The sequence below is a fragment of the Scyliorhinus torazame genome, chromosome 15, assembly GCF_047496885.1.
Source record: "Scyliorhinus torazame isolate Kashiwa2021f chromosome 15, sScyTor2.1, whole genome shotgun sequence".
Taxonomy (NCBI): Eukaryota; Metazoa; Chordata; class Chondrichthyes; order Carcharhiniformes; family Scyliorhinidae; genus Scyliorhinus; species Scyliorhinus torazame.
The window spans coordinates 20,922,781-21,066,959 of NC_092721.1; the positions used below are offsets into that span (position 1 = coordinate 20,922,781).

Consider the following 144,179-nt stretch of genomic DNA (forward strand, 5'->3'; position numbering starts at 1 on the left):
GGGTGTTGGCAACCTCGTTGAATATCTGTTTGAGAGTCTCACTCACCCGGAGGATCCCTGGATTGCCTGCCTCTTCCTACCCTTTGGTGTGGTTACCCACTTGTTCTTCCAACTGGCGATGGTGAACCTGCGATCCAAGAAAAATCCTGCCACTCACAGTAAATCCAGCAGTACCTCATGCTCAGAAAACCATCAGCATATATTCAAGCAGCTGGAAGCACTTCTTCCAAGCATGGTCCTCCAGGAACACACACGGCTTCATATTCAATTTGGGGCCTGGAAACCGACGCCTGGATATTTTTTGGCTCCCGGCTCCAGGCCACATCAGTGTCACTCATTTGATGTAATCTTCAAACGTAAGTGCCCGAATTGGGCCTGAGGCGAGCCCAACGTGCATCTCCAGGAGGTGGGAGCAGCCTGCGAACCATGAGTGGAAAAGACAGATGGCAGCCATTATGGGCCTACTGCTGCCTTCGTGAAGAGAGGAGGAGGCACAATGGACGGCCAGCAGCCTCACTGTCTCGCTGTACACAAGAGGTGGTCAAATGGCCAAATAAAGGTACTGTGCGTTATCCATTGCCAGGTGTCAGATGTGTTAGTGATGTAACTGACACAGCAGTCACCTGCTGGAGATTCTGTACGACAGATGGAACAGTCCTTACTCAAAAGGGATGTGTCGACCGAGTAGCTCATCAGCAGCGTAAATAAATCAGTTTGAATTAAGTACCTGAGTTAGACCACTGTTTGTCAAGATGAGGTAACCCTAATCCTAACCATAAGACCATAAACATAGGGTCAGAATCAGCCATTCGGCCCATCGAGTCTGCTCCGCCATTCAATCGTGGCTGATATGTTTCTCATCCCGATTCTCCTGCCTTCTCCCCATAACCCCTGATCCCCTTATTAATCAAAAACCTATCTATATCTGTCTTAAATACACCCAGTGATTTGGCCTCCACAGCTTTCTGTGGCAAGGAGTTCCACAGATTCATCACCCTCTGGCTGAAGAAATTCCTCCTTATCTCAGTTTTAAAGGATCGTCCCTTTAGTCTGGGGTGTGGCCTCGGGTTCTAGCTTTTCACACAAGTGGAAACGTCCTTTCCACGTCCACGCTATCACTACTGAAGCCTCTCAGTATCCTGTAAGATTCGATAAGATCCCTCCTCATCCTTTAAATTCCAACGAGTACAGACCCAGAGTCTTCAACCGCTCCTCATATGACAAGCTCTTCATTCCAGCGACCATTCTTGTGAACCTCCTCTGGACCCTTTCCAAGGTCAGCACATCCTTCCTTAGATACGGGTCCAAAACTGCTCACAATATTCCAAATGGGGTCTGACCAGAGGCTTATACAGTGTCAGAGGTACATCCCTGCTCTTGTGTTCTAGCCCTCTCAACGTGAATGTTAACATTGAATTTGCCTTCCGAACATGCCAACTGAACCTACACATTAACCTTAAGAGAATCGTGAACAAGGACTCCCAAGTCCCTTTGTGCTTCTGATTTCCGAAGCATTTCCCATTTAGAAAGTAGTCTATACCTCCATTCTTCCTACCAAAGTGCATAACCTCATACGTTTCCACATTGTATTCCATCTGCCATTTCTTTGCCCACTCTCCTAGCCTATCCAAGTCCTTCTGTAGCCCCCCCTGCTTCCTCACTACTACATATCTTTGTACCATCTGCAAACTTAGCAACAGTGCCCGCAGTTCCTTCTTCCGGATCGTTAATGTATATTGTGAAAAGTTGTGGATCCTAGTGGAGCAGGGAGAAGAGATCCTGTTAAAAGTCAGGAGGACCTTGGGAATACTATATTCCTGCTGAGAATGTGGTGTGATATGTAAGTGAGACGTGGAATTTTCAGTTGTATTCAGAAGTTAATAGGAGGAAATGCTTTTTCTCTAGTTTAGTGTATTAGTTGCTAATGTTTAGTTGACAATGAATTTAGTTTATTGCCAGTTTTTAAATGTGAAATTGTTTTCTTCGGTCATTGGGAAATTCATATCTGTTTTACAAGTTATCGGTTTCAATGGAGATTGCAAATACGTCTCAATTCTACCTTCCTGCTCGATCCCAGAATCCTCAGGTTCTGCAGCGCCATTGATTTTGGGTTGGGTGTGAGAAAGCACCTTTCCTCCGCTCTCTCACATTCCTACTGTCACCAAATTCTTATCTTTCGCTGCTGTGATCCCTCAACGTTGTCATTTCCACTCTGCTTGTGACCCACTCCAAGGGCTTTGCGCTTTTGCGAACAAGGTCCTTCAATTCCACACTTACTTCAGTGGTATCAAAAAGTGTTGGCAGTGTTGATCACGCTGAGTGCTGGGCAGCACGGTGGCACCGCTGCCTCACAGCGCCAGGACCGGGGTTCAATTCCGGCCCTGGGTGACTGTGTGGAGTTTGCACATTCTCCCCATGTCTGCGTGGGTTTCCTCCGGTTTCGTCCCACAGTCCAAAGATGCGCAGGTTATGTGAATTGGCCACGCCAAATTGCCCCTTAGTGTCCAAAAGGTCAGGTGGGGCTTTTGGATTGCTGGGATAGGGTGGGGGTGTGGGCCAAGGCAGGGTGCTCTTTCAGAGGGTCGGTGCAGACTCTATGGGCTGAATGGCCTCCTTCTGCACTGTAGGAATTTTATGATTCTATAATATGCCTTTTGAGAGACAAACACGTTACAACTACTTAATCAATTTCTAGTGGCAGCATTTAGCAGCCACTCAAGCAATCACTCGCAGCAAATTGCCTGTTAACGATTGTCGGCCTTTCTTTAACATTACAAGACCAAGCTAAGTTCCAAACTGATGATTACATTGCTAATACCTACCAATGAATTCCTACTATCTACACAAGGTTTCTGCAGTGAGATCTGCAGTGAGACTTGAAGCCACAGCCCTCTGACTCAGAGGGAAAAGTGCTACTTACTGAGCTATTGCTGTCCATAAGTCCACTCGGGAACTTCCTGAGTGAATCATAAGCAATAAGATACATTTGCAACAATCACAAGAATTACGAGCAATGAAATCTGGTTCCCTCCAGTTAAAGTTTGATGCTTAAGAATGGAATATAAAGTGTCACCTCAAATCACATTTAAGAGTGCTTAACCTTGTATTTTAAGGGTGCCATTGATTTAGTTTTTGGCTGAACATTGGCCTTTTTTCCTCCATACTCTGATGCACATCAGAAAAGTAAATATCAGAAAGCTGGAGGTGTGAATTCAGAACTAAAACCATGATCTCATTCACTTATGAAGTTTGCACTTGGCAGCAGAATGGAAGCATTATTAATGATTCTCCATTTGATCTGGCCTCCGTGACACTCATTTATGTGCATTTAATATTTCCTCCTCTTTCCTGTTTAAGATTTCATTATTCCTTGCATAATGTCTTCAATGGGAATGGACAAACAGCCTGTTCTGTGCTTTGCGTGAGAAATTAAGATTTTGGACCTCGGGTCAGGTACGGAGAGTTGGGGGATTTCCCAGCTTGGCGAAGCCAACCTGTCAAAATGTTTGCCCACAGGTCAGATTTACAGTCGGGGGGAGGGGTGTGTGTGCAGCAATAGGAGGAGGGATGGGCGACCCGAGAATGAGTGCAGAGGCTGCCGGGTGGGGAGGCGGGCTGGGCAAAAGGCCCACTTCGCTGCTCCGACCCTGTGTTGAAATAAAATTGTAAAAAGAATAAAAGAAAAAACAACACTCCACCCTTCTCCCCCACAAACACTGTCAACTTACATCAACCCATGTTGCCAGACACCTCCTATGGTCCCTCATATCCCCTATGCCAACTTATTCTCCTCTACACACCTTCCATGGCTCCTCATATGCCCATGACAACCTATGCCTCTCAACCTTCCCCATGTCCTCATATACCTCCACGCCAACCCATGTCCCTCACACATGCTGCGAACCTATGCCCCCCTCTCCACTCCTCTTTTCCATTACCCCTTCATGCCAACTCACTTAATATCCTTTGACAGTTCCTTGACAGTTTATGTAACAGTTCTTTGAAATCTGGATAGTTCCAATGCCTTTGTGCATAAAACGTGTAGCATCATATTCACTGTTAACAATCTCTCAGGGTGACTTACTTCTCCCAAAGGGTGCCTTGCCACTCATATAGGGTGACTGACCACTCCCAAAAGGTGCCTTACCTCTCCCAAAGGTGTCCTGGGACACTATCCAACGGAGTGAATACCTTACCTCTCCAAATGGGTACCCTGGCTATTTAAATGAATCCACCAAGTTCAGAGCTCCACTTTCCTGTTCCAATCTGGGTAAATTCCGTGTTTCAAACTCCAGATTTCACACTCTTGGCCTCTCAAAATCCCATATCAGTGGAGGCAGCTAGTGGTTTAAAAAGCCATCTACCCCCATGAATTGTGCATTGCAAGCCCCAGCCCCACTCCACACCCGACCCCGCAAAGATAGGAAATGTTGGGTTTTAGGGGTAGGACTTTAGAAAATGACTTGTCCACGACCCCCTGCCTGCCCACGCTTTACTGTATTAAAGTAGGGCGGCAAACATACAGGCTGATTGGGGCGGTCACCAACTCAATTCCCTGTTGATGATAATTTTACAAATGTTGGACAGGCTGCTGATTTCAGTGTATCCTGGGGACCAGGTCAGGAAATGAGAAGGAGGGCAGGGGGCTACACCCAACCGTCATGCCTCTCTGCTGAAAACACAGGGTGGGGAGGGGGGGGAGTGGAGTCTGTAAAATCCAGCTACAAATCTTTCTTTCTTTTCCACCGTTTGAAGCCCTGCTGGGAAGCCTTTTATTTTAAAAGATTTTAGCAGAGGTTAACAGTTTTAAGGATCAGTAGACTACACTCCTGTACAACGTAATTTAACAATCATCCTGGAGATTAAACACATGACCAAAATTCAATCTCTGCAGGTTTGCTGCTTTATAGGGTCATATTTTAATGTATGAAAGATTGAATGTGAGAAGACTTTGGTGCTTGCTGACAGGCTGTGTAAATGTTTATGGCAATCGACTGGCTCCACACAGGTACAGCAAGAGCACAAGGCATTCATGTTTTGTAATTTACAAAATGAAGGATCAGTTTTAGACATGTTGCTAACTTTGGTTGGCTCTTAATTTGTTGCCCGTTGTGTCTTTACTTAATTTGCTCTGTTTCTATAACCTTTGCTCTAGAGTCGGCAGGTATCTTTATGATACCACCACGAGGTTCAAGTTCAAGTACTGATCAATAACTCACTACACCAGTTAGTAAGTTTCAAATCAAAACACATTTATTATACACAGTCAATCACTGCTCATGCATAAAACTCTACTTACTAGACTATCTCGAACACTAAAAGGCCTATACTTAGATTTGGAACTGGCCCACCAGGTCAGGGGAACAAATGGCCTTTCGTTCGATTCTGAGTCTGCAGGATTCAAAGCTGGTATGGACTGGTAGCTAGGAGCACCTATCTTGTAGCATGCGTTGACTGGAGACTTACTTGGTTGATGCGGCAGCTAGGCAGGTCACTGTCAAGGGTTGTTTCGAGCTGCTGAGTGACCCTGCCAAGAAGAACAAATTGAACTTGGGGACTCTACTTTATAGTCCCCAGGGGCTTCGCACCGTTCGGGGCGGACCCCGTACCTGGTTCCAAGTGATTGGACTACGTTCCGGTCACTTGGATCGATTTCTCCAATACTGGAGCTGTTCCCTGATCGCTGGGCGGTTCCCAAGTGTCCGTTGGCTTTCCTTTGCCTTGGCTGCTGCTGGCGCCGAGGAGTCTGGCTTGGCCTTATTCACCTTAAATGTTTCAATTGTTCCCGGGGATCGCTCATTAATATGCAGATGGTTGTGAGTTTCAGTGCTGTCTGGGTTTCTGCAAAGTCTGATACACAGGAAACTTTGCACCTGCTAGTTTTTCCTGGCCTGACTGAATTTCCCTGCATTCTTTGCGGATCTCCATTTTAAGTCGGGAAGTGGCCAACCCAGGTGGCTTGAGACAATTTCTCCAAAGCAATTAACAGCTGATTCCAGAAGTGCAACCCTATTCTTATATATTTACATTTCTCACTCGGATGAAATAAAGACAAATTTCTGTCTAACATTGCACAATTTGGAGCACAATACCTGTATTTCCTTTGCGGAAAATGCGTTATCCAGAGGTATTGTGTAAATCTTCCAGCAAAATAAGCATTTATTAAGACTCTGTTACCTGCTATTTATTTTAGTCTTATAGCTTTGACCATTAACAAAATCCATAATTGCCAATCCAAGATGCTTAAAGAAATTGTTTGCCAGTATTTTTATAAGTTAATCCTTATTTAAGAGATGAGATTGTTAGAGATGCTCTCTCGCTTATCCTCACCTTTAAATCACCTGTTGCATCCTTGGGCCAAGTCAGGCAAATCAAATCCTAGACATCTGTAACATCGAAAGTATTTCTCTTCCCAAAATATTTCAATAGGTTTTACATCCATAGTTGAATGCAGAGAAATCCATTAAATGGTTGAGCCATTAAAAGCAATCAATTGAGGCTTTAGAAATTAACATAATTAATTGGAAATAATTCATTAAAAACTGTAATACTGACTGTCATTTGGATGAAAAGTTTGTAACTTCTAAAGCCCATGTTATGTTTTTGCAAATGTTTACTTCTGTATCGTCTATATGTGTTGCGGTTTTAAGAGACTTAACATTTACTTCTCCAAAAAGTGTGGCTTTCAAAGAGGTTTCCACTGTGAGTGAATAAACTGTGTGTTGACCCTCGATACGCAAACACAAAGTGTCACTGTGTGTGCTGAGATTCTACCTGACCCCCAATGCTGCGGAGGATGGATCTGGCTATGTTGCCAGGAATGCTCCATTCAGTTGTACCGTGCCATACCACCTATCGTTCATGGAAATGGTTAAGCAGAAAAAAACTTTTGACCACAAGCCCATTAGGCAGCAGCCCACATGTATCATCCTCGACGCCTTGTGAGAAAAGGAGATGCTGAATACTGTCGGATGGTTCTGTGAGCAGACTGTGAAAGTTGATTGGCAAAACGGCTCATCGGCATAACTTTACAACAGCAGGCACCAAGACGTAGCTTGGCTGGTCACGTAAAGATGAAAGATTCCATGAAATTACTTAAACTGCATGGAATTCTCTCAGTATGCTCGCTGAAAATTCCTCTCTTAACAAATGCCATCAAAAACTGCTTAGTTGGTGATTTATTTGTGAGACTAGCGATACTCAAAATAGTGGCTGCACTTGCCAATGTAAGTCAGGGCACTTCAAAGTTATCCCATGATACGCTTTCAAATATTTATGACACAACAAGACACAATGCAAATATGAACTTGTTGGGGATTTTTTTTTTTGGAAAGGGATTCCTTTGATTTGTGTGGAATTTAAAAAAAAAACTGTCAAACATATTTATATGTCAATGCCATGTTGTGGAGACCTTTTATCTTTGGGCAAGAGGTGGTCATATTTACCAGGCTCAATCAGTGGAACCTGATAGATCATAATGCCAACTTAAATTATCCCTGCTAATTATGGCAGACTGTTGGAGACAGCAGTAGATGTTCCAAGCCAAAACCAACTTTATAGCAACTTTTTTAAAACACATAATAATGCATGCAAGTCATGCTGTTGCTTTTAATAGTCTATGAATTAAAATACACTTACCATGTAGCCTGATCCCTTATGTGCAATAGCACTGCAGCATAAATCATGTATAATATATATATATATTATATATATATATAGCACTTATAAATATGGGAACCTACCAACTTTGAGGCAGGATAATTACTTGCTTTGGTCTGGTTAAAAAAAACCTCTAAAAGTTAGTATTGTATGTATTGTGCAAGGTTGCTCACAGACTGGTGTCCTTTTGCAACAACAAATGTGCATTCATATAGTGTCTGAAATGTAGCGAAACACTCCCAAACACTCACAGGAGAATTACCAAATATATTTGACACTGAGCCACATAAAGAGATATTATGATGGCAAATGAGTCTCTTAAAATAGGAATGTGAGAGAGAGATAAAGAGGCAAAGAGGTTTAGGGGGGATTCCACAGCTTATGATCCAGGCAGCTGCAGACGTGGCTACCAGTGGTGGAGTGATTCAAGTCAGGGATGCTCAAGATATTGGATATTGGAGAGAGAAGATATCTCCGAGTGTTGCAGAGCTGAAGAAGGTTACATTGATATGGAGGGGCAAGGCAATGGAGGGATTTTAAAATAAGGGTAAAAGCATTCAAATTGATACCTTGTTGAATTGGAAATGACTGTGGGCCAATGAACACAGTGGTAAAGTTAAACTTTAAGATGTTTATCAACATCATATGATCTCTCAGATGTTGTATCCTTTTAAAAATTCCAGCTTGTATTTATCTCTAAGATGAACAGCAGGATGTTTAAGCTGAAATTTGTGACCTAAATATGGTCCTTAGACTGCTGTGTCGCCTGGTCATTGAACCTCACCTGACCCTGCACTATTTCCTGATGTGTCCTTTTTAGATTTTGGGTAAGGACTTATTGGTTTGTCGAGGGCTCTTCCAAGAACTGTCACCACATTTTTGGATAAAATCCTAAACCAGTCTATAATATCTATTAATTTCAGTTACTTGAAACTTATTTCAATAAACGAGCACATATATTTCAAGAAAGCTTATCAAACTCCATTCAAAGATAAAGGTTTTTATTCTTTTTTAAAAATTGTTTTTATTGCGGCATTTATATATATATATATATACATCAAACACAACCAAAACCAAAAAGAGAACAACCAGGAAACCTAACAAATAAATAACCAACACACAAAGGTTTTTACTCGAAGAGGTTCTTTGAAGCCCTGGTCCACATTTCTTTCTTGTTATTAAGGTAAAAGTACAGTTGCACTATATGCTGCAGGACACACTAAAGCTTGGAGGCAGAATGGGTCAAGGTCACTGTCTAAGTCCTTTCAGCCATAATACACTGCGTGGCTGGAAACTGTGTAGAACCCCTCAGACTATATGCCTGTCATGCAATGCATATTGTAAATAGCAAGAGTATTTAAATTGGAAGGGCAGCACGGTGGCACAGTGGATTAGCCCTGCTGCCTCACGGCGCCGAGGTCCCAGGTTCGATCCCGGCCCTGGGTCACTGCCTGTGTGGAGTTTGCACATTCCCCCCCATATTTGCGTGGGTTTCGCCCCCACAACCCAAAGATGTGCAGGGTAGGTGGATTGGCCACGCTAAACTGTTCCATAATTGGAAAAAATTAATTGGGTACTCTAAATTTAAAAAAAAAAGAGTATTTAAATTGTATCGAGGCACCTCAGAATCAAAACATTTCAAAAAATTAATTTACAGAAAGTGGGCATCTCTGGCAAAGTCAGCAATCATTGCCCATCGCTAATTGCCCTTGAGGTGATCATGAGCTGCCTTTTTGAACCGCTGCAGTTCTTGGAAGAGCCCTCGACAAACCAATAAGTCCTTTCCCAAAATCTAAAAAGGACAAATCAGGAAATAGTAGGTACATCCAAAGTGCAGTTAGAGTCATAGGGTTTCTCTAGCCGTTGACTGGCGGTAGTATTCTCCTGTCTGGCTGACAGCGACCCCCCCCCCCCCCCCCCGCGGGTTTACTGACAGAGTGGGGTGGTTTCAATGGGAAATCCCAGCGGCGTGGGTAAAGAATCCCGCCCAAATTCTCCGTCTTCGCGGGCAGCGGGGCAGACTCTAGATAATCATCGCCCTGGAGTTTCCCTGCAGCAGAAAATAAATCCTTCAGCACATCATTAGGGAGTTCCAGGATTTTGACCCAGTGGCGATGAAGGAAGGGGGGGGGGGGTATAGGGGGGTATATTTCTATGTCAGGATGGTGAGTGACTTGGGGGGGGGGGGGTTGGAAGAAAGTTCAATGCAACTGCATTTTCTGTAACTCTGAATTGGAAATGTTTTGGAATGCACTTTCACAGAATTGTCCTTTGGAGGAGGAGAAAAAAAATAGGGACAGTTGCCACACTCAGACAATCTGTCCAAAAGATGAGGAAAAGCAAACTTTCCACTTGGCTTTGGGACAACTGGGAGGGTTGTTTTTACTCTCCCTGCCCCTCCTTCCCTGGTGGGAGCGGCAGGTTGAAGCTCACCTCAGCGCATCCCCTGCCTTCTCCGACCTGTAACCTGATGCCTCAAGCCCTTGTCGGAGAGCCCGCCCTGCTCCCTCTCGGCGACTGGCGGGCCGGCCCGTCAGTCAGGGGGAAGGTGGGTGGGTACGGGGAGGGTGTCAGGAAAAAGTGCCAGAATGTTTGGACCGTCGACAGAGGCTGGGCGTGATTGAAAGGTGCTGGGGGAGCGGGGCAGATGCGCGTCTGGTGTTAAATCCCGCCACACACACAACCCATACACACACATCCCTGTGACTGTGAAGCAAATGGCCAGCGGTGCGATGAGGGGCAGTTTGGGCGGCGGCATTGCGGACGAGCCCGTCTTCACGCAGCTCAAACCGGTGAGTCTCCAGTCGGAGGAGCAAGCGGCGGCGGCGGCGATGTTCGCGGGGATGAAGGGACCGGCGGTGAGGATGCTCGGGGCGGACGACCTGGCCCAGGTATGACTCCGGAGAGGGAGAACATCCCACTGACCGACCGACCGACCGACTGACTGACAGACACTCCTTGTTTTATTATCTCGCTGCAAAATTAGTCAAACTTCATTCAACTCCACACAAAAGTTATTTACTGTTGAAAAAGTTTGCCAACTTTACACAACTTTTGCGAATGTAAACAATCCCGTCCGCGAGAGACGTTCCCGCCACTCCTCTCGCATCAGTTTGGGGATCCCCCCCAAGCACAGTGTTTTTTTTTGAGAGACTTTTGTTTCTGATTTGCAACGACTTCCCTTTCCATTTGTCTTTTGTAACCTCCCGGCTTCAAACTTTTAACAATTACCCCTTGTCCCTAAAACGTTATTTGTTTTTTTTATTTGCACAAGAAGGGGAAGGGTTAACCCCCTCCTCCCCTCCCCAAATCCACTCTATCACAGTGTTTACTGAAAGTTTGGGCAGTGGGGGAGCTGCTTGTTGTGAATGAAAAGCGACGCTTAGGAGACGCGTGTAAACACCGCCAGGGTGAATGGGTGGGTGTGGATCCCGCTGTCTCAGGTCAGAATTCCAACCATTGCAATGCAGGCGAGTAGTTTGGGAGATGCAGGTCGGTCGCACAGTGGTTAGCACTGTTGCTTCACAGCTCCAGGGTCCTATGTTCCATTCCCCGCTGGGTGCGGAGCCTGCACGTTCACCCCGTGTCTGCGTGGGTTTCCTCCAGGTGCTCTGGTTTACTCCCACATTCCAAAGACGTGCAAGTTAGGTGAATTGATGAAGCTAAATTGCCCTGAGTGTCCAAAAAACAAAAGGTTAGGTGGGGTTATGGGGATAAGGTGTGGGCTTAGGTGGAGTGCTCTTTGCAAGGGCTGGTGCAGACTTGATGGGCCGAATGGCCCCCTTCTGCACTGTAAATTCTATGATTCTAGGTCACCCAGCCCCTCAACGTCCAAAGTCCTCATACTGCCTAATATCTCGAGTTAAAACTTCAAGGAAGGGGAGCTCATTGAGTGTTTATTCCCCTCCTTCTTACACCAGGATTATACAGTGTGTGTGTGCATATATATATATATATAGTAACTTATAATTTAATTGACTTGAAAATGCGCAGAGCTTCCCCAGGCAATGAATTGCATCTCTACTCCCTCCCAGTTACAGGTGGGAGTGGCTCAGTCTTGCACAGTGACATTGTTGGAAGGGGTTTAGGTGGGGGGGGGGGTGCACATTGGGGCTCGATCTCCCTCAGACGAAAGACAATGTTCAGTATGCATCAGGCGATTTTGGGGGGGGGGGGTGGCGGAGGGCGAGGATGTGTTGCAATTTTTATTTTTGAATGATGTTTCTTTTTTGGCCATTGGGCGAGGGCTGCAGCTGGTTTAGCACTTGCCATTCGAGCATCTGACTCTGCCCCTCGCCCACAGAGCGAGTCATTGAGACGAGAAAAAACTTCCCAGCCACTGCACTGAAAATATGCCGACGACAGCTGGAGGATCTAAAATCAGAAAACTCTAAATGTGTGGCCAGCACCAAACTTTGCAACTTTTTTTTCCACCCTCTCTCAGGGGGTGGGGGGCTGGATGGAATTGGAATTCGCTGCAAGTCCAATCATTGATCAGATTTTCCATTAGTCAGCTGATATCCTTGGGGAGGTGGGCAGATATGGCCCTCAAATATTTTGGCATTATGTGGAGCTTTTGCAGATGAAGGGGGAATGTAGCATTGGTATCTTCAACTGCAGCGTCTGCTTGATGAATGTTCCCCTCATGACTCTGAATATTCACCACCCCCAGGGCTGTGTTGATGTCTGTCAGCTATTGCCCATTGGTATTTTCTATTCCAGATATTTTGATTTGTTTTGGGAAATATTGGAGCAGCTCCCTTGCAGTTTTGTTGCAACTTTTCGTTGAACTTGCAAGGAATATATAACCTTATTCCTCCTGTATGCTGTAAAGTTACGGTATTTCAATGGAATGTTTCGTCTATAACCTTAAAATCTCAGTAGAGTGCAACAGCCTGCTGCTTCACCTCAAATGATAACCCACACATGGTAATTCCCACCCCATATTCCTTCAATATTTAGTAGTTGCTTATTTGAAGTGCCGAGCAATGTGGGTGTGTTGCGTAAAGCTCTAAGCCTCTCTTATTTTAAAATTTGTGTGCTCAAATAGTTCAGATGACCAGGGCAAAACGCATAAAGAAACAAGAAGCAGCAGGATCGGGTTGCTGTTGTGAGAGTGCCGTGAAATGTTTCTGGTATGCTGGAGGTGGCTGCTAATTCCTGGTACCAGTTTCGGATGACTCTACAATCCTATCCCAAATCAAATGAATGGCTAGATATGCCAGCTTACTAAAAGTTCATCTGCATGGCAGACCCCTGTTAAAGATGTGGGCCCCTGTTAAATGATTGTGGTATTCTTACTGAATATGAAAAGCTGTGCTTAAGGCAGTGTGTACTAAATTGGTGTGGTACTGTTAATTCATTACTTGGTTTAAATTGAAAGTGAAATCTAAAGTGGATGACTGGTATGCCTAAGTACTTCATGCTGGCATATAACTCATTTGGTGCACATACAACCCAATAATTGCTGCTAAGTTTGTTCTGAACAGTCCAAGTGGATTTGGTATAAAAATATACATGCCCACCATTATTCCACGGAAATTCTTGTGACAGAGGGCGGCATGCGGTGCAGTGGTTAGCACTGAGACTGTGGCGCTGAGGTCCCAGGTTCGATCCCGGCCCTGGGTCACTGTCCGTGTGGAGTTGCACATTCTCCCCGTCTTTGTGTGGGTTTCACCCCCGCAACCCAAAGATGTGCGGGTTAGGTGGATTGGCCACGCTAAATTGCCCCTTAATTGGGAAAAAATAATACATAATTGGGTACTCTAAATTTATTTCAAAAAAGAAATTCTTGTGACAACACTTGGCTATCAGTGGAACCAGGTTTGTTTGATGCCGCTAACACGCCTGCCTTGTCAGGAACAGCCACCAGTTTCAAGAATGTTATGGATTGTGCGATCTAATTGTTGCTTGAGGCTTACTCAGGGCTAAGCTTCTTCATTTGCTTGGTTGTAAATCTAACTTAATTGTGAAGGTGGATGTCCCAAAGTTAACCTTGCAACTTCCGACCATAAGTTTTAAAACCTTGGCAGTAATTGCAAATTTGTCCAATGGTACAGGGTTTAGTTTTGGATTGCACAATCATTGTCTCATGTTGCTGTTGCCGGTTTCTCGTTCCAGAATTTGTGAGGAACTGAACAGCGAAGAGCATTCATTGGCATGAGTGCAGATATTGTGAATTTGAAGTTAAACTTCTCCTTAATAGTGATGTTGGCAATAAGTGTCCCCATGGACAAATAAGTGTCTGTGGGAGTAAGGAATGCTGGAAGGAAGAGCGGAGGAGTTTAAAAAAAAAAACCCTCAGTGCAGCAGGACAGGTAGAAAAGGTGGTCGAGAAGACTTGTGGGAGAATTTCCTTTCTTGGCTGCAGCCTCGAGTGTAAGAAGTGGGAGCTTATGCTAGAACTGTATAAAACACTAGTTAGACGGAGGAGTGCGAACAGTTCTGGTCACCACATTACAGGAAGGATGTGAAGAGATTAGATGGGGTGCAGTGGAGATTTACGATCCTGTCTTGGAACCATATTGCCATCGTTCCACTGTTACGGAGGCAAAGTCCTGGAGCTCACTTCCTAACACTGCTTTGGCTGCACCTATATCAGATGGACTGCAGTGGTTTCAGAAGGTGGCATGCTGCCACCTTTTTATGGGCAATTAGGAATGGGCAAGAAATGCTGGCCGCGCCAACAATGCCCACATCCCAAGAAATAATGAAAGAAATGCTGCCAGGAATTACAATGTGCTAACAGAAATAGGTCCTTTCTGTCCACTCTATCTAGGTCTCTCATAATTCCCACAGTTTCCTCTATTCTAAAAGAAAACAACTCCAAACTTATCCAATCTTTTCTCAGAGATAAATTCCACCAGCACATCTCCTGTCCCACCAGGGGAGACAACACTCTTGACCACTGCTACTCAAAAATCAAGGGCGCCTACCGTTCCATCCCCCGACCGCACTTTGGGAAATCAGACCATAAGACGGTGCTCCTTCTCCCGGCATACAAGCAGAAACTCAAGCGGGAGAATCCAGCTAAGAAGGTCGTGCAGTGCTGGTCCGAGGAAACAGAAGAGCTCTTACGTAACTGCTTAGAGACAGTGGACTGGTCCATATTTAAGAACTCCGTGACCAACTTAAATGAGTATGCCACCACCGTCACGGACTTCATCAGTAAATGTGTGGACGACTGCGTTCCAAAGAAAGCAGTACGTACGTTCCCCAACCGGAAACCATGGCTCAATCGCGAGATTGACTCCCTACTGAAGGACAGATCTGAGGCGTTCAAGTCAGACGACCCTGACCTGGACAAGAAATTCATGTACGACCTCCGCAAAGCCATCCGAGATGCCAAGAGAAAATATCAAACCAAGCTAGAGTCACAGGCAGACTCTCGGCGATTGTGGCAAGGATTAAACAACATAACGGGCTACAAAGCAAAGCCGAGCAGTATCTCCGGCAGCAGCGCACCCCTCCCCGATGAACTCAATGCATTCTATGCCCAGTTCGAGTAGGTAACCAACAATCCGCTGTAGAGTGCCCCAGCAGCCCCTAACTTACCCATACCCACCATCACAGCTTCCGAAGTCAGATCGGCCTTCCTGAAAGTGAACCCTCGGAATGCGACGGGCCCGGACGGGATCCCTGGTCGTGCATTCAGAGACTGCGCGGACCAGCTGGCCGAGGTGTTCGTGGACATCTTTAACTTGTCCCTACTCCACTCCGAGGTCCCCACCTGCTTCAAGAAGACCACCATCATACCGGTGCCAAAGAAGAACCAGGCAACGTGCCTCAATGACTACCGTCCGGTGGCCCTGACTTCAGTCGTAATGAAGTGCTTCGAGAGGTTGATCATGAAGCGCATCACCTCCATACTCCCAGAACGCCTTGATCCACTGCAATTCACATACCGTCGCAACCGGTCCACAGCAGACGCCATTTCCCTGGCCCGACACTCATCCCTAGAGCATCTCGATAATAAGGACTCCGACATCAGACACTTATTTATTGACTACAGCTCCACCTTCAACACCATAATCCCAGCCATGCTCATATCAAAGCTCCAAAACCTAGAACTTGGCTCCCAACTCTGCAACTGGATCCTCGATTTTCTGACCAGCAGATTACAATCTGTAAGAATGAACAACAACACCTCCTCCACAATCGTCCTCAATACCGGGGCCCGGCAAGGCTGCATTCTTAGCCCCCTACTCTATTCCCTGTATACACACACGACTGCGTGGCAAAATTTGGTTCCAATTCCATCCACAGGTTTGCTGACAATACGACCATAGTGGGCCGGATCACGAATAACGACGAGTCAGAATACAGGAGGGAGATTGAGAACTTAGCGGAATGATGCAGCGACAACAATCTCTCCCTCAATGCCAGCAAAACTAAAGAGCTGGTCATTGACTTCAGGAAGCAAAGTACTGTACACACCGCTGTCAGCATCAACGGGGCCGAGGTGGAGATGGTTAGCAGTTTCAAATTCCTAGGGGTGCACATCTCCAAAAATCTGTCCTGGTCCACCCACGTCGACGCTACGACCAAGAAAGCACAACAGCGCCTAAACTTCCTCCGGAAACTAAGGAAATTCGGCATGTCCACATTAACCCTTACCAACTTTTACAGATGCACCATAGAAAGCATCCTATCGGGCTGCATCACAGCCTGGTATGGCAACTGCTCGGCCCAGGACCGCAAGAAACTTCAGAGAGTCGTGAACACCGCCCGGTCGATCACACAAACCTGCCTCCCATCCATTGACTCCATCTACACCTCCCGCTGCCTGGGGAAAGTGGGCAGCATAATCAAAGACCCCTCCCACCCGGCTTACTCACTCTTCCAACTTCTTCCATCGGGCAGGAGATACAGAAGTCTGAGAACACGCACGAACAGAGTCAAGAACAGCGTCTTCCCCGCTGTTGCCAGACTCCCAAATGACCCTCTTATGGACTGACCTCATTAACACTACACCCTGTCTGCTTCATCTGCTGCCGGTGCTTATGTAGTTACGTTGTATACCTTGTGTTGCCCTATTATGAATTTTCTTTTCTTCCCATGTACTTAATGATCTGTTGAGCTGCTCGTAGAAAAATACTTCTCACTGTACCTCGGTACACATGACAATAAACAAATCCAATCCAAAGGTCTGAAGTTCTTTTTTAAAAATAAATTTAGAGTACCCAATTATTTTTTTTCCAATTAAGGGACAATTTAGTGTGGCCAATCCACCTAGATTGCACATCTTTGGGTTGTGGGGGCGAAACCCACGCAAACACGGGGAGAATGTGTAAACTCCACACGGACAGTGACCCAGAGCCGGGATCGAACCTGGGACCTCGGCGCCGTGAGGCAGCAGTGCTAACCACTGCGCTTCCGTGCTGCCCTGGATCCTGGAATTTTGACCAGTGGGAAAGGTGCTGCCGGATCCTCCCACCACTGCACTTTAAGTCTCAAAAACAGAAAATTCTGTCGTATGTTTTTAAAATACTTCCACATTTTCTCCAAACATTGGAATTCGCAGACATGTGATTATGCATCTCCAGGGTGGAAATTTTGGTTTTCAGCAATCGGCACTGAGTGGGGGTCTGATCCTTTCCCCTCTCAGCCACCGACTGCTGGAAACACTTACATCTGGTCCTCGAGAGGTTATTTTAAAAAGTTCATTACAGGCTACCTGTAGAGATCAAAATCCCGGAGCGGCCTCCCTAACAGCACTGTGGGTTTACCTGTACTAAGACTGCAGTGGTTCAAGAAGGCAGCTGACCACCACCACCTTACGGGCAAATAGGGATGGGCAATGAATGCTGGCCAAACCAGCGATGCCTGCATCCTGTAAATGAATTTTTAAAAAAGTGTTTGTGCGGGTTGAAAATTCTCATCCTAAAGTTCAAATCCCGCCATTGTCCCCCCCCTCCCCCCACCCCTTTCAGCACCTTCCAAACTCTCTAACCCCCCCCTAGACCTGCCATTCTCCAGCATCTCTGTGCCCCACACCTTCTATCCTCTTGTGCATTTCCCTCGAGTGCAGCTCCTACCTGAAACCCCAGCCATTTATTGTGCCTCCTTTAAGATCCTCCGTTAAGCCCATCTCTTTGAATCACTTGTCCTAATATCTCTTATTGTGGCTTGGAGTCAAATGTTACTGGGTAATGCTTCTGTGAACGACTTTAGGATTGCCTGACTCTGTTGAATCATAGAATCCCTACCATGCAGTAAAAGGGCATTCGGCCCATCGAGTCTGCACCGACCCTCCGAAAGAGCACCCCATCCTGCGCTCCCGCCTTAACGCTATAACTCCGCCGAACCTTTTTGAGACTAAAGGGCAATTTAGCATGGCAAATCCACATAACCTGCACATCTTTGGACTTTGTGAGGAAACTGGAGCACCCGGAGGAAACCCACGCCGACACAGGTAGAACGTGCAAACTCCACACAGTCACCCAAGGCCAGAATTGAACCCGGGTCCTTGATGCTGTGAGGCAGCCTTGCTAACCATTGTGCAAGTTGTTGGAAAGGATAATTTCTGTTTAACATAACCTAGTTCGAGCTGGTAAATTAGTTGTAAATTTTTTTTTTACCCTATTCTGTTTTTTTTCTAGTTAAGGGTCAATTTAGAGTGGCCAATCCACCTATCCTGCACTACTTTGGGTTGTGGGGGTGAGACCCACGCAGACACGGTGAGAATGTGAAAACTCCACACGGACAGTGACCCGGGGCCGGGGTCCTCGGCGCCGTGAAGCAGCAGTGCTAACCACCGCCACCTAGTCGCCCCTGGAGCTGGCTAATTAGTAATCCTCCTGCGTACGACATTCAATACTATTCCAGTTCATTAAAAAAAATTCATTATTGGGTTTTTAAATTGTATTTAAAATTTATTGGAGAAACCAAATGCAGGCGAAGTTCCCAAAGAATACAAGATAAATCAGGATGTAGCGATTTGGTGCCTTAAGTTTTAAAAGGGTAGGTGGAAGAAAAGATTGAGACATGTCAAAAATGTCATCATTTTGAGGCTCCAAGGAGGAAGAATGTGGGATGAGTCTTTATTCCTACACACTAGGATGTAGGGAGCAGGAAGCGAGGTGTAACATGGTGGGCGGGATTCTCCCGTTCTCCAACCGCGTGTTTCTCAGCCGTTCGCCGTTCGCTGACAGCGGCGGGGTTCTATCTACCCTCCGATATGGCATTGGGATTTCCCATTGTAGCCACCTGACATCGTCGGGAACCCCACTGGCATGGATGCGCTGCCGGCAGGAAAAGTGAATCGCAACAATCAGAGAATTCCAGACATCGTTGGGTCTTTGGAAGGACCATCGAGTGAAGCTCAGAGAGTCACTGGTCCTCGGCATATTGATGAATGAAGGAAGTTGAGAACAAGATTGGAAGCTAGTTGTGAGAGTTTGTCTATCAAGAAATAAGTTTTCTTGCAACTGTCCAGGATTGTGTTTGAGCTGTTCTAGATAGCAACATGTTTTGAAGTCAAAGGCTGCTTTTCCGTTATTGTTTCAACTCTGACGCAGGGATCACAGAATCAATGAGATGTGTCCTGGCATTTATATTGTTGAATAATAATAATCTTTATTGTCACAAGTAGACTTACATTAACACTGCAATGAGGTTACTGTGAAAACCCTGTGGTCGCCACACTCCGGCGCCTGTTCGGGTACGCTGAGGGAGAATTCAGAATGTCCAATTCACCTAACAGCACAGCACGTCTTTCTGGACTTGTGGGAGGAAACTGGAGCACCTGGAGGAAACCCACGCAGACACGGGGAGAACGTGCAGACTCCGCACACACAGTTACCCAAGCCGGGAATCGAACCTGGGACCCTGCCGCTGAGAGGCAACAGTGCTACCCACTGTGCTACCGTGCCGCCATTAGGTTTTCGGTAGCTCAGGGGCAGACTTGGAAACCCAAATGAAATGATTGTTTGTGTGTCACTGGGTGATGGAAAACTGGTGACATTTATTAATAGTAATCTTTATTGTCACAAGTAGGCTTACATTAACCTGCAATGAAGTTACTGTGAAAATCCCCTAGCCGCCACAGTCTGGCGCCTGTTCGGGTACACCGAGGGAGAATTCAGAATGTCGAATTCACCTAACAAGCACGTCTTTTTGGACTTGTGGGAGGAAACCGGAGCACCCGGAGGAAACCCACGCAGACACGGGCAGACCGTGCAGACTCCGCACAGACAGTGACCCAACCCGGGTCTCCGGCGCAGTGAAGCAACAGTGCTAACCACTGTGCTACCATAATAACTGGTTATAGAGAAGGTTAACAAATTAAATATAAAGCACCTTTAGATAAAACTTGGCATTTGTAGACAGCTAATAGATGTTGAGAAGAAGTAGGAAAGTAAATTGAACTATCACGGAGACATGAATATTTCAGTTCAGGCTTATGAAGTTACATGTTAAAGCTGTTGGTCGATGAAGGAGTTAGAGGCAGCTGTTTAGGCTTTGAAAGAAGTAGATCATTACAGAATATCTGTCTCTACTTTAAAAAAGAGATTATCAGGGATAAATTGAATTTTGGTTTGAAGTAAGCAGAGAGAAAATATATCTTCCACTGGTCATGATCATGATTAGAATTCTGATGTAGTGAATAACCATTACAGCCAGTGATTGAGTTTCGAGTGACTAACAGATTTAACTAAAGATCATTCACACAATTGTGTGAAAAGATGATTGGCTGATGACTTAGCAAAAGCAACAGGGAGCACCTAATCTAATTGGCATGGCGGTACGAAACCATACCGAGAGAACGCTTTTATTAATGGCATTCAAATGTTTGTCCAGCAAATATTGTTCCACTTTGCTCTATTTGTTCCCCTTCTCCACTCGTTCAATCTTGAAGGCAATGTGCCACAACCAAGCTCAACAACCTTTAGATAGCCCGAGTGGTGACCGTGCTCTGATTAATTTCAGCATTCTCACCATTGCATTTAATGTTTCACTTTTCTTCAAAACGTAACGTTGGTGAATGTTTGAAATATTCAGGAGGGCTAACATGACTGCTTCGTCTCAACGACAACCAATGTTTCTGTAACTCCAGTAATAGTTTGTGTGCATCTGTTAATGGGCATGGTCTCCTCTTGCACATGTACATGTTAATCACACCTGTTGCATATGTGCGAATGCAGTACGAATATAGGTTGTTTCACAGAATAGCTAAACAACACTGCCAGAAACTAATTTTATAACCTGTGTAATTATTGTTTCTGTTCACAATTCACAAAATAAATTTTGGTTCTCGTTAAGCCAGTAATAATTTTCTAAATGACAATTATACAGAGAATGTCTAGATAAATATTGGGTTTTAATGTATTTTTTTAATACATTTTTAAAAAAAACATTGCTTACTCTTGCGATGGAAGGGGGCTGTGAGTAAATGTGCAGTTCCAGCACTACTGAACATTGTGTTTAAAGCTGAAATTGCTTATGTTTCCTTCAAATAATCTTTTAGTCATACTGAACACAAGGAAGATGGTCAGGCATTTCCTTGATTTCTCATCTTTCTTCTTAGTTGCCCATTAATGATCCAAAGCACAGTAATAAAGCCACCCGACAGCCTTAAGTGGCTATAACATATGAGAAATCGTTGATGTTTTACTGTAAGTCAGGGCACAAATGAATGCTTGAGATTTTTGAATACCGTCTATGACATAATTAGCTTTAACAAATTTCAGTCGGTCGAAACTGGAAAAGCTTTTTACTTTTAAATCTCACTTGCTTTCATGTGTTGCCTCGTTCATGCTTTCTTGCCCTTGATCTCTGTCTCAATCCAGATGTTGTACACTCTTTTAAGCCTAACTGAAATATTTAATAACCAATACCATAAGCTTGTTCGAGGTTTCCGTGACTTCAAAAATAAAATTTTAAAAAAACGCAATATAGGGTCAAAAACATGGGTGTCGTCATAGGGCAGAAGGCATTGCATTTCGAAAGAACTGGCATAGAATTGATAGGCCGAGTGGCCTCCTTCTGTGATTCTGATTTAGAACGGACTTCTAAAGCTTGAAGAGAACCCGCAGCCAATGTTCTCTTGTGACCCATGGGTTTACAAACCATTAGCACATTCATCATTTTAAGTTATTCTTTCATTGTTTTTGTTCCTGCAACTGTATCAGCTTCGTTAAACATTAACTTTCACATGCAGTAACGCTTAAAATACAGTTCATGGCATTCTTAAGTGTCTGCACCTGGACAGATAAAGTTTATTCTCCAGTCTAAATTGTTTGCAGAATTAAAATTAGACCAACTCTGTTCCAGCTACCTGCATATCTTAAGGGAAAAAGTCGGAAAGGTGAGCAATCAAAACCCATAATAGTTTTAATTATTCCTATCTGTTACTCTTTGGGGAATTGTACATATGAAGTTGACTGTTGTGTCAGAAAAAAAAATAAGATTAGCCGCCTTCTGTATGATGCAATCCACCAGTTGGTTTTTATATAAAGAAAATGCGAGTATTGTTGAATAAGTGAAATAGTTTTATTTTTAAAAAAAGATTGTTGTCTCGATACGGCTGCCATTGTATGAAGGATATTTAGAAATTTTACTTGAACAATTTTGAAGCAGCTTGCTTTGAAAACTCACCCCAATGCCAAGCTTTGTGGCAGAGTGTTAAATATTTTCTGAAGTTTGATTTAAAAACAATAAATTGGGCTCAAACAGTGCTTTAGTTCTTTTATGGAATTAGTCATTCTTTCACAGGGTGAAGAGACCTCCAATTTCTACGGTGTCAGTAATATCCTTTAATTCTGAAGAGCCTGACCATCAAGCATTTCCCTTCAGCTCCAAACTTCTGTTAAATTCTGTTGTTTGTTATGGAAAATAATAGCAGCTATTTTCCTTGAGGTCTGCTTGTTGTTTGCAAACAGCTCCGATTACACTCACTTAAGGTCTTAAAGTCTTGATCTGTGAACGCAATCCTTTGGGGGGTGGGGGTGGGTGGGGTGGGGGTGGGTAATGGAGGTCAGAACTATGCAGTTAGCTTGTATATGGGGCATATTCAGCGGTATTAAATTAAATTGCCACTCGCCATGTGGCATTTTTAAAAATAAAATGTGCTGAAGGTTTACATCCACAAATGCCATACATTATTAAAGAAAAGAAATGAAATGAAAAACTAATGAAATGAAAATCGCTTATTGTCACAAGTAGGCTTCAAATGAAGTTACTGTGAAAAGCCCCTAGTCGCCACATTCCGGCGCCAGTTCGGGGAGGCTGGTACGGGAATAATTTCCTGATTTGCAACCAAGGAGAGAGCAGTGCGCTGCTTTATTCTCAACCCGTACAGAGTGATCAATTTGCCATGATTTAACATTTCTCTCTCTCTGGTGTGAGTCAAATTCCCAAATTTACAAAGGTGGCATTGTCCAAAATACAAGCTTTACCCCAGACCTTGGTATAGCTCATCTTCAGATTGAATCTATGCTGCCTCTCATCCCAACACTTTTATATCTGTTGTGAACGGTAAGACCACAGAAAAGGTCTCCTCCCCATCTAACCCCTACTCTCGGCAACCTGGAGATCGGCACAAACTGTCTGCAATCAGGGTCTACTGTAGGATGTTGGTTCTATTCTATCTCTCATATGGCCTATGTTTGTCATTTCCCCCGGGTGACCTTGTTCAGTTCGGAGCCTCTCACTCCAGAGATCTACAGGCACGGATCATATTCTTCCCACCCTATGGCAGTGGCCCCATGTCGGGGAATGATGTTGGGTTACCTTTGGGCTTTTTAAGACGGAGGGAAAGAAAACACGTCTTGAAACCTGAAATCTATGGTTAATAATTGGTTATTTGGCAAGGGCACCAGTTTGGGGGCGTTGGTAACTGAGCCTCTGCCGTTCCTGCCGGCACGGTACTCCACCAGCCCCGTGGTGGTGGCGGCCCTGAGAGTCTGGGGGCAATGGACGAAGCATGTGGGAGCAGATGGAGCATCGGTTTGGTCTCCAATCTGTAATAATGCCCGGGAAGTATGAATGGGGGGGTTCCGTGGATGGCGGAGAGCAGGGATTGAGAGGATCGGGGATATGTTTGTAGAGGGGAGCTTTCCGAGTTTGAGGGCACTGGAGGAGAAGTTTGGATTGGCGAGGGGAAACTAATTCAGGTACCTGCAGGTGCGGGACTTCCTACGTAGACCGGTTTCAAACTTCCCACTCCTACCACCAAGGGGGATTCAGGACAGGGTAGTTTGCCGAAGGTGGGTAGGAGAAGGGAGTGTCTCTGGCATTTACAAGGAACTTATGGGGTCGGAGGAGACGCAGACTGAGAAGCTGAAGCACAAGTGGGAGGAGAGATAGAGGATGGTGTATGGGCGGACGCGTTAAGTAGAGTCAAGGCGTCCACAACATGTGCCAGGCTCAGCCTGATACAGCTTAAGGTCATTCATCGGGCTCACATGACAGTGGCCCGGGTGAGCAGATTCATTGGGGTAGAAGACAGGTGTGCAAAGTGTGCGGGAGGGCCAGCGAACCATGTCCACATGTTCTGGACATGTCCGAAGCTTAGGGGATTTTGTCAGGGGTTTGCAGATGTCGTGTCCACGGTGTTAATCCGTGTTAATTCAATTTAATCCGAAGAAACCTGGTGCGGTTGTTCATCTGTTTAGAACGTGATTAAGCTAGATGTGCTCTTTACCCAAGTAGGATGGAACTAAGAAGTGATGGAGCTCTTAGCGGCCAAGGTATATTCGACTTTGTTTTTGTTGTGCAGTGCATTTTTCAAGCAAGCGTTTTTAAAAACACTCCGGATAATGTTCAGACCAGTTTAATTTTGTGATGCAAAAATGTTTCTGTTGCTGGTTTAATTGGAAGTTGAATGTTGTCTGCTAATTCACTGGCAAAGTGATGACACTATACTTCAGCTGAACAAAGGGTATGCCAAAGAACGGAGTAAGACCAGCAAGAAACCTACGTAGGAAATCGGGAAGATGCTAGTTCAAATCCGTGGTGGGAGTTGTCTTTTGAGTGCCTTAGTTACGTTATTTACGGATTGAGTATAAAGACTTGCATTTTTATAGCGAACACCAGATGCACTTTGCTGCCATGGAGTAGTTTGACGTTCAGTCACTGTTGGAAACAAGGTGGAAAAGAAAATCAAAAGTCATCAGGTGCCGGCACTATTACTGTATATTCAGTGACTAAGGAGAACCACCTGTTGGGCTTTTGTTCAGTACGGAATTAATTGGTTAGCACTGCTGCCTCAGAGCCAGGGGGGGCTCTTGAAATTTCAAGCAAAGTGGTCCCCCTGTACATCTGGTGCAGCAGCAGTTCCTGCTGTGCCAGCCGGGGACATTGGGTGCTGCATTGGTTGCCCAGAGGTTCCATTTGCCGTTTCCTGCCCTCGGAAAGACTTTGGAGTGGCTGAAATGTGACTCCACATTCAACTACTCACCTTTAGATTGTGCGTTGTGTTGGTTTTCACAGCGGCTGTCTAGCACATGCCGTTTCTCCCGCCAGAATGCTGATAAGCTCCCAGAGCCAGGCTCAATAGGAGCAGGGAGCTCGGAATGCATATATACTTTCAGCCAATCCTGAGGTTCTGAGACCTATCGGCATTCAATATACAACTTGAAGAATTTCCCCCCCAACACCACAAGTAAAACACTTATATTTTAACAATGGAAATTTAAAATAAAATCAGTTTCGTTAATTGGAATAATGCAATCATTTCGAAACCGAACAATGATTGTCAATTTTTACCTCCCTGCAGTCTTATTAATGTTTAACATGGTTTGGTAAATAATCTATGAATGCTGTAATGGTATAAACACCAAAGTGGAAAATCTTTAAATGTTGACTAGGCTGGGCTTTATGGGACAATGGTGTCCCAAGCTAAAGCAGTTTCGTTTTCGGCATCACTGATCATGGCTGGGATTCTCCGGTATCCGGCGGGGCGGGCTGTACCGGTGCCAAAGAATGGCGTGAACCACTCCGGCGTCGGGCCGACTGGAAGGTGCGGAACCGTCCGCACCTTCGGGGGCTAGGCCGGCGCTGGAGTGGTTGGCGCTGCACCAACCGGCGCCAAAGGGCCTCGGCCGGCCGGCGCGAGTTGCCACATGCGCAGGAGCGCCAGCGTGTTCCCAGAACCGCTGCCGTGATTCCTGCGCAGGCGTAGGGGGTTTCTTCTCTGCGCCGGCCATGGCGGAGCTTTACACAGGTCCGCGCGGAGGGAAAGAGTTCCCCCACGGCACAGGCCCACCCGCAGATCGGTGGGCGCCGATCACGGGCCAGGCCACCGTGGCCCCCCCCCCCCCCCCCCCCCCCCGGGCCGGATCCCCCGCACCCCCAGGACTCCGTAGGGGGGGGGGGGGGGGGGGGAGGTCGGAGAATCCCGCCCCATGCCTCAAAACACATTTGAAATATTTTGTCTGCGTCGGAAAGTCCTTTAGCAGGTTTTTAAAATGCCATTCCTTGCAAGAAGTGACACTTGTTGCCTTGCCTGTGCTTGATCATCTTCTGTGAGACCAAGTTGAATGCACTTGGCTCTTGTATTTTATTTTAATTGTGTTTTTTTTTTAAAAAACTTATTCGTTACATACTGCCTTTTACTTTTAATGCAGACTAGGTGTGAGATGGAGAAGTATCTTTCTCCCCAGCCACTGCCAGTTCCAGAGGTGAAGAAGTACAGACGGGACAGTGCCTCCGTGGTGGATGAATTTTTCCAGGATGAAAGGAGCTTGCCGTACAGCGTCAACATCAATGTGATTCTGCCCGAAATCACGTACCTGCGAACTGGCCTTTGCAAGCCTCAAAGGCCATCCATGGTTCAACCCCATTCAGAAGCGGTTACTGCTTTCGCCCAGACAAACAGGACACTTAACACCCAGGCCTTGCCAGAGTTCACCAGTGTGTTCAACACCTCACAGTCGCCAGACATCAACACTGCATTCATTAAGCAGGAGCTGCCTTCTCCCGAAATGCATTTGCCTGCTTCCCCACAACAAGGTCAGCTGTACCAGCTACTGAGTTCCCCAGACTTGGTGAACATTCCCGGTAACACCCCTTGTGCACCAAGCAACGTGCCATGTATGGGCAACCTCGCCATTGCTTCTGTGCCGACAGGAATGACTGGCATGAACACGCTCGGCACGGTGCATCAACAGTTGAAACACTTCCATTCTATCACGGCGGGCACGTTTACTGGGTCAATGCCGTTCTTCCCTCAACAGCCGACCTACCTGCCACCCTCGCCCCCAAATTCTGAGCCCGGCAGCCCTGACAGGCAACCAGAGCTGCTGCAAAACATGACGCCACCTCCATCCTATGCTGCATCGATTGCCTGCAAGTTGGTGTCACCCACTGGGGCCCATGCCCTCCCAGCCACCCTGCAAGTAACGCAACAGAACGTGCTGCCACCTAGGTTCAACCGGAGAAATAATCCAGAGTTGGAGAAGAGAAGAATTCATCACTGTGACTTTCCAGGTATGTGGTACAACTTTAAAAGAGATTACATAGAATTACGTTGAACACAGAAACTGGCTAATTAGTCTAACTAGGCTTTGCCAGTGTACAGGCTCCATAAGAACATCCTCCCACCCTACTTCATTGAACCCTATTAACAGATCCTTCTATTTTGTTCTCTCTCTCACTTACTGATTTAGCATCCCCTTAAGTTCATCTATACAGTCCACCTGAACTACTTGTGGTAGTGAGCTCCGCATTCTTAACTGCACACTGGGTAAATAAGTTCCTCCTGAATTCCCTATTAGTTACTAGCTTAAGAGCTGGCACTTTGGTCTCGCCCACGTGGAAACATATTCTCTTAGGGTGTGGCCAATAATCTTCAGCTTTTATTTCAGATGGGAGTTTTAAATTAAGTTAAAATGCAATCATTAAAACAGGACGATCTGTGCAATGCTTTTCAAAATAATAATTGAAGTACTGTTGCTTTGGAAACTTGTTTGTTTAAAGTTTGACGAATTTCCTTTAAACAGTCGGGTTTTTCATTGATAAACAGATGGTTTCATTTTTAAAATTTTCTTTGAAAATAATGATTTCTTGGCTGCTAGTGAATGGAATAGAAAGCCTTTGGATTTAGGATAGCATAATCACTGTACTGCTGAACCCTGTTGGAAACAGTTCGTGGGTTGGATGTTTTTGCCTGTTGTACATGTTGGCTAGATTACAATTTGTGCATGATAGAATTACATTTAAAATCTGAGTGCAGCATTAAACAGCCTTCCGTTCTTTTTCATTGACATCTTGCCTTTTTCATTGACATCAAAAGCCTCCCGGAAACCTACTATTTAAAATAATTTTCCCCTCTTATCGCACCCCAAAAGATTTCCTCACCTTTTTGCTCTTTAAAACACCCATTAATTTTATTATAAATAAAATAATTGCTTTCTAATGATGGTGCTGTCATCTTACATTACTGTTGAAAGTGATGATATATATAACAACGTGTGGCACTTTGCACACTATACAGTTCTTGCAGATACACAACAAGGGTGTTATCCAGGTGTATTACTGTGTACAGTATTGGATTGATTGCTCATGAACTATGATCATTCCTGGGCATGAGGCTCAGTGTTGAGGGAGAGGGCTGAGAAATTGGGGATTTGTTGGATAGTGATGCTGCCTTGGGTGGCGAGCTGAAGTCTGCATACTTGACGCTGACCTGTGATCCCTTTACCTATGTGGGTAGGATTTTGCATTCTAACCCATAGTGCAGTTAGCATCACTTGCTCTCATTGGCAACTATCTCAAAGAAGTTTTTGTGGAAATGTAAAGGGAAATTCCAGTGTGTCAGAGTCCATAGAGCTACCTCCTTGCTGCTAGGAGGCAGGAGATTGAATAAGATCCTAACTTTGTAATTGGGTAGGCTGAGCTGGCATGATATTGGGTAGAATGAGCTGGCATGAGAAAGTATCTAGGAGTTGGTGAGGATGGTTATTACTGATTGTAGACTTTCAAGATCCCCATCCGAAAGGGATGGGGGCCACAGGTTGTATTGCCTAACAGTGGCTCCATTTCAATTCTTACGAATTGGTGGGGCAATAACTTTCCCCTGAGTCGCCCCATGGATTTCTGGTGTCTATCCTACATTAATGGCCCCTAGTTTTGATCTTGTCTCTTTGAGTAGAAACATCTTTAAAAATGATTAATGGGTTTGCTAGGGTAGACGTAAAGGCATCTGACAAGTCACCACTCAGTCTAAATGCAAGTCCTTTCATTTCCTGTGGTTCCTCTATCATTCATCTGATTTGAATTGACTTGAGATATTCAGCCGTTGTGCTGTATGGAGTAAGGCATAAGCAGTGAAGAATTTTGAGCTTGTCCTCTTTGAAGCTGCTGGAGGTGGTGGCTTTGGCAGCTACAGCTCCTGTTCCCCAGATTTATGGCAGCTTTGTGTGGATTGTGATTGTCCAGGAGCAGTGTTGAGCAGAGGCAGGAGTAACCTGGAAGTAGTTCTTGTCATGGATGGTGTTAAGGTGGACCACATTTCAGGTTGCAGAGATTGGGTGTTGTTTGAATCTTGAAACAAACATGTAGCAGAACCTTTTTGGGTAGTGTGGAACTTGGTAATGTGACTCTGCAAGGGCAGCTTTCTGATAACCAGTAGTCATTTGAGTTCCTTCAGGTTTGCTATCTTGTGTGACTGTCTTCACTTATGGCGGGCATGAATTATCTGTGCTATGAATTAAATAGAACTATCATTTTTTTTTCTATTCAGAAATCTCACATATGTGAGAAATATGAGAATGACTAGAGCGAGGGTAGGTCCGATCAAGGACAGTAGCGGGAGATTGTGTATTGAGTCTGAAGAGATAGGAGAGGTCTTGAACGAGTACTTTTCTTCTGTATTTACAAATGAGAGGGGCGATATTGTTGGAGAGGACAGTGTGAAACAGATTGGTAAGCTCGAGGAAATACTTGTTAGGAAGGAAGATGTGTTGGGCATTTTGAAAAACTTGAGGATAGACAAGTCCCCCGGGCCTGACGGGATATATCCAAGGATTCTATGGGAAGCAAGAGATGAAATTGCAGAGCCGTTGGCAATGATCTTTCCGTCCTCACTGTCAACAGGGGTGGTACCAGGGGATTGGAGAGTGGCGAATGTCGTGCCCCTGTTCAAAAAAGGGACTAGGGATAACCCTGGGAATTACAGGCCAGTTAGTCTTACTTCGGTGGTAGGCAAAGTAATGGAAAGCGTACTGAAGGATAGGATTTCTGAGCATCTGGAAAGACACTGCTTGATTAGGGATAGTCAGCATGGATTTGTGAGGGGTAGGTCTTGCCTTACAAGTCTTATTGAATTCTTTGAGGAGGTGACCAAGCATGTGGATGAAGGTAAAGCAGTGGATGTAGTGTACATGGATTTTAGTAAGGCATTTGATAAGGTTCCCCATGGTAGGCTTATGCAGAAAGTAAGAAGGCATGGGATAGTGGGAAATTTGGCCAGTTGGATAACAAACTGGCTAACCGATAGAAGTCAGAGAGTGGTGGTGGATGGCAAATATTCAGCCTGGATCCCAGTTATCAGTGGCGTACCGCAGGGATCAGTTCTGGGTCCTCTGCTGTTTGTGATTTTCATTAATGACTTGGATGAGGGAGTTGAAGGGTGGGTCAGTAAATTTGCAGACGATATGAAGATTGGTGGAGTTGTGGATAGTAAGGAGGGCTGTTGTCGGCTGCAAAGAGACATAGATAGGATGCAGAGCTGGGCTGAGAAGTGGCAGATGGAGTTTAACCCTGAAAAGTGTGAGGTTGTCCATTTTGGAAGGACAAATATGAATGCGGAATACAGGGTTAACGGTAGAGTTCTTGGCAATGTGGAGGAGCAGAGAGATCTTGGGGTCTATGTTCATACATCTTTGAAAGTTGCCACTCAAGTGGATAGAGCTGTGAAGAAGGCCTATGGTGTGCTCGCGTTCATTAACAGAGGGATTGAATTTAAGAGCCGTGAGGTGATGATGCAGCTGTACAAAACTTTGGTAAGGCCACATTTGGAGTACTGTGTACAGTTCTGGTCGCCTCATTTTAGGAAGGATGTGGAAGCTTTGGAAAAGGTGCAAAGAAGATTTACCAGGATGTTGCCTGGAATGGAGAGTAGGTCTTACGAGGAAAGGTTGAGGGTGCTAGGCCTTTTCTCATTAGAACGGAGAAGGATGAGGGGCGACTTGATAGAGGTTTATAAGATGATCGGGGGATAGATAGAGTAGACAGTCAGAGACTTTTTTCCCGGGTGGAACAAACCATTACAAGGGGGACATAAATTTAAGGTGAAAGGTGGAAGATATAGGAGGGATATCAGAGGTAGGTTCTTTACCCAGAGAGTAGTGGGGGCATGGAATGCACTGCCTGTGGAAGTAGTTGAGTCGGAAACATTAGGGACCTTCAAGCAGCTATTGGATAGGTACATGGATTACGGTAAAATGATATAGTGTAGATTTATTTGTTCTTAAGGGCAGCACGGTAGCATTGTGGATAGCACAATTGCTTCACAGCTCCAGGGTCCCAGGTTCGATTCCGGCTTGGGTCACTCTGAGCGGAGTCTGCACGTCCTCCCCGTGTCTGCGTGGGTTTCCTCCGGGTGCTCCGGTTTCCTCCCACAGTCCAAAGATGTGCAGGTTAGGTGAATTGGCCAATGATAAATTGCCCTTAATGTCCAAATTGCCCTTGGTGTTGGGTGGAGGTGTTGAGTTTGGGTAGGGTGCTCTTTCCAGGAGCCGGTGCAGACTCGAGGGGCTGAATGGCCTCCTTCTGCACTGTAAATTCAATGATAATCTATGATTAATCTAGGACAAAGGTTCGGCACAACATCGTGGGCCGAAGGGCCTGTTCTGTGCTGTATTTTCTATGTTCTATGTTCTATAAATCAAGTGCATTAAAAATATTTAATTTGATTTCTTAAGACGAACGTTTCTTTATTTAAACTGTCTGTCATTTTAGAAACCAAATGAGCCTTAATTTGTTCAGATAATTTTGATTCTTGGTGTTACTAATGAAGTAGAGCTCATTGCTTCTTCTTGACCTCATAATCTGATTGTGCATCTCGTAATCTGCCTGCTCACTGTTTGACTAAATATCCCAGACCAAAAATGATCAAGATGATTGATCAAATGAACCTCGCCGTGTGTGTTTGTGTCGAAAGGCATTTTGGTAAAGATTCAGGCATGGATGTTCCCAACCCCAATGAGGGGCAAACCCACGTCGGGCAGGTGTAAGTGGAGGCGTGCAGGTCCTGGTTACGGACTCCAGCCTCCATTACCCACTGCCAGCTATTTTGATCAATGTGGGATAAGGGTGCGTGTCGCGGGCTCTCATGCAGAACCTCCAACCTTGCCAGACCATTGCGGAAGGGAACGTTTTAGACTACCTGTTATTTTCATAGAGTTGGTCTGGCATTCGAAGGCAGTGTGGTTCATGACAGCTCAGCCTGTAGTCAGGACTCTTTAGACATACAATTTCAACAGGTGTTGATGATTTCTCGTCATATTGTGATGGTGTATGATAAGTTTAGATATGTTTCTAATACAGTGATTAATGATGGGGCTTCATTCTTAAAAGTTAAGTGACCGTTAAATTGGCCAGCATTGCGAAGTGGTAAAGTGTGAAAATGCATTAGAGTACATGATTCGATGGATGAAGTGCTCTTCTGCATTGAGCAGCGTTGATGCTCAGATTTGCCTCTGTCATTTACCCCCTCCTATGGTTTTTTCCCCAATTAAATGGCAGCTCATACATTTTGGGGTGGATTCTCCAATTCTGCAGCTATGTTCGCAGGATCCATCTGGTCGTAACGACCAAAAAGTTGCCGCCACCCCCGTACCGATGCTCCGCCCGGTGAGGGGCTAGCAGCCACGACACACAAAGCCCCCAGTATTACCTGGCAATACAGATACAGAAAGCCCGCCAGTGGAACGCCCCCCCCCCTCCCCAACTGTAGCGACGCTGGACATAGTCCGCAGCCGCCATGCCAGGTTTACGAAAAGTAAGAGGACGCGTGTCCCACGCCGTCGGGAAGTCGGCCCATTGGGGGAGGCCCTCCGGTGACGTCCTGAGGCCGTCCCGACGACATGCAGTGTACACCCCGAGTATGCTGTTTTTGAGGGGGCAGCGCATCGGAAAAATGGCCCCCCCCCCCCCCCCCCCCCCGCCCCCGATTTCAGCGTAAAACTGGATTCTCCGGCCGATTGCCGAACGCGATTTTGGAGTCGACGATCAGAGAATCCCGCCCCCCGGACTTTTACATTTTTTCACGGAATGTGGGCCTCGCTGGCAAAGTCAACATTTGTTGCCCATCCCTACCTGCCCTTGAGAAGGTAGTCATCAGCTCTTGCCTTGAACTGCTGCAGCCCCATCTGGTGCAGGTGCGCCCATAATGCTACTAGGTAGGGTATAATAATAATAATAATAATCACTTATTGTCACAAGTAGGCTTCAACTGAAGTTACTGTGAAAAGCCCCCAGTCGCCACATTCCAGTGCCTGTTCGGGGAGGCCGGTACGGGAATTGAACCCGCACTGCTGTCTTGTTCTGCATTACAAGCTAGCTGTTTAGCCCACTGTGCTAAACCAGCTCCATAGGTAGGTGAGAGGGATAAAGAAGGGGCCTGACTCACTCATCTACAGTTGTGTGCCAATATCCCAGTGAATGGAGAAGGACCTTTATCTCTGGTCACCTTGACAACCGCCTGCCTCCGCCCTATCATAGAATCATAGAATTTACAGTGCAGAAGGAGGCCATTCGGCCCATCGAGTCTGCACTGGCTCTTGGAAATAGCACTCTACTCAAGGTGCTATTCCCGTAACCCAGTAACCCCACTTAACCTTTTTGGACACTAAGGGCAATTTAGAATGGCCAATCCACCTGACCCGCACATCTTTTATGAAAGGCAATGGCCCCAAATACAGCCAGCCCCCAATTCTGAAGGGGGGTGGAATATACAATGGGCAGGCGTGGCCACACAGGAGGCAGGATCATGATGTCCGAAAATGGCCTGGGTATGGATCCCCAACGGAAAGGGGAAAGTCTGCCTCTCCGTATACTTGTCATCGTGAAGTCCAGGTCCGTACTGGTTACATTGGGATCTGATAAATCGACTATGTTCTTTGTAAAGGCTTCCATTAACTTCAGCAATTAAAAATATATTGTAATCGCCACTATATGTTCTCACTTTATTAAAAATAAAAGAAATAAATTGCCTATCCATAGTACAGACTACAAGGCTGACCGGTTGGGCGGGTTTCTCCGGTTCCCCAGCCACGTGTTTCTCCGCGGCGCTTCCTTCGCTGGTGGCGGGATTCTATACTTCCGCCACTTCTCAATAGATTTCCTATTGGCGGGGGTGTGGTGCCGGCGGGAAAAATGAATTGCAATGACCGGAGAATTTTAGCCGTTATGTCTCACTGGTTTATAAGGATAGGGGGCGGGATTCTCTCCGCCCAGGGCCGGGCCGGAGATTGCCCGCGACCGGCGCGAATCGCCCCACGCCGCCCCGACGCCGGCACATGATTCTCCGCCAGTGTGGTTGGCGTGGCACCGGTCGCGGGCCACTCTACGCGGCCGGCCCGCCGATTCTCGAGCCGGGATGAGCCGAGCGGCCGTCGTGGAAAGGCAGAGTCCTGCCGGCACCATCCACGCCTGCTCTCAGCCGGCGGGAACTCAGCGTTGAAGGGTTGGGTGGCGGCCTGTGTGTGGGGGGTGGGGGGTCCGACCCGGCGGGGTGGGGGGGGGGGGGGCTCCGATACAGCCTGGCCCGCGATTGGGGCCCACCGATCGGCGGGCCGACCTCTCTGTCTCCCGCCCTCCTTTCTTCCGCGCCAGCCCCTGTACACCTGCGCCATGTTGCGTCGGGGCCGGCGCGGACAGGGAAGACACCGTGTATGCGCAGAAATGGCGCCGGTGGGACTACGCATGCGCGGGTTTGCACCGCACCCACTGCGCTTGCGCGCGCCTCCTGGCGCCCATTCCATGACCTGATCAGCTGGTGCTGTTTCCGACGGTGTCAACACTTAGCCTCAGGATCAGAGAATCCCGCCCAAGGTGTGTCTCTATTTTTTCTAACTCTTTTAATCACCTTAAAATGTTTCTATACTATTTCAAGGTAGGTGTAACCTAACTGATTATATTCTGGTTTCTTCCAACATTATAGAGTCATAGAATCATGCAGCATAGAAAAGGCCCTTCGGCCCATCCTGTCTATGTTGGTCAACATTATTTCCCCTCTTCTCATCTCTCCTGGAGATGAGACTCCTAACTGGGTGCTGTTATCATTTCTTTATATTCGTATTCACCATTGCTCACATTTGAGCCTTGGAAAGAGTAGCTCATCTCAATTGTGCCATTCTCTGAATGAGCCACATACAGCTCTTACAATGGGGGCACTCTACAGGATGCTGCCTATAACCACCCTGTTTTTTTTAACCCCGGAGTACTGAGGCTAGTTGTACCACCAGGTGAATTATTCTTCACAGGCTGTCGATGAAACCTCAAAACTTTTTAAATGTGACTGGCCAATCTTGTGGTGACCAGTGGGAGCAGTGCTGAGGCCCAAGTAGTAGCAGGAGTCACATGGAAGCAGGGCAGAGACGTCATTAGGCCCACAACAATCTGAGACCTCCGTCTCCAGGAATTCAACATTATACGGCGAGTCAGCAGCATTGCTATTTTCTGCCGGTGTTATATTTAATTTTCTTCATCTGTGAAGTGTGTTGTGCAGCCACCTCCTTTTACTCACCGGGGTGCTGATGCAACAGGAGGCTGAGTCAACATTGGCAAAGTTACTGGGCTACTTCGATTCGTGCCGTTAAGTGGCTCCTTAAGTTGGCTGAGGTTTCGGATAATCAGGCGGAGGAAGGGGTAAAGATGGAGGGCATGGTGGACTTTATAACAAATGATAGACATCGACTCCAATGATGGGGTTTTCTCTCTTTTCCTTCCCCTCTTCCTAATATTTCTGGGGCCAGTATGAAATGTTATTTTTGCTGATAAATAAGAATATATTCTTCCTTTTGTGAGTCTCTCTCTCTGGGTAGAATTTTACAGTCCTACCTGCTGGTGGCGATTTCTGGTCCCAGCAAAGTCAATGGACATTTGAACGGCTTGTTGCATTTTACACTCAAGACAGGATAGTAAATTTCCACCCTCGGTCTCCCCACCTTCTCTCTGTCTGTCTCTTTTTCTCTTTCTCTGTCTGGTCTCTCTCCCTCTTTCTCAGTCTCTCCTTTTATCTGTCTGTTTGACTCTATCTCTCTTGTCTCTCTCCCTTTCTCTTTACTCTGTCTGTCTCTCTCACCTCTTGCTCTCTATGTTTCCTCTCCACCTCTCCCCTCACCTGCCTGTCTTCTATGTCTATCTGTCTGTCTTCCCCTTCTCTTTGAAATGTTCATCTGATTTAACCAGCGTGGGAGAAATATAAAATTCTGATCCCAAGAGTAAGGAATCACTGGTAACATTGATGGTTTAGGAGAAGGTGAATTTTCAATCAGCTTTAAACAAAGATTCTACTTGCAGCTGGAGCTTGTTAATTAGTTAATTGGATTAGGCCAGTTTTCAGAGGCTCGAGTCACAGTATAAAGTTGAGCCAGCTACAGTGCAGACTTTGTTGCACTGAGTACGGAATTTGGGTGCATTTGAGTGCTGTAGTGAGAGTTTGGTGACTGAGGGAGTGCTGAATTTGCATTTGAGTGCTATAGTGAGAGTTTGGTGACTGAGGGAGTGCTGAATTTGGGTGCATTTGAGTGCTGTAGTGAGAGTTTGGTGACTGAGGGAGTGCTGAATTTGAGTGCTATAGTGTGAGTTTGGTTACTGAGGGAGTTAGGTGAGGAGGGAGCATTTCCTCAAAGAGCGTGAAGGGAGCCGGGAGTTTACAGAGAGTGCAGCTGACTGGGAGCAGAGTCGGAGGGCGGAGTTCCAGTTGGTCCACAGGGCAACTACATTCTGTAAGTTATGGGGATGGAGGCTAGGGCAGCTGCATGCTCCTCCTGTAGGATGTGGGTGGTGTCGGATACCACCGGTGTCCCTGCTGACTATATGTGCAGGAAGTGCACCCAACTCCTCAGAGACCGTGTTAGGGAACTGGAGCTGGATGAAACTTGGATCATCCGAGAGGCAGAGGGGGTAATAGAGAAGAGTTACAGGGAGGTAGCCACACCCAAGATCCAGAACAAGAGTAGCTGGGTTACATTCAGGGAAAGGAATACAAACAGGCAGACAGTGCAGAGATTCCTCGTGGCCATTCCCCTTCAAAACAAGTATACCGTTTTGGATGCTGTTGGGGGGGATGACCTACCGGGAAAAGGCCCTAGCGGCCAGGCCTCTGGCACTGAGTCTGGCTCTGTGGCTCAGAAGGGAAGGGGGGAGAATAGAAAAGCAATACTGATAGGAGACTCCATGGTTAGGGGAATGGATAGGAGATTCTGTGGTCGCGATCGAGACTCCCGGAAGGTATTGCCTCCTGGGTTCCAGGGCCAGGGATGACTCGGATCGAGTCTACAGGATTCTTAAGGGGGAGGGGGAGCAACCAGAAGTTGTGATGCACATAGGCACCAATGACATAGCTAAGAAAAGGGATGAGGATCTAAAAAGTGATTTTAGGGAGTAGGTTGGATGCTAAAGAACAGGACAAGCAGAGTAGTGATCTCCGGATTGCTACCGGTGCCACGTGCAAGTGAGGCAAGGAACAAAGAGCGAGTGCAGCTGAACACGTAGCTACAGGGTTGGTGCAAGAGGGAAGGCCTGACGTATGTGGATCATTGGGATATCTTCTGGGGAAGGTGGGACCTATACATGAAGGATGGATTGCACCTAAACTGGAGGGGCACCTATATCCTGGGAGGGGGGTTGCTGGAGCTCGTTGGGAGGGTTTAAATTAGTTTGGCAGGGGAATGGGAACCAGAGCTATAGATCAGAGGATAGGGTAGCTGTTGAACAGGCAGAAATAGTATGCAGCAAGTCTGTGAGGAAGGATAGACAGTTGATAGGGCAAAGTTGCACTCAGTGGAATGGGTTAAAGTGTGTCTGTTTCAATGCAAGGAGTGCCAGGAATAAGGAGATGAGCTGAGAGCATGGATCAGTATTTGGAACTACGATGTTGTGGCCATTACGGAGACATGGATTTCACAGGGGCAGGAATCGTTGTTAGCTGTTCTGAGCTTTAGATGTTTTCAGAAGAATAGGGAGGGAGGTAAATGAGGAGGGGGAGTGGCACTGTTAATTCGGGAGTGCACCACAGCTGCAGAAAAAGAGGGAGGTAGTTGAGGAGAGTTTGTCTACTGAGTCAGTATGGGTGGAAGTCAGAAACAAGAAATGAGCAGTCACTTTATTGGCAGTTTTCTATAGAGCCCCCAATAGCAGCAGAGAGATAGAGGAACAGATTGGGTGGCAGATCTTGGAAAAGTGCAGAAGTAAGAGAGTTGTTATCATGGGTGACTTCAACTTCCCTAATATTGACTGGAACCTCCTTAGTGCAAATGGTTTGGATGGAGCAGATTTTGTCAGGTGTGTAAAGGAAGGATTCCTGACTCAATATGTAGATAGGCCGACTCAGGGGGAGGCCATATTGGACTAGGTGCTCGGCAACGAACCAGACCAGGTGTCAGTTGTTTCGGTGGTAGAGCATTTCTGTGACAGTGACTACAACTCTTTGACCTTTACCATAGTCATGGAGAGGGATGGAAACACACAGCATGGGAAGGTATTTAATTGGGGGAGGGGAAATTATACTGCCATTAGGCAGGAGCTGAGGAGCATAAAGTGGGAACATTTGTTCTTGGGGAAATGCGCAACAGTAATGTGGGGAGTGTTTAAGGAGCACTTGCTGTGAGTGCTGAATTGTTTTATCCCACTGAGATGAGGAAGGAATGGTAAGGTGAAGGAGCCTTGGATAACGAGAAGTGGAGCTTCTAGTCAAGAGGAAGAAGGAAGCTTACGTAAGGTTGAGGAAGCAAGGATCTGACTTGGCTCTAGAGGGATACAAGGTAGCCAGGAAGGAACTCCTAAATGGACTGAGGAGATCTAGAAGTGGGCATGAAAAAGCCCTGGCGGGAAGGATTAGGCAAAACCCCAAGGCGTTCTACACTTAGGTGAGAAATAAGGGGATGATCAGAGTGAGAGTGGGGCCGATTAGGGATAGTGGAAGGAATCTGTGCCTGGAGTCTGAAGAGATGGGGGCGGCCCTAAATGAATACTTTGCTTCAGCATTCACTAGAGAGAGGGACCGCGTTGCCCATGAGAACAGTGTGAACCAGGTTAATAGACTCGAACAGGTTGATATTAAGAAGGAGGATGTGCTGTAAATTTTGAAAAGCATCAGGATAGATAAGTCCCCTGGGCCTGACGGGATATACCCAAGGTTACTACGGGAAGCGAGGGAGGAGATTGCTGCGCTGTTGGCGATGATCTTTGCATCCTCACTCTCCACTGGAGTCGTATCGGATGATTAGAGAAAGGCGAATGTTGTTCCCCTATACAAGAAAGGGAAGAGGCAAATCCCTGGGAATTACAGACCCATCAGTCTTATGTCTGTGGTGAGCAAAATATTGCAAAGGATTCTGAGAGTCAGGGGGGGCGATTCTCCGATATTGAGGCCAAGTGTTTGCGCCGTTGTGAACGTTGTCGCGTTTCACGACGGCGCAAACAGGGCCTGGACACAACCGGGGGCCAGCACGGCGCTGGAGCGGTTCACACGCTCCAGCGTCCTGCGCCGCGCCAACCCACGCATGCGCAGTTGGGGCAGCCCAATGCTGCACATGCGCGGGGAACGTCTCACGCACGCTGGCACCTCACCAACATGGAGCCGGTGTTCTGGGGCCGCGCGTGGAAGGAGGTAGGCCCGGGGGGGGGGGGGGGGGGGAGAGGCTGGCCCGCCAATCGGTGGGCCCAGATTGCGGGCCAGACCCCATCGGAGGCCACCCCGGTGAAGGAGCCCCCCACAACCACAGGCCCACCCCAGCGTTCCCGCAGAGTTCCCGCCGGCAGCGACCAGGGATTGTCGGCGTCGGCGGGAACCTTTCGTGTCGTAGCAGCCGCTCGGCCCATCCGGCCGGAGAATCGCCGCCCGCCGGTTCTCCGAGCGGCCCGGTGCGAATCGCGCACCGCTGGTTTCCGGGTGGGTGGGAGAATCGCGTGCGGGGGTTGGGACGGTGTGCCGCAATTCGCGCGGCGCCCCGGCGATTCTCCTACCCGGCGTGGGGAGGCGGCGGGGGGGCGAATAGCGCCCAGGATTCATGATTATTTGGAAAAACATAGTTCGATTAAAGATAGTCAGCATGGCTTTGTGAGGGGCAGGTCATGCATCACAAACCTCATTGAATTCTTTGAGGATGTTACGAGACACATTGATGAAGGTCGGGCAGTGGATGTGGTGTATATGGATTTCAGTAAGGCATTTGATAAGGTTCCCCATGAAACCATTCAGTAAGTTAGGGGGCATGGGGTACAGGGCAATTTGGCTGTATGGATACAGAATTGGTTGGCTGAAAGAAGGAAGCGAATGGTAGTGGATGGAAAGTATTCCGCCTGGAGGTCGGTGATCAGTGGTGTCCTGCAAGGATCTGTTCTGGGACCTCTGCTCTTTGTGGTTTTTATAAATGACTTGGATGAGGAAGTGGAAGGGTGGGTTAGTAAGTTTGCCGATGACACGAAGGTTGGTAGAGTTGTAGATAGTGTTGAGGGTTGTTGCAGGTTACAACAGGACATTGACGGGATGCAGAGCTGAACTGAGAAGTGGCAGATGGAGTTCAACCTAGATAAATGTGAAGTGATTCATTTTGGAAGGTCGAATTTGAATGACGAATACAGGGTTAAAGGCAGGATTCTTGGAAGCGTGGAGGAACAGGGGGATCTTGGGGTCCATGTAAATAGATCCCTCAAAGTTGCCACTCCGGTTGATAGGGTTGTTTAGAAGGTGTATGGTGTGTTGGCTTTCATTAACAGGGGGATTGAGTTTAAGAGCCGCGAGGTTTTGCTGCAGCTTTATAAAACTCTAGTTAGACCCCACTTGGAATATTGTGTCCAGTTCAGGTCGCCTCATTATAGGAAGGATGTGGATGCTTTGGAGAGGGTACAGAGGAGATTTACCAGGATGCTGCCTGGACTGGAGGGCATGTCTTATGAAGAAAGGATGAGGGAAGTAGGGCTTTTCTCACTGGAGTGAAGAAGGCAGAGAGGTGGCTTGATAGAGGTGGACAAGGTGATGAGAGGCGTGGATAGCCAGAGACTTTTCCCCAGTGTGGAAATGGCTATCACGAGGGGACATAATTTTAAGGTGATTGGTGGAAGACATAGGGGAGATGTCAGAGGTAGGTTCTTTACACAGAGAGTGGTGGGTGTGTGGAATGCACTGCCAGCAGAGGTGGTGGAGTCAGAGTCATTCGGGACATTTAAGCGACTCTTAGACAGGCACATGGACAGCAGTAAATTGAAGGGGTGTAGGTGCGGTTGATCTTAGATTAGGATAAATGGTCGGCACAACATCGTGGGCTGAAGGACCTGCACTGTGCTGTACTGTTCTATGTTCTATGAAGTGGCAAGATTGCCGCATAAAAACGGAGCAGTAGAATTTGGTTTTGGCAGTATTGTTGATAGAACTGGTAACTCATGCACATCTTTGTGATTGGGCTTTCTTCTCAATGACCAGGGTTGGTTTGGTTATACAAGACAGATTTGGGATACTGTACCAGTTTGTAGTCCTAATCTGTCGCTCCAACCAGGAAATTATTTCCTTGCTGGCAGATTCTAGGGTCTTGCGCGGCCATTGTGTTTGCAGCAGAGCAGAACAGGTTTCACTTTGAACACAGATCACAAAGCAAGGCCGAGCATCGCTGAATTGAAGTCTTGGGTTGCTCTCTTCTCAAAGCAACATTCCCAGGAGGAAATCGAATGCTGCAAGAACTCTTGAGAGCCAATCCTATCAGGCCTTGTCGCTCCTCATCTTTCCGCTGTTACAAACAGAAGGCTAATAAAACAGAAGCCCTTTTAAGTAGAATTGAAAATAACAAGAATAATTTAGCCTATATGTGAAAGCGATTGTTTGCTTAGATTTGAAATCCCACTAGTCGTGTTCTTGGCTGTGGAATTAGAAGGTTGTGAGTATATTCCCTTACTTCAGACTTTGAGTGTACAATCCAGGCTGACACTTCAGTGCAATACTGAGGGAACGCTGCCCCGTTGGAGGTGGCAACTTTTGGATAGGTACTGAGCTCCTGTGTCATCCCTTCTGTCAGGAGAACAGTGGAGTTCTCTCTAATGCTCTGACCAGCATGTACCTCCTGTAAAATGCTTTGGGGCGTAAGAACTAGGAGCAGGAGAATTTTATCCTGCTCCTCGAGCCTGCTCCGCCATTCAATGAGATCATGGCTGATCTTTTTGCGAACGCGGCTCCACTTACCCGCCCTCTCATCCTTAATTCCTTTACTGTTCAAAAATCTATTCATCTTTTGCCTTAACAACATTCAGTGAGGTAGCTTCAACTGCTTCACACTGGGCAGGGAATTCCACAGACTCACAACCCTTTAGTTGACGAAGCTCCTCCTCAACTCGGTCTTTAATCTGCACCCCCCTTATTTTTAGGCTGTGCGCCCAGCTCTAGTTTCACCTGCCAGTGGAAACAACCTCCCTGCTTCTATCTTATCTAGTCCCTTCATAATTTGATATGTTTCTATAAGATCCCCTGAGGTTGTGAAAGATTCTTTGCAAAGGTCTGTTTCCATTGCCTGTGTTAAGCAGGGCTACACCTAAAGTCACTATTGAAATGCAAGCCTGTTCTTTTAATCTTCGTGCTTGCAATGAAGGAGAAAATAACACCATTGATTTTTTAAAAGAGATTTCTCTGATATTTCCGAGTTGTGATGTGTGATAAAATCTCTCAGAAAATGTTATGTTGGTAATTTAACAGTACCTGGCTATAGAGTGACATTTGGCAAAGTGACTGAATATATGCAGGTGCAACTTGCCATCAAAGTGCTGGAAGTGATATTGTCTGGTGCACTTGTAAACAATGTTAATGGGCAGTCAATAGATGTACATGATAAAACTTGACAGGTGCTGTATGATCAAGATGGAGCTCCAGTAGTTAAAAGTGCACCATCATATTTTTAGCGCGTAACCGAAACATGCATTTTCACCGTCTGTCATTCTGTTTCCTAGGTTGCTCTAAAGTGTACACCAAAAGTTCCCACTTAAAAGCACACCTGAGAACTCACACTGGTAAGAACTTTTTAAAAAAATGCTGTTTACTGTTTTTAAGTATGCTGTAAGGTTGAGTTTAAAATAGAGATGGTTGACAACTGAACGCACGTTGTTTTGATTTAGCTTGGCATGTTATTTAAGGGCAAAACTCGTAAACACTAGTGCGGCAGTAGGAAATTAAAAGCGACGCCAGAAATACTGATGGGTGATTTTTTTAAAAAAAAAGTTCATTTATAGGATGTGGCATCACTGTCTAGGCTAGTATTTATTACCCATCCCTAATTGCCGTTGAGAAGGTGGTGGTGGGCTCTCACCTTGAACCGCTACGGGACCTGTGGTGTAGGTGCGCACACGATGATGTTGGGCAGGGGGGGTTCCAATACTTTGACCCAGCAGCACTGAAGGAACAGCGATTATAGTTCCTCAACAGGATGGTGAGCGACTTCTCGGAGAAATGATCCGTAATAGGCCTGGTGCACTCTTTGTAGTCGAAGCAGCACTCTGTTTCGGAATTATCCTTGTCCAGTGATGTGTAACTACAGTAAGACTAAATTCTTTCAAGGTTTTGGTTGGATGCACGTTACAGAGAATGTCATTGTGCTAGGCGGTGGAGGGGGGAGGAGAAAAATAAAGGAAGAAATCAGATAGAGAGAGAATGTCGTCTGTGCTCAAATTCAATTGAAAACATTTTTGAGTTGTTTTGACTGTTTCTGTTTATAGCGCTACAGCAGGAATTAATATCCAACAATGCTGCATTTCCAATGTCGCGAAAATTGAGGAAACGCTGAAAATATCCCCTGCAGGGATGCATCTGGGGTGCTTGGCCTGTTATTAACAGCGGGGGCCTCACTGAAAGATTTAACTTTCACTGATGTAAATTTTGTAAAATTGATTACCTTGGTTCAGTGAAAGCTTTCGCACTGTTGCCTGGGCAACACAAAACATTCTTATCGCTGTTGATCAGAATGGCTCACTGGGCTTGATTTCCCCGTGTCCACCTATCAAACACATTCATAATTTGAAAGACCTCTATTGGGTCATGTCTCGGCTGCCTCATTTGTCGTGTGAAGAGCCCTCTCATCTCACTTCGGGGACTTGGCGTGAAGCATCTCTGGGAGATGGTGGCATGATGGTAATGTCACTGAGTTAGTAATCCCAGGCTGATGCTCTGGGGACATGGGTTCAAAGCCCACTCTGTCAGCTGGTGGAACTTCAATTCAGTTAATAAAATCTGAAATATGAAGCTAGTCTCGGCGACCATGAAACTATCATCGACTGTTATTGTAAAATAACACCTGGTTCACTAATGCCCTCTAAGGATCAATCTGCCACCCTTGCCTGTTCTCTGGCCTACATGTGACTCCAGATCAACAACAATGTGGTTACCTCTTTACTGCCAGGGTGGCATGTGGCGCAGTGGATAGCACTGGGACTGCGGCGCTGAGGACCCGGGTTCGAATCCCGGCCCTGGGTCACTGTCCGTGTGGAGTTTGCACATTCTCCCCGTGTCTGCGTGGGTCTCACCCCCACAACCCAAAGATGTGCAGGTTAGGTGGATTGGCCGCGCTAAATTGCCCCTTAATTAGAAAAAGAAAAATTGGGTACTCTAAATTTCTTTTAAAAAACTCTTTACTGCCTAATGAGTCACTCGTCAATTAAGGATGGCAGCAATGGCCGACCTTTCCAGCAATGCCCACATCCCATAAAAGCTGCCTAGAGGTTGGGGTCAGGAGGTGGAAGGCCTCTGGGTTATTGATCTTGAGTTTCACTTCGATTCCAGTCCAGGATCCAAGTGTCTCCTCGAATACCGTTGCATACTGGTTGAAGACCGTTTGTAGAATCAACAAGTTGGTTCACGACTACCATATTTAGCTTAATCTTCCTTAACCATGATCACCCAAACAATGCTGGGAAATTTCTTTTCAACAATATGAGGAGGCAATTCCACTTTCTGCTCGTTAACCTACACAATTACCTTGATGAAGCCCTTAAGTGACACAACCTCCTCTGTATATGTCCTCAAGATCTCATCAGATGGTTGTACTGGCAGATACGTCAATTTCTGATGGTATATCGATTTAGGTATAAGTGGTACTGCAGGGCCCATAGCCACTTCCATCTTAATAGTGTTCCCATTTAATTTTGAATAGACCGAAAATCATTGCTGGTCTCCTTGTACTGCTAGAACACCGAGCTTAAATCTTTAAGCTGACATGACGCTTTGGATGGATCACAACTGCTAAAATTGCCCTGTAGACTTTGCAGCATTTTGGTGCACTTCTTTTGTGCTGACCAAGGTTGGTGTGACGAACGAGACCAGCTTTACCACAAATTTCTGCATTTTTTCCCTCCCTGCTCTAGCCATATGTCCCACTTGGTTGCAGCGATGACATGGTAGGTTCATGGTGGCCCTGCTTCTCACAGACACCATCATATCACATGTTTTCAGGTTTAGCTGGGTGTAACAACAAGAACGTTTTCTTCCCAACTGAGCTGAGAAAGGTCGCAGTCGAATAATAATCTTTATTCGTGTCAGATGTAGGCTTACATTAACACTGCAATGAAGTTACTGCAAAAGTTCCCCAGTTGCCACACTCCGGCGCCTGCTCGGGTACACAGAGGGAGAATTCAGAATGTCCAATTCACCTAGCAAGCACGTCTTTCGGGACTTGTGAGAGGAAACCGGAGCACCTGGAGGAAACCCAGTCAGACACGGGGAGAACTTGCCGACTTCGCACAGACAGTGACCCAAGCGAGACCGTGGCGCTGTGAAGCAACAGTGCTAACCACTGTGCTACCGTGCTGCCCTTATGCAGATCAGCTGGTGTCTGATTGACTTGAAGGAACGACTGGAACCTTTTGCCATAATTGTCCCATTTCTCCTCCTCCTCATCAAACACGTCCATGGCACTTTTGCTTCCTGCCATTTTTGGATTGCAGCTCCCTGATGTATGCGCCCAGCCTTCCGCCTGTCTCCCCTGCCATTTATTTTCTCTGTTTAAAGCAGATAAGCATGCAGCGCACAGGCAGGCTAGCTGTTTCTGTGCATCATTATAGATTCCTGGGCAGAAGGTTGCTGAATCGGCAGTCCCCTAAGTTTGTGGTCCGTTTCACTGCCTCGTGCATTGCCCCACTACAACGGTAAGTAAACTGAAACCTTTGATCCTCCGTTTGAAGTAAGCCCCTAGTAACTCGCAGTTGTCCGCTAGCTTTAGAAAAACCCTTTCACTTGCACTAGTGGCAGTCGCGATCAACTGGGTGATTTGCTGACGCCTCTCTACGAACTGTGCCGCGTTCAAATATAGAGAGTTATTTTTCCTTGCCACAATGCTGATTTCACCTTGGAAGCCGACGATATTTTTCCCGTTGATATGTGGGCCTGCCTCTCCTTCTGGCTCTCAAAAATCGTTGTTGAAAGCTGTCTTCCTCCCGTTTTGTGTGTACGGCCCAGATCTTGCCCCCAGATCCCCTTTTGCCATGTTCTTTATTGTTGCCACAAAGCGAGAGGATCGGAGATGGCACACATTGAGTTTGGATAGCATAAGGCAGCTCGGTGGCACCATCGTTGGCATGGCTGCCTCACGGCGCCGAGGACCCAGGTTCGATCCGGCCCCGCGCCAATGTCCGAGTGGAGTTTGCGCATTCACCCCGTGTCTGCGCGGGTCTCACCCCCAGAACCCAAAGATGTGAATGATAGGTGGATTGGCCAGGCTAAATTACCCCTTGATTGGAAAAAAATGAGTTTGTACCACTTAGTGCAAGAGGTTTATTCATAAGATGATTCGCAAACCGCTCTGCGTTGACGTCATTGTGTAACATATGACATTATATCAGCCCATGATGTTACTGTGATACGTAATGAAATGTGACTGGTTAATTCACAAATATAGACTACTACACTTGTCTCCGAATAATTGTTTCAATTTGACCATTATATGTTGTCCCAAGTCAATGCAATTTGAAAAGTAAACTCCCCTCCCGGGTTCGTGATCCACTTGGGGTCAGACCTGCTGTGTTTTTTTACAATATCTCTGCACAAGATCTTAACCCCAAATATTAATAAAGTGGCCAAGTTATTTTTGCCCATATTTATCTGTAGCCATGGGCATTTGTATAAACCACAGCCTTTGTAGCAAAGACATCATGAGCCTTGCAACTTAAAAAAAATATATATAGATGTTGTGAACAAACAGTGACAAAATAATCATGGAAACAGAGCAACCATTATGATCACTCATGCCAAACAACTAGCAATTTTCCTATCATGGCCCATGTTCCTGACTTCATTCCTACAAGCGGATTATTTTAATGTTCAACTGGCTGCTCAACTCCAGGCATCAGCTCAATTTGTAAGTTTGGTCATTAATTCTGAAATAATATCACCCTTCAACTTAGAATTCTCACAAAGCTTCATCTTTAACGCTTCACTGAGCTACAGGGTTTATTTTCAGCTATCAATCTACACTGTCATTATGGGATTGAATTTGTCAATTCAGAAATTGTTTCCCCAATTTTCTGGAAATACCTGCCACATTTTTTTATAATAATACAAATTTTTATTAGTGTCACAGTAGGCTTACATTAACACTGCAATGAAGTTACTGTGAAATGCCTAGTCATGGGCAGCATGGTGGCGTAGCGGTTAGCACTTCTGCCTCACGGCGCCGAGGTCCCAGGTTCGATCCCAGCTCTGGGTCACCGTCTGTGTGGAGTTTGCACATTCCAAAGATGTGCAGGTTAGGTGGATTGGCCATGCTAAATTGCCCCTTAATTGGAAAAAATTAATTGTGTACTCTAAATTTATTTCTAAAAAATTTTTTAAATCCCTAGTCGCCACATTCCGGCGCCTGTTCGGGTACACGGAGGGAGAATTCAGAATGTCTAATTCATCTAACAAGCCCATCTTTCGGGTCCTGTGGGGGGGGAAACCGGAGCACCAGGGGGAAACCCTCGCAGACACTTGCAGATGCCACACAGACAGTGATCCAAGCCGGGAATCGAACCCGGGTCCCTGACACTGTGAGGCAGCAGTGCTAACCACTGTGCTACTGTGCCGGCCATATTTAGTAAGATGGTGATGATTCGAAAGTAGACTTGGTGAACACATGGGGATGAATTAATGCAATATGTTGTGCAAGCAACTGGAAGGCAGAGCCAGCTGAGCAATGAGCATTTGAAAACTTTCAGTGCTGGCTTGACATGTTGAATTATGCTGGAGAGTGTTTCACCTCCGGGTGGATATTAGTACGGAAATATAATTTGGGTAAATGGGGTAGTTATCATTGTTTAACTCAGTCTGCTAGCTCAGAGTACTACAGACAAGCGGATTTAGAATTGTCCGCACAAAGTCAGTCATTGCTTATCCACAGAATCCCTCCAGTGCAGAAGGAGGCCATTCAGCCCATCGAGTCTGTACCGAACCTGAAAAAGCGCACCCTCCCTGGGCTCACTCCCACACGCTCTTTCTGTAACCCCTCCTAGCCTGCACGTCTTTGGACTGTGATAGAAAACCCACCCTGCCATGGGGAGAACGTGCAAACTCCACACAGTCACCCCCAAGGCCGGAATCAAACCCGGAACCCTGGTGCTATGAGGCAGCAGTGCTGACCACTGTGCCACCGTACTGCTGGTTGAAGCATAGGACAGTAAATTATTGTCCTTGGCATGGACATGCAACCAACTTTTATACCCGTATGTGCACGTTTGGTGTGTGAACGAGGGCGAGAAAATACATTCTTGTAACTTCTGCATTAGGCAGCTTTTGATGTTGTATGGGTTTGGCTTTCATTTCTATTCATGGCACAAAGTGAAGCACTATTTTTGTGTGCCTTGACTGAAGTCCAAAACAAGTAGAGATAACTTACCTATCGTACCTCTTTTTAAAAATCCTTCGTACAAGCAAGTGCCAATTATATATCATTCTGGCTCTGCATGAGGTCCACTGTACGCAATTGACTTGTGACAGGCTACAATTTGTATTTTCACTAACATGTTGAAAATGACCTGACCTTGTGGGCAAATAGAGGGTGGGGAAGGGGGGGGGGGGGGGGGGGAAACTATTTTTTTCCAGGTCTCTGGGGAGGGGAAATAATCTATTTTTTAATTGAAGTTTGGGGGGGGAATCATTGCAAGTTTTAAAAGTACGTTTGTTTTTCTCCCTCTTTCTCCTCTTCTTACCTCCGCGACAAAAGCTGAGGGAAAACGTTGTGTAGGTTGGAAGGGCATGTGTGGTCCTGCTAGCATGTTTATGGCATTCATTTGATCCGTAGCAACCAGAAAAACAAGGCGGAGGTAACGCCCTTCAGCTCGAAGTAATTTTGAGCTGAACTTTGCAAAATAAAAAGAGGCATTTAAACTAAAACGTTTGATCACAAGTGTGAAATTTTCAGTGACTGTCCGGAGATGTGCAGCTTTTTGTTCATAGCGGAGTGGGACGGGGGGGTGGAGGAGGAGGAGGAGGGGGAGGGGGAGGGGGGGCACCGCAATAGAGACATTTTTAAAATATCTGTACTTTTCAACCTCGTGATATATTATCCTCCGCATTTAATGTAAGGTAGCTAAATGTGTAACACAAGTTTACTCATCAGAGGATTTGAAGCCAAACCAATTCTGGGAACCACTGGGTAGTCTCTATATATAAGCCAGTTTGCTACTAATTAAGGCTTTTGGTGGGAGTAAGCATTAGAAGATCTTTATCAAAGTACAGTGTTGTGAGTCTTCTGAGCTGATCCGTGTTATTCTTAGTATTGTGAAAAGGGCCTTGAGGCAATCGCCTGCAGTCTAAACAGTCTGCATGACTCTGCTTTTGTCTCCGAAAGCCTTCAGGTGGGTTTTTAGCTTTGGGATTGTCAAACTGGTTGGTTAAATTTGCAAAGCAGCTTCTGTCCCCTCCTGTAGAATTATCTGGTCAAGAGTGAATGTTGGGCAGGAATTGATTGTGACGCTGGAGGCAGAGGAATACTTTGGAGCTCTTACAGTGCTGATGAATCGGCCTGAATCACTGACGCGATGCACAACTTCGGGGAAGGGGATTGAAATTTCGAGAACGAGGCTCAATTTCATTCAAAAACCTTCGAGTTCAGATTTTCGCAAGGCGAAAGTGTAAGGAAATGGGAGACCTATGGCGTGAGCCTGAACTTAAACTGCCCAGTGCAGTATCTGATCTTTTGTCAATGTTTGGTTTATGGAGCCTTTTAAAACTTGTCACAAGCCCCTTATAAAAGGGTGGAAAATAGAGAAGGTGTGTGACAAGTTAAGAATATGTGTGGCAAAAGTTACCTGCAGATATGTGTTAAGTCAGCAGTCTTTAATATGTCTTGTTCAGTGTCTGGATTTTGCATTCCATGCTCCCCACAAACCAAAAAGTAAGTTTCACAAGGCCTTTAAGCATAACTCACCTGTCAGTACAGACTTGAAATAGTGCATTTGTCTTTCAACACAAAAATGTAGTTTGGCATTTGGTTACAAAAGTATGCAACAATGTCAAGCCACGAGTGATATTTCTTAGCAATGAACGATGGGACCACCACAGATTTTCAAAAAATTCTATTTTGAACTACACTACCATTTCAACTTGATGTATTCTCTACTGCATTTTCATTTTGGGAATTAATTTTCTTCTCGGAAGAAGAAATTCAGAAGGTGGTATGCATTGGAAGGGGCAGTGTGGATACTGTCAGATAACCAATTCTCCTGAGGGTGAGTTTAGAAACTCCACCATTATTGCACAGTGAAATGTCAAGGAAAGTCAGATTTCCCTTGTGGAAAGGGACAGCCGGCGAATTTAGCAAAACTGTTCAACATCTGAGTTCAAAACGAACAGTAAGTCCAGCAGTCAGCAAGAATGTGCTCGCGGTGCAATGTTGGCTGTGATTCGTCAATAATTTGGTATTGTTGCTGAGACAGACCAATGTATGGTAGATGTAAGTTCGAACTGAATTGAAAAATCCCTGCCCGCTCTTCATAAATCCCTCTATAGTCTTGCCACATGATCTCTTGCAAGCTCCACCAGGTTGGTGGCGCAGATCATCTCTTTGGCTCCCCTAACAGACCTCGTGCAAGCCTACCTCCTGCACATTGCCAGGATGGCAGACCCAGGAGCCCCCCCATCTCAAGCTATTACCCCTCCTTACCTTGAAGTCTCCACAAAAACCCCTCTTCATTATTCTATCTTTTAAAAAAAATTTAGAGTCCCCAATTCATTTTTTTTCTAATTAAGGGGCAATTTAGCGTGGCCAATCCACCTATCCTGCACATTTTTGGATTATGGGGGCGAAACCCATGCAAACACTGGGAGAATGTGCAAACTCTACATGGATAGTGACCCGGAGCCAGGATCGAACCTGGGACTGCGGCGCAGCGAGGTTGCAGGGCTAACCCACTGTGCTGCCCTTCATTATTCTATCTTTGGTCATCACTGCAAACTGTTCTTTTAATATTTGACATCAGCGGCCCAGTGTCAAGTACTTGGGGACAATTTTGTCACATCTTATTAAAAATATTGGGCGGGATTCTCCCCTACCCGGCGGGGCGGGTGGTCCCGGCACCGAGGAGTGGCATGAACCGCTCTGGCATCGGGATGGTCGGAAGGTGCGGAATCCTCCGCACCTTCAGGGGTTATGACGGCGCCGCTCCAACCGGCGCAGAAGGGGCTTGGCGCCGCGCCAACTGGTGCCGAAGGGCCTCCGCCAGCTAGCGCGAGTTGGCGCATGCGCAGGAGCGCCAGCGTGCGCTGGCGTGATCCCAGCGCATGTGCAAGGGGGTTCGTCTACGCACCGGCCATGGCAAAGGTCCACTGCAGCCGGTACGGAGCGAAAGAGTGCCCCCACGGCACAGGCCCGCCTGTGGATCGGTGAGCCCCGATCGCGGGCCAAGCCACCGTGGGGGGCACCCCCCGGGGCCAGATCCCCTGAGGACCCCGGAGGCCGCCCGCAGAGCCAGGTCCCGCCAGTAAGTACCAGGTCTAACTTACGCCGGCGGGACGCTCGGCCCATCACGGGCCGGATAATCGCGGGGGGGGGGGGGGGGGGGGGGGGGCGGCGCTGCTAGCCAAAACCCCGGCGCTGGAGAATGCGGCAGCCGGTGGGGGCGCGATTCTCCGGCCCGGCGGGGGAGTCGGAGAATCCCGCCCATTATGGTAAATAGGTAAAACCTATTGCATTGGTTCTGACCTGAGGTTAGGACTAGAGGTACCTTACTATGCAAGCAACAGTGATAGTATTATGACAGAGCCAAGAGTGTCCAAATTGAAAACCCTTGCTTGGCACCTGGTAATTACTAAGATGATATGCTACAAATCCCTCAAGATTTCTCAGCGCAGGGTCATATCCTGGCAACTCCAATTATGTTTGTTTAACGTATCAGTTTTGGCTGGGTTTGCCTCACTCCTGCCTCTGAGTCGGAAGGTTGTGGGCTACTTCAAGACTTGAGTACAGAATCTCAGCTGACACTTTGGTGCAGCAGTGTGGGAGTGCTGTACTCTCGGACGCACCATCTTTCAGATGAGACATGAAACTGAAGATCCCATTTCCCCCTTCCGGTGAACCACATGGGACTATTTAAAAACTCTTGGTCAACAGTTAGCCTCCAATTGGCATCACTAAAGCAGATTGTTCGTCATATCATTGCTCTTTGTGGAACTTTACTTTGCCCAAACTGGTTTCTATGTTTGCCTGCACAACACCAGTACTTATTTTTAAAATAAATTTAAAGTACCCAATTTTTTTTTTTCAATTAAGTGGCAATTTAACGTGGCCAATCCACCTACCCTGCACATCTTTTTGGGTTGTGGGGGTGAGATTCACGCAGACACTGGGAGTATGTGCAAACTCCACACGGACAGGGAGCCGAGGCCGGGATCGAACCTGGGTCCTCGGCGCCGTGAGGCAACAGTGCTAACGACTGCGCCACCGTGCCCGGCGACACAAGTATTTAATTGGCCGTGAAGCACTTGAGAGGTATCCTAAGGTCATGAAAGGCGTGATATAAATGTAAGTGCAAAAGCAAAATGCTGCAGATGCTGGAGATCCGAAATAAAAACTGAAAATGTTGAAAGGAGCAGCAGCTCTGACAGCATCTGTGGAGAGAAGAAAATAGGTGTTCAATATTCTGGGGGAGGGGGCGGTCTTGCTCTTTGTTGGTCCGCTCGTGAAACGGGTTGTCTTTTAACAGTGTACTTCAAGCTCCCAACAGTTTCTGCTGCCTCAATAACTAGTGCTGATGGCATCTTGGCTATTAAAGGAGCAGCAAACAGGCTTTAGGAACAGTGACATTTCCACAGTATAATAGGGTTGGATGAAGCTTATGTGGAGCATAAACACTGGCATCGATCAGCTGGGTCAAATGGTCTTTTTTGTTCAGTAAATTCTAATGTAATTCTAGTTGTAGAAGCAACACTGAGCCCGATACTTGGGAAGGAATATTATATAATATGGATGTAGGAAAGTCTTACGCATCTGCGCCCATAATCTAAGTCTTGATTGACTGTAGCACTCACTACGCTTATCACTTTAATGCCCCTATTGTTACAAAACTATATTCCCTGATTCACTCGGCCATGCAATGGGCCATGTGCTAAATATAGATTTTATTTTACATACGTAATCTTTCTGCAGCGGTATTTAAAAAAAAAAATATGCTTGTGGTTGAGTACTCAATTTCTTCCGCGTAAGAAGTTGAAAGCACAATATTTGAACCACCTAGCTTTATACAAGTATTTAATTCAAATCCCACCACAGCTGCTGGGAATTTAAATTCAATTAAAGAAATAAATCTGAGATTTTGAAAAAAAAAGACCTATGCTGCAGCTGGTGCTCAGCAACTTGGACTCTGCAGTCGTTGGCATTTAGGTAGCGGGGTACTGGAGGAAACAATTCCAAAGTCAGACATTTCCTTCTTGCTGTTCACTGTTAGAACAACAAACAGGCACTTTCCGTGCTCTACATGGCATCAAAGCACCTGGAATGAGCGCACTGCCATCCAGCCTAACATATTACACCACGTTGCACCGATTAATACATTTTTCCTGAAATGCTGTTTGTGATTGCACATGAATTGAAGCATAAGCAACTTAATTATAAACACATCGATTCCATCAGTATTGATTTGTGGCTCAGTTTTATAATGAATGGCAGTCTCGAGATTGCCACTGAAGTGTTTGCCTATAATTTAGTTGCTGAAATAGTATTCGGGAAATCATTGCCGACTATGAGGTTTTTAAAAAAAAACAATGCCGTAATTCGTTCCACCAATCCATTGGTATTCACCAAAATGGTTAACATTAAAGGGGTGTTGGGACAGACTTGTTGGGGGGTCTAGGGGATGGGGGTGGGGGTACAGTTGGTCTTTTCCCAAGGCACACTCTTATTGTTTGAGAGTTTAAGCTGAAAGACAGCTGGCCAACAGATCCCAAACTAACCCATTGGTATTGACTGAAATTATTAACATTAAAGGGGCTTCTGATTGGAGTTTTGCAGAACACCACTGTACAATTAAAACCAGTTCAGTCTTTAAGGCTGTTAGCACATAGGGGGCAGCACAGTGGATGGCATTGCTGTCTCACGGCACCGAGGACCTGGGTTCAAATCCCGGCCTCAGGTCACTGTCCGGGTGGAGATTACACATTCTCCCCGTGTCTGCGTGGGTCTCACCCCCACAACCCAAAAAGATGTGCAGGGTAGATGGATAGGCCACGCTAAATTGCCCCTTAATTGGAAAAAAATAGAATTGGGTATTCCTAAATTTATTTTTAAAAAGGCTGTCGGCATATGATGTTGAGATGCCATTGGGAATGTTTCTTTCCATTTTGTTGTAAAAATGTAGAGTTTCCAACTATTTTTCATCAATCAAAACATTTATGACACTGCAGTCTTTGTTTTGCATGGCCACAAAAGATTGGCAGGCTTTGTTTTGCTCTTGCAGACTTTCCTTAATGGAAATGAACTCAAATGTTTCATCTAGAAATATCTAATAAAGGAACTTTTGCAACCTTCTTGTGCACTGATATGGAGTTATCTGCCATTACCACTTGTGGTAAGAACATCTGTTCTCGACCAAAGTCTCATGTAAATGGTTGGGGAAGGACTGTGTGGTGGGTGTTTCTGTGGTCGCTGAATCATGCATTTTGTATTCACAATGCCACAGGTGTTCCTTCCAGCCGCTATAATCATAAAGTCATCAGCAAGAAATGCAGTCATCCTTACAGTTGTACCAAAGGTATATTTGATTGTGATGTTTTCACGGGGTTCCGGTAGCGTAGGCTGTGATACTGTCCTTGCAACCCAGAATTGAAACCCCACAGAGCTGGGGGGTGATCTCTACTAAACTGGTCATTTGTGGGCTAGCACAGAAAAATAAAATGAGTAACAGCTGGTCCTCATCCACGGAAGGCTATCTTCCACCTCGTTTCCACATGGCTGCAGTGTGCTTAGACTGTGAAGTAAAAATTTCTATTATGTTCTTTCAGTCAACCAACATGGAAGTTAATACATTGATCTATAGAAACCGTTTTGTTTTTATTTATATTTTTTATCCCCCGCTCGGCATCTGACCATTTTGACATTGTGTTTGTGTAAAATGGGTGAGAGCAAACCTGTAGCCCCTTTCGCAAATCCCGGTTTTGAAATTTCCATCAGAGTGGATTGCTAACAGTTGAACTTGCCAAATCTTTTCTTTTCGCAAAAGGTGACGACGGTTCAATGGAATTATATTTCCAGAAACGTTATTGGAAGCAGTAGCCCAGAATTTTAATGAGGCAATTGGACACTCTAATGAGACTGTTGGATCTTTGAGCGGCTGAACCAGGATTAACTCTCTGGTCTCCTGCATCTGTAATTTTCTTTCCCTGATCTTCTGATTTAGAAGTACAGCATTTTTGTGTTCAGTGAGATGAGCCAAACCTTTCATCTAAATTTGCTTAGTTATGAAAATGAAACTTTTTTCTAACCTAGAGAGGTAAATTGGTATCCTAAATTATTTTATCGGCATTACTTGGCCACTTTTAAGTGGAAGCAATCCTCATTCCATTTTCGGAATGATGTCTCATTGTTCTGATTGTGGAATAAGGCTCCAGTCCTAGAAATCTGCCTGGTGACAAATTTCAGAGTGACTTCAAGATGCTATCTTTAAAATCAGTCTAATTTGCAGTTGCTTTATGCAGATTAGATTTCGATTTATTGTCTCATCTGCTGAGGTACAGTGAAAAATCTGTACAGTACTGACCGATTGTTCCATATATGAAAAACATAGGACATACGATAAATACGCAATATAAATACATAGACATTGGGTGAAGCGTACAGAGTATCGTTGTTCATAGAATAGTGTCCCTACAGTGCAGAAGGAGGATGTTCAGCTTATTGAACCTGCACCGACCCTCTGAAAGAGCACTGAAACTGGGCCTACTTTCCCATCCTATGCCCGAAACCCCGCATATTGATCATGGCAATCCATCTAAACTGCACATCTTTGGACGAGAGAACCCAAGCAGACACCGAGAAAGTGCAAACTCAACACAGTCACCCAAGGCGGGAATTGAACCTGGGACTCTGACGCTGTAAGGCAGCTTTGCTAACCACTGTGCCACCCTGCCGCCCACTGAATCCTTCAAATGTGAAGCTTAAGCAATTCAACTGAATACGTCAATTTTTCTGTACTGCCCTAATCTGATTCCATAACGATTTGTGACTTGGTTTGTAATGAGTGATATTTCCACCAAAGTGTTGGCCTGTAATTTAGCAGCTAAAAGGTTCATCATGAAACACCATGAGATCATTGCATGCTACGAGTTTTTTTTAAACAAAGCCAGAATTCTCTCAACCAATCCATTCGTACTCACCAAGGGTTTTGGAGGGGCAGCAGGGTGGCACAGTGGTTAGCACTGCTGCCTCACTGCGCCGAAGACCCGTGTTCGATCCCGGCCCTGGGTCACTGTCCGCGTGGAGTTTGATCGTTCGCCCTGTGACTGCGTGAATGTTACCCCCACAAGCCAAATAGATGTGCAGGGAAGGTGCACTGGCCACGCTAAATTGCCCTTGATTGTAAAAAAAAAGAATTGGGCACTCTAAATTTACATTAAAAAAGGGTTTTTGGACAGGCTGTGGGGGGATGGGAGAAACAACGGATCTTTGTCTGAGGCGTCTTATTTGTGTACTTCGCTGAAACTCTTACATTCACCTGGACAGGTGGTCTCAAACTATTTTAAAGAGCAGAGGGTTATCCTTTTAAATTGGTCACCTATTCACCTTTGACCAACACCATCAAAAACAGATTCATTGATAATTCATATAATTCCCTGTTAGTGAAATCTTGCAGTGTGCAGACTTGCAACTGTGTTTGCCTACACAACAATGGGTTCTGTTCAGGAGTGATTCATTGATTATGCAGAGCTTTGGAATGTCCTGAGCTTGTGATAAGGTGCTATATAAATACAATTCTTTCTTCTTAATATTGTTTGTGCTTCACTATTTCAATCCGATTATGTGTTACCGGGGTACCTTAATGGAGTATGATAATTTGCCTGTCAAAATGCTGTGAAGGGGCTGGTTTAGCACAGTGGGCTAAACAGCTGGCTTGTAATGCAGAACAAGACCAGCAGCGCGGGTTCAATTCCCGTATCAGCCTCCCTGAACAGGCGGCAGAATGTGACGTCAAGGGGCTTTTCACAGTAACTTCAGTGAGGCCTATTTGTGACAATAAGCGATTATTATATTATTATTAACTGCACACTTTTTTTTGTACTTCAAAGTCATGAAGAGAATATAAGTAACATTATGCAGCACAATTTTGTTACTGAGTGTTTATTTTTGAAAGAAAGTTTAGGAGTATTTGGGAAGTATAGTATATTAGTACTTGAATAACAGAACAAAGGGGTCTCACTCATCTAGTCTGTGTTGCAACATAATATTAGGGTTAGGGTTCTAGTAGACACTAAGTAAAGGTCATCGCCTTGCCCTTGAAGAAAAATGTGGGAAATCAGTCCAAGCTGTTCTGTATCGAGTTTAAGAGTGGTATTGTTTAAGGTAAAGTGGCTCCCTGCCTTTTCATAATGAATTTCTGTATGGTTGACGTGGTGAGACCTGAAAACGAAAGGGTAATAAATATAAAATAAGTGGGCATGTTTATAAAATAAATAGTAATCTTGCATGTAAATTGAGGTAGAAGCAAACTTAATTATATTTCTGCATTAATCTTGTAGAGGAAATTGCAAGAACAGCACATTTGGGAATATTCCAAAGCATGGAAAGAAAGGTCATAAACTAGGAAGAACCAGTTTCAAAGCATTATTCTTCATCTCTGTGAATACTGGATTTTTTTTTTAAGTTAGCACACTATTCAACAATTGATTATCCCTTGGTTCCTGGTCAATTATTAGTGACAGCAATGCTAATTTGCAGGGGAGTTCCTTGTGGGATGGGGTCCAAGAGATTGATCATGGTCCACTGATTGGCAAGCTTTTAGATCTGTTGGTTTGTTTACAGGCCCATAGGCAGTTTTGGTGGAATATGAAAACGTGTACACTCTGGACTGTCTTATCTCAAGGTGAAGGCATTGCTTGTTTCCTGGATCACATTCTGTGAAATCTACAATCATTAAGGCTGCCACTGTGAATGTTCTGAGAATCTTAGAATCGCAAAATGTAGCGCACAAAAGGAGCCATCTGCCTCATTACCCCTGTCCTATGCTAACTCTTTAACAGGAATTGTCTACTTGGATCCAAGTTCCTTAGCCGGTCACTGTCATTTTCATGTTCTGCTTTTTCAGCTACTTGCGCAATTCCTTTGAATGATAAATTAGTAATTGTGACGAAAGGTCCAGACCAGAAATATTAACCCGACTTTTTCTTTTATAACGGATGCTTCCTGACTTGTGCGTTTTTATTTTTATTTCCAGCTTGTGCAATATCTTATCAAAAGTGAAAATGTCCCAAGCATTCATACTATCAGGGGACTGTCTTGATTTGCATCACTCCTGAGTCCCTCAACTCCAGGCTCTTTGAAATGAAGTTACCTTTGACAAGTAGCGCCTTTTCTGAAAAAGTGAAAATCACTTATTGTCACAAGTAGGCTTCAAACGAAGTAACTGCTGACATGCTTGCAATAAAGTGGTGCAAAAGGAGAATGTGTGCACCTTTGTGTTGTCCAAGCAAAATATTGGTAACGTTGCTATCAAGTAATTAATGCCTGCATCCTTTCATTCCAGGAGAGAAGCCGTACAAGTGCACCTGGGAAGGCTGCGACTGGAGATTTGCACGTTCCGATGAACTGACCCGTCATTTTCGGAAACACACCGGGGCGAAACCCTTCCAATGCACGGTGTGTAGCCGCAGCTTTTCGCGCTCCGACCACTTAGCCCTGCACATGAAAAGGCACCAGAACTAAAAGCTGGATCATCCCAGAGGCTTGTGTTCATTATGCAAACACGACATTGTTGCCCAAACAAAATACCAGACGGCCATTGTGTATATGGTAACCTTCTCAGACCTCTGTGTAGAGCAAAGAAGTTTTGATGAAACACACAACCTTGACTTAAGGTTTTTCAACTGGAATCCTGTATATTTTGTACATATTCACTGGGAATTAAGAGCTATGTTTAATAGGAAAGCTTTATGAAATTTATAAAAGGGGGTTTGGACTTTTCTTGGTTATTTTAGGTTTGCTTTATGTATAAACTAAGCTCACGTCCATTTGATCGACACACTTGCACTACAGTGTATAGTTGGTTAGTGCTGGCATTTGCATCTGCCAAGTTCACAGCGTTAAACCTTTTCTCATGTTTTGACCAAAGCACTGTATAGTTTTGATGGTGTTTAGTAAATGTAGCCAAAGACATTGAAAAAATAAATCCCACAGAGGGCACAATGTGGACTAATGCAGGTAATAATTTCTACTGTACACAAAGGGAATTCAGCCTACTTAATACTTGAGGTTGCCGAATCACTTTACGGAAGTTCTCAACAGCAGGATGCGGGGTGCTGAATTTAACTGTATAACTACGAAAGGGTTACCTGGGCTAAGGCAACTAACTCTGAATTTAATAAGACAAGAGGGTAGAATCGGCATACAATCGGGGAGCTTTTCTATCGCCCGTGAACAGGAAACCAAATTGCTTTTGAGGATTTGGCCAGCTAGTTTACTCTGTCCGTGCCGAAGTCCCCTTGCTGCAGCCTCTCTCTGAAATTAGCTTTCCGAGCCCTGTGACATTCCAACCTGGTGTTACAAGGCTGTCCGCCTTACTGAAGAGGAGTTTGCCCCCCCCACCACCACCAGCGCCACTTTCTGGACGTCTCCTTTCCAGCCCCAAGCGCAATCAGGAATGCCATTGCTTATTGGACTTGATATTTACACTTCAATTTTAGCATCAACGCGAAGCTAAAGCTGGTGTGCAAATGTGACCACAAATAGCCTTGACATGCATTGGAAATTCCCAATGCCCTGTGGAATTGGATTAATTCTCCAAAAGGCTGACACTTAAGTTTATAGTTATTTTAGCACTCCCATTCCAAATTGAAACTAGTGCTGCGAGAAAAATATTTATATAAATATATATATATATGTATGTATACTGTACAGCTGAGTTAAATGCTCATTAGCACCTAAACATAGCAGAATTATTCTTTTTACGGTTTTTGAAACGTTTTTGTTCCTTTAAAAACATGACTTTATTTCTGATGCACCTCTCTTCTGCATTAGGCCTGATCACGGACCTGAGGTGTTTAGTCTAACCGCACTTAGCCTCAGGATCAGCTTTGTCAGCTGAAAGCTTCAAATCGACAGATATCTCTTCTTTGCATATGTGGGCAGTTGTTAAGGGAAACCTCGATGTTATAACCTGCCTACTTGCCATTGGCTGGGGACTAATGACAATCCCACAATCCTGTGGGAGTATGAGCTTCCCCAATGAGGGGGGCGGAGAAACCATTAGTAAACTCCTAGTATAAATAAAGCTGGCCAGTTTAGGAACCAGCAGGAAGGAGTGTGCAGCAAGGGAAGTTGCTGCTGCTGTTATGTATAATATATATATACACATATATATAATATATATTATATGTTATTTACAATAAATAATTTACAATAACACACATATATATATACATATATATATTATATGTTATTTACAATAAATAATTTACAATAACATATATATATATATATATATATATATATACAGCAGCAGCAACTTCCCTTGCTGCACACTCCTTCCTGCTGGTTCCTAAACTGGCCAGCTTTATTTATACTAGGAGTTTACTAATGGTTTCTCCGCCCCCCTCATTGGGGAAGCTCATACTCCCACAGGATTGTGGGATTGTCATTAGACCCCAGCCAATGGTAAGTAGGCAGGTTATAACACTCGACTTCTGTCGTAAGGAGCTCCAGATCTTAACCCTACAGAGGTCCTTTTCGACTGCGCTGTTATGTTCTGTGGGGGGGGGAACGAGGATGAGGCGACGATATAGATTTCCCGCCCCAACTTATGTGCTGTAATGCTGCAGCTCTAAACTAAGGGCTCAAGTGTCCAAAAAAGAAAGGTTTGGTGGGGTTGCTGGGTTATAGAGATAGGATGGAGGTGTGGGCTTAAGTAGGGAGCTCTTTCGAAGGGCTGGTGCCGACTCGATGGGCCGAATGGCCTTCTGCATTGTAAATTCTATGATTGTCAAATGCTTTCCTAGCTGAATGGGAATATTATGCATTTATGAGGTGTGGAAATTGTCAATAATGGACTGTGTAAGCTTGGGCTGGCTGATTTAAAGAAGGCGTTTGAAGTAAAAAGCTAATCTTTACTTGGGGCTGACTCTGTCAAGCAAGAGAAAATGCTGTTTAAGATGATTATCATTTTTTATTTATTTCTAATCATAAAATGCCTTTCTAACTGGATCGTTTACAAACCTGTTAAATTATAGTGTTCTTCATTGTGATGGCTTGACGCAGAAAGACAGCGAGAACATGTAAATAGCATTAAAAGATGTATATAGTTTTATAAGATTCTGCAAAGTTTATACTTTGAACAAAGGGGCAAATGTGGCTGCATCAGTTTTGCTTCAGCTTGATTTTTTTTCTGTTATGTTGTATTTCCCTGAAGTTGTTGCGGCTGTATATTACTTTCTATGCATTTAATAGAATGAGAAGGTTTGTGTTTATGAGGGGGGGGCGGGTTAAATGTAAATTTTTTGTAAAACTTCAGTAATAAAATGTTTTAAAAAAGCCACTTGTCAATGTTTCCTACTATTACAACAGTAAATGTGTTTCAAAAGATAGTTCAAATAGTTGGCTGAAAAGCACTTTGAAGTCGTGAATGGTTATAGAAATGGAAGTCTTTTTATAATCCCAGTCACTGCAGATGGGTCGCTACATGTGCAGGTGTCAAATTAAGGACATCTATTGTTTCCTTGCATTATGTTTTAATTTTTTAAAAAAATGTTGCGGCACGGTGGCACAGTGGTTCGCACGCTGCCTCGCGGCACTGAGGACCCGAGTTCGATCCCAGTTCTGGGTCACTGTCCGTGTGGAGTTTGCACATTCTCCCCGTGTCCGCGTGGGTCTCACCCCCCCCCCCCCACAACCCAAAGATGTGGGGTAGGTGGATTGACCAGGCTAAATTGCCCCTTAATTGGAAAAAAGGTATGTGAAAGAGTAAGTTTCCTTTCAATCTGGGCTGGAATTCTCCAGTGGTTGAGATTCTCTTTTCCTGCAGGCAGCCCACCCACACCAATGGGTTGCCCGGGGGTGTGGGGTGGTTTCAATGGAAATCCCTTTGACAAGCAGCGGGAGTAGCAAATCTCGCCGCCAGCGAGCGATGCTCATTTGAGAAACGTGACGGGGGGACCAATGAATGACCCCATGCCTTCTACCCTGGAGGGACATAATTAAGAGCAGCAGCACACTATATCGAACTGAGATTTGCCTTTCTTCCAGCTCAGAGTCTAGAATTAGTGATCTTTGTGCAGCTCTCCAAGGCCCTTAAATGCAAAGAAAGTTGGACTCTTTCTTATAAAATAGATTTGTCACAATGCTAGAGTTATTTTCAGTCCAATGCCATTATTTAGCAATGAGAGGAATAGTAATCTTAAGATGAATTGAAATTTTCAAGATCGCCAAAGGCGTTTATTGGGTTTGAAGCACCGACCAATCATGATCTTATTGAATGGTAGAACAGGCTCAGTGGGTTGGCTGCTAAATACATTTTGCGAGTTCATTCAAAAGTGGTGGTGGAATGACCCATTTGCAGCACGGCAGCACAGTGCTTAGCACTGCTGCTTCACAGCACCGGGGTCCAGGATTCGATTCCCAGCTTGGGTCACTGTCTGAGCGGGACATTCTCCCTGTGTCTGCGTGGATTTCCTCCGGGTGCTCCGGTTTCCTCCCACAAGTCCCGAAAGACGTGTTTGTTAGGTGGATTGGACATTTTGAATTCCCCCTCTGAGTACCCGAACAGGTGGCGACTAGGGACTTTTCACAGTAACTTTATTGCAGTGTTAATGTAAGCCTACTTGTGACAATAAAGATTATTATTATTACATGGAGGAATCTGCTTCCCAGGTGAGAGGCATATTGTGGAACATCAACCATTCATGGTTTACCATGAATTTTGATGCATGCTGTAGCGTGGCCCTCCCACTAGGCAACGGATTCTAGCACACCCGGCAGCTTTGACCAAAGTTGAAACGGCAGGGGGCTCTCATTTTCAGGCTACTGCTATTGGTTAAAATCAGTCCAACCCTGTCCAGTTTACTCAAAAGTAGCAATTATAAAGCACATGCAATGCAGGATGACATTTCCCACATTACTCTTGTTTAATTCGGAAGTTGTCGTGCTGAAACTACATAACAGTATGGTCACCTTAAAACCTGCACTCCTGTATCACCAAAGCTCAGGAGAAATCCCAACTCTCATAAGTATTGCAGAGAAGGGATTAAAGGATGATTCTCCATATCTGAAGGCTGATGCGAGGAATTTGGCATTAAAAAGGGTTGAATGAGCAGTGACCGTATAGAGGTATAAAAAATGTTAAGTAGGGATAGAGAATGTAACACCTGAGGGCTGCAACTTCAGGACAAGGGAAAGTAGGTACAAATTCGTAAAGGGCAACTTCAGACTGATGCTGGAGAGCAGTTGTGCGGAATTATTAATACCTGGAATGGTTTTTAGCATCAGGTGACTTAAAACATTGATTATAGTTCAAAAATACTCCATTGACTAAAGTCCTTTTGAGGTGTCCTGAAGTCATGAAAGACACTATATAAATGCAAGTTATTTATTTTTAGTCAAGGGCAAAACTGTGGAATTGTTCCAGGTGAAATTTTATTTAAAAATATCTTTCACTGGATAGTTAGCTAAGCCAGTATTTGTTCCCATCTCTAATTGTCCTGAAGAATATGGTGGTGAGCTGCCTTCTTGAATCTCTGCAGTCCCTGTGGTGTATGTGCACCCACAGTGCTGTTAGGGTGTTCCAGGATTTTTACCGAACTATCGTGAAGGAATGGCGATATATTTCCAAGTCATCATGTACCCATGCATCTGCCGCCCTTGTCCTTCTAGGTGGTAGAGATTGTGGGTTTGCAAGGTACTGCTGAAGGTGCCTTGGTGAGTTGGTGCAGTGCGTCTTGTAGATGGTACACACGGCTGCCATTATGCATTGGTTGAGGGAGTGAGTAGGTAAGATGGTGGAAGGGATACCAAGCAAGCGGGGCTGCTTTGCTTTGGATGGTGTTGAGCTTCTTGTGTGTCTTTGGAGCTGCACCCATTCAGGTAAGTGGAGAGTGTTCCATTACACTCCCAACTTGTGCCGTGTGGACAGGCTTTGAGGAGTCAGGAGATTAATTACTCTGCACAAGATTCCTAGCCTCTGACCGCCACAATATTTATATTACTGACCCAGTTCAGTTTCTAGTCAATGGTAGGCCCAGGATGTTTATAGCTGAATATGTCCAAAGCTTCTATGGAAGAATGAGCTCTTATTTTTATACTTGATAATCTTCGTGATGAATTCTATCCATTGCTTGTCTTTGCTTTAGCACTGTAGAAGCAGTTAATCCTGTCCTATAGAGCTACAACTTCTTTGTTTTTCACCTGGCAACTTTTAAATCACAGTTGTTTAGTTGCATTTACAGGCCGTTACTAGTCAAGTTCACTAAGCAACATGATTAGTTGCCAATGGAGTTGATCATCTTATTGCCATCAGACCAAGCCATTATTGGCAATACGGCTTCTATTGCTATTGATTCAAGCCATTATTGGCAATACAGCTATTATTGCTATCGAACAAAGTTATTCTTGGCATTACGGCTACTACTGCCAGCTCACATGCAGATTCGGCAGCCTTTTGAAAAGTATATGAGCACACAATATAGAATTTCCTACTGTTCAGTGACCAAAGGAACTTTAAAGGCTGGAGAACCACTCCAACGCAGACCGGTTAAGGTAGATTTCAGGAGAGGTAACCAAACCAATTTGGTCGAAGGTATGGGTTTTACAGGGAGACCTTAAAAGTACTAGAATGTAGGGAGGTTTAGGAAGGAAATACCAGAATTTGCGGCATGGACAGCTGAAGACACAGGCAAGAACATGGGAATGAAAAGATTGAGCTGAGCAACAGAGTGTTCTCGGACATGTCGGGATGGAGGACGTTCTAGATATCGGGAGCGGCAACTCCAAGAACTGATTGAGACCATGTGATGTAGGAACAGAAGTAGGCCATTTGTCCCACCAAGTCTGCTCTGCCATTCAATGATACCATGACACAAGAATGAAAGCTTTGAATTGGAAGCACTGAGGACCCAGAAGTCAGTGTAGGTTGGGGAGGACAGGTGTGATGGGTGAAAGGAATATTACACAAGCAGCAAGGGCAGCACGGTGGCACAGTGGTTAGCATTGCTGCCTCACGGCGCCTAAGTCCCAGGTTCGATCCCGGCTCTGGGTCATTGTCCGTGTGGAGTTTGCGTGGGTTTCGACCCCACAACCGAAAGATGTGCCGGTTAGGTGGATTGGCCACGCTAAATTGCCCCTTAATTGGAAAAAATGAATTGGCTACACTAAATTTATAAAAACAAAACATTATACAAGCAGCAGAAACTTAGTTCATGGAGAATGGGAAGCCAGTTAGGGCATTGGAATAATTCAACATGGAAGATAGTTTCAGCAGTGGATGGGATTAGACCGAAATGGAAGCAGGAGATGTTCAAGAAGTGGAGGTTGATTGCATTAGAGATGGAGAGGATATTGGTTAAAAGCTCAGCTCAGGGGTGAATAGAATACCGAGATTTTGAGCAGTCTGGTAAACCTGTGACAATGGCTGGAAAGGGGGGTGGGATTCGTGGCAAGGGAATTAAAGAGTCTGAGCTTTTCCTATGGCAGGGGCTTGACCCTATCTCTGCCGACTCCAATGAGCCTGCAGTTATTTTACACTCTAACAAGCATTGATTGGTAGCAGATGGGATTTCCATCTGTCACAGAGAGGCAATCCCGATGTGGAAAGCTGCTGACCAATCAGATTGGCTGGTAGCTCGCCAAGCCCTCCAGGCACAGCACTGCAGTGGTCGGAAGAGGCACTGCAGCAACGTGTCTGGGACTAGGTGTCAGGACGTGGAAACCAAGAAAGTGTTTTCTTTAATTTGTTTATGACATATGGGCGTCGCTGGCATTTATTATTCATCATTAATTGCCCTTGAACTGAATGGCCTGCTAGGCCATTTCAGAGGGCAATTAAGAGTCAACCGCATTGCTGTGGTCTTGGAGTCACATGTAGGCCAGGCCAGGTAAGGACAATAGATTTCCTTCCCATTTGTGAACCAGATGGGTTTACACAACAATCGACGATGGTTTTATGGTCATCCAGATTTTTATTGAATTCAAATTGCACCATCTGCCATGGTGGGATTGAAACCTGACTCATGATGGGATTCAGACCCAGGTCCCCAGAGCAATACCCTGGGTCTCTGGATTACTGGTCCAGTGACAATACCACAAATAAACTGCCTTCCTTAGGGGTAGGGGTCCTGGTCAGGGGAGGATAGGGGACACTTGGGGGGGGAGGGGGTGGAGAGCTGGGGAAAGAGGATATAAAGGGGACATGTGAGCATAAAATGTAGGCCAAGTATTTGCAAGGAACCATGTCATGATATCCACATCAGCATATCATGTGCAATCACACACACACACTGATGGACAGGTAGATAGACCAACCAGCACACATAACATCGCAGCCAATCACCAGTGAGAGCACACGCACTATAAAACAGGGAACACCACAGTTCCCGCTCATTCTACCAGGAGATAGCTCAGAGCACAGAGCTCACAGCGCGCCACTCAGACATAGACCGTGTGCTGAGTGCCTCACTAAGATAATGATAGGGCTGGGTCCACAGGTTAGCTGGTGAAGCACGTACCCAAGCCAGCAGTTAGTTGTTACCGTTGTTTAGACAATAAAACTGAGTTGTACCATCGACAGTCGTGTTGGATCATTTGTGCATCAGGACACCCAACATGACAAACCAAAGACAACAACTTTGATATTCCTAATGTTGAACTTGAGGCAGTGAACATTAAAGGTTGTGGATGGGGTGCCGGTCAAGAAGATAATGTGGAGCTTCTTAAGCTTTGCCAGAACCCCACTCATCCAAACACGTGAAGTGTAGTCTGTTACACTGCTGATTTATGCCTTGGAGTTGATAGACTGGCTTCGGGGACTGGCTTCACAGCTCCAGGGTCCCAGGTTCAATTCCCGGTTTGGGTCACTGTCTGTGCGGAGTTTGCACTTTCTCCTTCTGTCTGCGTGGCTTTCCTCCGAGTGCTCGGGTTTCCTCCCACAGTCCAAAGATGTGCAGGTTCGGTGGACTGGCTATGCTAAATTGCCCTTGGTGTCCAAAAAGGTTCGGTGGGGTTACGGGGATCGGGTGGAGGTGTGGGCTTGGGTAGGGTGCTCTTTCCAAGTGCCGGTGCAGACTCGATGGGCCTAATAGCCTCTTCCTGCACTGTAAATTCTATGATTTTGTGAGACAGGTCGTGAATTACTCGCTGCAGAATTCCTAACCTCTGACTTGCTCTTGTTGCACTTTTGTTTATATTGATATTATTAGTCAGATAATTGTTTTCCTATCTGTTGCATCTTGCCTCAATTATTTTGGTTCTTAAATGATAGCAATAATTATTTTTGAAAGTCATAAAAACTGTGTCTCTCTCTCTCTCTATCTTTTTTTTGAAAAGGGGAACTTTAAAAAATAACTGGAGCAGATGTGTCCACTCTGGTGTTTGGAGAATTTCCTTGTCGTATGTGGAGCGATGGAACAGTTTGGGCCTATACTCTCAAGAGCTTAGAAGAATGAAGGGAGATCAAATCGAGGTATACAAGATGCTAAAGTAGACGTGGAGCAGATGCTTCCTCTTGTGGGGCATTCTAAAATGAACGGTCATAATCTTAGAATAAGAGGAAGCAAATTTAAAACAGATTTGTGGAGAAGCTACTTCTCCCAAAGGGTTGTGAATCTGTGGAATTCTCTAACCCAGAGTGCGGTACGTGCTGGGGCAGTGAGTAAATTTAAGGAGGAGTTGGACAGATTTTTAATTGGTAATGGGTTGAAGGATTATGGAGAATGGGCAGGACAGTGGAGTTGAGGCCATGATGGGATCAGCCATGATCACATTGAAGGTGTTTAGGCTCGGGAGACTAAATTGCCAACTCCTGCTCCTAGGGAGGAGATACTCTGGCTGATTTTGCAATCCAGCTCTTGGTCTGTAGCATTGTAGGTAACAGATGAGGAACATACCAGCCATGGTTGAGCAGACTCAATGGGCCGAATGGCCTAATTCTGCTCCTATATCTTATGGACTTATGAATTTGCACTTGGTTGAAGTCTAAATCCAGCAATGAAGGAACAGTGAAATATCCTGGAAAACTTTTATGAAGCAGATGACGTTTTGCAGTGTCTACAGTTTGCAGTTGGTTACCATTAAGGAACATTAGGTGTGCCTTTCAATAAGAAAATGATATTGTGAAAATCAAGATAAGAGGTTTAAAGAATCAAAATATATTTCTATTGTTCTAGGTTTTGGTATAGATCTTATAGAAGTTTAGTGCTCAGATTATGACTGAATGAATCTTGGTTACATTAATCACCAATTAGCACACCCATTATTGATTATCCAGTTGTGACCACTTCCAACAAGAGCAGTTAACATTGGAATTTATGTACCGGGGGAGGGAATGATATTGCACACTGCCACCAGTCTAAACTGTGTTTGATTTGCTCTAAAACCTAACCGACCTGATTGTTTCCCAATCATTTTAAATTATTCAGATGATTGTCATTGATGCCACACTGCAGAGCATTTAACTCATTACACCAATTAGACACAATTAAACATTTTATTAATGTAATAGTGCTTCAAAACCACAAATATACACATTTCAAATGACATGTAATCAGCTTGAAAGCTTTAATTGTCTTAATGCATGCTGAATCTTGAGTCATTTCTACACACCTGTGCTATGTCCCGTAACATTATATTCATGATATATTCATGATAATCATGGGCAGTACACTGGTTAGTACTGCTGCCTCACAGCGCCAGGGACCCGGGTTTGAATCCATCTTGGGTGACTGTGTGTATGGAGTTTGTACGTTCTCCCCGTGTCTGCATGGGTCTCACCCTCACAACACAAAGATGTGCAGGCTAGGTGGATTGGCCACACTAAATTATCCTTTAACTGGTTAAAAAAAAGAATTGGGTACTCCAAATTTAAAAAAAAAAAAGCGAGGCAGTCTTTTGGTGCAGTGGTAACGCTCCTGCCATTGAGCAAGAAGCTCCGGGTTCGAGTCCCGCTCCAGGACTTGATTGCCAATAGAAACTGGTTGAGTATTGATCAGCAAATCCTTTCAACATACGCCAATGGCAGACAATCAGAGCTTTTCATGAGATGGAAAGAAAATTGGAGTGTCTACCGTCACCAATCATAGCTCCGGACTATGGCATGCATGTAAAAATGCATGTTTCCACTGTAGCTCGGACTCCCCGGGGGGCTGACTGGCTCAGTTGGCTGGATGGCCAGTGTGGATCATAATCTGTACCAACAGCACAGGGGTTTGATCCCCGTGCTGGCTGCTGTGGATATGGAACCTGCCTCTTGGCCCTACTCATGGTCGGGATCACAGTGCTGTGGGTTGGACCTGCTTTTGGGCAGAGAATTCAAGATGTAAGGAATATTTCCACAAAAGTTCACCATGTAGAGCAAGTAATTTGTTGAACCATTTGTTGCCCAGATCTGCGGCGCTGAGAACTTTAGATGCGGAATTGTGGGATTCGGCCTGTAGTTCTGTGTTACGTGTTGTAGCGATAACCACAGTCAAATTAAACTTTTCCATTGGAGCTTGACCAGACAGACATTTCCCCTTCTGAATCGGTGTTGACTGCTGTTGACTATGACGTTATTGTACATCAGAGTCTTCAAGCTAACGCCCAATAATAATGTTCATTATTTCTCATGGGTTTCTATTCCAACAAGCTTCAGGTTGCCCTCCCATATTCTATCCTCCATAAATCTTTTTAAAAAATAAATTTAGAGTACCCAATTCATTTTTTCCAATTAAGGGGCAATTTAACTTGTTCAATCCACCTACCCTGCGCATCTTTGGGTTGTGGGGGCGAAACCCACGCAAACGGGGAGAATGTGCAAACTCCACACGGACAGTGACCCAGAGCCGGGATCGAACCTGGGACTTTGGCGCCGTGAGGCAGCAGGGCTAACCCACTGCACCACCGTGCTGCCCTTACCCTCCATAAATCTAGCCTCATCCAAAACTCTGCTGCCTGTATCTTCACTTACACCATGTCCTGTTTCCCTATCACCCCTGTGCTCACTGACTTGCAATGGCTCCTGGTTAAACATTGTTGAGTCTTTAAAATACTCATCTTTGTTTTCGAAACTCCCCATGGCCTCCCTATTTCTCCAACCCCACAACCTACTGAGACATCTGCACCCCTCTAATTCTGACTTCTTCTGCTTCCGCAATTTTAATTGCTTCTCTGTTGGTGGCAGCATATTCTGTTGCCAAGGCCTTAAAGTTTGGATTACTTGGGGCAGCATGGTGGCGCAGTGGATTAGCCCTGTTGCCTCACGGCGCCGAGGTCTCAGGTTCGATCCCGGCTCTGGGTCACTGTCCGTGTGGAGTTTGCACGTTCTCCCCGTGTTTGCGTGTGTTTTGCCCCCACAACCCAAAGATGTGCAGGCTAGGTAGATTGGCCACGCTAAATTGCCCCTTAATTGGAAAAAATGAATTGGATACTCTAAATATATTTTTATTTTTGAAAAAAAGGTTTGGATTACTCTTTTTCAAAAAATATTTTGATTCAACTTTTGTCTATTTTATACATAATACAAAACAAAACAGAGTAACCCCCCCCCCCCCCATCCCACCTACTATTCCCTAACGTCTAACTCCTCCATCCTCCCTTAGCAACTAATGGTGACCAACTCTTTGAAATACACGAAAAACCGCTGCTTTCTTCGGTAAAAGCCCCCCAATTGCTCGCCTCACGATGTACTTGATTTTCTCGAGATCCATCAGATCTCCCAGCCACACTGAGGCACTGGGTGGAGCAGCTGACCTCCACCCCATCAGCACTCGCCTCCGAGCAATCAGCGGGGCAAAGGCCACCACATCGGCGCCCGTCTGCAGCTCCGGCCAGTCCGACCCGACAAATATGGCCACTAGCGGACAGGGTTCCAGCTCTATTTTCAGAATCGCCGACATGCTGCTAAAGAAGGAGACCCAGACCCACAAGTTTGGGACACAACCAGAACGTATGCACATGGTTGGCTGTACGCCCTGCACAGCGCTCACATTTGTTCAGCCCTTGCGAAGAACCAACTTATCTTGGACCCAGACAGGTGAGCCCTATACAATACCTTAAGTTGTAGTTTGGAACACTCTTGCTTCATCTCTCTATCTTGCTTTCCTCCTTTAAGGCACTCCTTATAATCTGTTACGTCTTGTGGTTCCAGAAGTTTGAAATGATCACACTTAATATCATCAAGTGTATTTCCCCAGATTTCCATGAGAATTATAACAATACACAGACTGCTGTGCAGTAGTGAGTGATGTGGCAACCTGGATATGCATATTTACATGCAAATCACATTATAGCTCCTAAATCGTATTTGAATAATATAAGATATAATGAAAACAACCTCTTTGATCAAGCTTTTGCTTTTCTGACTTTAATAAATTTAGAGTACCCAATTATTTTTTTCCCAATTAAGGGGCAATTTAGCGTGGCCAATCCACCTAACCTGTGCATCTTTTGGGTTGTGGGGCGAGACCCACGCAGACACAGGGAGAATGTGCAAACTCCACACACACAGTGACCAGGGGCCGGGAAGAACCCGGGTCCTCAGTGCCGTAGGCAACAGTGCTAACCACTGCGCCACCAAATATGCCCATGTGGCTCATTGTTACATTTTATTTTATGATGCTTCTGTGAAGCTCCTTGATATGTTTTGTTAAGTTAAAGGTGCCATATCTATATAAGATATTGTTGTTTCAACTAGTCCTAATGGATGGGTAGTTACTTGTATCGAATTGTTACACTTTTTCTATTTGTCCGCCATGTTAGACTCTTTCCAATTTAATAGGGGCTTGTGAACCTTCTATCTCCCACGAGATGAACTACTTTTATTTCCCAAGTCTCACTAAAATATAGGAGTTCACCATATCTTTTTCTGTCCATTTTATTTTTTCTAAACAATCTATGCTCCTATGATAGCAATGCTGCTTCACAGCGCCAGGGTCCCAGGTTCGATTCCCTGCTGGGCCACTGTCTGTGCGGAGTCTGTACGTTCTCCCTGCATCTGCGTGGATTTTCTCCGGGTGCTCCAGTTTCCTCCTACAAGTCCCGAAAGGCGTGCTTGTTAGGCGAGTTGGACATTCTAAATTCTCCCTCCGTGTACCCGAACAGGTGCCAGAATATGGTAACTCGAGGCTTTTCACAGTAACTTCATTGCAGTGTTAATATAAGCCTACTTGTGACAATAAAGATTATTATTATATTTATTCTTCTATTATATTTGTCGCTCAGGTGTCTGTCATGCTTCAGATATTCATATTGTCGTTACAACACTAGTAAACGCTTGCAGAATCTGAAAGATCTCTTGTCAGATCATCTGTCAGCCTTTTCTTTTCTGAGGAAATAGCCACAACTTGCTGATTCTTTCCAAGTATAAATAGCTTCTCAGCTCAGGTAGCTTCCTTGTAAATCATTTCCAGTGCTTTGATATCATTTTTATAATGTGGAGACCAGAACAGCTCACAGTACGTTTGATGCACAATCAATGACCACTAAAACGAGGTTGTAGTCCAACTGAAGGCTTTAATAAGCTAGATGTTTCCCCCAGCAGCTCAGGTACAGAATAAGGGCTGCTGGGATGGCATGGGTTCTTATACCCCGCCTATCAGGGCGGAGCTATTATGCAGTCTAGCCAATGGCAAACACATAGGTTCTACCAATGGTACTTCAGCCTCTCGGGTACCGTAATACCTATAATACCACATTCACCCCCTGTTAAAAAAAGTCCGGTGGGGGTGGTGGCCAGCAACTACAAAACATAACAACATGGTATAATTAGTTATGGAGGTACCGTAATACCCCCGTACAGTGTTTAGTAACTATTTACAAGTCTGGTAGCTATGTACATTCGATGTTTTATATTTACAGATTACAGTTAAAATGAAGCAATCAGTCGATCGGGGGCCCTGGTCGTCCTCTGTGATCATCGGAGCCTCGGTGGTGACTCTGGTGGAAGCTCGGGCGTCTGTGACTCCGGGAGCGAGGCTTCGATCTCCATGGCAGCTTCGTCACCCCTAGACGGCGCTGGTGGGGAAAATGGCTGACCTGGGAAGGGAGCGCCTGCGGGGGGCGTTGGTGGGTGGGGAGCCTAGATGGGGGCGGCGGACAGACCGATCCTCCTGTAAGGTGCTGCAGTGGAGGGGAGGGTGGGACTGGTGGCTGGAATGTACGCCGAGGTCCGGCGGGCGCCAGTTCCCATAGGGAGACCATATCTTGTCGGCCGTTGGGGTACGCTACGTAGGCGTACTGGGGGTTAGCATGGAGCAGATGGACCCTCTCGACCAACGGGTCCGACTTGTGCGCCCGCACGTGTTTTCGGAGCAGGATGGGTCCGGGTACTGCCAGCCAGGTCGGGAGTGAGGTCCCAGAGGAGGACATCCTGGGGAAGACAAGGATTCGTGTAGCCACCTGGGTTGGCCACTTCCCGACTTAAAATGGAGAACCGCAAAGGCTGAAGGGAAATTCAGCCAACACAGACAAAGACTAGCAAATACAGAAATCATGTGTATTGAAACCTGTAAGAAACCAGACAGCACTGAAACCAGCAGCCATCTGCATAGTAATGAGCAATTCCAAGGCACAATTGCAACAGTTAAGGTGAATAAAGCCAAGCCAGACTTCTCGGCGCCAGCAGGAGCCAAGACAAAGGAAGGCCAACGGACATTTAGGGACCGCCCAGCGATCAGGGAACAACTCCCGTATTGGAGAAATCGATCCAAGTGAACGCAGTCCAATCACTTGGAACCAGGTACGGGGCCCGCCCCGAAGGGCGGGAAGCCCCTGGGGACTATAAACTAAAGCCCCCAAGTTCAAATCGTTCTTCTTGACAGGGTCACTCAGCAACGCGAAGCAACCCCTGAGAGTGAACTGTCCAGTGGCCGCCAAACAAGTAAGTCTCAAGTCAATGCTCGCTACGAGATAGGCGCTCCTAGCTACCAGTCCATACCAGCTTTTGAATCCTGCAGACTCAGGACCTGAACAAAAGGCCATTTGTTCCCCTGACCTGGTGGGCCAGTCCGAAGCTAAGTATAGGCCTGTTAGTGATAGGAATAGTCTAAAAAGTAGAGTTTATGCATGATTAATGATTTACTGTATAATAAATGTGTTTTGATTTGAATCTTACTAATTGGTGTGTTGAGTTATTGATCATTACTTGAACTTGAACCTCGTGGCGGTATCATAAAGATACCTGGCGACTCTAGAGCAAAGGTTAAACAAACAGAGCAAATTACGAATTAAGAGCCAACCAAAAGTTAGCAACAGACGTTCGTGAGGTGTTTGATTGGTGGTTGTACAAAGTAGTGACCGGATGGAGTGGAGGGCATCCGGGAGAACTTCTTGCCAGCGGGAGACTTGGAGGTTCCTGGACCGTAGGGCCAGTAGGACAGTCTGCCAGACCATTCCATTCTCCCTCTCTACCTGTCCGTTACCCCGGGGGTTGTAACTGGTCGTCCTGCTCGAGGCGATGCCCTTGCTGAGCAGGAATTGATGCAGTTCATCGCTCATAAAGGAGGACCTTCTATCGCTGTGTATGTAAGCGGGGAACCCGAACAGTGCAAAGATGCTATGGAGGGCCTTGATGACGGGGGAGGTGGTCATGTCTGGGCAGGGGATGGCGAATGGGAACCGGGAGTACTCGTCAATCACGTTCAGAAAGTACGGGTTGCGGTCGGTGGAGGGGAGGGGGCCTTTGAAGTCCATGCTGAGGCGTTCAAAAGAACGGGAAGCCTTTATCAGGTGCGCTCTCTCTGGCTGGTAGAAGTGCGGTTTGCACTCCGCGTAGATTTGGCAGTCCCTGGTGGTTGTCCTGACCTCCTCGATGGAGTAGGGCAGGTTGCGGGAGCAGAGGTCCTCCTGGAGAGCTCGGAGGCGGTCCACTTGTGCGGTGGCACATGTGCCGCGGGACAGGGCGTCAGAAGGCTCGTTTAGCTTCCCAGGATGATACAAGATCTCGTAGTTGTAGGTGGAGAGCTCGATCCTCCACCGCAAGATCTTGTCGTTTTTTATCTTGCCCCGCTGTGCATTATCAAACATGAAAGCAACCGACCGTTGGTCCGTGAGGAGAGTGAATCTCCTGCCGGTCAGGTAATACCTCCAATGTCGCACAGCTTCTACTATGGCCTGGGCCTTCTTTTCGAATGAGGAGTGGCGGATTTCAGAAGCATGGAGGGTACGGGAGACGCTCTCGACCTGGAACGGGAGGGACTCGTCGATGGCGTGCATCGTGGCCTTTGCAATGTCTGCTTTGATGCGGCTGAAGGCCTGGCAGGCCTCTATCGACAGGGGAAAAACTGTGGATTGGATCAGAGAATGGACCTTGTCTGCGTAGTTGGGGAGCCACTGAGCTTAGTAGCTAAAAAACACTAGGCAGCGCTTCAGGGCCTTAGGGCAGTGAGGGAAGGGGGACTCCATAAGGGGGCGCATGCGTTCAGGGTCGGGGCCTATAACTCCATTTCGCACTACGTAGCCGAGAATGGCTAGACGGTCGGTGCTAAAAACGCATTTATCCTTATTATACGTTAGGTTAAGGATCTTTGCGGTCTGGAGGAATTTTCTGAGGTTGGTGTCGTGGTCCTGCTGGTCGTGGCTGCAGATGGTGACATTATCGAGATACGGGAATGTTGCCCGTAAACCGTACCGGTCAACCATTCGGTCCATCTCACGTTGGAAGACCGAGACCCCATTAGTGACACCAAAGGGAAACCTTAAGAAGTGATAGAGCCGCCCGTCTGCCTCGAAGGCAGTGTATGTGCGGTCACTAGTGCGGATGGGGAGCTGGTGGTAGGCGGACTTGAGATCCACCGTGGAGAAGACCTTATAATGCGCGATCCTGTTTACCAGGTCGGATATGCGGGGGAGGGGGTACGCATCCAGCTGCGTAAACCTGTTGATGGTCTGACTGTGGTCGATGACCGTCCTATGCTTCTCCCCAGTCTTTACCACCACTACTTCAGCTCTCCAGAGGCTGTTACTGGCTTCAATGACCCCTTCCCTCAGTAGCCTTTGGATCTCTGACCTAATAAAGATCCGGTCCCGGGCACTGTAGCGTCTGCTCCTGGTGGCGACGGGTTTGCAATCCGGGGTGAGGTTCGCAAACAGGGAAGGCGGGTCGACCTTAAGGGCCGCGAGGCCGCAGACAGTAACGGGGGATATAGGGCCGCCGAATTGGAAGGTCAGACTTTGAAGCTCATACTGGAAGTCTAAACCAAGGAGTGTAGCTGCGCAGAGGTTGGGAAGAACGTAGAGACGGAAATTTTTGAACTCCCTTCCCTGGACTGTGAGGTTTGCGAAACAAAACCCCTTTATCTCCACTGAGTGGGAACCGGAAGCCAGGGAGATTTTTTGATTAACGGGGTGGATGAGGAGAGAACAGCGCCTTACCGTGTCGGGGTGTATGAAGCTCTCCGTGCTCCCAAAGTCAATTAGGCAGGACGTCTCGTGGCCGTTGATGAAAACAGTCGTCGTAGCGAGAGTGTACGAGGTCGAGATTGATCCAGAGTCACCGAGGCCAATTGCAGTAGTTGAGAATTCTGTTCAGGCAGTGTGTGTGGTCGGCCGAGCTGGGGTCCTGGGGTCCCATCCAAGATGGCATCTCCCATTGGTCGCACATGGCCGGGGGTGCACAAAATGGCGGCGCCCGTCCCTCAAGCGTGGCGTCCGTGGAACAAGATGGCGGCGCCCGGGGTCTGCACGTGGCCCTGGGATATGGGGGTGGCGGCGACCGCTGGCCATAAGGGGCCCGTGGAGAAGTTTGTGGTGGCGGTCCAGAGTCACCGCTGGAGACTGCGGCCACCGCTCGGGCCTGACATTCCCCCATGAAATGGCCCTTTTTGCCGCATCCCCTGCAGGTGGATGCACGGGCCGAGCAGTGTGGCGGGGGTGCTTGGCCTGCCCGCAAAAATAGCAGCGGGGCCCTTCGGGGTTGGCAGGCCGCCTTGCAGCGCAGTTCTGCGGGGGAACGGGGGAAGTCTCTGGGTTGGCCGCTGCGGGGTTCCACGCTGCCCAGGGGGCTGCCGCGCGGTTGGGAACGTAGGCGCGGGCGTTCCTGGAAGCCACGTACAGGGAGCCTGCAAGGGCCGTGCCTCCCTGAGAACCAGGGTATCTTTCTCTAACAGGCGCTGGCGGATTTGTGATGAAAGCATACCTGCCACGAAAGCGTCCCAGACTAAGAGTTCCGTGTGTTCGCTCGCCGAAACTTGCGGGCAGCCGCAGCTTCTGCCCAGCACCAGGAGTGCGCGGTAGAATTCCTCCAACGATTCCCCAGGGGTTTGCCATCTTGTTGCAAGCAGGTGCCGGGCGAAGACCTGGTTTACCGGGTGAATATAGTGTCCTTTTAGCAGATCGATTGCTGCATCAAAGTCTTCCGCTTCCTCGATGAGGGTGTAGATCTCCGGGCTCACCCTTGAGTGCAGGACGTGCAGTTTCTGCTCTCCCGCGGGTGCATTTTCTGCTGTCTCGAGGTACCCTTTAAAACACGCCAGCCAGTGCTTAAAGATCGCCGCTGAGATTGCTGCGTGGGGGCTAAGTTGCAGACACTCCGGCTTAATTCGAAGCTCCATCCTTTCTTCTTAAAATCTAGCTTATTAAATTGGTGCACGATCAATGACCACTAAAACGAGGTTGTAGTCCAACTGAAGGCTTTAATAAGCTTGATGTTTCCCCCAGCAGCTCAGGTACAGAATGAGGGCTGCTGGGACGGCACGGGTTCTTATACCCCGCCTATCAGGGAGTAGCTATTATGCAGTCTAGCCAATGGCAAGCATATAGGTTTTACCAATGATACTTCAGCCTCTCAGGTACCGTAATACCTATAATACCACAACGTTGTTGGCTAGTGCAGAAAGGTACCCATGCTTTAGGTTAATTGCAAAAAAAAATATGCGGAAAGTACAATCTGCAAGAGTTAAGTTAATCTCGACAGGGCCAGTTTATTATTGACCATTCAATGGAATCTATTTTTTATCTGCCTGACGATCTGAGAATGTCAGAGACCATGGGCGGGATTCTCCGCTTGCCGATGACGATTTCTTAATCGGTGATCGGGCAGAGAATCCCTTTTAACGGCCAATTCGGGGGCGGTGCCTGTTTTCGGATGCTCCGACCCCTCCAAACCATCGTCATCGAGGAGTACGTCGCACACCATTGGGACGACTTCAGGATGTTACCTGAAGGCTCTCCCCCCGATGAGCTGCCCCCGATGGGCCGAGTTCCCGACCTCGCGGGGCCCGTGTCGTCTCAGCGGTCGGGAACCCGGCATGGCGGCTGCGGACTGTTTCCGGCGCCGCTGCAGTCAGGCGGGAGCCGTGCTGCTGGTCGGGCAGGAGGGCTTCGGCGAGGGCCAGGGGGGATCTGGTGGGTGTGACCCGGCGGTTGCGAGGGGGTGTCCAGGGGAGCACTATCTGGCAGGTCGGGTCCACGCATGGCCAGCGCCATGTTGTATGGCGCGACCGCAGCAGGTCGACGGCATGCACACACGTGGTCACGGTCCCGGTAATTCTCTGGCTGTTTATATTGGGAATGCCGCACGTTTTACGTTACGTGGCTGATGGCCCCTCACCGGTCGGAGGATCGGTGCTGGGCCCTCGCCGATGTTTCCCACAAAAAACGCCACGGATCATCCGGACATAGCCCCAAAATCAGAGAATCCAGCCCCATTTTACTTTCAGAAGTATTGAATGGTTTCAAAGGCATCATTTGGACAAGCAGTGGTTCAACTGAGACCCAGTGTAGGTCTGAGGTCATCAGGGTGATGGGTGAATATGACTTGGTGTGAGTTAGAGCACAGGCAGCAAAGTTTTATATGGCCTCTCAAGTTAACAGAGGGCAGACCATGGAAGGCTGGCTGGTAGTGTGTTGGAACAGTGTTATATTATTATTATGAGCCAGTTAAGGATCTAACTTTTGTTGTAAATTAAAGGAAATTTGAAATCCAGGTGCTCACTAAGAGAATGCAACTACGTGAGTCTATGGTTTTAAAACAAATAGAAGAATATTTACTATACAAGAGCCAACAAAGCAGTCAATACTACCTCTCTTATATCCTACAATCCAGAATTAACATGAGTTAAACATGAATTAACAGGCAAACAGTGATGGAACACACCGAAGATTGTGCATTAAACAGACACAACCAAGACAAATCTCATGAATTTACTCAAGTGACCTGCTCAAATGTCAGTGATCACTGTCAGTCACAAAGTCCTTGCAAACCTGTTTTCCTCATGAGGCATTTCAGGCCCTCTCCTTTGAGGGCTTAGCCTCTGATTTCTCTTCAACGGCAACCTCACTCAAGTTGTAGACCCTCCTGCTTCTTCTGTCTGCAAATAATGGTCAGGCAACAGGAATCAAACTTAGAATGTCCCAACAACGGGTCACCTCCAAGCTGCCCAAACTCTTTTCTTGAGATTGCATCCCACTGTGTTTTCAAGGTTGCACCCCAACATCTAATCACCAGTACGTTCTCAGCTACCCGGCTGTGCTGAGCAGGTGACCACTGTTCATGGGCTTTTCTTTGCTCCAACTCTCAACTTTATGAAGCAGGGCAGTACGGTGGCGCAGTGGGTTAGCATTGCGGCCTCACAACGTTGAGGTCCGAGGTTCGATCCTGGCGCTGGGTCACTGTCCGTGTGGAGTTTGCACATTCTCCCCGTGTTTGTGTGGGTTTCGCCCCCACAACCCAAAAATGTGCAGGGTAGGTGGATTGGCCACACTAAAATTGCCCCTTAATTGGAAAAAATGAATTGGGTACTCTAAATGTTAAAAAAAACTTTATGGAGCAGACAATCACGGCAGCTTCACTGAGCTGACAACTGCTCCCCATGGGCTTTCTGTGCCCTAGCTTCCAGCTGCACCAATCAGCCACTGCCCATAGGCTTCTTTGAGCCCCAGCAGCACAGACCTGCCATTGCTCCCCGGAGCGTGGCGCCATCAATTGCTGCTGCTCACCCCAATCTTCATTGCATCTACCATTTAACGTGCGCTTCGTGGTATGTTTGACCACAGTTTGCCTGTTAACTCATGTTTACCCATGTTAATTCTGGATGTTAAGAGTATAAAATGGACTGTACTGACTGTTTGCTTTTGTTGACTCTTGCATAGTAAAAAAAAATCCTCCGTTTGATTAAAACGTAGAATCCTGTGATTTCTTCTCTTAGTAAATCCCAGAGAATGCAAATATAACCTAATTTACAACAAAAGTTAGTCATCCCTAACCAGATCATCATACTATTCCAATGCACTCCTTGCTGGCCTTCCATGCTCTCCTCCCTGATAGCTAGAGGTCATTCAACACTCTGGTACCTGTGGAGAGGCACCTCCCAGGTGCCCTGGGCAGGTTTTTCATGCCATTCCCAAGGAGCAATCATAGAGAATTGTGACCTGCCCCCCCCCCCCCCCCCCCCCCCCCCGCCCCAACTGCACTCTGTGCTTGAGTCAGGGTATCAGGCACACCAGGTGTTGTAACCTCTGCCCCCAAAACACACATCCAATGTTGAAAACAATAGTCAAGTAGAGTGGTAACAGATACATGTAAGATGGTTTTGGGAGCATAAGTGTTGAGGCTGCATTCAATCCACTTTCTATTGGAGGAATCTCCTTTGGATAAAATGTCTTGCTCTAGAGGCCAGTAATGAAATTATGATTAGTACTAACTGCAGCCAAGAAATTGTAGCCACCTTTAAGTTGTCGAGGTCTGCGTTCTCCTCCTTATTTTCCCTTTAAGATAGGGGTTTTCCTCTGTTTTAACCTGCCGGAATCCTATTGGCTGTGGACAATTGGTTATCCCATGACTCTCGAGGTATATGAGCTTCCCAAATGAGGGAGAGGGGGCAGTCACACGTGGTTGCAGCTGTATAAATAGAACTGCCCAGTGTGGTACTGGAGAAGGAAGCAGTGGGGAACTACTGCTGTGCATATATTGTCGTAATTTTAACTTGACAAACACTTGCTGGATTAATCGTGGCCCTCACAAAACTGGCAACGAGGGGGCCCTCACAAAATTCTCTAACTTCCTTTTTATGTGGCAGCAGCACACAGAATATTTTGGATACAATGGCCTTAAAGAAAGCGTACAACGATTGCCTTGGTCCGATGATCTTTCAGCCTTGCCACTCCTGGCTAGAATCAGAATTGAGAAGGTCTGAACAAAAAGGACAGTTTTTAATTTGGGTGTAATGTGTGCAACCATTGATGGAGAAGCTATTATTTTCAAGAGAAGGGGTATGAGGAGAAAACTGAACTTTAAAAAGTTCTCAAACAACAGATCCATCATGTTGCCACACTGCCAACGTATGTAATCTACAGGTCGGCTGCGAGAGCTGGGCTCAAAGCCCGGTGTCTGTTGGCAACATTCAGACCGGCTTGCCCTGTTCATGCAAATCCCCGAGAGAGAGCTGCACTGTACCAGAGTTCCACAGGCCATTGGTGTGGCAATGTCTGTGGGCAGCTGTAAGTGCGACAGGTGAGCACCGGTGATTCACCACTGACCAGAGAATCAGGGCCAATGCCTCAGCACCCACCATTGCATCACTCTCGAACTAATCAAGAAGTGCGGAATGGTGAATAATGTGTACTTTCTCACTTGCAATCACTTAAATGGAATTTTTATGGTCCATGCTTAGCATGAACTGCGCAAACAATTCTTGTATTTAACCTTTGGAGCAGAAAGCTTTGCTATGTACGTTTTGATAAAAGCAGATTGCCCGAACTTCATAAATTTTCTTTTCAAAGAGAATCAGTGTAGGCATTAGCTGACATCTAATTGGCCCAGGTGATTTATAGATAGGCAATTATGGTCAAACAAAAGCAAGATCAATAAAGACAGACGTTAAATTGTTGATCAAGGTATTTGCCATCTTTCCTTAAACTCAAAGCTTTTGTTCACTCATTTGCGAATTACCGCCACTTGTCTGTGGATTCTAATCATTAAAGGATGTACATGTTGAAGGAACCTATCCAAATGTTGTCTTTATTAACTGTGCAGATGTGCATATTAACAATTTGAGTGTTTTGTTAATCATCATAAATTGGTAGTAATTTGAATTTGTTTTCATGTATTGTTTAACATCATAAAGTATAAGAAAGGGCAGCATGTAGCACAGTGGTTAGCACTGGGACTCCGGCACTGAGGACCCGGGTTCGAATCCCGGCCCTGGGTCGTGTGGAGTTTGCCCATTCTCCCCATGTCTGCATGGGTTTCATGTCCCAACTCAAAGATGTGCTGGTTAGGTGGATTGGCCATGCTAAATTACCCATTAATTGGTAAAGAAAAATAATTGGCTACTCTAAATTTTTTTTTTTTAAAGAAAATAAAAGAAACTTCTTTTCACTCGCTATTCATTTAACCCTGAGCCTGATAATGTGGAGGAGTCAAGTTAATGTCAACAATGGTAACATATTTCAATTTTAATCAACTTTAACTCTTTTTGATTGTGTTTGGCTGTACCGGTTTACATGTTTCTGTGTGTGTATGCGTGTCTGTGTGTGTATGCATGTGCTTGTGTGTGCCTAAGTCTTTCTGTGTTATCAGTGTGTGTGTGTGTGAGGTGGTGGGGAGGGGGTTTGGGGTGCGACCGGCTGTCTACGCCTGTACACACGCGCATGTGTGTCTGTTTTGGTATGCATGCGTGTGGGACGGGGGGTGCCTATATGAGTGTTTGTTTTTGTGTGTGTTCCCTGTGTGTGTTTATGTGTGTGGGGGCGTGTCCTTGTGTATGCAGATGTGTGTGCGTGTTTGTGTGTGGGTGGAAGTGTGTGTGCGTGTCTATTCTCACACATTGACTAGATTATTAATTCCACCTGGCAAGACGTCCTGATGTCATCTATACTGACCATTGCACTGCAAAATTGAAAAGGTAGAAATAGACAATAATATTTTACATTTTTATTAGAGCAGTTTATTCCAATATTTAAAGGTGACAACCTTTTCAGGATAAGGAAGAAATTATTTGCCAACTCCACCTATAACCAAACTGTTTTTTATGTAAAGATTAATAAAAACATTACCACTTCAGTTAATCATCGGCAAAGAATCATTGACATTCATTTTTATTGAGGTTTACTTACGATTTTTATCTTTTTCTGTTGGGCAATAATAAGTATCCTATGGAAAATAGCGAGCGGAAGTACAAGTGTTTAGGGTAATATTGTGAATTTGGCTAATCCTAGTATGGGTTGTACTTTGTCAGTCTTTTAAACATTTATCTCCAATGCAAAATATCCAGTTACCATTATCTGCTCAAATAGAGGCGGTCATTTTTTTTTTCCAATTAAGGGGCAAAATAGCGTGGCCAATCCACCTACCCTGCACATTTTTGGGTGGTGGAGGTGAGACCCATGCAGACGTGGGAAAAATGTGCAAACTCCCACATGGACACTGTCCCGGGGCTGGGAAAATGGAGCCAATCATGTCTGACTTTTCTCTCTGTCAGCCAAAGTGCTCTGCTTTGAGGACAGCACGGTGGCACAGTGGTTAGCACTGCTGGCTCACGGCACCGAGGTCCCAGGTTCAATCCAGGCTCTGGGTCACTGTCCATGTGGAGTTTGCACATTCTCCCCATGTTTGTGTGGGTCTCACCCCCACAACCCAAAAATGTGGAGGTAGGTGGATTGGCCATGCTAAATTGCCCCGTAATTGGAAAAAATGAATTGGGAACTCTAAATTTATATATTAAAAAGTGCTCTGCTTTGTTTCCGATTATTTTATTTCATTTTTCCCTTTTGCTTTGGAGGGTGACATCCTCCCAGATCAGATTCTGAACAATGCTCCTGATAATCTGACTGCTTTTGTGGCTACATTATAGCCCCTGCAATAAAAATACGAACTTTTTTTTATTGCCTCTTTATCTCCCTTATTTCCTATTCAAGTCCGTCACTGTGATAGTTGGGGAAGAAATTATAGAGATCGATTTCATTGGAGATATATAGAGTGCGACCTACTGACCTCGACTCGCGGGCGCGAAAACGAGTGTGCCGGTTAGATAGAGGGCGAGACTGAAAACGGGAACTATGCCAGGTGCCAATTGGTTTCCGATCTAACCGGCCTGCTCCCGTTGGTGAGATCCTGCCGTGGCGAGAACCAATAATCACCAATTATGTTCAATCTCCATACCATTAACGGGCAGGACCCCCTATCAAATGGCCACCCATGATTTAATCACCTCCCAAGGTTCCAAGGAGGTGAGTAGCCATCTTGGAAATCAGGCAGTCAGGGTCATTGACCAATGATGCCAGGAGGAACATGCGGCCACCTCCGAGGAGGAACCACACCGCGAAGGGCTGGAGGACAACCCCAGGGAGACTTGCAGGACCAGCCGGAATATGGAGGAGAATATGGAGGCAAAGGGCCTGGTATGCCCGGAGGACCAGGGAGTCCCTCGTCTCATCCGCTACTCATTGGACATGGCTTTGTCTATCATCGCACCCCCTCTGCCCATCCAGCCCATTGCCCCCACCCACAACTGGGAAAGGGAGGTGCAGGGTGGCCCGCAATGCAGAATAAGGTGACGAAGGCTTCACGTGTCTCTGGTGTAACGTGTTTTAATGGTGTGCAAGTACAAGAGTGACCCTTGCTTCTGATGGTTCCACCTCCCCCCCCCCCCCCCCCTCCCCCCCTACCCCCACCCACCCCTGGTGCCCTATCAGTGATCTTCAATGTGTTTAGCCCTCCGTGCTCTACCATTATGTCTAGGTGTGTCCCCAAGGTGCACATCAGGGGTGGAGGCAGCATGCTGTTTAGTGCACCCTGTGGCCTTTGATGCCCTTGGCGGGCGTCCTCTGGAGGCCCTGGGGCCAGAGGGCCCTTACTGACACATGCCTGGCCGTGGAATCGGGAGAGCTGGCAACTGCCATCATCTCCCTGTTTGGAGGCTCCGGATCGGCCTCCACAGCGCTCCTTCCTCCCGATCTGTGCCCGTAGGCTGGGGATCATGTCAGGACGGAGGCGCAGCTGGATTGAGCTCTGGATGCCACTGCGTCACCTGTCTCTGCCAGCCCTGGCAGCTCCTCACTGGCCACACCATGGTGCCGATGCCCTCCGTGATGCCTCTCTGTGAGCGGCCATGCTCTGCAGCGCCTTGGAAAGGTCCACCTGCGTCAAGGACACGTCCCCAAGCACCTGGGGCAAGTTGTCAAGGCGCTCAGTCATGGCCAATACTGACTGAGCAACATCTCGGACACCTCCACTCATGGTGCTGATGTCATGCTCCAGGCTCTCTCGTGCGACCGCCACCCCAGCAGTGTTGTCCTCGATGCCACGCATTACAGGCGCAATCTTCTGCGCCCGTAACCTTTGGGACATCTCCGATCGGCTATGGCCCTGCTGGAGTGTCACTGACATCCCCCTCAGAATCTGACGGCCGCACCCTATCGACTGCTCTGGGATAGCCTGGTCCACAGGCTTAACATCACACGGGGACACAGCTTGGACGTTCCTGCCTCCACCTGATATGCACATGAAAATGTGAGGTGCATTGGTGGAGCGTGGGGGTGACAGTCATAACGCGTTGATGGTGGCATTCCCAGAGTTGTCCTCTGAGGTGTTCTCTTGGGATGTGAGGGGCCAGGCACCCCGGATGGGCTGGTACCACCAGCTGGAGATCCTGTGGGAGAAAGGACATGTAGTCAGTGAGAGGGAAGGGTCGCCATGCTGACATGAACAACGCACAAGGAAAATGTTATCTGGGTGGGGGCAGGTGGATACTCACCTCTGCAGCGTAGGCCAAGCTTGACCTCGGTGACCGATTTGTCTTCGGCCACCCCTGCGATCGGCAGGGTTTGTTCCTCGAAGGGGGTGAGGACCCTGAGGTCTGGCAACCCGCTACCATCAGGGCCCTTTCCCGTTGCTTGCCAACTTCTCCTGCAGAAACACAGACGGGGGCAGCGTGAGCTGAACGCTGCATGTTTCACGGGTGGGTGGGAGGATCATGGCAGGGAACAGGCATGGCCCGGGGGCGTAGTCCCTGGGGGGGAGGTTTGCTGGTGGATGCCATAGTTTACTGGGACACGGGCACGGCATTATGCTGGTGGGGTAGTGCCAGGTGCAGAGTCGGTAGGGAGGGTGCCAGGCACTGAGCTAACGGGAGGGTGGGATTGCAGGCGGGACCGGTACCAGGGGCCAATGCCAACTCACCCGTGCGTCCTGGGAGGTCGTTGAGCTGGGTGGCGGTCCTCCTGGTCACACTCCCCGAGCTGACGGCCGCTGCCTGCCAGGCAGCACTGGCTGCTCTGTGTCGGACCGCCCGAACCCCTCGGGGAACAGGGTACCCCCCCCCCTAGACTCCACCACGTCCATGAGTCTGGCCAGATCGGCATTCCTGAATCGCGGCTGGGTCTGAGCGGTGGCATGGCTGCGTGCTGTGTAGGGTGCCCTCTGCGGGATCAGTTTAAGTGCTGCTCCACCTCGTTAGCGGGGAGCTGCTGGGCGCAGTCCCGGCGAATCAGCTGGCAGGACAGTCATTTGCAGCTAATTGCCCATGGGGCCTCATTAAGTGGCCTAATTAATGTTGGATTTTGATGATGGCGGTGTACAATGAGCTGGCCATGCTATCGGTGATAGCCTTGCCGGGTCAGGCATCGGGAAACACACACAGCTCCCACTCACGACCGCACTTAAAATGAATTTGGTAGATTGCGCTTACGGATTATGTAGATAGATAAAAGCACAGTTAAGATTAGTAGTTTAATGCTGCGATAGCCTTTTCAAAGAACTGAGTTATTTGCACAAATCACGCTTCCCATGCGCTTCCAAATGAGGTTTTAATGAGCGATTCCCGCATGTAATCATATTATCTTGCTACCTACACTGCCAGTTTATCTGTGATAAAAGTGTCCAAACTCCAACTGCTCAAAAGGCTATGTGCACACCATGTTAGGAAACAGATGGGAATATCTTTATTTTTGTTTTAGAGCATTGGACAGTCAGATTGTGCACAGAAGCAGCACGGTAGCACAGTGGTTAGCACAGTTGCTTCACAGCTCCAGGGTCCCATGTACAATTCCCAGCTTGGGGTCTGCGCGGAGTCTGCACGTTCTCCCCGTGTCTGCGTGGGTTTCCTCCGGGTGCTCCGGTTTCCTCCCACAGTCCAAAGATGTGCGGGTTAGGTGGATTGACCATGCTAAATTGCCCTTAGTGTCCAAAAAGGTTAAGTGGGGTGACTGGGTTACGGGGATAGGGTGGAAGTGTGGGCTTGGGTAGGGTGCTCTTTCCAAGGGCCGGTGCAGACTCGATGGGCCGAATGGCCGCCTTCAGCACTGTAAATTCTATGATTCTATGGCGCGGAGGAAGCATTTTTCTTTTTGTTATGCACAACTTTGTGCTGTCGACCTCATGCCTTATGCTCTTGTTTATCCTCGAGGGCCATACCTCAACAAGGCTGGAGAGTGTTCGCCAGCTGCTAGTGCAGAAAAATGACCAAATTCTTTTTATTCTTGTCCTGCACTGGTGCCCAGGTTGAGGGCGGGAGGAGTGTGCAGGGGGTGGGGGTGCTGCGAGGGGGCGTGGGGGGGGGCGTGGTGTGGGAGGGCGCAACTTGCACTACAAGTGGAACTGCTGACGCAGAAAGTGAAAAAGGAGTGAGCAAAGGGCAAAAAGGAGAACAATAAAGTCGGGAAATGACAGGTAGAATTGTTACAGCACAGGAGGAGGACATTCAGCCTCTATGCCGGCACTCTGCAAGTGCAACTCACCTTGTCCCACTCCCCTCGCCTTATCTCTGTCACCCCGCTAGTTCTTCTCTTCAGATAAATAATCAGTTCTCTTCTGAAGGCCTCAATTGAATCTGTCTCCACCACGCTCTCAGGCAAAGCATTCCAGGTCCTAAGCACTTGCTGCGTGAAAAATACTTTTCCCCAAGTCGCTGTTACTTTTTCTACCAATCGCGTGTAAATCTGTGTTCTCTGGCATTGGCGCCTGCTGCCTCTGGGAACAGTTTCTCTCTTTCTCTTTTTTAAAATAAATTCAGAGTACCCAATTCTTTCTGTTTCCAATTAAGGAGCAATTTAGCGTGGCCAATCCACCTAACCTGAACATCTCTGGGTTGTGGGGGTGAAACCCACGCAGACACGGGGAGAATGTGCAAACTCCACGCTGACAGTGACCCAGGGCCGAGATTCGAACCCGGGTCCTCGGCGCCGCAGTCCCAGTGCTAACCACTGCGCCACATGCCGCCCTCAGTTTCTCTCTTTCTACTCCGTCCCGACTCCTCATGATTCTGAACACCTCAATCAAATCTCCTCTTGCTCTTCCCTTCTCCAAGAGGAACGGCCCCAGCTTCTCCAACCTGAAATTCCTCTCCCTGGAACCGTCCTCGTGAATCTTTCTACACCCTCTCTGATGTCTTCCTATAGTGTGATGCCTGTCATGATGTGCAGACATGCAGATAATGATATACAGACAAGCAGCTAATGACAACAGAGAACAGGACATGACCAATGAGCAGGCAGGACACTCAGGGGTGGTATTTCACTACAAAAGGCACGAGGCGCTCACACTCCACCTCTTTCCACTGATGTACATCTACAGAGTGAGTCAGGGTGTATGTACAGTATCACACCTCCAGCACGTGGCTAAGAGCTAGTCTGGTTCAGTCAGACAGAGTAACCACACTTAGGTTAGCAGAGAGGCGAACTCATAGAGAACTGTGCTAACTGTGCTACTGGTTCAATAAATCAGATTGAATTAACTTCAAGGTCTGGAGTATCTTTTGGTTAAAGCTGCATCCAGTTGCAACCTGTGTTATCCCATGAGTGCATAACACGACAGTGCCCAGTACTCAATGTGATACTCCTGCTAAGGCTGCACTCGTGTTTTGTACTGGTATATAATATCTTCCTTACTTTTGTTCTCTATGCCCCTATTGCTAAAGCCCAGGATCCTATACCCTTTATTCACCACTTTCTCAACCCACTCTGCCACCTTCAATGATTTGTGAACACGTACACCCAGGCTCCTCTGTTCATGCAACCTCCCACTTCCTTCAGAAGTCTATCCTTTATGATATACTGTCTCCTCTCATTCTTCCTGCCAAAATTAATTATTTTTCATGTCTCTGCATTAAATTTCATCTGCCGTTTATTAGCCCATTCCACCAGCCTGCCTATGTCTTCCTGAAATTTATCACTAGCCTCCTCACAGTTTGCAATACTTCTGAACTTTGTGCTCAGATAGACAGGTGGAGGGCGGCACAGTGGGGCAACGTTCGGCACGGCTGCCTCACGGCGCCCAGGACCCAGGTTCGATCCCGGTCACTGTCTGTGTGGAGTTTCCACATTCTCCTCGTGCTTGCGTGGGTCTCACCCCCACCACCCAAAGATCTGCAGGGTAGGTGGATTGGCCACGTTAAATTGCCCCTTCATTGGGAAAAAGAATTGGGTACTCTAAATTTTTTAAAAATGGTAGACATATGGAAATGGTCAGATAAGGTGCGGGCTAGGGGTAATAAACAGCTATTATCTGGAATGGAAGAGGAGATAATTATGTTATTACCAAAGGGCAAGATTAGAAAATGGTCAGGATTTCTTAAAATAGATAAAATATGTGATGGAGGTGAATTCAGGACAAATCCCAGACAATGATTTAAATTTTCTGCCCGCACCTCGTGTTGTACCAAGGGGCACATTCGTCTGTCTCCATAGCCTGGAGCAGATCGTCAGTCTGTCACCAGAGGCTGATAACTTTTTTAAAAATTTGAAGTGCCCAATTCTTTTTTTCCCAATTAAGGGGCAATTTGGTATGGCCAATTCAGCTACCTGCACATAGAATTTACTGTGCAGAAGGAGGCCATTCGGCCCATTGAGTCTGCACCAACCCTTGGAAATAGCATCCTACTTAAGCCATCGCCTCCACCCAATCCCTGTAACCCAGCAACCCCTTCTAACCTTTTGGATACTAAGGGCAATTTAGCATGGCCAATCCACCTAACCTGCACATATTTGAACTGGGAGGAATCTCCGGAGCACCCGGAGGAAACCCACGGACGGAAACACGGGGAGAACGTGCAGACTCCGCACAGACAGTGACCCAAGCCGGAATCGAACCTGCGACCATGGAGCTGTGAGGCAGCAGTGCTAACCTCTGTGCCACCGTGCCGCCCCATCTTTGGGTTGTGGGGGTGAAACCCACGCAGACATGAGGAGAATGTGCAAACTCCACACGGACAGTGACCGAGGGTCGGGATCGAACACGGGTCCTCGGCACCGTGAGGCAGCCGTGCTAACCACTATGCCACCTTCTAGAGGTTCGAGGAATGCCAATCCACATCAAGAGTGGCTGACCAGGAGTCTCTCCCACTCTTACCGCTTGTCATTGGTGTGTCAGAAGGATTTGCAGGTTGCCAAACTCACCCTTTTTGGCCGTATTATGAATACACCTTAATTGGCCATCAATCCTGGGATGGGGCCAGAACCTGGAGCCTCTGTCTCCGAGGCAAGGACGCTACTCACTGTGTTACAAGACCTCTCCCCGGGCAAGGATAATGTGCCTAAATTAACCCAATCTGTTAGGAACGAGGTCAAAGTGGCATTGTTAAATGTGTAATTAAGCATCTCTGGAGTGGACATTAAAAAAAAAAATCATCTTGATAAGTCGAAGGTTATATTTTCCTCTTTACTGTATAAATGCTTAATAATGCTTTCTTCATTGTCGCACGTGGGGTAGCCCAGTTGGTCGGGCGGCCGGTTTATGATCTGGAACGACATCGACAGCGTGGGTTCAAATCCCGAACCGGCTGAGGTTATCCACGAAGGTCCCGCCTTCTCAACCTTGTCCCTCGCCTGAGCTGTAGTGACCCTCAGGTGAAATCACCTCCAGTCAGCTCTCAAAGGGGAGAGCAGCCTCTGGCACTGTGGCGACATTTACATTTTATTATTAAAACCACAGAAGTGTGTGTGACCTTTAGAAGGGCGGTGTCATAAATTCCGATTTTCGCCGTGGAAAAGGGCTGCGATTGAATGATGCTTTGACATGTCTCAATTAATGACCCGCTAAACTAGTTAAAATGCCAAAAGAAAATCACTATCACCATAAAACCTTTCTTATAGATGTTATGGTAAAATCACTCAAAAAATATAGCCAGGATCAGGATGTATCCTGTATTTTAAAATAATCTACGCGCAGTAGGGTGAGATGGTGACAAAGTGGTAAAGCTTGCTGCATTTCCCTGGCTCCCATGGACTTTTATTTTTGGGGGGACCTTGTCAAAAGCCTTGTTAAAATTCACGACATCATCAACAGCATTCCCCTCATCAAACCTCCTTTTTACTTCCTGAAAAAGAATCAATCAGGTTAGTCACAAATGACCTTCCATGCTGACGATCCCTGATTGTACGAGAGAGTGAGCTTTACACTGAACATTGGTCAGACAAAAGTCGTCTATCGCCTGGCCCTGCTGCACAGCACTGCCCCCTCGGTTATCAAAATCCACGAAAGCGTGAAGCACTTTCCATCCCTTGGGAGCTTATTGCCAACAAGGGCAGACATTGACGTTGAGGTCCGACACCCCTTTCAGTGTGCCAGTGCAGACTTCAGTCACCTGAGAAAGATAGTATTTAAAGACCAGGACCTCAGGTCTGGCAGAATGCTCATGGTCCACAGAGCAGGAGTGATACCTGCTCTCTTATATGGCTCAGAGACGTGGATCATTACAGCTGGCACCTCAAAACGCTGGAGAAATACCACTTGTACCTAAAATACTGGCAGGCACCAGCTGAATGTTAGATTGGAATTTAGTCCACCAATCCTTTCCTTCAACCATTTTTAGAATGCTCATTTGATTGTATCCTTCTGTTTTAAAATTTAGAGTGCCCAATTTTATTTTCCCCCAATTAAGGGGCAATTTAGCGTGGCCAATTCACCTACCCTGCACATCTTTAGGTTGTGGGGGTGAGACCCATGCAGACACGGGGAGAATGTGCAAACTCCACACGGACAGTGCCTCGGGGCCGGGATCAAACCCGGGTCCTCGGTGCCGTGATGCTAATCACTGCGCCACCGTGCTTCCCCATTTCATTGCATCCTAACTTCATAAAATAAAAAATGCAAGAAGTGGAATTGGATTATGTAGGACAGGCCACAATCAGAATTCAATCCTCATCACATGGACAAACATAGCACATATTATGTGAAAGGGCATGAAAACACATAGGCACTTAATTTAGCCAATCTTCTTAACTTTTTGACTATTTTGGGTGAGTTCATTAACATTTGAGAAACCATTCCATGTGGGTGGTGTCATGTGAGAGTACCTTTAAAAAATGGGTGTTTATAAATGGGTGTGTATATAAATATCTGTAGTGAGAGTACCTTTAAGAAATGGGTGTTTATTACTGCAGTGATGTCAGAGAGTGGGTGGTGCTGGGCTGTCTGTCAGCTTTTTACTTTTGTTTTTGAGCAGGCTGCAGGGTGTGTTTTAATTTCATTTTTAGAGCTGGATAGCTGCAGTCACAGCCAGAAGGTGTATGAATCTCTCTCTGTAATCTAAAGACTGTAAATCGATCCTGGTGATTTAAAACTAATAACATTAGTGACTTTAACCTTATGTGCTTCTGGTAAAAGGTGTTTTAAGTCGTATGGATGTTAAAAGGAAAGCTTAAAGGATTACTTAGTGTTGTATTCTTTGGGGGTTGTATTTGAATTGATGGGTGCTAAGATGTTCACTGTATGTTTTAAAAAGGTTAACTTGAGTTCATTGAATAAACATTGTTTTGCTTTTAAAAAATACTTTTCCATTTCTGCTGTACCACACCTGTAGAGTGGGTTGTGTGCTCCCCATACCATAATCTATTAAAAGTTGTGGGTCAGGTGAACTCCATGATACACTTTGGGGTTCTCTAAACCCGTGCCCATAACAAATTGGGGGCTTGAGGGGGATAAAAATCCATCTATTTGATTGGCTTAGTGAACTTAAAGACAGTGAGGGGTGAGCATATTGTGGTTGCTTTTCAGGTGTGGTATTTTAGTTTAGGTGGGGAGTGTGTTGTGGACAATGGCTCTTTCAGAGGCTCTGAAGTTTTTGGAGGTGGAGACGGTCACACAGTATCTTACGGACAGAGACTAAAAGTAGACTGTTAGATTTGGCAAAAACATTGCAGTTAACATTACCTGACAAAATGCGAAAAGATGAGGTAATTATGGTGGTGGCTAAGCATTTAAAGTTTCCTGAGATACAGTTTGATTCATTGGAAATGGCAAAAATTCAGTTGCAACTTAAACAAATGGAACATAAGAAAGAATTAAAGCAGCTTGAATCCAAAAGCGAGAGATAGGAATAAGAAAAGGAGAGAGAAGAAAAGAAAAAAGAAAGAATGGCTCTAGCAGAACAAAAAGAAAGAGAAAGGGAGATACAGATCAGGGAAAAAGATAAAGAGAGAGAGTTTGAACTTCAGAAAATGGCCATGAAACATGACAGTCAGTTAAAATTGGCAGACGTAAAGGGAAAAGTACAGTTGGATGATAGTGATGAGGATAGTGAGAAAAAGCGTCATAGTTGCAGGCTCGGTATGGATTTATTTAAATATGTCCAAGCATTGCCAAGGTTTGATGAGAAGGAGGTGGAAGCCTTTTTGTCATTTCATTTGAGAAGGTAGCTAAACAAATGAAATGGCCACAGGACATGTGGGTATTACTGATTCAAACAAAGCTGGTAGGTAGGGCTAGTGAAGTGTTTGCATCAGTACCGGAGGAGGTAGCTGGGACGTATGAGGAGGTGAAAACATCCACCTTAGGTGCATATGAACTGGTGCCTGAAGCCTACAGACAAAGGTTTAGAAATTTAAGGAAATATTTTGGTCAAACATACATGGACTTTGAAAGGATCAAACAGAGTAATTTTGATAAGTGGATAAGGGCTTTGAAAATAGACCAAACGTATGAAGCTCTGAGAGAAATTATACTTTTGGAAGAGTTTAAAAATTCAATTCCTGATGTAGTGAGAACTCATGTGGAAGAGCAGAGGGTTAAAACTGCGAGATTGGCAGCAGAAATGGCAGATAATTATGAATTAGTTCATAAGTCAAAGCTTGGTTTCCGACATCAGTTTCAGCCTGTGAGGGTTAGAAACTGGGGACATGAGAAATACTCAAGTGGTCGATGCAAAGGTGATCTGATGGGCGATAATAAGGAGAGTGGACCTCAGATTAAAAAAGAAATCCAGGACGGTGGAAAAGAAATGAAAAATTTCAAATGTTTTCACTGTAATAAACTAGGCCATGTAAAATCACAGTGTTGGTGGTTGAAGAAAAGCACTGGGAAGGCTGATGTGGTAAAACAGGATAAGACAGTGTGGTGTGTTAAAGTGGTAAAGTGAAACGAAGGAGGTACAAAAGATTGTACAGCCTGATCAAGAGGTGATTGATAAGAAGGTGCCAAATCTCTTTAAAGAATTTACTTGTGTGGGTAAAGTTTACTCAAGTGTATCCTCCCACAGTCCAAAGATGTGCGGGTTAGGTGAATTGGCCAATGATAAATTGCCCTTAATGTCCAAATTGCCCTTGGTGTTGGGTGGAGGTATTGAGTTTGGGTAGGGTGCTCTTTCCAAGAGCCGGTTCAGACTCAAAGGGCCGAATGGCCTCCTTCTGCACTGTAAATTCAATGATAATCTATGATTAATCTAGGACAAAGGTTCGGCACAACATCGTGGGCCGAAGGGCCTGTTCTGTGCTATATTTTCTATGTTCTATGTATCAGGAGGAGCCGGTAAAGATGTCACAATTTTAAGAGATACGGGAGCTAGTCAATCTTTAATGGTAAGAGATGAGGAATTATGTAGTTTGGGAAGAATGTTGCCAGAAAAGGTGGAATTCAGAGTGAGAGGAGTAGTGTTCAATTATATAAGGTAAGGTTGGAAAGTCCAGTGAAGAGTGGTGAAGTGGTAGTAGGAATAATAGAGAAAGTATCTTGTCTAGGAATACAGTGTATCTTGGGTAATGATATAGCTGGATCGCAGGTGGGAGTGATGCCTACTGTGGTGGATAAGCCAGTGGAAAATCAGACAACTGATGTGTTGAAGGATGAATATCCTGGGATTTTTCCGGATTGTGTAGTAACAAGGTTGCAAAGTCACAGGTTAAGACAAGAGGAGAAATCAAAGCGTGAAGATGAAGTTAAAGGGCAATTATCAGAAACAATTTTTGATCAGATGGTTGGAAAAGAACAGGTGGAGGATGAAGCAGATATTTTTAGTTCAGGAAAATTGGCGGAGTTACAACAGAAAGATGTAGAAATAAAACGGATATATCAGAAGGCATACATGGAAGAGGCATCTGCGTGTATACCAGAGTGTTAATACTGTAAAAGTGATGTCTTGATGAGAAAATGGAGACCTTTACATATGCAGGCGGATGAAAAGTAGGCAGACGTTCATCAAGTAGTATTGCCAGTAGGGTATAGAAAGGTGTTGTGAGTTGCACATGAGGTACCAGTGGGAGGTCATTTGGGAATAAAGAAAACTCAAGCTAAAATATAAAAACATTTTTATTGGCCTGGACTACATAAAGATGTAGTTAGATTTTGTCAATCATGTCACAGATGTCAAGTGATAGGGAAACCTCAAGCAGTGATAAAACCAGCGCCCTTAATGCCTATTCCAGCATTTGAGGAATCTTTTACAAGGGTCCTAATTGCTTATGTAGGACCGCTTCCTAAAACGAAAAGTGGGAATCAATATCTTTTGACGATAATGGATGTGTCTACTCGGTTTCTAGAGGCCATTCCAGTACGTAATATTGCAGCTAAAAAGATTGTGGAGGAATTACTTAAATTCTTTACTAGATATGGACTACCCACAGAAATACAATCGGATCAAGGATCAAATTTTATCTCAAGGTTATACAAAGAAGTTATGGATAGCTTAGGAATAAAACCATTTAAATCAACTGCGAACCATCCAGAATCACAGGGAGCGTTAGAAAGGTGGCATCAGACATTAAAAACAATGTTGATGGCTTATGAAAAAATGAAATGAAATGAAAATCGCTTATTGTCACAAGTAGGCTTCAAATGAAGTTACTGTGAAAAGCCCCTAGTCGCCACATTCCGGCGCCTGTTCGGGGAGGCTGGTACAGGAATTGAACCGTGCTGCTGGCCTGCTTTGGTCTGCTTTCAAAGCCAGCGATTTAGCCCTGTGCTAAACAGCCCCTTATTGTCACGATTATCCAGAGGATTGGGTAAAGGAATTCCATTCGTACTGTTTGCAATTAGGGATGCACCTAATGAGTCAACCAAATTCAGGCCTTTTGAACTAATTTTTGGTCATGAGGTAGAGGACCACTTAAATTGATTAAGGAAAAATTGGTGAGTGAGAAATCTGAATTTACATTATTGGATTACGTGTCAAATTTTAGGGAACAATTAAATAGAGCAGGTGAATTGGCAAGACAACATTTAAAATTTGCACAAAATGTGATGAAACAGGTAGCGGACAAGAAATTCAAAGTTTGTAGTTTTGCCATTGGAGATAAACTTTTAGTATTGATACCAGTGGGAGGTGAACCTTTAAAAGCTAGGTATTGTGGACCTTATCGGATTGAAAGGAAATTAAATGAGGTGAATTACTTGGTAAAAACAACAGATAGAAGGAAGACTCACCGAGTGTGTCATGTGAATATGCTTAAAAGGTATTTTGAAAGGGAAGGAGAGAAAAAGGAGGAGGTTTTAATGATTCTAACTCAAAGTGACGAACCAAATCCAGATGACTGTGAATATGACATACCTCAAATTAAATTGGAAAATGAGGGTGTTGTTAAAAATTGGGATAAATTGTTGAGATACCTTCCAGAGGAAAAACAAACAGGCCTGAAAGAGTTATTGATATCATGAGGGCAAGTTTGTAGAGATAAATTGGGAAGTACTAAAATAGCTATACATGATGTAGATGTGGGAAATGCTATTCCAATCAAACAACATCCATACAGACTTAACCCTTGAAAATTGGCACAGGTTAACAAAGAGATTGAGAGTATGCTTACAAATGGCATAATTGAAGTGGGTTGCAGCCAATGGAGCTCACCCATAGTGATGGTACCTAAACCAGACGGTACCCAACGGTTGTGTGCGGACTATAGAATGATTAATGCACTTACAAGAACGGACACTTATCCTATCCCACATTTGGAGGATTGCATTGAGTAAGTGGGACATCCAGCTTTTATTTCCAAACTGGATTTACTTAAAGGTTACTGGCAGGTACCTTTATCTGAAAGGGCGAAGGATATTTCAGCTTTTATGACTCCAGATGGTATGTACCAATTCAAAGTTATGCCATTTGGCATGAAAAACACCCCAGCCACATTTCAACGGTTAACTGACAAAGTTGTTTCAGGATTACCTAATTGTGCGGTATACATCAACGATCTGGTAATTTTCAGCCAGGCATGGAAAGAACATTTAAAACATCTGATGGGGTTATTTGATCGACTTCAGGAGGCAGGTCTGGTGATAAACCTAGCCAAAAGTGAATTTGGAAAAGCCCAAGTCACTTTCCTTGGCCGTACAATCGGACAGGGTCGAATGGTCACATGGGATGTGAAACCAAGTTATTGAGGTGTTTTCAATACCCTCAAGATGAAGGGAATAATGCGATTTCTTGGCATGAGTGGATTTGTTCGAACATTTGTGAAAAAGTTTTGTAGCGTGATTGCGCCACTGATGGACTTGCTCAAGAAACGTCAAAAATGTCAGTGGACAGCGGACTTTCAACAGGCATTTGACAGCCGGAAAGCTGTGATAACCAATGCTCCTGTGTTGGAGAATTACAAGGGACTCTGTGATCAGATTGAACTAAAGTATCTGACTTTAAAGAGAAATGCCGAGGCGTAGAGGAATGGATGGATCGTGCAGAGACCTTCTTGTTCAATGGGACTGTCAATCGAGACAGATTTCAGTTGGAGGAAGAAGAACAAAAAAAAAATGGACTATATTATTGTACCTTTTTTTTGTGTTGTTTTTTGAAACGAAAAAATATATTTACTGTGTGCATTTCTTAAAGAATGGTGAAAAGGTGAAAAATGAAACCATCTTGAAGTTGATGGTTTTTTGTTCTTGGGGAGGAGGTGAGAGTACCTTTAAGAAATGGGTGTTTATAAATGGGTGTGTATATAAATAACTGTAGTGAGAGTACCTTTAAGAAATGGGCGTTTACTACAGCAGTGATGTCAGAGTGTGGGTGGAGCTGGGCTGTCTGTCAGCTTTTTACTTTCATTTTTGAGCAGGCTGCAGGGTCTGTTTTAGTTTCGTTTTCAGAGTTGGATCGCTGCAGTCACAGCCAGAAGGTGTATGAATCTCTCTCTGTAATCTAAAGACTGTAAATCGATCCTGGTGATTTAAAACGAATAACAGTAGTGACTTTAACCTGATGTGCTTCTGGGAAAAGGTGTTTTAAGTCTTATGGATGTTAAAACAGTACGAAGTCTTACAACACCAGGTTAAAGTCCAACAGGTTTGTTTCGATGTCACTAGCTTTCGGAGCGCTGCTCCTTCCTCAGGTGATGTTAAAAGGAAAGCTTAAACGATTACTTAGTGTTGTATTCTTTGGGGGTTGTATTTGAATTAATGGCTGCTAAGATGTTCACTGTATGTTTTAAAAAGGTTAACTTGAGTTCATAGAATAAACATTGTTTTGCTTTTAAAAAATACTTTTCCATTTCTGCTGTACCACACCTGTAGAGTGGGCCGTGTGCTTCCCATACCGCAATCTATTAAAAGTTGTGGGTCAGGTGAACTCCATGATACACTTTGGGGTTCTCTAAACCCTGACCCATAACAGTGGTCAATTGCAAAGAGGCAAGGTGCACACAAAGGTATCAAAGACTGTCATTGTTGAAATGTATCACTCGGGCCCCAAAAGCTCCAGGTCAGATAAAATGGATCATCTGGGATCATTGTTGGATTCCTACAGCACCTGAACCGAGAGAGCATCAGTGGAAATCTTCGGGAATCGTGGAATCTCGTCCAATGTTGGATACGATAGGTGGAATTTTACGGCCCTGTCGCAGAGGGTGCGGGTCTGGAAAATGCAGAAAGCCATTGAAAAATCCATTGGCTCCGGTGGGAGTGGAAGATCCCGCCGACGTAAAATTCCATCGCACAGGTGGGGTTTCCCGGTCGGCCCCGCAAGACCTCCGGATCCTGCCGAAGGTGACCCACTGTGGCGGGTTCCCCAGTGGCGGGGCGGGTGAGCCAAGAAAAACTCGGTAGGCATCAGCAGGACCCCACCCACCGTCAGCCAATAGTGAGCTGCCTCTAACGGTGAAAAACACGCCACAAGGGGAGCTGGAAAATCCGGCCTTCAGTTTTGAATTTCGCAAGCACAGGCAAGTTGGGTGCGATCAGTACTTTGCCTGTTGCAAACAGTCGAAGGAAGCTGGAAGATGAAATGAAAATCGCTTATTGTCACAAGTAGGCTTCAATGGAGTTACTGTGAAAAGCCCCTAGTCGCCACATTCCGGCGCCTGTTCGGGGAGGCTGGTACGGGAATCGAACTGTGCTGCTGGCCTGCCTTGGTCTGCTTTCAAAGCCAGCGATTTAGCCCTGTGCTAAATCCAGTGATTATTCATAGAAATTATTATCCAAGTAGGATAATTTATTGCTGTTCATAAAGTTTATTTTTTGCTTTCACAATTGCTCAGGAGTAAAACACAGGACAATATGGGCTCAATTGGTTTGTGATTGAATTGATTAAATAGATATCAGTTAAGACTAGAAACAAATAATCAATTTTTATCAGCCAGGAAGCTTGAAATAATCATTCGTGTTAACACCTCACTGATGAAGCAGTGGATTTAATGTCAGTGATTCACCACTTTTTTTCTTGTGATTTTCACCTTGCTGCTATCCATGTCTGTAAGCTCCTCCAGCCTCACAACCCATCGGGATCTCAGCACACCTCCAATTTTGGCTGCTTGAGAATCCAATATTAATTGCGCTAGTGCCTTCGGCTACCGAGGGCCTAAAAGGATTCCTTTTTAAAACCTCTCTGCTTCTCTTTCCTCCTTTATGAGGCTTTGACCATGTTTTCAGTCTCCTGTCCTAATATCTCCTTCATGTGGCAGGGCGTCAGGTTATGTTTGGTAACACTCCTGTGACGTGTCTTGGGACCTTTCACTCTGCTGAAGGTGCTGTATGTAAGTACAATTTGGTGTTGTATTTGTTGCATTAGACCCAACAGTTATCATCGAATCATAGAATTTACAGTGCAGAAGGAAGCCATTCGTCCCATCGGGTCTGCACTGGCTCTTGGGAAGAGCACCCTACCCAAGCCCACACCTCCACTCTGTCCCCACACTTCCACCCTATCCCCGCAACTCCATCTACACTTTTTTGGACACTAAGGGCAATTTAGCATGGCCAATGCACCTAATCTGCACATCTTTGTACCATGAGAGGAAACCGGAGCACCCGGAGGAAACCCACGCAGACACGGGGAGAACGTGCAGATTCCGCCCAGACAGTGACCCAAGCCGGGAATCGAACCTGGGACCCTGGAGTTGTGAAGCAACTGTGCTACCAATGTGCTGCCGTGCTGTCACGCCCCCTCAGAATCTGTTTCAGTAATCACAGTTATCATAGAATCATAGAGGGCAGCACGGTGGCGCAGTGGTAGCACTGCAGTCTCACGGCGCCGAGGTCCCAGGTTCGATCCTGGCTCTGGGTCACTGTACGTGTGGAGTTTGCACATTCTCCGCGTGTTTGCGTGGGTTTCGCCCCCATAACCCAAAGATGTGCAAGCTAGGTGGATTGAATACGCTAAATTGCCCCTTAATTGGAAAAAATGAATTGGGTACTCTAAATTTTTTTTTTGAATCATAGAATTTACAGTGCTGAAGGAGGCCTTTCGGCCCATCAGGTCTGCACCGACCCTTGGGAAGAGCACCCTACTTAAGCCCACACCTTCACCCTATCCCAGTCACCCCACCTCACCTTTTTGGACACCGAGGGCAATTTAGCCCGGCCAATCCACCTAACCTGCACATCTTTGGACTGTAGGAGGAAAGCGGAGCACCCGGAAGAAACCCACGCAGACACGGGGAGAACGTGCAGACTCCACACAGTCACCCGAGGTCGGATTAAACCCAGGTTCCTGAAGCTGTGAGGCAGCAGTGCTAACCACTGTGCCGCCGTGCCGCCCTTATGGACGACTGATCCACCTTTTGGTTTTGCGAATGTTAGTAAGGTCGTCATACTCCCATAGGCTGCTTTGCAAATGCAAACTGCAAAGGTAAAATCGATCCTTGAAGGCCCAGAGGCCGGTAGCAGCGCTCTCAACATTCGTAGGGCTTCTGATTAATGTTCAAAATGGGGGCGAGATGGGGTGGGTACCATTTTGTTTTGGAAACTAGTTTGATATTCTTGGATTGGTTTAAATTTGAGTGGCTTTGGCACAAGAATTCAGGCGATCTACCTCATTCAAGTGCCTGTTAAATGTTACGATGGCTTAGTTAGCATGCACGTAATTCCCATTCGGCAATACAAGCGCACCATTTTTATTGCTCAATTATTACTTCACCCGTACTTATTGAACCAAAACAGAGAATAAATAACAACAACAATGTGTGCTGTACAAGAGCCATCTCGGATTTTATGCTGCCTGGATTTAAGTTTTTATTATCAGTGCAGTAATATTTGCCAGATGGTTAATCTCTTTATAAGTAACAGGAAATAGGATGGCAAACTACATCTTATCAATTAGCTGGTGTGATTATGTTTGCTGTGAAGTTTAGCATGTTTACAGCACATCATATTAGAGGACATGTTCTTCTTTTTGGCGTATCACCAGGAGCCGATTCAGGATTCTAGACTACCACTTTGATGAAGGGTTTACTCCAAAGCCACATAGATGTCCAAATGGAGCAATCTCAATGTTGTGCCCTTGAGTTTTTTTCAAATAACTTTGGAGTATCCAATTCTTTTTTTTCCCAATAAAGGGGAAATTAGCGTGGCCAATCCACCTATCCTGCGCATCTTTTTGGGTTGTAGGGGTGAGACCCATGCAGCCACGGGGAGAATGTGCAAACTCCACATGGACAGTGACTCCTGGGCTGGGGATCGCGATGCCGTGAGGCAGCAGTGCTAACCACTGCACCACCGTGCTGCCCAGTTTGTGCCCTTGAGTGGCTCAAAGGCCAAAGATGTTGCCACACAAACAATGGCCTGGATTCTCCAAAAATGGGTCTATGTCCCCACGCCGGCGTAGAAATGCTGGTGTTTCACGCCAGACTTTCCTTAAAAAGAATTAAGACCTGTTCACCCACCTGCAGGGCTCCGGTGTGATTCTCGCAGCTTTCGCTGCCCAAACGGGCCCCCGCAATTCCGGTTCCGAGTCCGCGCATGCGAGATGGCGGATTTAGTCGGCGGACCTGGACCAACAAAGAAGGTCCCAACGATCTGCCCCGCGCCGCTCCATCTAACCCGCCCGATCGCCGCCCCGGCCGCCCACCTGGGCCGCGCGAGAATCCTAATCAGCCAGACATGGTTAGAACCATGCCGTCGGAGCACTGCTGGGAGGGCCTCTGGCAATGGTGAAACACAATTTCGGTGTGGGGCTGCGGAGAATACAGCCCAATAACATTTGAGCTTGAACTCTAACGATAGAGTTAAACTGACAGCACTGAAGTGTTCCTTAATATCATATTAGTGTTTGAATGTGCAGCTGAACTGAACTGAACCATAGTTTCATTGACACTAAAAAAAGAATTGATTAGTACAATCTTCAGGATGTATGCTGCAATATGTGGTCGTAAAGTATAGGGATGTAAAAGTACCAAAACGCAATATTTTACTATATTTATATGTGTGCAGTCATTGCCTTCAGTTCTCCATCTTCCTGTGGAACATCTGTCAATGTTGTGGAATAGCTTAAACCTTTTCTTTTTACTCTCAATATTTTAGCTCTCTGGTTATTTTGTTTAAATCTTTTTTTTCAAGTTCACATATCATTCTTTGTGAATACTCCAGCCAGCGCAAACAAGGCAGACAGCATCTAACAAAAACAAATAAGGTTCATTTGACCTAGGGTAGTGATTTGCTTTGTTTTAGCTTGTCAGCTCGATTGCAGGTATGTCAGTGGATTATAGAAGTGTCTGTAAGCTCCAAATCCAGGGGATGTTTTTCACACACAAGTCAACTGTACTGTTCAGTTCCTGCACATGAGCTAAATATTTCATTTTGTTTTCTTTTTACAACATGGTGTCCCTTACATCTCAAGTTCCCAGACATAAAAGCTAAATGGGATCTTAGTGGCTGGATCTGGGAAGCACAGAGTAATGGCTAACAATGGTGTGAAAGGGGTTCCCAGTTTACGTCATTCCTCAGCTGACTTTTCCAAGCCTTTTTATTTATTCCAGACTCCGCTGTGTCGAAAACTTAATACCCATGTGAAAGTTAGGCATGGGGGATATGTTACTTCTACTGGGCTGAGACCTGCTAATCTCACGGCCAGAACGAAAGACAGAAAAAGAAGGCAGGAGCTTGCGTTTTTGCAGCTCCTTTTAGGACCTCCATACATCTGAAAATGCTTTATACCCAATGAAATACTTCTGAGTACAGTCACTTTATGGAAGTTAATTCCTTCAATAAAATGATGAAAATTGAATTATATACAAGGGCTAAAAGATTAATTGGGGTTCCAGTCTGCTTAGCAGGTCTGGACGCCACTGATGGGGCTGACATGATCCTCAGGAAGGCCAGTGCATCTCCAGGCACAAGTTGAGTATCAAGAAAGAATGCCTTTCTTGAGGAGATTTCACACCTGGCTCTGCCTCGGCTGTCATTTTGTAAGGGATTGACTGAAGTTCCGCCCTTTACAAGGCATGGAAGAAATTCCCAGAATTGGATACAACTGCGACTATAGAATTTCTGATCAGCATTTATGTAAACTCTGATATGCAAAAGTCGAGCGCATCCCTGGTCAATCTTGCAGCGACAAAGAAGCTCATTCTCAGATTTGTTCCAGTGCTGTGCTACAAGCAACATTGATTACTCCCAGATTGATTCCTCTGATGAGGGGGTTGCCTGATAAGGAAAGGTTGAGCAGGTTGGGCATAAAGTCATTGGAGTTTAGAAGAATGAGAGACGATCTTACTGAAACAGATTCTGAGGGGGCGTGACAGCTAACATTGAGAGTTGTTTCCCCTCGTGGGGAATCTAGAGCGAGATTTCAAAATAAGCGGTCTCCCATTTAAGACGGAGTTGAGGAGGAATTTCTTCTCTAAGAGCGTCATTAATGCTTGGAATTTACTAGCCCAGAGAACAGTGGACGCTGGGTGATTGAATATATTCATGGTTGGGTTAGACGTATTTTTGATCTACGAGAGGGCCACGGGTTATGGGGACAGTGGGAAAGTAGGATTATGGTCACAATCCGATCAGCCATCCGGCCCGAGGGGCTGAATGGCCTACTCCTGCTCCTATTTCTTATGTGCAAATGTTCTTAAGGCTCCTGCCTGATTCAGGTGGACACTATTGGAAAGCACCGAGGAAAATGGTTGGCAAGTGGGAACTGAGCAATAAATCCAATGCCTCCATTTTAACTTTGTTATCGAACATATCCACCGGATAGAAGAAGTTAAAATCTCTTCCAAGAACTTTCTAACCTCAAGCCATATACCACAATTTAAGAAAATACTATTGCAATACTTGGGGCCATTGCCCTTTATCATCCTGCCTATGGGGGTTGTGAAAACTATTGATGGTAATTTGGTGAAATCCTTGCCAACTTTTATCTTCCCTGGTTCCTTGTTGAAACTAATTGTTATCCTTGCAGCTGCAGAAGTGGCTCAAAATGTGACTCATCTGATGAAAGACTAGAACAATGTGGAACTCGCCTGAACTCGCTGCTTACCGGCAAGAGGAATTCAAGCAGAAACATCCCTCAGCTGGCTAAATGATGTTCAGACATTCTATATAAGTGGCCATATTATTGCATCCGTGGCTTTTTACTCTAAGTATTTTTTTATTGGAGCCCAGCAACTCAAACCACTTCCCATCTGTCAAGCTTCACTTCCCTTTGAACTGGGGTGAGCCTTCACATGCCCGATATCGAAGCAATTTGTAACAGGTTGGAGTGAACGGGAAACCATTGTTTATGATCTCGGCATAAATCGCAATGGACCATTGCTGCCTCACGGCGCCGGGGTCCCAGGTTCGATCCCGGCTCTGGGTCACTGTCCGTGTGGAGTTTGCACATTCTCCCCGTGTTTGCGTGGGTTTCGCCCCCACAACCTAAAGATGTGCAGGGTAGGTGGATTGGCCACGCTAAATTGCCCCTTTATTGGAAAAAATGGATTGGGTACAACAATTTATATTTTTAAAAAATCGCAATGGACATATTGGATGACCATATGTTCTTATCAAGAGAGTCATGGGTTATGGGGAGAATGCAAGAGAACAAAATTAAGGCTGCAATGAGACCAACAATCTTATTGAATGGCAGAACATGCTTGAGGGGCCAAATGGCCTGCTATTGCTCCTAATTTTCTTATTTTCTCATGGGATTGTCACCTGAATTCAGAAGGCAGCAGAATGACCATTCCTCTAGACAGAGTCCAGGACCATAATGGATGGTAGTATAGTGGTAATGTTACTGGACTAACAATCTAGAGATCTCTGAAGATGTTGATCCACATCCCATTGGAGCTGAATTGAATTTAAATACAATTAATTAGTAAATGTGGAATTAAATACTTGTCTCGCTGATAAAGATGATGAAATGATAAGGGGCGGGGTTTTCCGGCCTCCCAGCCGTGTGTTTCACTGCGGCGGGAGGTGGCGCACCGTCTGCTGGTGGCAGTATTCTCGGCTCCCGCCGCAGTCATTGGGAAATCCCATTGAAGCCACCCCACCCCATCAGGAAACTCACGGGAGGGTGGGGGGGGGAGTGCGTTGCTGGTGGAAACAGCGAATCTCCCAGCCAGCGAACAGCCAGAGAATTCCGACCCGGATTGCTTTAAAAACCTATTTGGCAACACTAATCAGGAGGAAGAAATCTAGCAGAGCTTACCTGGTCAGCAACTTTGTTATTTTACCTTTGAGGAGAGTGGTCTTCCGCATAACTGGGAAGTAACAGAATATACCAATTTGTCATCGTATATCTCATCACTAATCCCATTCTTCATTCTGGAATTTGAGTGCTGCTCTGTTTATGGAGACAGGCGTGACTGTTTTATGCTTAGTGAATGGATTTTGAGGTTATTTTCGGCCCTGGAAGGAATGTAAAAGCTGACATCTTGAAATGTAACAGATATTCCAGCCTATGGAAAAATAAATATATTTTTCTTTTTGCAAGCTTAAAATGTAAGTGTCTGCAAAATATTGTTAAAGAGGATTAATGCAAATCTACAGTAAAGGAATTATCTGGGTTGCATTTACTCAATCCAGTGGGCTGCTTAATTAATAAAATTGAATTTTTTGCTCTCTTTTGTTCCTTCCATTCCTTTTAGTTTTTTCACCCCCTCTACTTTCTCTTTCCTATCTATTCATTTGATACCCCTGCATGTTTTCCCTTTCTGTTTAATATATGTTTTACATCCTTAAGCTTCTCCTGATTCCCGTTCTGCTGTGCCTGTCCTCACCTCTATTTATTCACACTAAGAAGTCTTACAACACCAGGTTAAAGTCCAACAGGTTTGTTTCAAATCACTAGCTTTCGGAGCACTGCTCCTTCATCCAGTGAAGGAGCTATGCTCCGAAAGCTAGTGATTTGAAACAAATCTGTTGGACTTTAACTTGGTGTTGTAAGGCTTCTTACTATGCCCACCCCAGTACAACGCTGGCATCTCCACATCATGACTACCATCTATTTATTCAGGCCTGGTTAAGGTGGTAAAAGAAACAATATTCGCAATATTATGGCGATGCCATGAAGACAAGTGGCATATTTGAAAATATCAAAATATTCACGCACGGTCAGCTATACTAATGGTACACTCACCCCCAATTTTAAAGCTCTCACCTTGTTTATAAGTCCCTTCATGGTCTGCACACTTCCCCATGTCTGTGACCCCCTTCCAGCCCTACAACCCTCTGCGTGCTTCTCTAATTCTGGCCTCTCAATTGCCCATCCCCAATTTTATTCACTCCACCAGTAAGAAGACAGACGATTGGTTTCCTTGTTCATCGAGGTCCCCAGACATCCTCTTAACTTCATTGGGCCTTTATCAGCTTGCTCTTCCGGCAGTTTGCGACACTGAGGTTTTTCAAGCTGAATGTTGAGGAACACAATTCAATTCGCCGGGCATGCTGTGTGAGATCTGTCCAGCTGCGGCAAGTTCTGGGCCATTATCAAGTTCGCTGCCATCACAAAGGTTGGAGATTTGGTGAACAGCATGACACACTGTAAAAGACTTTAAAAGAACATTGACTAGTTAATAGAATGTGGAGACTGGTAGCAGACGCAATTTAATGGCATAAGAATGTAAAACACTGCACTTTGAGTGTAAAACAATGAAAAGCCAAGAACATTGTGGATAAACAAAGAAACATATAGGATTCCTGTACATAAACCTCTCTAGATTCACTGCAACAATTCCCCAAGGCTCCTTCAACAGCACCTTCCAAACCCGAGTCCGATACCACCGAGAAGGACAAGGGCAGCAGATGCATGGGAACACCGCCACCTCCAAGCCGCTCCCCGTCATGATTTGGAAATATATCGACCGTTCCTTCACCGTCACTGGGTCAAACTCCTTTGCTAACAGCGCTGTGGCAGTACCTACACTACAGGGACTGCAGCGGTTCAAGAAGGTTGCTGAGCACCACCTTCTCAAGGGCAATTGGGGATGGACAACAAAGATACTGGACTAGCCGGCGAAGGCCATATCCCATTAAAGTTGTTTCAAAACATCAAGTGAATAATGTCTTGAAAAGTGTGAGTGAAGTTGACAAAACCATTAAAAACAAAAAGCCAAAAGCATTTGGATTTTACAAACCAGTATCGAAAAACTCAAAAGCAAAGTGGTTAGGATACATTGGAGTCTAATGGATGCTTAACTGCATCAACAAAAATACACAAAGAGAGTAGAAAGTACACAACAAAGATTTACCAGGATAATACCAGAACTGAAAAATAATGACAATCACGAGCAGAGACTTGGAGCAGTCGAATGATTTCAATTGGAGCAATGAGGAATTTCTGCCAGGAATATTTAGAATTATGAAGACTAGTTGCGTCGCGTCCCAGTGATGAGAGGTCATCAATTCTAACCACCACTGGGAGTGAGGAGAAAGATTGGACAAAATGTCCCTGTGCAGAATGGTGTGAAAGTGCTGCAATCTTTATTACAGGTAGCGGTTGAGAAGGCTACAGGGGTATTTGATAAATACTTGAAGCAGGGAAAGAAAGTTGGAAATGCATAGGCAGAACAGAGAACAAAGAACAAGGAAAAGTACAGCACAGGAACAGGCCCTTCGGTCCTCCAAGCCTCTGCCGACCATGCTGCCCGTCTAACCTAAAACCTTCTACACTTCCGGGGTCCATATCCCTCTATTCCCATCCAATTCTCAAAATTTCCCTTAAACGTCACTATCGTACCTGCTTCCACCATCTCCTCCGGCAGCGAGTTCCAGGCACCCACTACCCTCTGTGTAAAAGTTCACTCGCACATCTCTAAACTTTGCCCCTCGCACCTTAAACCTATGTCTCCTAGTAATTGACTCTTCCACCCTGGGAAAAAGCTTCTGACTATCCAACTCGGTCCTTGCCCTTCATAATTTTGCAGACTTCTATCAGGTCGCCCCTCAACCTCCGTTGTTCCAGTGAGAACAAACCAAGTTTATCCAACCTCTCCTCATAGCTAAGAGAGCAGGTGTGTTGGCAGTGGCTTAATTGGTAGTCTCTGGGCTCTGGGAGACCAGCTTCAAATTCCGCTTCACATCTTGAGATCGAAAACCAAGGCTCATACTCTGGTGGAGAGCTTCACCGCTGAAGGAGCTCTCTTCTGGATGAGATGCTAAATCGAGATACGGGTTGCTTGCCAGTGGATGTAAAAGATCCCAGACACAATTCTGTAGAAGTGCGTGGGAGTGATCCCCTCTGCCTGATAATATTGATCCCTCAATCAGTTGTTTAATCAGCTGTTTCTGGAGTGTAGGGGCTATCGCGTTCGCCTAACACGTGAAAAGTCTCTGGTTCGAGACCAGGCTTTAAAATCACGAAAGCGTGCTCATTTGTTGTCATGACAATTTGCATAACAGAGGTTTTTGAATGTTTTCAATGCAGAGGCAGATAAACTCTTGAAAAATAAGTGGGGGGTGGGCATGGGGGTGAAAGGTTACTGGGGTAGGAGGGACGTTAAAGTCAGATGAGCCATGATCTGAGGTGGCACAGTGGTTAGCACTACTGCCTCACAGTGCCAGGGAATTGGGTTCAATTCCAACCTCGGGCGACTGTCTGTGTGGAGTTTGCACTTTCTCTCCGTGTCTGTGCGTATTTCCTCCGGGTGCTCCTGCTTCCTCCCACAGTTCAAAGATGTGCAGGTCAGATGGATTGGCCATGATAAAATTGCCCCTTAGTGTCCAAAGTGGGGTGGGATTACAGGAATAGGGCATGGGATTGGGCCTTGGTAGGGTGGTCTTTTGACAAATTGGTGCAGACTCGATGGGCTGAATGGCGTCCTTCTGCACCGTAGGGATTCTCTGATGGTCATAATGACCAAATGGCCTACTCCTGATTATATGCTCAATAAACATTTTTTAAAAACACATTATCTGGACATTATTACATTTTGTTTCTTCTTTCTTGGGATGTGGCTGTCACTGGCAAGGTCTGGATTTTTAACCCACCCCAAATTGCCCTTGAACCGAGTGGATTACTTGGCCATTTCAGAGAGATAAGAGGCAACCGCAGTGCTGTGGTTCTGGAGTCACATGTGTAAGGATGGCAGAAGGCAGATTTCCTTCCCGAGACAACACTAGTGAATCGCCATTACTGAGACCTGCTTTTAATTCAGATTTAATAATTGAATGCAAGCTCCAGCAGCTGCCATGGTGGGATTTGAATCCACAATCCCAGAGCATGAAGCTGGGTTTCTAAATTATTGTTCAGTAGCATTACCACTCTGCCAGCAGCTCCCCACAATTGTTGTTCGTGGGCGATTGCTGTGAACAAATGGTTGCTGCGTTTTCTACATTACAAGAATAGCTACCTTGTCGAAGTGCGTATCATTGTCTGTTAACTGCTTTAAGAGGTCTGCTCTTCTTTCAATGAGATTATTCTTGACTTGCTCTTACAACAGACAAAATGCCCAAATGGCTTCCTTCTGTGTTGCGAACCTCTTTGTGATGCTACCAAATTAACTGTTGAACAATGGGATTTTGAATAATACCCTGTTACTTCTAGAGCTTTGCTCCCAATGCCCTGGAGACATAGAGAGGTCAATTATGAATTTTACTGTGTGAATTTTTATCGTTCTAACATTGAGGTTGATTGTCTGGTCTCTGCTCTTTATGAGAGTCCATACTCAGGAGCACTAATCCGTAAAATATACTCGAATATATGCAAGTCCGCACATAAGGAGTTTCACAACCAATTTCAGCACTGCTGTCCTGTGTCACTCCACGTGGAGCAGGTTTCAAACTGGTATAGCAAGCCCATGAGCACTTAGCAGAGGAATTTGAAAACCTTTTTAACTGTGATCTGGAGTTTACAAACTGCTGGGTGCAGAATTCAACTGCATTCTTGTACATTTTCCGAAGTGATTATTTTCTTCTTCGGTAGTCCCTCAGGGTCGAGGATGACTTGCTTCCACTCCAGGGCGGGGGGGGGGGGGGGTTCTGCAGTGGCTGCATAGACCAGTCCTGGAGCCTTGGAGGTGGGTGGGTGGGTGAGACGCTCTGGATTCTCCGCGCTCTATCCACTGCTTACACTTGGGCCTTCACATGTTTCATTCAGTGACGCTCGAGTTGATTGGCGCCTTCGTGAATGCTTGCTCTCCAGTTTGTGTTTTCTAGACCAAGTGATTCCCACGTTGCATTGATTCAGGGAGGCTTTTAGAGTGTCCTTGAAGAGTTTCCTCTGCCCTCCTGGTGATCGCTTGCCATTGCAGAGCTCGGAGTAGAGCACTTGTTTCGGGAATCTTGTGTCGGGCATGCGGACAATGAGGCCTGCCCATCACAGCTGGTTGAGCGTGAGCAGTACCTTGATCGGGGATATTAGCCTGGGAGAGGACTCTCATGTTTGTACGCCTATCCTGACAGTGGATTTGAAGGGTAGTGCAGAGGCAATATTGGTGATATCTTGCTAGGGATTTGAGGTGTCTGCTGTATATTGTCCATGTTTCTGACACATACTGGGGGGCGGGGACCACGGCTGCTCTGTAGACCGTGAATTTATGCTGGACTTGAGTTCTTGGTCTTTGAACAGTCTGTTCCTCAGGCTCAAAGATTGCGCTGACTCATTGGAGTCGATGTTGGATTTCATTGTTGAACGGATGGTCTGCTCCCTGTACTTTTCCTGGATTTTTCACGCGCTGAAGATCATATCCATTATGCCTCTCATTGGGCGGAAGCCATATTGAGACTCAGGGAGATGCTCTTCAGCAACTTGGAGGAGGCCGTTGAGGAGGATTCTTGTGATGAGCTTTCCCCGTGGTGGACAGTTGAAAATCGCTCTGCAATTTCCGCAGTCCAACCTGTGACCTTTCTTGAAGATGGTCGTAATCACGGCATCCCTGAGATCCCCCAGCATGCTCTCCTTCTTCCAGACAAGGATGATGAGGTTGTGCATTCATGTCAAGAGGGCCTCCCCGCGGTATTTTAGTACTTCAGCGGGGATTCCATCTGTGCCGGAGGCGTTTTTGTTTTTCAGCGGTTGGATGGCTTTTCCCACCTCACGTGGTGAGATGGGCTTGAGCTGAGATGGTGGCGGGTTGTGTGGTGCGGGATAGTGTTGGGGGCACGTGCGTCATGGGTTGCATCTTGGTTGAGGAGGTCCTTGAAGTTGTCTCTTCAGTGGTCATTACCTGCCTCTGTCTTTGATGAGTGCCTCTCTGATTTTGGCTCTCAATGGGGTGGGGCCCGGGGTACTCAGATCGTAGATGGTTTAGGTTGCGCTGAGGAAGTCACGCAAGTCGTGGTTGTCGGCGCGTTGCTGTGTCTCTTGTGCTCTTTCCAATCACTCTCTTTTTCAGGTCGAAAGTTCTTTGTTGCGCCGTCAGTTGCCTGTCGGCGTGTTTCCTCGCGCTCGGGTCTTGGTGGAGCTTCCAGGAGCACCTTGCGCTTGTGGTCCAGATCTTGGGTCTCCTAATCATTCTTGTCGAACTAGTCTTGGTGTTTTCTCATCAAGGGGCTCCGCTGAGGTGCTGACTGTGGTGGCTTTTAGGCCAGACCAGGAGCTCACAAACTGCTGGGGGGCAGGATTCAGCTGCATTCTTTGCACATTTTCCACAGTGATTATCATTCTAAATGACTAACACTTACAGCAGATTGTGATTGTTCTGTGAGAAAAAGATCCTTTCAAACAACAGTGTTTGGTGATGGCACCTCCCAGACAACCTGCAGATAAATATCTTTATGTACATATCTCAGTTAAAAGTATTCGAAGATTCTAAGATGACCCACTTTAAAAACAAAGTTCTCACATACATTGAACAGATTTGCACAAATGCTGAATGATTAGAGATCATTTCAGCTCAAAGTCTACAAGAATAAAAGATGTTTAGTGTAATCGTATCTTCACCAGCAATTGCATTACTATCCTGTAATTATCACTTGGATGATAGCCAGACAGGTCATTGGGTTTAAACAGAAAGGAGGGCGGGGGTGGCGGGGAAGGAATGTAGACAAAAGTTGGCTCTGTCTGACTAACTCACAGATCACTTACCTGGGAGAGATAGTTTTCCTTTTAGTTGACATGGTGTGATACATAAAATGTCCTTGTACCCAAGGAGGCCCCAAATACCAGTTTGGAAGTGAAGGTCAGTTTTCCCTGAAGGCTGTGGTGTTCAATGTCTCAAGTAACCCGTGGGCATGCACATTTATATATTGGTATGCTGGTATGCATCTGAGCACAGTAGAAACGTGTCACTAGTCCTATGAACTCTACATGTGAAAGAGTGGCTACCGCGAGGCAACTAAAAGTAGCTTGTTTCAGCTTCCTTTGGACAACTGCGGAGATCAATTTTTAAAAATTGTTTCCTGAGAGTGAGCGTCGCTGGCTAGGTCAGTATTTGTCGCTTGTTCCTGTGGTGATATGCATCACTGTAAATACACAAGGGGTTAATGTAAATACACTAAGACTAAGTAAACACTGGAGGGAGCACTAGAGGCATCATGACATGCAGGCATACAGCTAGTGAACATATAGAATAGGATACGACCAATGGGCAGGCAAAACATCCATAGGTGACACTACCACAAGGGGGCATTACAAAACCCACATATAAAAGGACAAGGCACACATGCTCTGTCTCTTTCTACAGGCGACACTTAGAGAGTAGGACGGGGCAGATCAGAAGCATCACACCCACCACGTGGCTTAGAGCAGACTGGTTAGTTAGACTGTGTTACTATAGCAAGATTAGCAGGAGAGTCGAACTCAAGTAGGAGAATTGTTAACTGTTCAATAAATGTGTTAAACCTATCTCCAGGTCTGAACCTTCCTTTGTCAGAGCATTCATCAAGGAAGCAGCTTATGCTACGTGAAGAAGCATAACACAACAGTTCCTAAGTGCCATTGAGAAGGTGGTGGTGAGTCACTTTCTCGAGTTTCTGCAATCCATCTTGTGCAGGTACACCTAGAGTGCCGGTAGGAAGGGAGTCCCGGGATTTTGATCCAACAACAATGAAGGAACAGCTGCCGATTTCCAATCAGGATGGTGTGAGGCTTGGGGGGGAACTTGAAACTTGTGGTGTTCCCATAACCTCTGTTGCTGTCCACCAGGTGGTAGAGGTCGCTGGTTTAGGAGGTGTTGTTGAAGAAGGTTTGGTGAATTCCTGCAGTGCAGCTTGTAGACTCTACGCATTGCTGCGACTCTGCATTTGAGGTGGGGAGAGTTCACGGTGGTGGGTGATATGCCGATGGCCTGGGAAAGGGGTTTGGAGGTGGGATAGGTGCAAAACACCAGGTCTTGGGTGGGGGGGGGGGGGGGGGGGGGGGTCATTTTAAACAAACCCTAATTATCCTTCAGCTGAGCGTCAGATCTGAAAGAAAGGCTTTCAAAAAAAAGTTCTGATTATTTTTTAAACCCGGTCTTTCAGGTGAGCTTCCCGAAGTTGCTGTGCTGCTGTTTCAGAACTTTGAGCTGCTTCGTGATACCGATATTAATAAAACTTGCCAGAAACTGAAGTAGTTCAAAGACCAACAACTGAGAACATTCTTGGTTGAAAAATGACTGGTGCAGTGGTTAGCGCTGCTGCCTCACGCGCCGCGGACCCGGGTTCAATCCTGGCCCCGGATCACTGTCCATGTGGAGTTTGCACATTCTCCCCGTGTCTACGTGGGTCTCACCCCCACGCGCACCCCCCCCCCCAACCCAAAAAGATGTGCAGAGTAGATCAATTGACCACGCTAAATTGCCCCGTAATTGGAAAAAAAGAATTGGGTACCCTAAATTTATTTTAAACAAGAATGGAAAGGATCTTGTGCAGTTTATCTGGGTAGCAGACATTGAATCTCTCGCACAAATATGAACTTATTGTCATCGTATTCATATGGTGCAATGTGCAGTACACATCAATGAGAGCTGTGGCAGTCACAACAACTGGTGTTGCCATCTGCACAGTGTTATAAATAACTAATGAGATATTTTCCTCTCAAATTAACAATATAGCATGATGCTATTAAAGGAAGATTAGCACTCTTTGATTTGTTTAATTGTTGCAGTATCATCTCTAGGACACACACAAACTAACAGTGTACTAATATCATTGCTGCTGTAAATATTAACGGTCCATGCTGCGTATATATTAGACAATTTTTAAAACCTGGGACGGGATTCTCCGATATCGGCGTGGTGTCCGCCGACTGGCGCAAAAACGGCGCGAATCAGTCCGGCATCGCGCTGCCCCAAAGGTGCGGAAGTCTCCGCATCTTGAGGGTTGAGCCCTCACCTTGAGGGGCTAGGCCCGCACCGGACTGATTTCCGCCCCGCCAGCTGGTGGGAAAGGCCTTTGGTGCCCCGCCAGCTGGCACGGAAATGACTTTGCCTGGCGGCGCATGCGCGGGATCGTCAGCGGCTGCTCACGGCATCCCCGCGCATGCGCAGTGGAGGGGGTCTCTTCCGCCTCCGCCATGGTGGAGACCATGGTGAAGGCGGAAGGAAAAGAGTGCTCCCATGGCACAGGCCCGCCCGCGGATCGGTGGACTCCAATCGTGGGCCAGGCCACCTTGGGGGCACCCCCCGGGGCCAGATCGCCCCACGCCCTCCCCCAGGACCCCGGAGCCCGCCCGCGCCGCCGTCCCCCGCCGTCCCAAAGGTGGTTCAATCCACGCCAGCTGACGTGGGTTGACAGCGGCGGGACTTCGGCCCATCGCGGACCGGAGAATCGCTGAGGGATTCCCGCCGACCGGCGCGGCGCGATTCCCGCCCCCGCCAAATCTCCGGTGGCGGAGAATTCGCGACACGGAGGGGGCGGGATTCACGCCGGCCCCGGCGATTCTCCGACCCGGCGGGGGGTCGGAGAATCCCGCCCCTTATGTCAACAATGGGCCATTTTATTGGGATCTTTCTATGATTTTTTGGGAGAATTGATTGGTGAATCTTGAAAGGGGAGTATATTATCATGCATAGTTGCGGGGGGTGGGTAGGCTGGGGGAGAGGTTAGGTGAATGAATAATGGACCTGGAAAATGGAGAGCATCAAGACCCATGGTCTTTCTGCCTGGCCCTCGTTGAGCCGATGAATCTATTTGTTTTGTCTTGGATGGTGTTGAGCTTCTTGAGCGTTGTTGGAGCTGCACTCAACTCGGCAAATGGAGAATAGTCTATCACCCACCTGACTTGTGCGTTGCAAATGGCGGATAGGCTTTGGGAGTCAGGAGGCTAGTTGTTCGCCACAGAATTCCCAGTCCCTGACCCGCTCCTGCACCCACAATATTTACACGCTGGTCAATTTGTAATGGAATGAACCCAGTAGTAATTCCTGAACATGTATCAATTTTTCAAATGAGTGCACATAATGAAAACTGTGCAATTCTTCATTTCTGATCATTCCCAATGTTACCTACCTTTCCTTTCTTGAAGGTGCTGACTCACTCATGTGGGGGCACAAGTAAATGAGAGCCTACAGCTGCTGTGTCTATATAAATCCTTCAGTTGAGTGTTCAGAGATAATTTGGTTGTGAGAGCATTGCAAAACACCCACACATGCACTTCCGAGCAGGGTGCAGCAAAGACCCTGGCGGATACATTTTCCTTCCAATAGCTTAGTCACAGAGGATATAATTCCTGCCTTTGGTTAAAACTATAATGGAACAATGAGCGCAGAAATAACCTTGTTCGACAGATTCCAGAATTCCCTCCCTAAACCTCTCCTCTTCTCGGCCTGGCTTGCCTCCATTAGGGTACTCCTTCGAACTAACTTCTTCAACCAAGCTTTTGATCACCTGTTACAATTTTCTCCTTATGTGGCTCAATGTCATAAACAGTTTTATAATGCTGCTGTGGAGCATTTTGAACATTTTATTACGTTAAAGGAGCCATAAAAATGTATGTTGTTGTCGGGCAGACAGATTCCAAGTGGGGGAATGTTAAACTAGCACAGTGGTTACCACTGTTGCTTCACAGCACCAGGGACCCAAGTTCGATTCCCGGCTTGGGTGACTGTCTGTACGGAGTCTGCACATTCTCCCCGTGTCTGCGTGGGTTTCCTCCGGGCGCTCCGGTTTCCTCTCACAAGTCCCAAAAGACATGCTGGTTTAAAAAAAAATTTAGAGTACCCAATTCAAGGGGCAGTTTAGTGTTGTCAATCCACCTACCCTGCATCTTTAGGTTGTGGGGGCGAAACCCACGCACACATGGTGAGAATGTGCAAACTCCACACGGACAGTGACCCAGAGCCGGGATCGAACCTGGGACCTTGGCACCGTGAGGCAGCAGTGCTAACCACTGTGCCATCGTGCTGCCCTTAAAGACGTGCTGTTAGATAATTTGCACATTCTGAATTCTCCCACCGTGTACCTGAACAGACCCTGGAATATTGCGACTAGGGGCTTTTCACAGTAACTTCATTGTAATGTTAATGTAAGCCTACTTGTGACAATAAAGATTATTAAATTAGGTGGCTTTGTGCCAGACGGCAATTAAAATCTTAAAAATCACAATCTTGATCCATGTCTGCCTCCAGCTCATGCAAGGAGGCTGGAGGGGTACAATAAATATAGTCATGGAGCTGAGAGCCTCATCATTATTCTACTAATTGATTTTAACTGTGTTGCCTTATCAATTACATTGCTGAGGTTTATTAATGTCAATGGTATTGTTACATTTCAGAGATACAGCTGATGGGGTCTAATTGTCATTGCGCATGTACAAATAGTGGATAGCTGAGACACTGGGTTGAGTAGGAGGAAAGCTGTGAGACTGAGCAAATGAACAAACTGTCTCAATAAAGAAAAACTTGGTGTCTTGGTTTCCGCTTCACCAAATGGCTTAGATCCAATCAAAAAACTGTGGCTGAGCCTTGGGAAACGATACCCTGGTGGGGGCTGATGGATTCAGGATGGAACTGACTTTACATCTATCTGTTGGATCCACCGTGCTCTTCCCAGGCAGTCCCTCCTTATTGGACACCCACTCCCCACACCCCCTGGCGTTTGACATGGATCCCTTTTTTAAATATAAATTTAGAGTACCCAATTCATTTCTTTCAATTAAGGGGCAATTTAGCGTGGCCAAACCACCTAACCTGCACATCTTTGTATTATGGGGGCGAAACCCACGCAAACGCGGGGAGAATGTGCAAACTCCACACAGACAGTGACCCAGGGCCAGGATCGAACTTGGGACCTCAGCGCCGTGAGACAGCAGTGCTAACAACAGTGCCACTGTGCTGCCCTGTTTGGCATGGATCTATGACCTTCCCTCTAGCCCTGAGGCATTCAATCCCATTCCCTAAGCCTCTGATTGCCCCCACCCAGGCGACTAATGCTACCCGCATCCCCTTCCTCGGCATCCAATATCACCTAACGCCCCCCCCCCCCCCCCCCCCCCCCCCCCCACACACACACACCATGACCTTTCAACATCTTGCCTTTGTGTTATTTTTTTCTCAGATATTTAAAGCACCCAATTATTTTTTTCCCAATTAAGGGGCAATTTAGCGTGGCAGGGTCGAATGGGTTGGCACATGGAAGTGCCATATGGGGCACCTTCCTGCCTTGGTCAGGTCATTGAGCCTCTTGCTGCAATGTGGCAAGGAGAGCTGATCTCCTCAGCCAATTTCAGCCACAGCCGCATGCATACTGCAGCTGGGGTGCTCTTTCCAAGGGCCGGTGCAGACTCGATGGGCCGAATGGCCTCCTTCTGTACTGTAAATTCTATGTCTATGTCTAATACCTAGCAATGCATTATCTTCCCACCCCGCGCCTTCAGCTCAGGCATCCCTCAGTGTCTATCTTCAGTCCTCCTCATCCTTTTCTGTATGGTATTCCTTGGCAGCATCACGATGCAAGGTTTAATTCTCTCTAACACAAATATTTTAATGCTTCTCTTTCAACTCCGGTCTGCCTGCCATTGAATCTTTCACCATCCCTTTGTCCTGTCTGAATTTTGCTACTCCAAAGCTCTGTTTGCCCTCCATAAACAGCAGTTTATCCAAAATTCTACCTCTGTCAACCCACCCCACCTCTAGGCCCCACTTGCTAACTAGCCTAGTTTGGTTCCGGTTCCCACGATGGCTAACGTTTTTACAAGTCTTCCGTTTGTTAACAAGGTTTCAGAAAAACTGTGTGTGGGGGGGGGGGGGGGGGGGCGGGGGGGGCGGCGGCGGGGGGGGGGGGGGGGGAATGGTCTTCTTGGCTCCTGTGCCCATGTTGCAAATCTGTGTTGGTCAGAATGGCTGATGTTGCGAATGGGGCCAGGAAGCCAGCACGCCCGCTGGCCTTGTGACTTTCAATCCCCGTTCGCCTCAGCTGACGGAACCTGAAAATTCAACTCTCCCGCCGTAACCTACAATGTGCTCCACAAGGTTTCCAGTCAACAGACAACGGTCTCTTGTACATTCCACCTTCCCTTTGCACCTTCATTGGAGAATGTGACATCAGCCATCCAGGCACTGTGGCCTGGAATTCTAGCCTTAAATCCTTCCAACCCTCTCTTTCTCAGTAAAATTCTCTTTCCTATATTCAAAGTGCTATACAAATACTGTTGTTGTTTTTAAAGTGCATGGATCTTGTTGTAGTTAGTTCATGGTTAACAGGTCTCCAATTACATTTTAAGATTGCGGCCTTGCTTAAATATACTCACCTGGTAGTCCAGAATTTGAATATAGCTGAAAAGAGAAACATGTTGTCAAAGTTTTTCATCTTACACTCATCAGGACAATTTACACTTCAGGATCCTGACGGTCGTGATCATTTGAAATTTGGCATTCATGCGTTTGTCCTGATGAGGGCAAGACGGAAAGCTTCAGCAACCTGTCTCTCTTTACAACATTGTTTTAACTCTTGCAAAAGCAATAAGAATGCATTTTGGGGCAACACGGTGGTGCAGTGGTTAGCACTGCAGTCTCACGGCGCCGAGGTCCCTGGACTCAATCCCGGCTCTGGGTCACTGTCCGTGTGGAGTTTGCACATTCTCCCCGTGTTTGCGTGAGTTTCGCCCCCACAACCCTAAAGATGTGCCGCGTAGGTAGATTGGCCATGCTAAATTGCCCACACTAAAGAATGCATTTTGGAGAAGGGGTATTTTACCTGTAAGTGTTCTTAAAGGCACAAGTTTGGTGTGGCTTCCATTTCTGTTATTGTCTAGAATGTGGCAAAGGTTAAAAAATAGCACATTTTATAAAGGCAGTTAGCATTGAGTGTAACCAGATCTGGCATCAGTTGTGTTTAAATAGCTGTTGTGTTTTGGGAGTTGTTGGGAAGCTGGTAACAGACATTTGACACATTGGATTTGTTGATCAAATTTAAATCCATCGACAGTGAATAAAAATAACATTGGATGCACTTCTCAATCCACACAAAACATCTCAGGCGCTACATTCCGTGAGAGTGATGGAAACGTTTGGCAAACAAGACAACTCTGATTTAGTATTCAGGGGCAAGCAGTTTTATTTTACTATGAAAAGACTATGTGCTTCAGGCACTTTAGATCAACATGTTATGATACAGCCTCCTCGAATTCCAGCAGAGCTGATGCAAGTGGTTCTGTGCTCCAACTTGACTAACCTGTATTTCTAGGTCTAAGTAGAAGATTCAACAGCATCAATTTATTTTTTAACAGGTGCGTGAGACCCTGCGGGTAAACCTTTCATAAATGAACACACTGAAACGTATGAGAAAATATAATGACATTTGACCCACTTAAAACTCAGACGCAACTGTCTCATTCAACCTTGCTGGTGGAATTCTCAGACTTACCGAGAAGGATGTCCAAACATCGTAATTACTTTTGTTAGGAGAGTTCTTCCCGGTGTTCTGGCCAATGTTTTTCTCTCAAACAACAACATTAAAACACATGAACTGGTCATTAGTCACTGCCGTTTGTGGGAGCTTGCTGCACATTATGTCCTGACCTTTAAGCGCCCTGGCCTAGGAATGCAGCAGCACTCACTCTTGGGCGTCTCGCCTGCTGGCTGCCCATGACCAAATGGGGAGATCTGAGGATGCTGAGATTTTGGGCCTTGGACTTCACCATCATACAGATGGTACAGCGGTAGGACCCTCAATAGGCGCGTGCGTCAATGTTCAAGTTAATGATTGGATAAGATTGGGTGGGTGGGGATGGCTGTTTGTCGGGTGATCCGAGGGCTGTAGGGTGTGACAAAGAACATTGTGAAGACCTGGAGTATTGTTGGGGGTTAGGATTGGGAGTACAGGGGACAGCACGGTGGCACAGTGGTTAGCACTGCTGCCTACGGCACTGAGGACCCGGGTTCGAATCCCGGCCCTGGGTCACTCTCTGTGCGGAGTTAGCACATTCTCCCCATGTCTGTGTGGGTTTCACCCCCACAACCCAAAAGATGCTCAGGTTAGGTGGATTGGCCACGCTAAATTGCCCCTTAATTGGGAAAAAATAAATAATAATTGGGTACTCTAAATTTAAAAAAAAGATAGGCTTGGGAGTATAGTAGGAGGGAGGTAGGAGGTTGACAACGTGGGTGATGTGGTGGTGGGGTTTGGGGGGGGTGCTGGGTGAGGCCCAGAAGTCGGCGTCAGGGGTAAGGTTGGAAGGCGGCGCGGTGGCGCAATGGTTGGCAATGCTGCCTCACGGCGCCGAGGTCCCAGGTTCGATCCCGGCTCTGGGTCACTGTCCGTGTGGAGTTTGCACATTCTCCCCGTGTCTGCGTGGGTTTCGCCCCCACAACCCTAAAGATGTGCCGGTTAGGTAAATTGGCCACGCTAAATCGCCCCTTAATTGGGAAAAAGAAATTGGGACTCCAAATTTATTTTAAAAAAAGTGATGTTGTAGACCTCAGATCTGGGGCCATCGGCGATTAAGTTAAGGACTAATCTTTCTTTCCATTCCCAGTTGTTCCCAGTGCAGCACGGTAGGTCCCAGGTTCGATTCCCCGCTGGGTCACTGTCTGTGCGGAGTCTGCACGTTTTCCCCGTGTCTGCGTGGGTTTCCGCCGGGGGCTCCGGTTTTCTCCCACAGTCCAAAGACGTGCATGTTAGGTGGATTGGCCATGATAAATTGCCCTTAATTACCAAAAATGTTAGGAGGGGTTATTGGGTTGAAGTGAGGGCTTAAGTGGGTCGGTGCAGACTCGATAGTCCGAATGGCCTCCTTCTGCACTGTATGTTCTATAAAATCTATAAAATTGTTTTCTGCTAGATTTCCCAGAGGCCATCAGCACAAGGGATGGCTGCCTTAGGCGTCAGCCAAATGCACAAGAGGAAGAGCCAACATGTGAAAGACCCCTTAGTGGCCTAACAGCTGTTTCTGACATGGGGAAAGGATGCCTCCTGTTTTTGTTTTACGAAAATGGATTCCATCGTGAATCTCATCCAAGCACCTCGGGCTCTGCAAAGCAGCATCTGCATTGCCAAAACCACAGACACTGTGGAGCCAGGATCCTAGCCCTCTTATTGTGTAGGATTGTACAACCTTGTGCATTTGATTTGCGCATCAATCATCAATGTTTCCTTGTCCCCTCAGCAACATTACACAAACCAGCCTCTGTGCTCACAAAGTTACACATTACAGAAAATGACAACGTTTCAAAAGTACTTCATTGGCTGCAAAGCAATTTTGTGATGTGAGATGGTGCAAGTTGCTATATGAATACAAGTTTCAAAACCTTGATAGCAGACATCAATTCAAAGAGTTCATTTTTGGAGAAATGTGCGTTGCACTTTCTATCAAGGTGTCACGTTATGAATCTTTAACTTGCAATGAAACACAAATCAAAAGGCTGCCAGTTCTGCAGATGTGGCACAGAAATCTGCGAACATCCAGCAGGTCAAGGAGCATGTGGAGAGAAACAGAAAGATACTTGAGGTTTCAGGTTGACTGAAACATACAGACCCACCTTTACCAGAAACTGCTGTATGATCTGGTGAGTATTCCCGGCATTTTTGCTTTTATTTTCTTGCTGTTAATTAATGAATAACTGTGTTTGATCAAGAACTTAAGAAACAGTGGCAGGTGTAGGTCGTATAACGCCTGGAGCCTAATCTGCGATTCAATAAAATCATGGCTGATCTTTTACCTCAGCACCAATCCTATTTCTAGATGCTGCTTCCTTTAGGGCTGGATTTTACCCACCACAGAGTTTGTATGGCGTCATCGGCAGACCCCCCTTCAGCCCGGTTGACAGACTTGCCATTGAGTAGGTGGGAAGCGGTCTGGGGTAGGCCTGCAGGGTCAGTTGGATGAATTTCCTCGGAGGGTAAGGGGTGGAGCTGGGCCGATCTGGGAGCATACAGGGATCAATTTTCCTCCGACAGCACCATCTAAACCAGCGACCTCTACCACCTAGAAAGCCAAGGACGGCAGACACATAGGAGGAGCACCACCATCTGCAAGATCCCCCTCCAAGCTACACATCACCCTGACTTGGAAATATATCCTGGTTCCTTCACAGTCGCTGGGTTAAAATCCTGGAACTCCCTCCCTATCAGCACTGTGGGTGTGCCTGCAACACGTGGGCTACAGTGGTTCATGAAGGCAGCTCACCGCCTCCATCTCAGGGGGAATGAAGGTTGGCCAATAAAGGCTGGCCGCGCCAGAAACACCCACATCCCATGAATAAATAATAAAAGAGAAATCCGCACGGCCAATCCAAGGATGGGTAGCGGGTTCTGATTCCAAGGCCCTGAGTTCGGAGGCAGCAATGGAAGCCTGGGGAAGGGAAGGGGGAGGTTGTAGTTCTGGGGGATGGAATCAGAGACTTTGAAGGGAATGTCGGATGCGTGAGGGACGGATTAGAGGCCTGGGAACAGGACGGAGGATGCGAAGGGTAGAGATGTTGTTGAAGGCCACAGTGGGATTGGGAGGTTGGGATGCAGATGTTGAAGGGTGGAGTGTCCAAACCAAAGCCTCAATGAAGATGTCGGAAGAGCATTGAAAGGATTGTGCAAGGTTGCTCAGGTAGATTGCTCACAACCTGATTATAATTGTTAATGTGCCAACCCCTGTCACAGAATGGATTAGTTGTTTGCCTCATTCAGATTCCCATTAACACTGGAAGTGGGAAGTTAAGAAGCTGGTTGGGGTCAGACCATTCATACTTCAGGCCCCAATTCAACCCTGCACTCCATTTCTTGTGGGTAAATCTACCCCAGTTGGAGATCCAAATTCAATCTCAAAGAATATACTCAATGAGTGTCTACAGATTTCTGCGGTGGAGATTTCAGAATGAGACAATTTCTCATCTCAGTCCTAAATGACCAACTTCTTATCTGGATCAATATAGGCCCCCTACTCCAGACTCTTCAGCAAGGGGAACCCTATCCAGGATTAGCGAATGTCTCATTTTTCTGCGTGTAAACAATGTAACGGCAGCAATCAACTGAGGTGTCCACGAGACAAGAGTCCACAATAGTAACCCATTGATATTTTGGCTGTCGCTACCAGTTTCCTTCAGAGTGATCACAAGGATGGCTGGTGTGGAAATAGAAAGCACACCGTGTGTTTTGTCACCTCGCTGAACATTATCCAAAAACCTGAGTAATTGTTACACGGTGCACAGTGTATCATGTCTTGTTGTGCACTCACCAGACCAAGAAAGGAAAATTACTCTCTGGTGAGACCAGTAGCAGAAAACCCTGATCCAGATATCAGAAGGTTGGTTATTTAAACAAACATGTCAAAGAGGTACATTACTGTTGTCTAACGGATTGGATGTTTATTTAGCACCGACAAAGCCAATCTTAGTGTGTTGTAGCTTTGGATTTGCAAACCATGGGTGCGATTTAATGAAAAAAGTTCAGAGCGTCATATCGGGCGTGGTTTCCTGCGTGTTTCCCGTCGGCCGCAACAGTGAGATCATGGCTCATATCTAATGACACGTAATGCCGAAAATGAGCCCTCACGAGCTTCACGCTGCTACTGGTTCAGCACACTCGCACCCGCCAGCTCCCGGCGAACAAGGGGGAGCTGCTTTTGAATGCTCCCTCACAACTCTCCCACTCGACACACAAGCAAGGCGCCACGTTTCAGAGATGCCGAACGGCCACGCTTCTGAATGCCGTAGCGGTGAGACAGGGCATCCTGTTCCCCTGAGGGGGTCGGTGGGCCAGCAGCAGGTTCGCCAATGCCACCTGGGAGGCAGTGGCAGCGGCCGTCAGGTTTGGAAGCATGGACCACATGTCCATTGTTTCGCAGGATCTCCACCTGATCGGGCCGGGACATCCGGGGTAGCCCCCGCACTGCCACCCAAGAGAATACCTTGGAGAAGAGCTGCGAGAAGACCACCATCGAGGCATCACAGCTGTGATTCCCATCTTCCACCAGCGCAGAGACACACACCTCGGTGGGTGACATACATCTGCGTGGGTTTCCTCCGGGTGCTCCTGTTTCCTTCCACAAGTTCCGAAAGATGTGCTTGTCAGGTAATTTGGACATTCTGAATTCTCCCTCTGTGTACCAGAACAGGCGCCGGAGTGTGGCGACTAGAGAATTTTCACAGTAACTTCATTGCAGTGTTAATTTAAGCCTACTTGCGACATTAAAGATAAATAAATTATAGTGTACAGTGTTCTGATGCACAATCTGGTGAGCACCACATAGTTGCTGATGAACATCAGGCGGAGGCAGGAACATCCAGGGAACACGGCAGTCTTCTGGATCCCAGGACTCAGCTGAGTCCCAGTCAGATGCCGAGCCCCTGGACACAGTTATCCTGGAGCTGATGCAGGCGCTAGGACATGGTCATGGCACTCAGGACGGGATGTCAGTGACACTACGGCGAGTGTGTAGCCGATTGGAGGAATCCCAAAGGCTACAGGGGCAGGAGGTGATGCAGACAATGCGTGGCACTGAGGCCAACACTGCTTGGGTGGCGACCGCAGTGGAAAGCCTGGAGCCCAACGTCAGTGTCTTGAGTGCTGGTGCCCAAGCCATAGCTCAGTCAGTGTTGGCCAGGGATGAGGGCCTCAACATCATGTCCCAGTCACTGAGGTACATGCCCCAGACGCAGGCAGACATTGCCGAAGCTCTCTGGAGCATGTACCAGTGACTGAGAAGCATCGCTGAGGGCGCCAACACCATGGTGCAGACAATGGGGAGATGCCAGGACTGGCAGAGCCAGATGATGCAGGGGCCTCTGCAGCTCACTCCAGCTGCCCCTCCATCTATGGAGACCTCTAGCGCCCTACGGGCACCGACCGGGATGGGGTAGCGCTGGAGGCCGCCATAGTGCCTGCCACCAGGGAGACGATGGCGGTTTCCACCTCACCTGCATCCCCTGCTCCTGACACTGGCGCATCTCATGGGCAGCGAGCAGAACAGGCTGGCACAGCATTGCCAGTGGCACCGGTAAGTTGGCCAGGGCCTGTTTTGTTATGCTCTTGACGTAGCATAAGCTGCTTCCTTGATGTGCACTCTGACAAAGGAAGGTTCAGACTTGGAGATAGCTTTAACGCATTTATTACTGTTAATGATTCTTCTACTTGGATTCGACTCTACTGTTAATCCTGCTATAGCTACTCAGACTGACAAACCAGTCTGCTACAATCCACGTGGTGGGTGTGATGTGTTTCAAATCAACCCTGTGTCTGTACTCACTGAGTGTCTCCACTGGAAGAATGGAAGATCAGGGGCGAAATTCTCCATCCCGCCCCGCCACATTTCTGCCCCCTCCGGTCGGCGGGAGTCTCCGTAACACCGGCAAGTCAATGGGGTTTCCCATTGTGGGGCAGCCCCACGCCGTCGGGAAACCCCCGGGCGCCGGCAAAACAGAGACTCCCGCCGGCGGAGAATGACGCCCCAGGTTTGCTGTGTCCTTATATATGGGTTGGTGTAATGCCCCCCTGTGGTAGTGTCACCTCTGTGTGTATCGTGAATGCCCATTGGTCGTATCCTATCTTACTGGCCTATTGGTTAAATGTCTGTGTGTCATGTCTCTGGTGCTCCCTCTAGTGTCTAGCTAGGTGTAGTGTATTTACATGAACCCCTTGTGTATTTACAGTGATGCACATCACCACAGGGCCGTCTGGCTCCAGGCCCTCCAGAAGAAGTCTGCCTTCAGCAGAAAGACAGGAGTCCAACTTTGGCATAAACTGAGGAGCGCCAGAGCTTATCTCACAGCGGGTTATCATCACTCTCCTGCCTTGTATACTGAGCCGCTGACAGAGCCGACTCAGGCCCATCACCATGGGATGATGTTACACAGACCTTGGGAGGGTGGAGCAGGGTGTTCGGGGAAGGGGCAGTGTGTGGTGGGGTGGTCAACGGGGAATGGAGCGAATGTGGGAGGTGTGGGGTGGAGGTGGCGAATGGGGTGAGCTGACGGACAAAGCCTTGCCCTATGAGAAGCAGGCGAGATGAGGGCCTCTCTGGCCCTCCGGGCATGCCGGACCCACACCACCACCCTCCATCCTCCGGATGCTCCCACATGTCCTCCCCAGGCTCGGCGTCCAACCCCTCCTGGTCCTGCCTCTCCTCACCCTCCTCAAATGAGGCTGCATGACCCTTCGTCGTCCTCCTCCAGCTGTCGCCCCGCTGCTGTGCCAGATTGTGGAGAGCACAGCAGACCACCGCAAAGCGGGAGACCCTCTGGGCATGTACTGCAGTGAACAACCCGCTCCAGGAATTGAAACCACATTTTCAGCAGTCCGTTGCCTGCTTAATGACAGCACGGGTGGCAACATGGGCCTCGTGGTATTGAGTCTCCGCCTCGGTCTCCGGCCTCTGCACTGGCGTCATCAGCCTACCCGTCATCCTGGGGTGGTCCTCGAAGGTGGCGGGGATCTTTAAATGTCATAGTATTCAGCTGTCATGCATGCTCCCTGGGAAGCATGCACACACTGGTATGATCCAGATATGGTGGTGATACACGAGTTGAATATTCAGCGAGTGGGAACCCCCCCCCTCCTGCTAATACCCCGGTTCGCGCAAGGCACATGCTAACTATCTATTACCCCCGGGGCCTGGGGCAACCTGCCGATGGGCTTGGTCCAAGAATCTAGCTGCCAGGGCATCCAGATAGGCTTGGTCCAGGACACAGTTTATATAGTCTGCTGCTCAGGCATACAGGGAGACTGACAATCAGTTAGGGTTTCCACCCTGGGACCCTCATATCCCCCGGGCCTCCCCCCCAGCCTTACTTGTCCCGCCTTCTCTCAGAGTGCCATCCACTGAGCCAGTCGTACTGGGAAACCTCGCTCAGCACGTTCACCCCGGCCACAGCAGGAGCCCTTAGATCCTAGGCTCCAGACCCCCACTGGGAACATTAGGCAGAGTGTTCAGGCCCCCTCCCCTGACCCACACACTCACCCTTTGGTGGTGAGGATATCACCAGTGCTGAAGCCCAGCTCCTGGGCGACTGACTGTTGGCCGCTGCCTCTGTGCAGCTAACGTCTCCATACTTCACGCAAAGTGCCCAGGCCTCACTGTTTGATTGGAATGCTAGGCAATAACACTCGTTTGATACATGGCATGTACATCCACCAGAATGCACTTGAGAGCAGTGAAGTGCAGTGAAGTGCTCACATATCGAACAATGTCAATTCCTTATTAGCAATAGCTCTCAGCTGCGCAGCTAGGGGCTGCTCACAGTCAAAGGGAGTTAAAGTGGCAGTCAAAACTATTAAGTATGCCCCGCAGACACAAAACTCCTCATTCCCCCCTGCCCAGGGGTGACCCTGACCTATGACGCCCAGCCCCCTGACCAGGCCCATCCCTCCCAGGGGTCTCTCCCTCACCCCACCCCTCCCGGCCCCCTGAGCAATTGGGCATTGCTGTGTCCCTGGGCTCCATGCTGGAGATTGGGAATGGCTACTCACCTCCTCGGTCCCCCTCAGCAGCCACTGTGCCAGCTTCCCGTTTTTAAAAATGACTGATGAACAGCACCCGTGTGATCTCTCGCCGGGGAGCTGGTTAGTTCATGGGAGACCGCTAGACTGGCCTTACATCTCGCTAATGAGATGGAGATTGATCTTAATTGGTGTCGATGACCTTCTCGCCGCGTTTGGGTGGGGAATGGAACCCGGGAGCGGGCCGGTTAGAAAGAAAACCGATTCATGCTGGATCCCAATTTTAGCCTCTCCTGCAACTTAATAGGTGCGTCCAGATCCGCAGCGGGCACAACGCGGCGATTCAACCGCGTACCATGCATATCACACGCAACAGAAACTTGCTCAGGATTACATTTCCCTCTGTGCGAAAAAAACAACTCTTCCAGCTTTATAACCCTCTGGGATTCCGTGCGCCTCCAATTTTGGCATCTTAAGCATTCCCGATATTTAAGTCTGTCCCATTGTCATTCACGCCTTCAGTTGCCTTTTACTAACCTCTGTAATCCCTCCCTAAACCTCTCTTTAGAACACTTCTTATAACCTACCACTTTGAACAAGCTCAATGTTCTGTAGTATCTCTTCATGTGGCTCAGTGTCACATTTTGTGATGCACCTTGGGGACATTTTACCATGTTAAAGGCGCTGTATGGATCACAGGTAAATGGCAAAGCAGGTAAAAAGTTTCTTCAGTTTTCACCATTAACTTTCACTCCCATGGGCATCACGGTGGCGCAGTGGTCGCACTGCAGTCTCACGGCGCCGAGGTCCCAGGTTCGATCCCGGCTCTGGGTCACTGTTCGTGTGGAGTTTGCACATTCTCCCCGTGTTTGCGTGGGTTTCGCCCCCACAACCCAAAGATGTGCAAGGTAGGTTGATTGAACACGCTAAATTGCCCCTTAATTGGAAAAAAATGAATTGTGTGCTCTAAATTTTAAAAAAACTTTCACTCCCATGCTTACAGGTGGTAATGGATGTTGTCATACAAAGGAGTGCCCAGTCTTTGTTACAGAGCAATCAAAACAAATGTATGCAGTTTGGGTTAACAATAATGACCGAGTTCATTGTTCAAGATCATACCTGTCATTTGGCTTTGTGAAGAGACGCATAGCTCTGACAGGTAAATGGTACAGAGGGAGCTTTACCTCCAGCTGCAAGGGTGCAGTCACCACAGTCCCGAAGGACGCACTCCGCTTTGAGAGCTGATTGGTGGTGATTTAACCCGAGGGTCACCACACCTCAGGCGAGGGACAAGGCTGAGGAGGTGGGACCTTCATGAATAATCCCAGCCGCTACGGGAATTGAACACACGCTATTGGCGTCGCTCTGCATCACGAACAGCCGTCCACCAACTGAGCTAACCGACCCCCATTCCAGCCACCACCAAGGAGTATATTCCAGTAGGTAGTAAGAGATCAATGAGAATATCGAGGACTGCAGAACAAAAGCTGGTCTCGCATATTTTGGCAGCACTACGTACCGCCCTGTCGCTCAGAAACATCCCAACACACCACACAGATAATGAAATATTGGAACTGGTGTAACTATAGGCTTTTGATGTTACTGTAGTCAGAGCATCACTTTAAAACATTTTTCTTAGAGTACCCAATTATTTATTTATTTTTCCCAATTAAGGGACAATTTAGTGTGGCTAATCCACCTGACCTGCACATCTTTGTGGGGGTGAAACCCACGCAAACATGGGGAGAATGTGCAAACTCCACACGGACAGTGACCCAGGGCCGGGATGTGAACCCGGATCCTCAGCGCCGCAGTCCCAGTGCTATCCACTGCGCCACATGCCGCCCCTACTTTTTAAAAAATAAATTTAGAATAACCAATTATTTTTTCCAATTAAGGGGCAATTTAGCATGGCAAATCCACCTAGCCTGCACATCTTTGGGTTGTGGGGGCGAAACCCACGCAAACACGGGGAAAATGTGCAAACTCCACACGGACAGTGACCCAGAGCCGGGATCGAACCTGGGACCTTGGCGCCGTGAGGCAGCAATGCTAACCCACTGCGCAACCGTGCTGCCCCTCGAATCACTTTCAATGGCTTCTCTTCATAGATTCATAGAATCCCTACAGTGCAGAAGGAGGTCATTCGGCCCATCGAATGTACACCGACCCTTTGAAAGACCACCCCACCGAGGCCCAATCCCCCCCACCCTATTCCTGCAATCCAGCCTGAGGGGTAATTTTGCAATGCCAATCAATCCACCTAATCTGCACATCTTTGGACTCTGGGAGGAAACTGGAGCACCAGCGGGAAACCCACGCAGCCACGTGGGAGAATGTACAAACTCTACCCAGACAGTGACCCGAGGTCCGAATCAAACCCGTCCAGCACAGTTAACTCTGGTGTTCCCTGTGGCTCTATCCTTGGCCCCCATCCTATTCCTCATCATTACAGTTGCACCAAATATGTGTACATATTTGGTGTTTCTTTAGAAAAACTTAATGCTGACGCAAAGACTAACATCAGCTGGGTTGCTGTTGACATTCTGCAAGATTTAGATTTAATGTCACGTGTACCGAGGTACAGTGAAAAGTATTGTCCTGCGTACAGTCCAGACAGATCGTTCCATGCATGAAAAGCATAGGACGTTCGATACAATGTAAATACATAGACATCGGGTGAAGCACACGGAGTGTAGTGCTACAGTGGAGAAGATGTGTAGAGAGATCAGTTCAGTCCATAAGAGGGCCATCCTGATGTCTGTTTTCAAATCTGTTGGTGCGTGTTCTCAGATTTTTGTATCTTCTGCCCGATGCTCGAGGCATTAAGACAGAATCCTTACTGATTGTGGTCAGTGGGTCAGGAGGCCGAGGGTGCAGTTGCAGGGGGAGGAGCCAAGTCCTAGGTTTTCCTAAGTGACTGGGGTCTCCGGGCCAGTCATGGACAAACCAGCCAAGATTCCTGTTCCTAATTATTTTACAGTGGCCCCGAGCTAGAAAGTGAGTAAGCGCTGATGACGGGTAACAGGATTGGACTCTGCCCGAACAATCTCCAGAATTGGACATGAGTTGACTAGGCTGTCAGGACTTACAGAAGTGGAGATTGGCTGATGAAATGCCAAGGTCTTCTGGTGTCAGTGGAACTGTATCCCAGGATATATCAGTACATTCAGGAGCAGGGAAAGTAGCTGCAAAGGAAAGCAAAGGAATTATTTCTTAGTTTATTTAGTTTGAAAATGTAAGCTATTTGTTCTTCAGATTTGGGGCCAAGGCCACATGCAAATGAACACACTCCATCAACCCTGAAGCAATCTGTCAGCAATGACTCAATATGACATTTTCTGGGATCCCTGAACAGACTACATGAGGCAGGGTACATGGTGTACTGACTTTGACCAAAGTAAAAATGATAACCACAACAAATATATGTTGATGTGGCCCAACACAATGGTGTATGTACATTCACCTTTAGATCTGTACAACAACAAATAGAGTATTGGATTTCGTAGGGGACAGGTCTGTATAAACTTTCCAAGTTTGTAGTAATGGTAGGTGAGGTTAATGTTCTGGTAGAATTGTTATATATTTCTAACAGTGAGGACCAAAATTATTGAGCAAATTATTGAGCTACTTGTTCCGCCCAGTTATTATAGAGTTTTAGAGGTTTACAACATGTTATAACCTGCCTGCTTACCATTGGCTGGGGACTAATGACAATCCCACAATCCTGTGGGAGTATGAGCTTCCCCAATGAGGGGGGCGGAGAAACCATTAGTAAACTCCAAGTATAAATAAAGCTATTCTCAGGCCCGGATGGGCAGAGCGGCCAGGTCAAAACGGCGGGTTCCCCCCGGCGGCGTCCACACCTGGTCGCTGCCGTCGGGAACAGCGCGCAAACGCTGGGGGGGGCGGCCTGCGGGGGGGCGAGGGGAGATCCTGCACCAGGGGGTACCTCAAATGTGGGGTGGCCCGCGATCGGTGCCCACCGATCGTCGGCCCGTCGTCTCTGAAGGAGGACCTCCTTCCTTCCGCGGCCCCACAAGATCTGTCCGCCATCTTCTTGCGGGGCGGACTTAGAGAGGACGGCAACCATGCATGCGCGGATGACGCCAGTTATGCGGCGCCGGCCGTGTCATCTATGCGGCGCCGCCTTTACGCGGGCGACAAGGCCTGGCGCGTGTAGATGACGCGGCCCCGATCCTAGCCCATTGTCAGGGCCTGAATCAGTCGGGATCGGGGCCGTTTCGCGCCGTTGTGAAGCTCGACGGCGTTCAAGACAGTGCGGCCACTTCGGCGCGGGAGTGGAGAATCCCGCCCCACGTGTGCCCTGTCCTTTTATATGTAGGTTTTGTAATGCCCCCTTGTGGTAGTGTCACCGCTTGGTGTCTTGACTGCCCATTGGTTGTGTCCTTTCTATGTGTTCATTAGCTGTATGTCTGCATGTCATGATGTCTCTGGTGCTCCCTCTAGTGTTTGCTTAGTCTTAGTGAATTTACATTACCCCTTGTGTATTTACAGTGATGCATATCACCAAAAGGGAAATTTAGAGTGGCCAATCCACCTAACCTGCACATCTTTTTCTTGGATTGTTGGGGGGGAGACACGGGGAGAATGTGCATACTCCATATGGACAGTGACCCTGGGCCGGGATTGAACCCGGGGCCTCATTGCTGTGAGACAGCAGAACTAACTGCATTGGATTTTCATAGTCAGCGATGGAGGGGATGTTTATTCACCAGCCTGACTGGATTTGAACCCAAGGCCCTGATGTGAAAAATTAATGGCCATTTGGGGGGACTTTTTAAACCACATTAAAATTACCTGGGAGTTATCCTTCCTTGTGGTGTTAACCCCATGTCAGGTGAGGCCACTCCTCATGTGGTCTCACCAATGTTTCACTCTAGAGTTGAGTCAAGTCACCATAGCCCCAGGTGACCATAGGCTGCTTCCCTCTTTGATGGGGAGAGCTGACTGGCGCCGATTTAACCTGAGTGTCACCACATCTCAGGCGAGGGGCAAGGCGGGGCCTTCACGAATAACCTCAGCAGGTATGGGAATTGAAACCGCGCTGTTGGCCTTGCTCTGCATCACAAACCAACTTTCACACTTTTGCCAAAATGCTGAAATGCAACTCAAAGTTCTCCAAAAATAGCTTGCGCATAAGTTGAAGAAATCTTTCAATATGATATAAAGGAAGATTCGGGCGGACAGCAAATGTGATCATAAGGCAATCTTTTAGGAACAGTTTGCTAAAGGCCATGCTTTAAATAACATTGGATCGTAGGGTACGAAGGATGTAGAATGAGATCTAGCTGTATGTAAAGAAACAGGATTAGTAAGTGAAGTTAGAAAACACTTCTAATGACTGTTACCACTAAATTGAAACAAAATAAAGATTAATAAAAAGCGTTAAGGTATGTGGACTAGAAATTAGTCAACTTCAGAAGGATAAAATTGGACAATGTGCAGCAGGGCGCATGCACAGTCCTCACCGGCAGCAATCTTTTTGGTTTGAAAACGTGGCAAACCGTGGGACATTATTAAATATACAATCGGTGCTTACACCAAATTGAAATGAATCTATTATTTTTTTCAACGTGGGTTTGGGTTTAAATGGTCAGGGTGAAAACACACTTGCAGTTCAGTAACCCTCCAGTAATGGCTTCAATGCTTCTAGTTCAAACTATTGCCTTGTGCAAATGGAGAGATTCACTTTTGGATTCAGGGAGGTCAGGTGCAAAAGGTTACAGATTGAGTACCCGAAACCCTTCGGGCCTGTTGCATTCTGGATTTCAGGTCATTCTGTTTTTTGGATACCACATATAAATGTACATGACACCAGCCTAAGCCTAGGCTAGCTCTAGTCTAAAGTAAATAAAATGGCAAGAAAAGTAAGATGTATTACTGAATAATGAATACAGGATCAAAAACAGAGCATGCTGGACAATCTCAGCGTCTGACAGCACCTGAGGAGAGAGAACGGAGCTAACATTTCGAGTCCTGATGACTCGATGTCAAACTGGGCTTTAAAATACTTCACATGTCCAGGCAAGCGGAAACAATGTCGATTTTTATATGGATGACGAGGGAGAAATGAAAACAATCGGTAGTTCTGGTGTGAGATTAACATACGCAGGATTGAATGTAATTTTTAAATTCATTCTTTCACGGGATGTATGCATTGCTGGCAAAGTCAACATCTGTTGTGAAGAATCAACCACATTGCTGGAGTAATATTTGGCCAGACCTTGCGAGGTTGGCAGATTTCCGAGTGAACCAGATGAGTTTTTACAACAATCGTGTCACCATTACTGAAACGATTCCAGATTTAAAAAAAATAAATAATTTCTACCAGCTGGATTGGAACCGTGGTCCCCGGAGCATTAACCTAGTTCTTCTGGATTGACTCTCTGGTGACATTATCACTACGACACCACTGTCTTCCCTCGCATAAGTGCTGCATGAGACCTCTGAATAAAAATAACTCCCTTAAGTTGAGTTAAATGTGTTTGTGCGATGCAGGAAAGCTCTAGAAGTCAGTAAACAGTCTTCATCCTGTGTGCTACAATTAGCGGAAGTAATAGGAAATTTCACTGTAATAAGAGTCAAGGTTATTTATTAACTTTCAGTAACATATCATTCTGCTTAATTATAACTCTGAGTTACAATAATTCAGGAAACTAACTAAAACCCTCCCAGAGTTTAATGATTTTGGCAGCAGGTAAGCAAAAAAGTACTTTCCAAATGGAATTGATCGTTTGATAGTCATTTGTTGATATGACTCATTTTAAAGTACCTTTCCCAGACCATGTTAAATTCAATAAAATCGATGTGTGCACTCCCCGTCGACCAGCAGACCAGGCGGCTGAGTTGCTACAAAGTCTTTGGGTGTGGCGGACCTAAGTGAGAGTTATAAAAGACATAGTCAACTCTCTCTGTAAGTTCACCCCATTGAGGACCTGGTTCAGCCTATGCAAAGCTCCCGTTTAAAATCCACAACATCACACAACACGTTGAGAGAAAAGAGATATCAATTCACAGGAGAGGAACAAAGATGAACGCAGAATGCTGGAAAACTGAAATTAACACATGGAGTGCGCCACAACTGAAAGAGAAATATAGAGCGACATTTCAGGATTGCGCTTTCATTTAAAAAAAAATTTGAAGTACCCAATTAATTTTTTTTTCCAATTAAGGGGCAATTTAGCATGACAAATCGACCTACCCTGCACATCTTTGGGTTGTGGGGGTGAGACCCACGCAGACACGGGGAGAATGTGCAAACTCCACACGGACAGTGACCCGGGGCTATGATCGATCCGGGTCCTCGGCGCCATGAGGCAGCAGTGCTAACCACTGCGCCACCCTGCTGCCCAAGGATTGCTCCTTCATTAACTCAAATTCTGACTAACAGTCCCAACCAAACTCAAAATCTATCTGATTCTGTCAGCACCTATTGTGCGTTCCCTGTGTTCTTCTTGGTTGGGTTTGCAGGGTACTTTCTGACCCTGCCTATGGGAGGCTGAGCTGGAGCACTTTGAGCATTATGCTCACTCACAACTCTTAGGTTGCTGATCCCATCAGAACTTCTAGGGTTGGCCTTTAACGTTTACACAGGGTGAGCTCTCAGCCTGGACATTTTTTTTGTTGCAAAAATATATGTTATCTGTAAACTATTTGAAAGAATATTACTAATATTTCAAAGTGACCATCACACAAAGTGCAATAATATTCAGGTTTCTTACATATACCAAGTTGCACTCTGAGGTGCTTCAATACAGTTGAAGAAACATTACAGACATTTCAAGATGGTCATTGCAAATGGTGCAAAGGTGTTTAAGCTGTGGACATAGATCAAGTTGCACTCTGAGGTTCTTCATACAATTGTGATACATGTAATATTCACCGTATACATTCAAAATGAGTCATACAGCCCAAGGTGTTCTGTACAATTCCGTTCCCTCAGCTCACTTTGGCTGAAAGGTCTTGGACAGCGACCTTCCCCCATTTATAGCGGCTGGTTTAGCACTGGGCTAAAGAGCTGGCTTGCAATGCAGAACAATGCCAGCAGAGCGGGTTCAATCCCCGTACCAGCCTCCCTGAACAGGTGCCAGAATGTGGTGACTGGGGGCTTTTCACAGTAACTTCATTGAAGCCTACTTGTGACAATAAGTGATTATTATTATTTTTAAAATAAATGTCTTTTATTGGGTTTTTGAACAAAGTATATTTGCCGTTATGTGCACAGGATATGATATATATATAGAAGAAGAGAAGGGCACACACACACAAATCACAAAGAGAGAGGATGAAAAAAACAGTAACAACACGAGAGAAATACAAAATCAAATATTGTAACTGGTGGGGTATAATGCACCCGCCCAGCCGCAGCAGCTCTGTACACTTGGCAAAATTATTTACACACATAAGTAGGCATCTGTTTGCGGAGGGAGTGGGGGGGCGGAGACTGGGGGGAGGGGGGGTTAGATATACATTTGGGTGCCAGAGAGACAATTCCGGAGGGCAATACTCGAATGGGTTTGGTGTTGTGTTGCCCCTCGCTTCTCCCGGACGGATCTCGCTGCTGTTGTCGTCTCGCGCTCACCTCCGCTTCAGCTGGCCCTCCCGTCTTTCACCTGTATTCTCCTTGTTCCCTGTTCCTGTGGTTGCCAAGTTTGTTAAAGTTTCCCTGCCCCCCGCCCGCCTACCCCACCCCCCCTGGTTCTCCTCTATTGTTCCCTGTCTCTTCCCTCTTCGCCCCCCCCGCCCCCCCCCCCACCCCCCCCTGTGGTTTGCCTTTCCTTCCTCTTAGATTTAGCTGTCCACGCCCCCCCCCCCCCCCCCTGCCCCCCAGTCTATCCCTCCCTCTCATGCTTTGGCTACTTTCCCCTGGTTCTTGGCTACCTGGCTATTCTTCTGCTTGTTTGTTGGCCACAAACTGGTCCCGGTACAATTGGGTGAATGGCTCCCACGTTCTGTGGAAGCCGTTGCCTGACCCTCGGATGGCAAATTTGATTTTCTCCATTTGGAGAGATTCCGAGAGGTCGGACAGCCAGTCTGCAGCTTTGGGTGGTGCTGCTGACCGCCAGCCGAATAGGATTCTACGGCGGGCGATCAGGGAGGCAAAGGCAAGGGCGTCCGCCCTCCTCCCCAGGAATAGATCTGGCTGGTCTGAAACCCCGAAGACCGTCACTTTCGGGCATGGCTCCACCCTTACCCCCACCACTTTGGACATTGCCTCGAAGAAGGTAGTCCAGTACTCCACAAGTCTGGGGCAAGACCAGAACATGTAGGCGTGGTTGGCCGGACCTCCTTGCACCATTCACATCTATCCTCCACCTCCGGGAAGAACCTACTCATACGAGTTCTTGTTAAGTGGGCTCTATGTACCAATTTTAGTTGCGTTATGGTTGCGCACGTGGAGGTGGAGTTGACCCTATGCAGTGCTTCGCTCCAGAGTCCCCACCCTATTTCGATCCCCAGGTCCTCCTCCCATTTCATTCTTGTTGCGCCCAGTACGGCGTCGGCCTCTTCTACCAGTCAGTCATACATGTCGCTACAGTTTCCTTTATCTAGTATGCTTGCGTCCAGTAACTCTTCCAGTAATGTCTGTCGTGGCGGTTGTGGGTATGTCCTTGTCTCCTTTCGTAGGAGTTGCAGGTACCTTAGCTCTTTCCCCCTGGTCAGCTGGAATTTCTCTGTCAGTTCGTCCAGTGTTGCGATCCTGCCGTTGGTGTATAGGTCCCTGACTGTCAGTGTCCCTCCGACCTGTCCCCACCTTTTGAAGGTGGTGTCAGTCAGCGCTGGCGTGAACCTATGGTTTTTGCAGATGGGAGCTTTGTCCTACATTTTGGTCAGGCCAAATTGCTGCCGTAGTTGGTTCCAGGACTGGAGGGTGGCTTTACCACCGGCTGCTGCAGTGTTTTTTGGGTGGGGATGAGAGTGCCACCATGGCGAGGGCCCGGAGGGAGGCCCCCCTGCAGGAGGCCTTAGCCGCGTGCACCCATTCGGCTTCTGGCTCCTTGATCCATCCCCTTATTCGCCCGGCCGCCGCCGCCCAGTGGTAGAATTGTAGGTTTGGGAGGGTTAGACCCCCCCTAGATTTTGTTTTTTGTAGGACCTTCTTTGGGATCCTAGCATTCTTCCCCCCCATACGAACGCCATGATTAGTTTGACTAGTGCTTTGAAAAAGGCCTTCGGTTTTAATCGGGATGGATCTGAATAGGAAGAGGTATCGGGCAGTACGTTCCTTTTGATCGTCTGGACTCTCCCCGCGAGGGAGAGTGGGAGTGTGTTCCATCTTTGCAGATCCTTTTTTACTTCCTCTGTCAGACTGGTGAGGTTCCATTTGTGGATCCCTTTCCAGTCATGGGCTATTTGGATCCCCAGGTAGCGGAATTTGTGTCGGGCTTGTTTAAGCGACAGTCCCGTTAGTGCTGCCCCCCCTACTTGTGGGTGTACCGGGAAGATCTCGCTTTTGCCCATGTTGAGCTTGTAGCCCGAGAAGGCGCCAAATTCTTTCAGGAGCGCGATGATTCCGTCCAAGCTGCTTTGTGGGTCCTAAATGTAGAGGAGCAGGTCATCTGCATAGAGTGAGACTCTGTGCTCTCTGCCGCTCCTTTGGATCCCCCTCCAGCTTTTTGATGCTCTGAGCGCAATTGCTAGTGGCTCGATCACTAGAGCGAACAGCAGCGGGGACAGTGGGCATCCTTGATAAATGATTATTATTATTATTGCAACGGCTGCCCCAAGCTTTAGTGCATCCCCTAGAAAGTAGTCCTGGACTCGTCTGCAACATGTCGTCAGGGACAATTCTTTGCCGTGGAAGATCAACAGGTTTCGGGCAGACCAAAGAGCATCTTTCACCGAGTTGATGATATTCTAGCAACAGCTGATGATTGTCCTGGTGTGCGTCCCTGGGAACAACCTAGAGCAAAAAGTCCTGCTCCAGGGGTCTGCCCAGGTCGAACCTCAACAAAAAAACACCTCATCTCTCTCCAGCTCTCAGCCTGGATTACACCTGCACTGGGAAATCAGCAATGGGGTGAGCGTGGGACACCCAACACATTGTCAATTCTTAAGCAGTTATGTGCACAGTTAAAAGACAATGACACCTAAAAGACGAGGAACTGATTCCCTTCCAGCATTTCTATAGGTTCTATGGGAACACATTTGTTGTCAAATGCTATCATTACCTGTACACTGGAGGGTGTAAAGGCATAATCTAATTATAGGGGATGCAAGATATGTAATTGGGAACAGGTCGGAATCCTGATCTCAGAGTGAATACCTAGGGTGAAGCCATAGCACCGAAGGGCTGGGAACTCTGAACAACCCATCAAGCTGTATGTTAAACATCTAACGATCTTAGCAAATATCAACTGCAATTGTAAATGGAGTGTTTAACCTACTGGATTGAAGGAAACTGATGTTGTTTGCATCTTATGTCATGTCAACTTTGTAGGTCAGATAATGTACTCTTATTCATTTTACGGTGCGTGGCCCACCCACCAGGTTATACCGAGGGTCCGCAAACTGTAAAACCCCTCGGGCTTTGCACACTCTTGGGGAGAATGCGCAAACTCCACACAGACAGTGACCCAGGGCTGGGATTGAACCCGGGTCCTCAGCTCTGTATGCAGCAGTGCTAACCACTGTGCCACCGTGGTGCCCTGCGTGGGGAGAAGATGGTGTACTGGTATTGTCAATGGACCCAGAGTGATTCTCCAGGGACCTGGGTTCCAGTCCCGCCACTGCAGAGGGAGAAATTTGAATTCCATTTTTAAAAAAAAGTCTGCAATCAACAAATCTGATGATGACCATGAAACTATAGTCGATTATGCGTGCCGGGTGGGCACCAGAGGGACTGGGGTATTTTGTCGACTCCGTTAATCAAATTTTGATTTGATGTTTTAAGTTTCCTTTGCGATTTGTTTTTTGTTTGGCGCAGTGCTCCCTTAAGGGTCTGCCCTGTTTAAAAACAAATTAAAGCACCCATTTTATCCCCTTCCAATTAAGGTGCAATTTAACGTGGCCAATCCACCCACCCTTTACATCTTTGGGTTGAGACCCACGCAGACACGGGGAGAGTGTGCCAACTCCACACGGACAGTGACCCGGGGCCGGGTTTGAACCCATATACTTGGCGGTAGGAGGAAGCAGTGCTAACCACTGCGCCACTGTGCGGCGAAGGATCTGCTCTTCTGATTTTTCCCTCAGTTTGCTTCATTTAGTTTAATTGCTTTGCCAATAACAATTGCACGTAGAGAAAGGCATTCTGCCATCCTTACCTGGCCTGGCCTTCTAGTGACTCCAGGTTTACAGCAACGTGGTTGACTGAAATTACCTGGCGAGCCATTCAGTTCAAGGTGATGAGCAATAGATGCTGGCCCCGGAAAATTAAAGGGGCAGCATGGTGGCGCAGTGGGTTAGCCCTGCAGCCTCGCAGCGCCGAGGTCCCAGGTTCGATCCCGGCTCTGGGTCACTGTCCGTGTGGAGTTTGCACATTCTCCCCGTGTTTGCAACAGATGCTGCTAAGTATCCAATTTTGTTTAATTTATTTTAGCGCTAACTTCCCCAAGATGCAGCTTTTTGAGAATAGCTCTGCCGTAACAGACACTTCAGGTGAATGTACGGTCATCACATTGAGTTCTTCTGATTTCACAGTTTTCTCAAGAGCATCTGTCCACTCTGAGGGATTCTCGGAAGAAAGATATTGGGCCATAGCTTCCACGCTGCAGCATAAAGCAATTGTCCGCTGGTATTGCAAGAGTTTAAAGTGCACTTGCCATCTCTGGAAAACTTTGCTGAAACCTCCGTGGGCTGGAGATGCTTGGGGCCGGCAGCAATAGAGTCCCTGAAGGCCGTGGCTCCGGGCAACACCAGTGAGTCCAGGTAGGTTTAGTGGGCCCGGTGAAATTGGCAGGCGAGGGAGAAAGTCACTGTGGTGATATGCATCACTGTAAATACACAAGGGGTTAATGTAAATGCACTACGATTAAGTGAACACTAGAGGGAGCACCAGAGATGTCATGATATGCAGACATACAGCTAATGAACACTTAGAATAGGACACAACCAATGAGCAGTCAAGACACCCAGAGGTGGCATTACCACAAGGGGGCATTACACAACCCATATAAAAGGTCAGGGCACACATGCTCTGTCTCGTTCCACAGGCAGGCACTTAGAGAGTAGGACGGGGCAGATCAGAAGCATCACACCCACCACGTGGCTTAGAGAAGACTGGTTAGTTAGACTGAGTTACTATAGCAAGATTAGCAGGAGAATCGAACTCATAGAGAACTGTGCTAATGGTTCAATAAATCACATTGAACTTACCTCAAAGTCTGGAGTATCTTTTGGTCAAAGCTGCATCGGGTTGCAGCCTGTGTTATCCCAGATTACATAACACAACAGTCCCCAGATATCAGATATGATTGGTGGAAAGGGTCAGGGTGGGGCAGAGTGCGGGGTCAGTTTGGGAGCAGGAGCGGGGTTGGGCTGGGGTCGGGAGTTGGGATGGGTCGGGTTGGATCTGAGGGGGGGTTCGGTTTGGATGTGGGGGTCAGGTTAAGGGGCTTGTCAAAAGGGGTTGGGGGGGGGGGTTTGGGGCGGGATGGGGGATTTTGTGTCTGATTGGGTCAGGTTGGTGGGGGGTGGCGTGGGGGACTTAGAGTTGGGCCTGTGGGGATGGGGGAAGGCGAAGGTGGGGGAGTCCCGGGTGGCTGGGGACAGGGTTGGGGGAAATCCCATGGGGGGTGAATAGTTGGGGAGGGGCGAATAGTTGGGTAGGTGGGCTGCGGGTCAGAGTGTGGACAGTTCCCTTGCGATGCTCGTTCTGAAATATTTACCACTGAAGTTAGAAGTGGTTGTATTTCTTCTAAATCTTTCAGAGAAACTATTAGCATAAAACTGGCCGAACCATCCGAAGTTAACGATTTAAATTGCTTTGCTGCTTCGACCCCAGCGCAACGTAATTGTCCGGGTGAAGTTAAAGCTTCTGGACGATTATCACGTAAACCCTTCCCTGCAAACTTCCAAGAAGGATTCCCAGCGCATCTTTGGAGTGCTTCCCAAATCTGACACTGGGGAGCCAGGAAGTTACGACTCAATCATCCAAGTAAGTGGGCGGGAGGGGTGCAGTTCTTTCTTCCTTTTAAATCTTTTTATTGGCATTTCCAAAATTATATACATTGCTGTTCGTTTTCATTTATTGTACAGTCACAAAGGTTCCTTCTTAGGTTTCCCTATTTACAGTCTGTTGCCGTCTGGCTCAGCATACAATCCCCCCTATCCCCCCCCCCCCCCCCCCAGCTCCTCCCTCCTTGACCCCTCCTCCCTCCCTTCCCCCCTTTTTCACTGCTGCTCCCCATTTGTTCTTGCTGGGTTTTGCTACCTCACCTGGCCCTCTCGCTGTCCTTTCTATCTTGTCCTGGCTATTTTTTCCTGGCTACTGGCTATTTATTTATTTATGTGTTGGCCACAACAGAACAGTCGGGTGAATGGCTCCCATGTTTTGTGGAAGCCCTCTTCCGACCCGCGGAGGGATGCATTTATAGATGTTCTCCTGTCCAATCCCACAGCTTTCTGGCTTTTTCAAGAATGATGAATCATTCCAAGCATGCATTTTATGTTTCCTGTACCAGTGTGACTGTCTTTGCATTTATGCATATAAATATTCTCCAATCATTCTGTATCGTTTTCATTTAACTTACCTACATTGATTTAATTGGCATTGGGTCTAATACAAATCACCTACGGGTCAAACTGTTCTGACTTTCTGTTTATCTTGGAGGTCACTTAGACAGAGTTACCTCTGTCAGTGGTGACATGTTTGCTCTGTACCACTAAGTGTGGAATAAATACGTTTATAAGTGCATTTATCAAAGATCTTTATTTGGAACGTTGCTTATTTTATCTGTCACCCAGGGAGTGAGGTAATGTTTCAGCTAACCTACAGATTTAATTATTGCCAAGGATTTGGCGAACCCAACTTTTAAAACTCCTATTAGTTTCCTCCTACTGATGAAGGCATTCATCCTTCTGAA

At 46.6% G+C, this 144,179-nt stretch overlaps 1 protein-coding gene across 6 annotated transcripts; it reads left to right on the top strand.

The window, feature by feature from the left end:
• The first annotated feature begins 10,251 nt into the window (after positions 1-10,251).
• Positions 10,252-60,697, top strand: klf5a (Kruppel like factor 5a). Of its 6 annotated transcripts, none has more exons than XM_072476140.1 (4): positions 10,252-10,550; positions 26,229-27,090; positions 42,763-42,822; positions 59,002-60,697. In XM_072476140.1, the coding sequence occupies exons 1-4, from the start codon at positions 10,377-10,379 to the stop codon at positions 59,178-59,180; spliced, it is 1,275 nt and encodes a 424-aa protein (XP_072332241.1). In that variant the 5' UTR covers positions 10,252-10,376; the 3' UTR covers positions 59,181-60,697. The 6 variants fall into 6 exon arrangements, with proteins under 6 accessions (XP_072332241.1, XP_072332242.1, XP_072332246.1 ...); XM_072476141.1 differs by having other exon boundaries at positions 10,252-10,451; XM_072476145.1 differs by having other exon boundaries at positions 10,261-10,451; positions 26,234-27,090.
• The last annotated feature ends 83,482 nt before the right edge of the window (positions 60,698-144,179 follow it).

Excerpts from the sequence above, each read along its gene's own strand:
- klf5a (XM_072476140.1), top strand. The coding sequence starts at position 10,377 with ATGGCCAGCGGTGCGATGAGGGGCAGTTTGGGCGGCGGCATTGCGGAC. Across the intron at positions 27,091-42,762 it reads TCATCACTGTGACTTTCCAG|GTTGCTCTAAAGTGTACACC; the intron begins GTATGTGGTACA and ends TCTGTTTCCTAG. Across the intron at positions 42,823-59,001 it reads ACACCTGAGAACTCACACTG|GAGAGAAGCCGTACAAGTGC; the intron begins GTAAGAACTTTT and ends CTTTCATTCCAG.